Raw genomic sequence first — 136,504 nt, 5'->3', positions numbered from 1 at the left:
GAGAAAGAAAGAGCGCAGAGAGAGAGAGAATGAGCGCAGAGAGAGAGAAAGAGCGCAGCGAGAGAGAGAGAAAGAGCGCAGAGAGAGAGAAAGAAAGAGCGCAGAGAGATAGAAAGAGCGCAGAGAGAGAGAAAGTAAGAGCGCAGAGAGAGAAAGAAAGAGCGCAGAGAGAGAAAGAAAGAGCGCAGAGAGAGAGAGAATGAGCGCAGAGAGAGAGAAAGAGTGCAGCGAGAGAGAGAGAGAAAGAGCGCAGAGAGAGAGAAAGAAAGAGCGCAGAGAGAAAGAAAGAGCGCAGAGAGAGAAAAAGAGCGCAGAGAGAGAGAAAGAAAGTGCGCAGAGAGAAAGAAAGAGCGCAGAGAGAGAGAGAGAAAGAAAGAGCGCAGAGAGAGAGAAAGAAAGAGCGCAGAGAGAGAGAAAGTAAGAGCGCAGAGAGAGAAAGAAAGAGCGCAGAGAGAGAAAGAAAGAGCGCAGAGAGAGAGAGAATGAGCGCAGAGAGAGAGAAAGAGCGCAGCGAGAGAGAGAGAAAGAGCGCAGAGAGAGAGAAAGAAAGAGCGCAGAGAGATAGAAAGAGCGCAGAGAGAGAGAAAGTAAGAGCGCAGAGAGAGAAAGAAAGAGCGCAGAGAGAGAAAGAAAGAGCGCAGAGAGAGAGAGAATGAGCGCAGAGAGAGAGAAAGAGTGCAGCGAGAGAGAGAGAGAAAGAGCGCAGAGAGAGAGAAAGAAAGAGCGCAGAGAGAAAGAAAGAGCGCAGAGAGAGAAAAAGAGCGCAGAGAGAGAGAAAGAAAGTGCGCAGAGAGAAAGAAAGAGCGCAGAGAGAGAGAGAGAAAGAAAGAGCGCAGAGAGAGAGAAAGAAAGAGCGCAGAGAGAGAGAAAGTAAGAGCGCAGAGAGAGAAAGAAAGAGCGCAGAGAGAGAAAGAAAGAGCGCAGAGAGAGAGAGAATGAGCGCAGAGAGAGAGAAAGAGCGCAGCGAGAGAGAGAGAAAGAGCGCAGAGAGAGAGAAAGAAAGAGCGCAGAGAGATAGAAAGAGCGCAGAGAGAGAGAAAGTAAGAGCGCAGAGAGAGAAAGAAAGAGCGCAGAGAGAGAAAGAAAGAGCGCAGAGAGAGAATGAGCGCAGAGAGAGAGAAAGAGTGCAGCGAGAGAGAGAGAGAAAGAGCGCAGAGAGAGAGAAAGAAAGAGCGCAGAGAGAAAGAAAGAGCGCAGAGAGAGAAAAAGAGCGCAGAGAGAGAGAAAGAAAGTGCGCAGAGAGAAAGAAAGAGCGCAGAGAGAGAGAGAGAAAGAAAGAGCGCAGAGAGAGAGAAAGAAAGAGCGCAGAGAGAGAGAAAGTAAGAGCGCAGAGAGAGAAAGAAAGAGCGCAGAGAGAGAAAGAAAGAGCGCAGAGAGAGAGAGAATGAGCGCAGAGAGAGAGAAAGAGCGCAGCGAGAGAGAGAGAAAGAGCGCAGAGAGAGAGAAGGAAAGAGCGCAGAGAGAGAGAAAGAAAGAGCGCAGAGAGAGAGAGAAAGAAAAAGCGCAGAGAGAGAAAGAAAGAGCGCAGAGAGAGAAAGAAAGAGCGCAGAGAGAGAAAGAAAGAGCACAGAGAGAGAGAGAAAGAGCGCAGAGAAAGAGCACAGAGAGAGAGAAAGAAAGAGCGCAGAGAGAGAGAAAGAAAGAGCGCAGAGAGAGAAAGAAAGAGCGCAGAGAGAGAAAGAAAGAGCGCAGAGAGAGAGAGAGTGCAGAGAGAGAGAGCGCAGAGAGAAAGAAAGAGCGCAGAAAGAGAGAAAGAGCGCAGAGAGAGAGAAAGTAAGAGCACAGAGAGAAAGAAAGAGCGCAGAGAGAGAAAGAAAGAGCGCAGAGAGAGAAAGAAAGAGCGCAGAGAGAGAAAGAAAGAGCGCAGAGAGAGAGAGAAAGAGCGCAGAGAAAGAGAAAGAGCGCAGAGAGAGAGAAAGAAAGAGCGCAGAGAGAGAGAAAGAAAGAGCGCAGAGAGAGATAGAAAGAAAGAGCGCAGAGAGAGAAAGAAAGAGCGCAGAGAGAGAGAGCGCAGAGAGAGAGCGCAAGAGAGAAAGAAAGAGCGCAGAGAGAGAGAAAGAGCGCAGAGAGAGAGAAAGAAAGAGCGCAGAGAGAAAGAAAGAGCGCAGAGAGAAAGAAAGAGCGCAGAGAGAGAAAGAAAGAGCACAGAGAGAGAGAAAGAAAGAGCACAGAGAGAGAGAAAGAAAGAGCGCAGAGAGAGAGAAAGAAAGAGCGCAGAGAGAGAAAGAAAGAACGCAGAGAGAGAAAGAAAGAAAGAGCGCAGAGAGAGAAAGAAAGAGCGCAGAGAGAGAAAGAAAGAGCGCAGAGAGAGAGAAAGAGCGCAGAGAGAGAGAAAGAGCGCAGGAGAGAAAGAAAGAGCGCAGAGAGAGAGAAAGAAAGAGCGCAGAGAGAGAGAAAGAAAGAGCGCAGAGAGAGAGAAAGAAAGAGCTCAGAGAGAGAAAGAAAGAGCGCAGAGAGAGAAAGAAAGAGCGCAGAGAGAGAAAGAAAGAGCGCAGAGAGAGAAAGAAATAGCGCAGAGAGAGAAAGAGCGCAGAGAGAGAGAGCGCAGAGAGAAAGAAAGAGCTTAGAGAGAGAGAAAGAGCGCAGAAAGAGAGAAAGAAAGAGCGCAGAGAGAGAAAGAAAGAGCGCAGAGAGAGAGAGAATGAGCGCAGAGAGAGAGAAAGAGCGCAGCGAGAGAGAGAGAAAGAGCGCAGAGAGAGAAAGAAAGAGCGCAGAGAGAGAGAGAGCGCAGAGAGAGAGAGAGCGCAGAGAGAAAGAAAGAGCGCAGAGAGAAAGAAAGAGCGCAGAGAGAGAGAGCGCAGAGAGAGAGAAAGAAAGTGCGCAGAGAGAAAGAAAGAGCGCAGAGAGAGAATGAAAGAGCGCAGAGAGAGAGAAAGAAAGAAAGATCGCAGAGAGAGAAAGAAAGAGCGCAGAGAGAGAGAAAGAGCGCAGGAGAGAAAGAAAGAGCGCAGAGAGAGAGAAAGAAAGAGCGCAGAGAGAGAGAAAGAAAGAGCGCAGAGAGAGAGAAAGAAAGAGCGCAGAGAGAGAAAGAAAGAGCGCAGAGAGAGAAAGAAAGAGCGTAGACAGAGAAAGAAAGAGCGCAGAGAGAGAAAGAAAGAGCGCAGAGAGAGAAAGAGCGCAGAGAGAGAGAGCGCAGAGAGAAATAAAGAGCGCAGAGAGAGAGAAAGAGCGCAGAGAGAGAGAAAGAAAGAGCGCAGAGAGAGAGAAAGTAAGAGCGCAGAGAGAGAAAGAAAGAGCGCAGAGAGAAAGAAAGAGCGCAGAGAGAGAGAAAGAGCGCAGCGAGAGAGAGAGAAAGAGCGCAGAGAGAAAGAAAGAGCGCAGAGAGATAGAAAGAGCGCAGAGAGAGAGAAAGTAAGAGCGCAGAGAGAGAAAGAAAGAGCGCAGAGAGAGAAAGAAAGAGCGCAGAGAGAGAGAAAGTAAGAGCGCAGAGAGAGAATGAAAGAGCGCAGAGAGAGAAAGAAAGAGCGCAGAGAGAGAGAGAATGAGCGCAGAGAGAGAGAAAGAGCGCAGCGAGAGAGAGAGAAAGAGCGCAGAGAGAGAGAAAGAAAGAGCGCAGAGAGATAGATAGAGCGCAGAGAGAGAGAAAGTAAGAGCGCAGAGAGAGAAAGAAAGAGCGCAGAGAGAGAAAGAAAGAGCGCAGAGAGAGAGAGAATGAGCGCAGAGAGAGAGAAAGAGCGCAGCGAGAGAGAGAGAAAGAGCGCAGAGAGAGAGAAAGAAACAGCGCAGAGAGAAAGAAAGAGCGCAGAGAGAGAAAAAGAGCGCAGAGAGAGAGAAAGAAAGTGCGCAGAGAGAAAGAAAGAGCGCAGAGAGAGAGAGAGAGAGAGAAAGAAAGAGCGCAGAGAGAGAGAAAGAAAGAGCGCAGAGAGAGAGAAAGTAAGAGCGCAGAGAGAGAAAAAAAGAGCGCAGAGAGAAAGAAAGAGCGCAGAGAGAGAGAGAGAAAGAAAGAGCGCAGAGAGAGAAAGAAAGAGCGCAGAGAGAGAGAAAGAAAGAGCGCAGAGAGAGAAAGAAAGAAAGAGCGCAGAGAGAGAAAGAAAATGTGCAGAGAGAGAAAGAAAGAGCGCAGAGAGAGAAAGAAAGAGCGCAGAGAGAGAAAGAAAGAAAGAGCGCAGAGAGAGAAAGAAAGAGCAAAGAGAGAGAGAATGAGCGCAGAGAGAGAGAAAGAGCGCAGCGAGAGAGAGAGAAAGAGCGCAGAGAGAGAGAAAGAAAGAGCGCAGAGAGAAAGAAAGAGCGCAGAGAGAGAGAAAGAGCGCAGAGAGAGAGAAAGAAAGTGCGCAGAGAGAAAGAAAGAGCGCAGAGAGAGAGAGAGAAAGAAAGAGCGCAGAGAGAGAGAAAGAAAGAGCGCAGAGAGAGAGAAAGAAAGTGCGCAGAGAGAAAGAAAGAGCGCAGAGAGAGAGAGAGAAAGAAAGAGCGCAGAGAGAGAGAAAGAAAGAGCGCAGAGAGAAAGAAAGAAAGAGCGCAGAGAGAGAAAGAAAGAGCGCAGAGAGAGAAAGAAAGAAAGAGCGCAGAGAGAAAGAAAGAGCGCAGAGAGAGAAAGAAAGAGCGCAGAGAGAGAGAGAATGAGCGCAGAGAGAGAGAAAGAGCATAGAGAGAGAAAGAAAGAGCGCAGAGAGAGAAAGAAAGAGCGCAGAGAGAGAAAGAAAGAGCACAGAGAGAGAGAGAAAGAAAGAGCGCAGAGAGAGAAAGAAAGAGCGCAGAGAGAGAGAGAGAGCGCAGAGAAAGAAAGAGCGCAGAGAGAGAAAGAAAGAGCGCAGAGAGAGAGAAAGAGCGCAGAGAGAGAGAAAGAGCGCAGAGAGAGAGAGAGAAAGAGTGCAGAGAGAGAGAGAGCGCAGAGAGAAATAAAGAGCGCAGAGAGAGAGAAAGAGCGCAGAGAGAGAGAAAGAAAGAGCGCAGAGAGAGAGAAAGTAAGAGCGCAGAGAGAGAAAGAAAGAGCGCAGAGAGAGAAAGAAAGAGCGCAGAGAGAGAGAGAATGAGCGCAGAGAGAGAGAAAGAGCGCAGCGAGAGAGAGAGAAAGAGCGCAGAGAGAGAGAAAGAAAGAGCGCAGAGAGATAGAAAGAGCGCAGAGAGAGAGAAAGTAAGAGCGCAGAGAGAGAAAGAAAGAGCGCAGAGAGAGAAAGAAAGAGCGCAGAGAGAGAGAGAATGAGCGCAGAGAGAGAGAAAGAGTGCAGCGAGAGAGAGAGAGAAAGAGCGCAGAGAGAGAGAAAGAAAGAGCGCAGAGAGAAAGAAAGAGCGCAGAGAGAGAAAAAGAGCGCAGAGAGAGAGAAAGAAAGTGCGCAGAGAGAAAGAAAGAGCGCAGAGAGAGAGAGAGAAAGAAAGAGCGCAGAGAGAGAGAAAGAAAGAGCGCAGAGAGAGAAAGAAAGAGCGCAGAGAGAGAGAGAATGAGCGCAGAGAGAAAAAGAAAGAGCGCAGAGAGAGAAAGATAGAGCGCAGAGAGAGAAAGAAAGAGCGCAGAGAGAAAAAGAAAGAGCGCAGAGAGAGAAAGAAAGAGCGCAGAGAGAGAGAGAAAGAGCGCAGAGAAAAAGAAAGAGCGCAGAGAGAGAGAAAGAAAGAGCGCAGAGAGAGAGAAAGAAAGAGCGCAGAGAGAGAGAGAAAGAAAAAGCGCAGAGAGAGAAAGAAAGAGCGCAGAGAGAGAAAGAAAGAGCGCAGAGAGAGAAAGAAAGAGCACAGAGAGAGAGAGAAAGAGCGCAGAGAAAGAGCATAGAGAGAGAGAAAGAAAGAGCGCAGAGAGAGAGAAAGAAAGAGCGCAGAGAGAGAGAGAAAGAAAGAGCGCAGAGAGAGAAAGAAAGAGCGCAGAGAGAGAGAGAGTGCAGAGAGAGAGAGCGCAGAGAGAAAGAAAGAGCGCAGAGAGAAAGAAAGAGCGCAGAGAGAGAGAGAGAGAATGAAAGAGCGCAGAGAGAGAGAAAGAAAGAGCGCAGAGAGAGAGAAAGAAAGAGCGCAGAGAGAAAAAGAAAGAGCGCAGAGAGAGAAAGATAGAGCGCAGAGAGAGAAAGAAAGAGCGCAGAGAGAAAAAGAAAGAGCGCAGAGAGAGAAAGAAAGAGCGCAGAGAGAGAGAGAAAGAGCGCAGAGAAAGAGAAAGAGCGCAGAGAGAGAGAAAGAAAGAGCGCAGAGAGAGAGAAAGAAAGAGCGCAGAGAGAGAGAGAAAGAAAAAGCGCAGAGAGAGAAAGAAAGAGCGCAGAGAGAGAAAGAAAGAGCGCAGAGAGAGAAAGAAAGAGCACAGAGAGAGAGAGAAAGAGCGCAGAGAAAGAGCATAGAGAGAGAGAAAGAAAGAGCGCAGAGAGAGAGAAAGAAAGAGCGCAGAGAGAGAGAAAGAAAGAGCGCAGAGAGAGAAAGAAAGAACGCAGAGAGAGAAAGAAAGAAAGAGCGCAGAGAGAGAAAGAAAGAGCGCAGAGAGAGAAAGAAAGAGCGCAGAGAGAGAGAAAGAGCGCAGAGAGAGAGAAAGAGCGCAGGAGAGAAAGAAAGAGCGCAGAGAGAGAGAAAGAAAGAGCGCAGAGAGAGAGAAAGAAAGAGCGCAGAGAGAGAGAAAGAAAGAGCTCAGAGAGAGAAAGAAAGAGCGCAGAGAGAGAAAGAAAGAGCGCAGAGAGAGAAAGAAAGAGCGCAGAGAGAGAAAGAAATAGCGCAGAGAGAGAAAGAGCGCAGAGAGAGAGAGCGCAGAGAGAAAGAAAGAGCTTAGAGAGAGAGAAAGAGCGCAGAAAGAGAGAAAGAAAGAGCGCAGAGAGAGAAAGAAAGAGCGCAGAGAGAGAGAGAATGAGCGCAGAGAGAGAGAAAGAGCGCAGCGAGAGAGAGAGAAAGAGCGCAGAGAGAGAAAGAAAGAGCGCAGAGAGAGAGAGCGCAGAGAGAGAGAGAGCGCAGAGAGAAAGAAAGAGCGCAGAGAGAAAGAAAGAGCGCCGAGAGAGAGAGCGCAGAGAGAGAGAAAGAAAGTGCGCAGAGAGAAAGAAAGAGCGCAGAGAGAGAATGAAAGAGCGCAGAGAGAGAGAAAGAAAGAAAGATCGCAGAGAGAGAAAGAAAGAGCGCAGAGAGAGAGAAAGAGCGCAGGAGAGAAAGAAAGAGCGCAGAGAGAGAGAAAGAAAGAGCGCAGAGAGAGAGAAAGAAAGAGCGCAGAGAGAGAGAAAGAAAGAGCGCAGAGAGAGAAAGAAAGAGCGCAGAGAGAGAAAGAAAGAGCGTAGACAGAGAAAGAAAGAGCGCAGAGAGAGAAAGAAAGAGCGCAGAGAGAGAAAGAGCGCAGAGAGAGAGAGCGCAGAGAGAAATAAAGAGCGCAGAGAGAGAGAAAGAAAGAGCGCAGAGAGAGAGAAAGAAAGAGCGCAGAGAGAGAGAAAGTAAGAGCGCAGAGAGAGAAAGAAAGAGCGCAGAGAGAAAGAAAGAGCGCAGAGAGAGAGAGAATGAGCGCAGAGAGAGAGAAAGAGCGCAGCGAGAGAGAGAGAAAGAGCGCAGAGAGAAAGAAAGAGCGCAGAGAGATAGAAAGAGCGCAGAGAGAGAGAAAGTAAGAGCGCAGAGAGAGAAAGAAAGAGCGCAGAGAGAGAAAGAAAGAGCGCAGAGAGAGAGAAAGTAAGAGCGCAGAGAGAGAATGAAAGAGCGCAGAGAGAGAAAGAAAGAGCGCAGAGAGAGAGAGAATGAGCGCAGAGAGAGAGAAAGAGCGCAGCGAGAGAGAGAGAAAGAGCGCAGAGAGAGAGAAAGAAAGAGCGCAGAGAGATAGATAGAGCGCAGAGAGAGAGAAAGTAAGAGCGCAGAGAGAGAAAGAAAGAGCGCAGAGAGAGAAAGAAAGAGCGCAGAGAGAGAGAGAATGAGCGCAGAGAGAGAGAAAGAGCGCAGCGAGAGAGAGAGAAAGAGCGCAGAGAGAGAGAAAGAAACAGCGCAGAGAGAAAGAAAGAGCGCAGAGAGAGAAAAAGAGCGCAGAGAGAGAGAAAGAAAGTGCGCAGAGAGAAAGAAAGAGCGCAGAGAGAGAGAGAGAGAGAGAAAGAAAGAGCGCAGAGAGAGAGAAAGAAAGAGCGCAGAGAGAGAGAAAGTAAGAGCGCAGAGAGAGAAAAAAAGAGCGCAGAGAGAAAGAAAGAGCGCAGAGAGAGAGAGAGAAAGAAAGAGCGCAGAGAGAGAAAGAAAGAGCGCAGAGAGAGAGAAAGAAAGAGCGCAGAGAGAGAAAGAAAGAAAGAGCGCAGAGAGAGAAAGAAAATGCGCAGAGAGAGAAAGAAAGAGCGCAGAGAGAGAAAGAAAGAGCGCAGAGAGAGAAAGAAAGAAAGAGCGCAGAGAGAGAAAGAAAGAGCAAAGAGAGAGAGAATGAGCGCAGAGAGAGAGAAAGAGCGCAGCGAGAGAGAGAGAAAGAGCGCAGAGAGAGAGAAAGAAAGAGCGCAGAGAGAAAGAAAGAGCGCAGAGAGAGAGAAAGAGCGCAGAGAGAGAGAAAGAAAGTGCGCAGAGAGAAAGAAAGAGCGCAGAGATAGAGAGAGAAAGAAAGAGCGCAGAGAGAGAGAAAGAAAGAGCGCAGAGAGAGAGAAAGAAAGTGCGCAGAGAGAAAGAAAGAGCGCAGAGAGAGAGAGAGAAAGAAAGAGCGCAGAGAGAGAGAAAGAAAGAGCGCAGAGAGAAAGAAAGAAAGAGCGCAGAGAGAGAAAGAAAGAGCGCAGAGAGAGAAAGAAAGAAAGAGCGCAGAGAGAAAGAAAGAGCGCAGAGAGAGAAAGAAAGAGCGCAGAGAGAGAAAGAATGAGCGCAGAGAGAGAGAAAGAGCATAGAGAGAGAAAGAAAGAGCGCAGAGAGAGAAAGAAAGAGCGCAGAGAGAGAAAGAAAGAGCACAGAGAGAGAGAGAAAGAAAGAGCGCAGAGAGAGAAAGAAAGAGCGCAGAGAGAGAGAGAGAGCGCAGAGAAAGAAAGAGCGCAGAGAGAGAAAGAAAGAGCGCAGAGAGAGAGAAAGAGCGCAGAGAGAGAGAAAGAGCGCAGAGAGAGAGAGAGAAAGAGCGCAGAGAGAGAGAGAGAGCGCAGAGAGAAATAAAGAGCGCAGAGAGAGAGAAAGAGCGCAGAGAGAGAGAAAGAAAGAGCGCAGAGAGAGAGAAAGTAAGAGCGCAGAGAGAGAAAGAAAGAGCGCAGAGAGAGAAAGAAAGAGCGCAGAGAGAGAGAGAATGAGCGCAGAGAGAGAGAAAGAGCGCAGCGAGAGAGAGAGAAAGAGCGCAGAGAGAGAGAAAGAAAGAGCGCAGAGAGATAGAAAGAGCGCAGAGAGAGAGAAAGTAAGAGCGCAGAGAGAGAAAGAAAGAGCGCAGAGAGAGAAAGAAAGAGCGCAGAGAGAGAGAGAATGAGCGCAGAGAGAGAGAAAGAGTGCAGCGAGAGAGAGAGAGAAAGAGCGCAGAGAGAGAGAAAGAAAGAGCGCAGAGAGAAAGAAAGAGCGCAGAGAGAGAAAAAGAGCGCAGAGAGAGAGAAAGAAAGTGCGCAGAGAGAAAGAAAGAGCGCAGAGAGAGAGAGAGAAAGAAAGAGCGCAGAGAGAGAGAAAGAAAGAGCGCAGAGAGAGAAAGAAAGAGCGCAGAGAGAGAGAGAATGAGCGCAGAGAGAGAGAAAGAGCGCAGCGAGAGAGAGAGAAAGAGCGCAGAGAGAGAGAACGAAAGAGCGCAGAGAGAAAGAAAGAGCGCAGAGAGAAAGAAAGAGCGCAGAGAGAGAGAGAGAGAATGAAAGAGCGCAGAGAGAGAGAAAGAAAGAGCGCAGAGAGAGAGAAAGAAAGAGCGCAGAGAGAGAAAGAAAGAGCGCAGAGAGAAAAAGAAAGAGCGCAGAGAGAGAAAGATAGAGCGCAGAGAGAGAAAGAAAGAGCGCAGAGAGAAAAAGAAAGAGCGCAGAGAGAGAAAGAAAGAGCGCAGAGAGAGAGAGAAAGAGCGCAGAGAAAGAGAAAGAGCGCAGAGAGAGAGAAAGAAAGAGCGCAGAGAGAGAGAAAGAAAGAGCGCAGAGAGAGAGAGAAAGAAAAAGCGCAGAGAGAGAAAGAAAGAGCGCAGAGAGAGAAAGAAAGAGCGCAGAGAGAGAAAGAAAGAGCACAGAGAGAGAGAGAAAGAGCGCAGAGAAAGAGCATAGAGAGAGAGAAAGAAAGAGCGCAGAGAGAGAGAAAGAAAGAGCGCAGAGAGAGAGAGAAAGAAAGAGCGCAGAGAGAGAAAGAAAGAGCGCAGAGAGAGAGAGAGTGCAGAGAGAGAGAGCGCAGAGAGAAAGAAAGAGCGCAGAGAGAAAGAAAGAGCGCAGAGAGAGAGAGAGAGAATGAAAGAGCGCAGAGAGAGAGAAAGAAAGAGCGCAGAGAGAGAGAAAGAAAGAGCGCAGAGAGAGAAAGAAAGAGCGCAGAGAGAAAAAGAAAGAGCGCAGAGAGAGAAAGATAGAGCGCAGAGAGAGAAAGAAAGAGCGCAGAGAGAAAAAGAAAGAGCGCAGAGAGAGAAAGAAAGAGCGCAGAGAGAGAGAAAGAGCGCAGAGAAAGAGAAAGAGCGCAGAGAGAGAGAAAGAAAGAGCGCAGAGAGAGAGAAAGAAAGAGCGCAGAGAGAGAGAGAAAGAAAAAGCGCAGAGAGAGAAAGAAAGAGCGCAGAGAGAGAAAGAAAGAGCGCAGAGAGAGAAAGAAAGAGCACAGAGAGAGAGAGAAAGAGCGCAGAGAAAGAGCATAGAGAGAGAGAAAGAAAGAGCGCAGAGAGAGAGAAAGAAAGAGCGCAGAGAGAGAGAGAAAGAAAGAGCGCAGAGAGAGAAAGAAAGAGCGCAGAGAGAGAGAGAGTGCAGAGAGAGAGAGCGCAGAGAGAAAGAAAGAGCGCAGAAAGAGAGAAAGAGCGCAGAGAGAGAGAAAGTAAGAGCACAGAGAGAAAGAAAGAGCGCAGAGAGAGAAAGAAAGAGCGCAGAGAGAGAAAGAAAAAGCACAGAGAGAGAGAGAATGAGCGCAGAGAGAGAGAAAGAGAGCAGCGAGAGAGAGAGAAAGAGCGCAGAGAGAAAGAAAGAGCGCAGAGAGAGAGAAAGTGCGAAGAGAGAGAGAAAGAAAGTGCGCAGAGAGAAAGAAAGAGCACAGAGAGAGAGAGAAAGAAAGAGCGCAGAGAGAGAGAAAGAAAGAGCGCAGAGAGAGAGAAAGAAAGAGCGCAGAGAGAGAAAGAAAGAGCGCAGAGAGAGAAAGAAACAAAGAGCGCAGAGAGAGAAAGAAAGAGCGCAGAGAGAGAAAGAAAGAGCGCAGAGAGAGAAAGAAAGAGCGCAGAGAAAGAGAAAGAGCGCAGAGAGAGAGAAAGAAAGAGCGCAGAGAGAGAGAAAGAAAGAGCGCAGAGAGAGAGAGAGAAAGAAAGAGCGCAGAGAGAGAGAGAGAAAGAAAGAGCGCAGAGAGAGAAAGAAAGAGCGCAGAGAGAGAAAGAAAGAGCGCAGAGAGAGAAAGAAAGAGCGCAGAGAGAGAAAGAAAGAGCGCAGAGAGAGAAAGAAAGAGCGCAGAGAGAGAAAGAAAGAGCGCAGAGAGAGAGAGAAAGAGCGCAGAGAAAGAGAAAGAGCGCAGAGAGAGAGAAAGAAAGAGCGCAGAGAGAGATAGAAAGAAAGAGCGCAGAGAGAGAAAGAAAGAGCGCAGAGAGAGAGAGCGCAGAGAGAGAGCGCAAGAGAGAAAGAAAGAGCGCAGAGAGAGAGAAAGAGCGCAGAGAGAGAGAAAGAAAGAGCGCAGAGAGAAAGAAAGAGCGCAGAGAGAAAGAAAGAGCGCAGAGAGAGAAAGAAAGAGCACAGAGAGAGAGAAAGAAAGAGCACAGAGAGAGAGAAAGAAAGAGCGCAGAGAGAAAGAAAGAGCGCAGAGAGAGAAAGAAAGAAAGAGCGCAGAGAGAGAAAGAAAGAGCGCAGAGAGAGAAAGAAAGAGCGCAGAGAGAGAGAAAGAAAGAGCACAGAGAGAGAGAAAGAAAGAGCTCAGAGAGAGAAAGAAAGAGCGCAGAGAGAGAAAGAAAGAGCGCAGAGAGAGAAAGAAAGAGCGCAGAGAGAGAAAGAAATAGCGCAGAGAGAGAAAGAGCGCAGAGAGAGAGAGCGCAGAGAGAAAGAAAGAGCTTAGAGAGAGAGAAAGAGCGCAGGAGAGAAAGAAAGAGCGCAGAGAGAGAGAAAGAAAGAGCGCAGAGAGAGAGAAAGAAAGAGCACAGAGAGAGAGAAAGAAAGAGCTCAGAGAGAGAAAGAAAGAGCGCAGAGAGAGAAAGAAAGAGCGCAGAGAGAGAAAGAAAGAGCGCAGAGAGAGAAAGAAATAGCGCAGAGAGAGAAAGAGCGCAGAGAGAGAGAGCGCAGAGAGAAAGAAAGAGCTTAGAGAGAGAGAAAGAGCGCAGAAAGAGAGAAAGAAAGAGCGCAGAGAGAGAAAGAAAGAGCGCAGAGAGAGAGAGAATGAGCGCAGAGAGAGAGAAAGAGCGCAGCGAGAGAGAGAGAAAGAGCGCAGAGAGAGAGAAAGAGAGAGCGCAGAGAGTAAGAAAGAGCGCAGAGAGAGAGAAAGAGCGCAGAGAGAGAGAAAGAAAGTGCGCAGAGAGAAAGAAAGAGCACAGAGAGAGAGAGAAAGAAAGGGCGCAGAGAGAGAGAAAGAAAGAGCGCAGAGAGAGAAAGAAAGAGCGCAGAGAGAGAAAGAAAGAGCGCAGAGAGAGAGAGAATGAGCGCAGAGAGAGAGAAAGAGCGCAGAGAGAGAGAAAGAAAGAGCGCAGAGAGAAAGAAAGAGCGCAGAGAGAAAGAAAGAGCGCAGAGAGAGAGAGAGAAAGAAAGAGCGCAGAGAGAGAGAAAGAAAGAGCGCAGAGAGAGAGAAAGAAAGAGCGCAGAGAGAGAAAGAAAGAGCGCAGAGAGAGAGAGAAAGAAAGAGCGCAGAGAGAGAAAGAAAGAGCGCAGAGAGAGAAAGAAAGAGCGCAGAGAGAGAAAGAAAGAGCGCAGAGAGAGAGAGAAAGAGCGCAGAGAAAGAGAAAGAGCGCAGAGAGAGAGAAAGAAAGAGCGCAGAGAGAGAGAAAGAAAGAGCGCAGAGAGAGAGAAAGAAAGAGCGCAGAGAGAGAAAAAAAGAGCGCAGAGAGAGAAAGAAAGAGCGCAGAGAGAGAAAGAAAGAGCGCAGAGAGAGAAAGAAAGAGCGCAGAGAGAGAGAGAAAGAGCGCAGAGAAAGAGCACAGAGAGAGAGAAAGAAAGAGCGCAGAGAGAGAGAAAGAAAGAGCGCAGAGAGAGAGAGAAAGAAAGAGCGCAGAGAGAGAAAGAAAGAGCGCAGAGAGAGAGAGAGTGCATAGAGAGAGAGCGCAGAGAGAAAGAAAGAGCGCAGAGAGAGAGAAAGTAAGAGCGCAGAGAGAGAAAGAAAGAGCGCAGAGAGAGAAAGAAAAAGCACAGAGAGAGAGAGAATGAGCGCAGAGAGAGAGAAAGAGCGCAGCGAGAGAGAGAGAAAGAGCGCAGAGAAAAAGAAAGAGCGCAGAGAGAGAGAAAGAGCGCAGAGAGAGAGAAAGAAAGTGCGCAGAGAGAAAGAAAGAGCGCAGAGAGAGAGAGAGAAAGAAAGAGCGCAGACAGAGAGAAAGAAAGAGCGCAGACAGAGAGAAAGAAAGAGCGCAGAGAGAGAAAGAAAGAGCGCAGAGAGAGAAAGAAAGAAAGAGCGCAGAGAGAGAAAGAAAGAGCGCAGAGAGAGAAAGAAAGAGCGCAGAGAGAGAAAGAAAGAGCGCAGAGAGAGAAAGAAAGAAAGAGCGCAGAGAGAGAAAGAAAGAGCGCAGAGAGAGAAAGAAAGAGCGCAGAGAGAGAAAGAAAGAGCGCAGAGAGAGAGAGAAAGAGCGCAGAGAAAGAGAAAGAGCGCAGAGAGAGAGAAAGAAAGAGCGCAGAGAGAGAGAAAGAAAGAGCGCAGAGAGAGAGAGAAAGAAAGAGCGCAGAGAGAGAAAGAAAGAGCGCAGAGAGAGAGAGAGCGCAGAGAGAGAGCGCAAGAGAGAAAGAAAGAGCGCAGAGAGAGAGAAAGAGCGCAGAGAGAGAGAAAGAAAGTGCGCAGAGAGAAAGAAAGAGCGCAGAGAGAAAGAAAGAGCACAGAGAGAGAAAGAAAGAGCACAGAGAGAGAGAAAGAAAGAGCACAGAGAGAGAGAAAGAAAGAGCGCAGAGAGAGAGAAAGAAAGAGCGCAGAGAGAGAAAGAAAGAGCGCAGAGAGAGAGAGAGAGCGCAGAGAAAGAAAGAGCGCAGAGAGAGAAAGAAAGAAAGAGCGCAGAGAGAGAAAGAAAGAGCGCAGAGAGAGAAAGAAAGAGCGCAGAGAGAGAAAGAAAGAGCGCAGAGAGAGAAAGAAAGAGCGCAGAGAGAGAAAGAAAGAGCGCAGAGAGAGGGAGAGAGCAGAGAAAGAAAGAGCGCAGAGAGAGAAAGAAAGAGCGCAGAGAGAGAAAGAAAATGCGCAGAGAGAGAAAGAAAGAGCGCAGAGAGAGAAAGAAAGAGCGCAGAGAGAGAGAGAAAGAAAGAGCGCAGAGAGAGAAAGAAAGAGCGCAGAGAGAGAGAAAGAAAGAGCGCAGAGAGAGAAAGAAAGAGCGCAGAGAGAGAGAGAATGAGCGCAGAGAGAGAGAAAGAGAGCAGCGAGAGAGAGAGAAAGAGCGCAGAGAGAGAGAAAGAAAGAGCGCAGAGAGAAAGAAAGAGCGCAGAGAGAGAGAAAGAGCGCAGAGAGAGAGAAAGAAAGTGCGCAGAGAGAAAGAAAGAGCGCAGAGAGAGAGAGAAAGAAAGAGCGCAGAGAGAGAGAAAGAAAGAGCGCAGAGAGAGAAAGAAAGAAAGAGCGCAGAGAGAGAAAGAAAGAGCGCAGAGAGAGAAAGAAAGAGCGCAGAGAGAGAAAGAAAGAGCGCAGAGAGAGAAAGAAAGAGCACAGAGAGAGAGAAAGAAAGAGCGCAGAGAGAGAGAAAGAAAGAGCGCAGAGAGAGAAAGAAAGAGCGCAGAGAGAGAGAGAGAGAGCGCAGAGAAAGAAAGAGCGCAGAGAGAGAAAGAAAGAAAGAGCGCAGAGAGAGAAAGAAAGAGCGCAGAGAGAGAAAGAAAGAGCGCAGAGAGAAAAAAAAGAGTGCAGAGAGAGAGAGCGCAGAGAGAGAGAGCGCAGAGAGAAAGAAAGAGCGCAGAGAGATAGAAAGAAAGTGCGCAGAGAGAGAAAGAAAGTGCGCAGAGAGAGAGAGAAAGAGCATAGAGAGAGAAAGAAAGAGCGCAGAGAGAGAAAGAAAGAGCGCAGAGAGAGAGAGAAAGAAAGTGCGCAGAGAGAGAAAGAAAGAGCGCAGAGAGAGAGAAAGAAAGAGCGCAGAGAGAGAAAGAAAGAGCGCAGAGAGAGAGAGAATGAGCGCAGAGAGAGAGAAAGAGCGCAGCGAGAGAGAGAGAAAGAGCGCAGAGAGAGAGAAAGAAAGAGCGCAGAGAGAAAGAGCGCAGAGAGAGAGAAAGAGCGCAGAGAGAGAGAAAGAAAGTGCGCAGAGAGAATGAAAGAGCGCAGAGAGAGAGAGAGAAAGAAAGAGCGCAGAGAGAGAGAAAGAAAGAGCGCAGAGAGAGAAAGAAAGAAAGAGCGCAGAGAGAGAAAGAAAGAGCGCAGAGAGAGAAAGAAAGAGCGCAGAGAGAGAAAGAAAGAAAGAGCGCAGAGAGAGAAAGAAAGAGCACAGAGAGAGAGAAAAAAAGAGCGCAGAGAGAGAGAAAGAAAGAGTGCAGAGAGAGAGAAAGAAAGAGCGCAGAGAGAGATAGAAAGAGCGCAGAGAGAGAGAGAGAGAGCGCAGAGAAAGAAAGAGCGCAGAGAGAAAGAAAGAAAGAGCGCAGAGAGAGAAAGAAAGAGCGCAGAGAGAGAAAGAAAGAGCGCAGAGAGAAAAAAAGAGTGCAGAGAGAGAGAGCGCAGAGAGAGAGAGAGCGCAGAGAGAGAGAGCGCAGAGAGAAAGAAAGAGCGCAGAGAGATAGAAAGAAAGTGCGCAGAGAGAGAGAGAAAGAGCATAGAGAGAGAAAGAAAGAGCGCAGAGAGAGAGAGAAAGAAAGTGCGCAGAGAGAAAGAAAGAGCGCAGAGAGAAAGAAAGAGCGCAGAGAGAGAAAGAAAGAGCGCAGAGAGAGAAAGAAAGAGCGCAGAGAGAGAGAGAAAGAAAGAGCGCAGAGAGAGAGAAAGAAAGAGCGCAGAGAGAGAAAGAAAGAGCGCAGAGAGAGAAAGAAAGAGCGCAGAGAAAGAAAGAAAGAGCGCAGAGAGAGAAAGAAAGAGCGCAGAGAGAGAAAGAGCGCAGAGAGAGAGAGAGCACAGAGAGAAATAAAGAGCGCAGAGAGAAAGAGCGCAGAGAGAGAGAAAGAAAGAGCGCAGAGAGAGAGAAAGTAAGAGCGCAGAGAGAGAAAGAAAGAGCGCAGAGAGAGAAAGAAAGAGCGCAGAGAGAGAGAGAATGAGCGCAGAGAGAGAGAAAGAGCGCAGAGAGAGAAAGAAAGAGCGCAGAGAGAGAAAGAAAGAGCGCAGAGAGAGAGAGAAAGAAAGAGCGCAGAGAGAGAGAGAAAGAAAGAGCGCAGAGAGAGAAAGAAAGAGCGCAGAGAGAGAGAGAGAGCGCAGAGAAAGAAAGAGCGCAGAGAGAGAAAGAAAGAAAGAGCGCAAAGAGAGAAAGAAAGAGCGCAGAGAGAGAAAGAAAGAGCGCAGAGAGAGAGAAAGAGCGCAGAGAGAGAGAAAGAGCGCAGAGAGAGAGAGAGCGCAGAGAGAGAGAGCGCAGAGAGAAAGAAAGAGCGCAGAGAGAAAGAAAGAGCGCAGAGAGAGAGAGAGCGCAGAGAGAGAGAAAGAAAGTGCACAGAGAGAAAGAAAGAGCGCAGAGAGAGAAAGAAAGAGCGCAGAGAGAGAGAAAGAAAGAAAGATCGCAGAGAGAGAAAGAAAGAGCGCAGGAGAGAAAGAAAGAGCGCAGAGAGAGAGAAAGAAAGAGCGCAGAGAGAGAGAAAGAAAGAGCGCAGAGAGATAAAGAAAGAGCGCAGAGAGAGAAAGAAAGAGCGCAGAGAGAGAAAGAAAGAGCGCAGAGAGAGAAAGAAAGAGCGCAGAGAGAGAAAGAAAGAGCGCAGAGAGAGAAAGAGCGCAGAGAGAGAGAGAGCACAGAGAGAAAGAAAGAGCGCAGAGAGAAAGAGCGCAGAGAGAGAGAAAGAAAGAGCGCAGAGAGAGAGAAAGTAAGAGCGCAGAGAGAGAAAGAAAGAGCGCAGAGAGAAAGAAAGAGCGCAGAGAGAGAGAGAATGAGCGCAGAGAGAGAGAAAGAGCGCAGCGAGAGAGAGAGAAAGAGCGCAGAGAGAGAGAAAGAAAGAGCGCAGAGAGAAAGAAAGAGCGCAGAGAGAGAGAAAGTAAGAGCGCAGAGAGAGAAAGAAAGAGCGCAGAGAGAGAAAGTAAGAGCGCAGAGAGAGAAAGAAAGAGCGCAGAGAGAGAAAGAAAGAGCGCAGAGAGAGAGAGAATGAGCACAGAGAGAAAGAAAGTGCGCAGAGAGAGAAAGAAAGAGCGCAGAGAGAGAAAGAAAGAGCGCAGAGAGAGAGAGAAAGAAAGAGCGCAGAGAGAGAAAGAAAGAGCGCAGAGAGAGAGAGAGAGCGCAGAGAAAGAAAGAGCGCAGAGAGAGAAAGAAAGAAAGAGCGCAGAGAGAGAAAGAAAGAGCGCAGAGAGAGAAAGAAAGAGCGCAGAGAGAGAGAAAGAGCGCAGAGAGAGAGAGAGAGCGCAGAGAGAGAGAGCGCAGAGAGAGAGAGAGAGCGCAGAGAGAGAGAGCGCAGAGAGAAAGAAAGAGCGCAGAGAGAAAGAAAGAGCGCAGAGAGAGAGAGAGCGCAGAGAGAGAGAAAGAAAGTGCACAGAGAGAAAGAAAGAGCGCAGAGAGAGAAAGAAAGAGCGCAGAGAGAGAGAAAGAAAGAAAGATCGCAGAGAGAGAAAGAAAGAGCGCAGAGAGAGAGAAAGAGCGCAGGAGAGAAAGAAAGAGCGCAGAGAGAGAGAAAGAAAGAGCGCAGAGAGATAAAGAAAGAGCGCAGAGAGAGAAAGAAAGAGCGCAGAGAGAGAAAGAAAGAGCGCAGAGAGAGAAAGAAAGAGCGCAGAGAGAGAAAGAAAGAGCGCAGAGAGAGAAAGAAAGAGCGCAGAGAGAGAAAGAGCGCAGAGAGAGAGAGAGCACAGAGAGAAAGAAAGAGCGCAGAGAGAAAGAGCGCAGAGAGAGAAAGAAAGAGCGCAGAGAGAGAAAGAGCGCAGAGAGAGAGAGAGCGCAGAGAGAAAGAGCGCAGAGAGAGAGAAAGAAAGAGCGCAGAGAGAGAGAAAGTAAGAGCGCAGAGAGAGAGAAAGTAAGAGCGCAGAGAGAGAAAGAAAGAGCGCAGAGAGAGAAAGAAAGAGCGCAGAGAGAGAGAATGAGCGCAGAGAGAGAGAAAGAGCGCAGCGAGAGAGAGAGAAAGAGCGCAGAGAGAGAGAAAGAAAGAGCGCAGAGAGAAAGAAAGAGCGCAGAGAGAGAGAAAGTAAGAGCGCAGAGAGAGAAAGAAAGAGCGCAGAGAGAGAAAGAAAGAGCGCAGAGAGAGAGAGAATGAGCGCAGAGAGAGAGAAAGAGCGCAGAGAGAAAGAAAGAGCGCAGAGAGAGAGAAAGAAAGAGCGCAGAGAGAGAGAAAGAAAGAGCGCAGAGAGAGAGAAAGAAAGAGCGCAGAGAGAGAGAAAGAGCGCAGAGAGAGAGAAAGAAAGAGCGCAGAGAGAGAAAGAAAGAAAGAGCGCAGAGAGAGAAAGAAAGAGCGCAGAGAGAGAAAGAAAGAGCGCAGAGAGAGAAAGAAAGAGCGCAGAGAGAGAAAGAAAGAAAGAGCACAGAGAGAGAAAGAAAGAAAGAGCGCAGAGAGAGAAAGAAAGAGCACAGAGAGAAAGAAAGAAAGAGCGCAGAGAGAGAAAGAAAGAGCACAGAGAGAGAAAGAAAGAGCGCAGAGAGAAAAAAAAGAGTGCAGAGAGAGAGAGCGCAGAGAGAGAGAGAGCGCAGAGAGAGAGAGCGCAGAGAGAAAGAAAAGCGCAGAGAGATAGAAAGAAAGTGCGCAGAGAGAGAAAGAAAGTGCGCAGAGAGAGAGAGAAAGAGCATAGAGAGAGAAAGAAAGAGCACAGAGAGAGAAAGAAAGAGCGCAGAGAGAGAGAGAAAGAAAGTGCGCAGAGAGAGAAAGAAAGAGCACAGAGAGAGAGAAAGAAAGAGCGCAGAGAGAGAAAGAAAGAGCGCAGAGAGAGAGAAAGAAAGAGCGCAGAGAGAGAAAGAAAGAGCGCAGAGAGAGAGAAAGAAAGAGCGCAGAGAGAGAAAGAAAGAGCGCAGAGAGAGAGAGAATGAGCGCAGAGAGAGAGAAAGAGCGCAGCGAGAGAGAGAGAAAGAGCGCAGAGAGAGAGAAAGAAAGAGCGCAGAGAGAAAGAGCGCAGAGAGAGAGAAAGAGCGCAGAGAGAGAGAAAGAAAGTGCGCAGAGAGAATGAAAGAGCGCAGAGAGAGAGAGAGAAAGAAAGAGCGCAGAGAGAGAGAAAGAAAGAGCGCAGAGAGAGAAAGAAAGAAAGAGCGCAGAGAGAGAAAGAAAGAGCGCAGAGAGAGAAAGAAAGAGCGCAGAGAGAGAAAGAAAGAAAGAGCGCAGAGAGAGAAAGAAAGAGCGCAGAGAGAGAAAGAAAGAGCGCAGAGAGAGAAAGAAAGAGCGCAGAGAGAGAAAGAAAGAGCACAGAGAGAGAGAAAGAAAGAGCGCAGAGAGAGAGAAAGAAAGAGCGCAGAGAGAGAAAGAAAGAGCGCAGAGAGAGAGAGAGAGAGCGCAGAGAAAGAAAGAGCGCAGAGAGAGAAAGAAAGAAAGAGCGCAGAGAGAGAAAGAAAGAGCGCAGAGAGAGAAAGAAAGAGCGCAGAGAGAAAAAAAAGAGTGCAGAGAGAGAGAGCGCAGAGAGAGAGAGCGCAGAGAGAAAGAAAGAGCGCAGAGAGATAGAAAGAAAGTGCGCAGAGAGAGAAAGAAAGTGCGCAGAGAGAGAGAGAAAGAGCATAGAGAGAGAAAGAAAGAGCGCAGAGAGAGAAAGAAAGAGCGCAGAGAGAGAGAGAAAGAAAGTGCGCAGAGAGAGAAAGAAAGAGCGCAGAGAGAGAGAAAGAAAGAGCGCAGAGAGAGAAAGAAAGAGCGCAGAGAGAGAGAGAATGAGCGCAGAGAGAGAGAAAGAGCGCAGCGAGAGAGAGAGAAAGAGCGCAGAGAGAGAGAAAGAAAGAGCGCAGAGAGAAAGAGCGCAGAGAGAGAGAAAGAGCGCAGAGAGAGAGAAAGAAAGTGCGCAGAGAGAATGAAAGAGCGCAGAGAGAGAGAGAGAAAGAAAGAGCGCAGAGAGAGAGAAAGAAAGAGCGCAGAGAGAGAAAGAAAGAAAGAGCGCAGAGAGAGAAAGAAAGAGCGCAGAGAGAGAAAGAAAGAGCGCAGAGAGAGAAAGAAAGAAAGAGCGCAGAGAGAGAAAAAAAGAGCACAGAGAGAGAGAAAAAAAGAGCGCAGAGAGAGAGAAAGAAAGAGTGCAGAGAGAGAGAAAGAAAGAGCGCAGAGAGAGATAGAAAGAGCGCAGAGAGAGAGAGAGCGCAGAGAAAGAAAGAGCGCAGAGAGAAAGAAAGAAAGAGCGCAGAGAGAGAAAGAAAGAGCGCAGAGAGAGAAAGAAAGAGCGCAGAGAGAAAAAAAGAGTGCAGAGAGAGAGAGCGCAGAGAGAGAGAGAGCGCAGAGAGAGAGAGCGCAGAGAGAAAGAAAGAGCGCAGAGAGATAGAAAGAAAGTGCGCAGAGAGAGAAAGAAAGTGCGCAGAGAGAGAGAGAAAGAGCATAGAGAGAGAAAGAAAGAGCGCAGAGAGAGAGAGAAAGAAAGTGCGCAGAGAGAAAGAAAGAGCGCAGAGAGAAAGAAAGAGCGCAGAGAGAGAAAGAAAGAGCGCAGAGAGAGAAAGAAAGAGCGCAGAGAGAGAGAGAAAGAAAGAGCGCAGAGAGAGAGAAAGAAAGAGCGCAGAGAGAGAAAGAAAGAGCGCAGAGAGAGAAAGAAAGAGCGCAGAGAGAGAAAGAAAGAGCGCAGAGAGAGAAAGAAAGAGCGCAGAGAGAGAAAGAGCGCAGAGAGAGAGAGAGCACAGAGAGAAAGAAAGAGCGCAGAGAGAAAGAGCGCAGAGAGAGAGAAAGAAAGAGCGCAGAGAGAGAGAAAGTAAGAGCGCAGAGAGAGAAAGAAAGAGCGCAGAGAGAGAAAGAAAGAGCGCAGAGAGAGAGAGAATGAGCGCAGAGAGAGAGAAAGAGCGCAGAGAGAGAAAGAAAGAGCGCAGAGAGAGAAAGAAAGAGCGCAGAGAGAGAGAGAAAGAAAGAGCGCAGAGAGAGAGAGAAAGAAAGAGCGCAGAGAGAGAAAGAAAGAGCGCAGAGAGAGAGAGAGAGCGCAGAGAAAGAAAGAGCGCAGAGAGAGAAAGAAAGAGCGCAGAGAGAGAAAGAAAGAGCGCAGAGAGAGAAAGAAAGAGCGCAGAGAGAGAGAAAGAGCGCAGAGAGAGAGAAAGAGCGCAGAGAGAGAGAGAGCGCAGAGAGAGAGAGCGCAGAGAGAAAGAAAGAGCGCAGAGAGAAAGAAAGAGCGCAGAGAGAGAGAGAGCGCAGAGAGAGAGAAAGAAAGTGCACAGAGAGAAAGAAAGAGCGCAGAGAGAGAAAGAAAGAGCGCAGAGAGAGAGAAAGAAAGAAAGATCGCAGAGAGAGAAAGAAAGAGCGCAGGAGAGAAAGAAAGAGCGCAGAGAGAGAGAAAGAAAGAGCGCAGAGAGAGAGAAAGAAAGAGCGCAGAGAGATAAAGAAAGAGCGCAGAGAGAGAAAGAAAGAGCGCAGAGAGAGAAAGAAAGAGCGCAGAGAGAGAAAGAAAGAGCGCAGAGAGAGAAAGAAAGAGCGCAGAGAGAGAAAGAGCGCAGAGAGAGAGAGAGCACAGAGAGAAAGAAAGAGCGCAGAGAGAAAGAGCGCAGAGAGAGAGAAAGAAAGAGCGCAGAGAGAGAGAAAGTAAGAGCGCAGAGAGAGAAAGAAAGAGCGCAGAGAGAAAGAAAGAGCGCAGAGAGAGAGAGAATGAGCGCAGAGAGAGAGAAAGAGCGCAGCGAGAGAGAGAGAAAGAGCGCAGAGAGAGAGAAAGAAAGAGCGCAGAGAGAAAGAAAGAGCGCAGAGAGAGAGAAAGTAAGAGCGCAGAGAGAGAAAGAAAGAGCGCAGAGAGAGAAAGTAAGAGCGCAGAGAGAGAAAGAAAGAGCGCAGAGAGAGAAAGAAAGAGCGCAGAGAGAGAGAGAATGAGCGCAGAGAGAAAGAAAGAGCGCAGAGAGAGAAAGAAAGAGCGCAGAGAGAGAAAGAAAGAGCGCAGAGAGAGAGAGAAAGAAAGAGCGCAGAGAGAGAAAGAAAGAGCGCAGAGAGAGAGAGAGAGCGCAGAGAAAGAAAGAGCGCAGAGAGAGAAAGAAAGAAAGAGCGCAGAGAGAGAAAGAAAGAGCGCAGAGAGAGAAAGAAAGAGCGCAGAGAGAGAGAAAGAGCGCAGAGAGAGAGAGAGAGCGCAGAGAGAGAGAGAGAGCGCAGAGAGAGAGAGAGAGCGCAGAGAGAGAGAGCGCAGAGAGAAAGAAAGAGCGCAGAGAGAAAGAAAGAGCGCAGAGAGAGAGAGAGCGCAGAGAGAGAGAAAGAAAGTGCACAGAGAGAAAGAAAGAGCGCAGAGAGAGAAAGAAAGAGCGCAGAGAGAGAGAAAGAAAGAAAGATCGCAGAGAGAGAAAGAAAGAGCGCAGAGAGAGAGAAAGAGCGCAGGAGAGAAAGAAAGAGCGCAGAGAGAGAGAAAGAAAGAGCGCAGAGAGATAAAGAAAGAGCGCAGAGAGAGAAAGAAAGAGCGCAGAGAGAGAAAGAAAGAGCGCAGAGAGAAAGAAAGAGCGCAGAGAGAGAAAGAAAGAGCGCAGAGAGAGAAAGAAAGAGCGCAGAGAGAGAAAGAGCGCAGAGAGAGAGAGAGCACAGAGAGAAAGAAAGAGCGCAGAGAGAAAGAGCGCAGAGAGAGAAAGAAAGAGCGCAGAGAGAGAAAGAGCGCAGAGAGAGAGAGAGCGCAGAGAGAAAGAGCGCAGAGAGAGAGAAAGAAAGAGCGCAGAGAGAGAGAAAGTAAGAGCGCAGAGAGAGAGAAAGTAAGAGCGCAGAGAGAGAAAGAAAGAGCGCAGAGAGAGAAAGAAAGAGCGCAGAGAGAGAGAATGAGCGCAGAGAGAGAGAAAGAGCGCAGCGAGAGAGAGAGAAAGAGCGCAGAGAGAGAGAAAGAAAGAGCGCAGAGAGAAAGAAAGAGCGCAGAGAGAGAGAAAGTAAGAGCGCAGAGAGAGAAAGAAAGAGCGCAGAGAGAGAAAGAAAGAGCGCAGAGAGAGAGAGAATGAGCGCAGAGAGAGAGAAAGAGCGCAGAGAGAAAGAAAGAGCGCAGAGAGAGAGAAAGAAAGAGCGCAGAGAGAGAGAAAGAAAGAGCGCAGAGAGAGAGAAAGAAAGAGCGCAGAGAGAGAGAAAGAGCGCAGAGAGAGAGAAAGAAAGAGCGCAGAGAGAGAAAGAAAGAAAGAGCGCAGAGAGAAAGAGCGCAGAGAGAGAGAAAGAGCGCAGAGAGAGAGAAAGAAAGTGCACAGAGAGAATGAAAGAGCGCAGAGAGAGAGAGAGAAAGAAAGAGCGCAGAGAGAGAGAAAGAAAGAGCGCAGAGAGAGAAAGAAAGAAAGAGCGCAGAGAGAGAAAGAAAGAGCGCAGAGAGAGAAAGAAAGAGCGCAGAGAGAGAAAGAAAGAAAGAGCGCAGAGAGAGAAAAAAAGAGCACAGAGAGAGAGAAAAAAAGAGCGCAGAGAGAGAGAAAGAAAGAGTGCAGAGAGAGAGAAAGAAAGAGCGCAGAGAGAGATAGAAAGAGCGCAGAGAGAGAGAGAGAGAGCGCAGAGAAAGAAAGAGCGCAGAGAGAAAGAAAGAAAGAGCGCAGAGAGAGAAAGAAAGAGCGCAGAGAGAGAAAGAAAGAGCGCAGAGAGAAAAAAAGAGTGCAGAGAGAGAGAGCGCAGAGAGAGAGAGAGCGCAGAGAGAGAGAGCGCAGAGAGAAAGAAAGAGCGCAGAGAGATAGAAAGAAAGTGCGCAGAGAGAGAAAGAAAGTGCGCAGAGAGAGAGAGAAAGAGCATAGAGAGAGAAAGAAAGAGCGCAGAGAGAGAGAGAAAGAAAGTGCGCAGAGAGAAAGAAAGAGCGCAGAGAGAGAAAGAAAGAGCGCAGAGAGAGAGAGAAAGAAAGAGCGCAGAGAGAGAGAAAGAAAGAGCGCAGAGAGAGAAAGAAAGAGCGCAGAGAGAGAAAGAAAGAGCGCAGAGAGAGAAAGAAAGAGCGCAGAGAGAGAAAGAAAGAGCGCAGAGAGAGAAAGAGCGCAGAGAGAGAGAGAGCACAGAGAGAAAGAAAGAGCGCAGAGAGAAAGAGCGCAGAGAGAGAGAAAGAAAGAGCGCAGAGAGAGAGAAAGTAAGAGCGCAGAGAGAGAAAGAAAGAGCGCAGAGAGAGAAAGAAAGAGCGCAGAGAGAGAGAGAATGAGCGCAGAGAGAGAGAAAGAGCGCAGAGAGAGAAAGAAAGAGCGCAGAGAGAGAAAGAAAGAGCGCAGAGAGAGAGAGAAAGAAAGAGCGCAGAGAGAGAGAGAAAGAAAGAGCGCAGAGAGAGAAAGAAAGAGCGCAGAGAGAGAGAGAGAGCGCAGAGAAAGAAAGAGCGCAGAGAGAGAAAGAAAGAGCGCAGAGAGAGAAAGAAAGAGCGCAGAGAGAGAAAGAAAGAGCGCAGAGAGAGAGAAAGAGCGCAGAGAGAGAGAAAGAGCGCAGAGAGAGAGAGAGCGCAGAGAGAGAGAGCGCAGAGAGAAAGAAAGAGCGCAGAGAGAAAGAAAGAGCGCAGAGAGAGAGAGAGCGCAGAGAGAGAGAAAGAAAGTGCACAGAGAGAAAGAAAGAGCGCAGAGAGAGAAAGAAAGAGCGCAGAGAGAGAGAAAGAAAGAAAGATCGCAGAGAGAGAAAGAAAGAGCGCAGGAGAGAAAGAAAGAGCGCAGAGAGAGAGAAAGAAAGAGCGCAGAGAGAGAGAAAGAAAGAGCGCAGAGAGATAAAGAAAGAGCGCAGAGAGAGAAAGAAAGAGCGCAGAGAGAGAAAGAAAGAGCGCAGAGAGAGAAAGAAAGAGCGCAGAGAGAGAAAGAAAGAGCGCAGAGAGAGAAAGAGCGCAGAGAGAGAGAGAGCACAGAGAGAAAGAAAGAGCGCAGAGAGAAAGAGCGCAGAGAGAGAGAAAGAAAGAGCGCAGAGAGAGAGAAAGTAAGAGCGCAGAGAGAGAAAGAAAGAGCGCAGAGAGAAAGAAAGAGCGCAGAGAGAGAGAGAATGAGCGCAGAGAGAGAGAAAGAGCGCAGCGAGAGAGAGAGAAAGAGCGCAGAGAGAGAGAAAGAAAGAGCGCAGAGAGAAAGAAAGAGCGCAGAGAGAGAGAAAGTAAGAGCGCAGAGAGAGAAAGAAAGAGCGCAGAGAGAGAAAGTAAGAGCGCAGAGAGAGAAAGAAAGAGCGCAGAGAGAGAAAGAAAGAGCGCAGAGAGAGAGAGAATGAGCGCAGAGAGAAAGAAAGAGCGCAGAGAGAGAGAGAGCACAGAGAGAAAGAAAGAGCGCAGAGAGAAAGAGCGCAGAGAGAGAGAAAGAAAGAGCGCAGAGAGAGAGAAAGTAAGAGCGCAGAGAGAGAAAGAAAGAGCGCAGAGAGAAAGAAAGAGCGCAGAGAGAGAGAGAATGAGCGCAGAGAGAGAGAAAGAGCGCAGCGAGAGAGAGAGAAAGAGCGCAGAGAGAGAGAAAGAAAGAGCGCAGAGAGAAAGAAAGAGCGCAGAGAGAGAGAAAGTAAGAGCGCAGAGAGAGAAAGAAAGAGCGCAGAGAGAGAAAGTAAGAGCGCAGAGAGAGAAAGAAAGAGCGCAGAGAGAGAAAGAAAGAGCGCAGAGAGAGAGAGAATGAGCGCAGAGAGAAAGAAAGAGCGCAGAGAGAGAAAGAAAGAGCGCAGAGAGAGAAAGAAAGAGCGCAGAGAGAGAGAGAAAGAAAGAGCGCAGAGAGAGAAAGAAAGAGCGCAGAGAGAGAGAGAGAGCGCAGAGAAAGAAAGAGCGCAGAGAGAGAAAGAAAGAAAGAGCGCAGAGAGAGAAAGAAAGAGCGCAGAGAGAGAAAGAAAGAGCGCAGAGAGAGAGAAAGAGCGCAGAGAGAGAGAGAGAGCGCAGAGAGAGAGAGAGAGCGCAGAGAGAGAGAGAGAGCGCAGAGAGAGAGAGCGCAGAGAGAAAGAAAGAGCGCAGAGAGAAAGAAAGAGCGCAGAGAGAGAGAGAGCGCAGAGAGAGAGAAAGAAAGTGCACAGAGAGAAAGAAAGAGCGCAGAGAGAGAAAGAAAGAGCGCAGAGAGAGAGAAAGAAAGAAAGATCGCAGAGAGAGAAAGAAAGAGCGCAGAGAGAGAGAAAGAGCGCAGGAGAGAAAGAAAGAGCGCAGAGAGAGAGAAAGAAAGAGCGCAGAGAGATAAAGAAAGAGCGCAGAGAGAGAAAGAAAGAGCGCAGAGAGAGAAAGAAAGAGCGCAGAGAGAGAAAGAAAGAGCGCAGAGAGAGAAAGAAAGAGCGCAGAGAGAGAAAGAAAGAGCGCAGAGAGAGAAAGAGCGCAGAGAGAGAGAGAGCACAGAGAGAAAGAAAGAGCGCAGAGAGAAAGAGCGCAGAGAGAGAAAGAAAGAGCGCAGAGAGAGAAAGAGCGCAGAGAGAGAGAGAGCGCAGAGAGAAAGAGCGCAGAGAGAGAGAAAGAAAGAGCGCAGAGAGAGAGAAAGTAAGAGCGCAGAGAGAGAGAAAGTAAGAGCGCAGAGAGAGAAAGAAAGAGCGCAGAGAGAGAAAGAAAGAGCGCAGAGAGAGAGAATGAGCGCAGAGAGAGAGAAAGAGCGCAGCGAGAGAGAGAGAAAGAGCGCAGAGAGAGAGAAAGAAAGAGCGCAGAGAGAAAGAAAGAGCGCAGAGAGAGAGAAAGTAAGAGCGCAGAGAGAGAAAGAAAGAGCGCAGAGAGAGAAAGAAAGAGCGCAGAGAGAGAGAGAATGAGCGCAGAGAGAGAGAAAGAGCGCAGAGAGAAAGAAAGAGCGCAGAGAGAGAGAAAGAAAGAGCGCAGAGAGAGAGAAAGAAAGAGCGCAGAGAGAGAGAAAGAAAGAGCGCAGAGAGAGAGAAAGAGCGCAGAGAGAGAGAAAGAAAGAGCGCAGAGAGAGAAAGAAAGAAAGAGCGCAGAGAGAAAGAGCGCAGAGAGAGAGAAAGAGCGCAGAGAGAGAGAAAGAAAGTGCGCAGAGAGAATGAAAGAGCGCAGAGAGAGAGAGAGAAAGAAAGAGCGCAGAGAGAGAGAAAGAAAGAGCGCAGAGAGAGAAAGAAAGAAAGAGCGCAGAGAGAGAAAGAAAGAGCGCAGAGAGAGAAAGAAAGAGCGCAGAGAGAGAAAGAAAGAAAGAGCGCAGAGAGAGAAAAAAAGAGCACAGAGAGAGAGAAAAAAAGAGCGCAGAGAGAGAGAAAGAAAGAGTGCAGAGAGAGAGAAAGAAAGAGCGCAGAGAGAGATAGAAAGAGCGCAGAGAGAGAGAGAGAGAGCGCAGAGAAAGAAAGAGCGCAGAGAGAAAGAAAGAAAGAGCGCAGAGAGAGAAAGAAAGAGCGCAGAGAGAGAAAGAAAGAGCGCAGAGAGAAAAAAAGAGTGCAGAGAGAGAGAGCGCAGAGAGAGAGAGAGCGCAGAGAGAGAGAGCGCAGAGAGAAAGAAAGAGCGCAGAGAGATAGAAAGAAAGTGCGCAGAGAGAGAAAGAAAGTGCGCAGAGAGAGAGAGAAAGAGCATAGAGAGAGAAAGAAAGAGCGCAGAGAGAGAGAGAAAGAAAGTGCGCAGAGAGAAAGAAAGAGCGCAGAGAGAAAGAAAGAGCGCAGAGAGAGAAAGAAAGAGCGCAGAGAGAGAAAGAAAGAGCGCAGAGAGAGAGAGAAAGAAAGAGCGCAGAGAGAGAGAAAGAAAGAGCGCAGAGAGAGAAAGAAAGAGCGCAGAGAGAGAAAGAAAGAGCGCAGAGAGAGAAAGAAAGAGCGCAGAGAGAGAAAGAAAGAGCGCAGAGAGAGAAAGAGCGCAGAGAGAGAGAGAGCACAGAGAGAAAGAAAGAGCGCAGAGAGAAAGAGCGCAGAGAGAGAGAAAGAAAGAGCGCAGAGAGAGAGAAAGTAAGAGCGCAGAGAGAGAAAGAAAGAGCGCAGAGAGAGAAAGAAAGAGCGCAGAGAGAGAGAGAATGAGCGCAGAGAGAGAGAAAGAGCGCAGAGAGAGAAAGAAAGAGCGCAGAGAGAGAAAGAAAGAGCGCAGAGAGAGAGAGAAAGAAAGAGCGCAGAGAGAGAGAGAAAGAAAGAGCGCAGAGAGAGAAAGAAAGAGCGCAGAGAGAGAGAGAGAGCGCAGAGAAAGAAAGAGCGCAGAGAGAGAAAGAAAGAGCGCAGAGAGAGAAAGAAAGAGCGCAGAGAGAGAAAGAAAGAGCGCAGAGAGAGAGAAAGAGCGCAGAGAGAGAGAAAGAGCGCAGAGAGAGAGAGAGCGCAGAGAGAGAGAGCGCAGAGAGAAAGAAAGAGCGCAGAGAGAAAGAAAGAGCGCAGAGAGAGAGAGAGCGCAGAGAGAGAGAAAGAAAGTGCACAGAGAGAAAGAAAGAGCGCAGAGAGAGAAAGAAAGAGCGCAGAGAGAGAGAAAGAAAGAAAGATCGCAGAGAGAGAAAGAAAGAGCGCAGGAGAGAAAGAAAGAGCGCAGAGAGAGAGAAAGAAAGAGCGCAGAGAGAGAGAAAGAAAGAGCGCAGAGAGATAAAGAAAGAGCGCAGAGAGAGAAAGAAAGAGCGCAGAGAGAGAAAGAAAGAGCGCAGAGAGAGAAAGAAAGAGCGCAGAGAGAGAAAGAAAGAGCGCAGAGAGAGAAAGAGCGCAGAGAGAGAGAGAGCACAGAGAGAAAGAAAGAGCGCAGAGAGAAAGAGCGCAGAGAGAGAGAAAGAAAGAGCGCAGAGAGAGAGAAAGTAAGAGCGCAGAGAGAGAAAGAAAGAGCGCAGAGAGAAAGAAAGAGCGCAGAGAGAGAGAGAATGAGCGCAGAGAGAGAGAAAGAGCGCAGCGAGAGAGAGAGAAAGAGCGCAGAGAGAGAGAAAGAAAGAGCGCAGAGAGAAAGAAAGAGCGCAGAGAGAGAGAAAGTAAGAGCGCAGAGAGAGAAAGAAAGAGCGCAGAGAGAGAAAGTAAGAGCGCAGAGAGAGAAAGAAAGAGCGCAGAGAGAGAAAGAAAGAGCGCAGAGAGAGAGAGAATGAGCGCAGAGAGAAAGAAAGAGCGCAGAGAGAGAAAGAAAGAGCGCAGAGAGAGAAAGAAAGAGCGCAGAGAGAGAGAGAAAGAAAGAGCGCAGAGAGAGAAAGAAAGAGCGCAGAGAGAGAGAGAGAGCGCAGAGAAAGAAAGAGCGCAGAGAGAGAAAGAAAGAAAGAGCGCAGAGAGAGAAAGAAAGAGCGCAGAGAGAGAAAGAAAGAGCGCAGAGAGAGAGAAAGAGCGCAGAGAGAGAGAGAGAGCGCAGAGAGAGAGAGAGAGCGCAGAGAGAGAGAGAGAGCGCAGAGAGAGAGAGCGCAGAGAGAAAGAAAGAGCGCAGAGAGAAAGAAAGAGCGCAGAGAGAGAGAGAGCGCAGAGAGAGAGAAAGAAAGTGCACAGAGAGAAAGAAAGAGCGCAGAGAGAGAAAGAAAGAGCGCAGAGAGAGAGAAAGAAAGAAAGATCGCAGAGAGAGAAAGAAAGAGCGCAGAGAGAGAGAAAGAGCGCAGGAGAGAAAGAAAGAGCGCAGAGAGAGAGAAAGAAAGAGCGCAGAGAGATAAAGAAAGAGCGCAGAGAGAGAAAGAAAGAGCGCAGAGAGAGAAAGAAAGAGCGCAGAGAGAGAAAGAAAGAGCGCAGAGAGAGAAAGAAAGAGCGCAGAGAGAGAAAGAGCGCAGAGAGAGAGAGAGCACAGAGAGAAAGAAAGAGCGCAGAGAGAAAGAGCGCAGAGAGAGAAAGAAAGAGCGCAGAGAGAGAAAGAGCGCAGAGAGAGAGAGAGCGCAGAGAGAAAGAGCGCAGAGAGAGAGAAAGAAAGAGCGCAGAGAGAGAGAAAGTAAGAGCGCAGAGAGAGAGAAAGTAAGAGCGCAGAGAGAGAAAGAAAGAGCGCAGAGAGAGAAAGAAAGAGCGCAGAGAGAGAGAATGAGCGCAGAGAGAGAGAAAGAGCGCAGCGAGAGAGAGAGAAAGAGCGCAGAGAGAGAGAAAGAAAGAGCGCAGAGAGAAAGAAAGAGCGCAGAGAGAGAGAAAGTAAGAGCGCAGAGAGAGAAAGAAAGAGCGCAGAGAGAGAAAGAAAGAGCGCAGAGAGAGAGAGAATGAGCGCAGAGAGAGAGAAAGAGCGCAGAGAGAAAGAAAGAGCGCAGAGAGAGAGAAAGAAAGAGCGCAGAGAGAGAGAAAGAAAGAGCGCAGAGAGAGAGAAAGAAAGAGCGCAGAGAGAGAGAAAGAGCGCAGAGAGAGAGAAAGAAAGAGCGCAGAGAGAGAAAGAAAGAAAGAGCGCAGAGAGAGAAAGAAAGAGCGCAGAGAGAGAAAGAAAGAGCGCAGAGAGAGAAAGAAAGAGCGCAGAGAGAGAAAGAAAGAAAGAGCACAGAGAGAGAAAGAAAGAAAGAGCGCAGAGAGAGAAAGAAAGAGCACAGAGAGAAAGAAAGAAAGAGCGCAGAGAGAGAAAGAAAGAGCACAGAGAGAGAAAGAAAGAGCGCAGAGAGAAAAAAAAGAGTGCAGAGAGAGAGAGCGCAGAGAGAGAGAGAGCGCAGAGAGAGAGAGCGCAGAGAGAAAGAAAAGCGCAGAGAGATAGAAAGAAAGTGCGCAGAGAGAGAAAGAAAGTGCGCAGAGAGAGAGAGAAAGAGCATAGAGAGAGAAAGAAAGAGCACAGAGAGAGAAAGAAAGAGCGCAGAGAGAGAGAAAGAAAGAGCGCAGAGAGAGAAAGAAAGAGCGCAGAGAGAGAATGAGCGCAGAGAGAGAGAAAGAGCGCAGCGAGAGAGAGAGAAAGAGCGCAGAGAGAGAGAAAGAAAGAGCGCAGAGAGAAAGAAAGAGCGCAGAGAGAGAGAAAGAGCGCAGAGAGAGAGAAAGAAAGTGCGCAGAGAGAATGAAAGAGCGCAGAGAGAGAGAGAGAAAGAAAGAGTGCAGAGAGAGATAGAAAGAAAGAGTGCAGAGAGAGATAGAAAGAAAGAGCGCAGAGAGAGAAAGAAAGAGCGCAGAGAGAGAAAGAAAGAGCGCAGAGAGAGAAAGAAAGAGCGCAGAGAGAGAAAGAAAGAGCGCAGAGAGAGAAAGAAAGAGCACAGAGAGAGAGAAAGAAAGAGCGCAGAGAGAGAGAAAGAAAGAGCGCAGAGAGAGAGAAAGAAAGAGCGCAGAGAGAGAAAGAAAGAGCGCAGATAGAGAGAGAGAGAGCGCAGAGAAAGAAAGAGCGCAGAGAGAAAGAAAGAAAGAGCACAGAGAGAGAAAGAAAGAGCGCAGAGAGAGAAAGAAAGAGCGCAGAGAGAAAAAAAGAGTGCAGAGAGAGAGAGCGCAGAGAGAGAGAGAGCGCAGAGAGAGAGAGAGCGCAGAGAGAAAGAAAGAGCGCAGAGAGATACTGCACCGACACACTTTATTCGAGCAAATGCCTGGTTTGTACCTGGCAGAAACCTGGAATCCGCCGCTGCTCACCTCTTGCATGCTTCGTTGCCTTTGCCTTCCCAGCCACGGTTCATGCCTGGCTGACGGGGGCCTGATCTGTTAAATGAGAATGAGAATGATTTACTAGGCTGCGATGTTTCGATTGTCCACCAGATGGCATAAACTCATGACTTAAGTAATGTGTGGCCTTTGCAAGTTGTTTCGTTTCCAAAAAAAGATACTTTATCCCAGTACAGTATGCTACAGTATTGTAACTTGTCCTTGAGACTGAAGGAAGAGTTGCAAAAAATGTATCAATTTAGGCTTTACATACAGTAATGTATTAAATAAAGACAAAGATCATTTTCACTTACACTATTCTACAGAGACATGAGTGTTCAAGTGGAGCCCGTGTTCCAAAAACCTGACAGAAGTTATGCTTATTTGATATGGGCCGCTATTAATGCAACAGAGGATAAGATGGCAACAGTTGTTCAAATTTATCAGTATTTTATCGAAAATTATGACTTTTACAGATTTTCGCCAACTCCTCATTTGTGGAAGCATGCAATAAGGAAAAGGTTATGTAGTGACCCCTGTTTTCACCGTATTGAGCCCCAATTTGTTGGAGGGTATTGGTGTGTGTCACAGGGTTTTTCCCGTATCTATGATAATGGAGGCGGCAAAAGGCGAAGGGTCGTGTTAAAACGAAATAAGAAGCGACAGTCCCTGCCAAGCAATGCGCCAGAACCAGAACCAGAACCAGCAGCAGCACCAGCTTATCATCATGGTCCCGCCGTCGGTGACAACTCTGAGATGGATTTCGCAGCCAGTTTTGATGAAGCTTGCATGTACCTAAGCGATTTCCCGCTGACTACAGGTGGGCTAGTCCCTCTGCAAAATGATGAAAGCTGGACTGGAAGTGGACCGGCGCCAGCGCAAGCTGAATGGGAAATTTAGTAATACTGTACAGTATGGTGAGTACTGTATTTTTGCCGTATTATTTTGGTGGGGCTGGCTGGGAACTTCTTTAGGGGGCTGACCATTACTGTACATTAAAACTTTTCATTTTGTTTTTCCTCAGAAAAGAAAACGGCTAATGGGGGGATTTCGATGGATTATATTGTACTGTATGCTGATGTTTTCCGGCCATACAGTATACTGTGTAATAAACCCGAATAAATAAAACTATGCATTTATTCTACAGTACATGTTCAGTAAATTACTGCACATACTGGGGGCGAGATGTGTTTGCAGCAGAGAGAGATTTAATAATATTGTACAGTGAGCAGGGGGTTCCCTGAGCCAGAAATTAATGCTCAGGGACCCCCCCCCCCCCCCTGCTCCTGATCAGTATTATTAAAAATACGGAAAATGCTGCGTCATTACCATAGCGGATAGCCGCTAAGGCAATGAAGGGGTTAACCCATCGTGCCCGCTTTATTGTGTGTAGTGGGGATGGGTGAGGGGGGTATTTGGCCCTTGGTGTGAGTTTAGGACTTGTGGGAGGGGGGGGGGGTTGCGGGTGCACTTAACCCCTTCACGATCGTAGCAGTTAATACCGCTACGGTCATGAAGGGGTTAAGCCCTCCCGCTACCCCCCCCCCCCCGCAAGCCCTCCCCAACCATCGTTGGGGCGAATACCCCATTCACCCACCCTCCCGCAACCCACAACAATAAAATACTGTACACACAGCAGCCGCCAAAAAATAAATAAATAAATGACAATAAATACATTTGAAATACATTTTTATTGATAGTGTAGATGTGCAGGGGGTCTCCGGAGCTGAACCGCGTTGGTTTTAGGTCTGGGGACCCCGTGCCCCCCGAGATACAGGCCCCTTTAGGGGCTGCCGGTAGCCCTCTGCTTGGTTTAAAGGTCCCGATCACGTGATCGCGGCCTGTAAACCAAGCAGAGCAGAGGGATACCGGCACCCCCTAAAGGGGCCTGTATCTCGGGGGGCACGGGGTCCCCAGACCTGAAACCTGTGCGCTTCTGCTCTGGAGACCCTCTGCACATGTACACTATCAATAAAAATGTATTTCAAATGTATTTATTTTTCATTTATTTATTTATTTATTTATATTTATTTATTAATTGTGCTGCTGCTGCAAGTCGTAAACTCACACCAAGGGCCAAACACCCCCCTCACCCCCAATAAAAAAAATTCACGCACAGCAGCCCCACAATTAATAAATAAATCTAAATAAATAAATAAAATCTATGTAAAACCCCCTCCCCTATTCTCGCTTTTAAAACGCCCTGCCTTCTCTCTAATCTATGTAAAAAACCCTCCCCCTATCCCCCTATTGTGTGTGTGCGTTAAGCTTCCCTGCAAGCTATGTAAAAAAACCTCCCCCTATTGTGTGTGTGTTTAAATCTGGCTGGCCTGTGTTTCTGAGTGCTGAGTGCTCTGCGTTTAAAGGTCCCGATCACGTGATCGCGGCCTGTAAACCAAGCAGAGCAGAGGGATACCGGCACCCCCTAAAGGGGCCTGTATCTCGGGGGGCACGGGGTCCCCAGACCTGAAACCTGTGCGCTTCAGCTCCGGAGACCCCCTGCACATGTACACTATCAATAAAAATGTATTTCAAATGTATTTATTGTCATTTATTTATTTATTTATTTATTTATATTTATTAATTGTGCTGCTGCTGCAAGTCGTAAACTCACACCAAGGGCCAAACACCCCCCTCACCCCCAATAAAAAAAATTCACGCACAGCAGCCCCACAATTAATAAATAAATCTAAATAAATAAATAAAGACATGAAGAGAAATAAATATATACTGTACAGTATATACTTTGTATATATATATACACTGTATATATATATATATATATATATATATATATATATATATATACAGTATACATATATACACTGTGTATATATATATATATATCATACAGCTATATATATATATATATATATATATACATACCAGTACTGTATGTGAGTGAAAAGAGAAAAAAGTAACCCGTATGGGAGCACTCAGGTATGCAATTGATATATTTGTTTATTTATTTGACACAGTGCAAAAAGGGATGAATAAACAGTACATGATTTAAAAACACTTAAAAAAGAGGCATGGACCCTTAAACACTAATGAACAGCACTAGGGAACGACACACACTGTCAACCCTAAACATGAAAAGGATAGTGACTCAAAAAACACTAGGGAGAATCAAAGTGAATCACAATAGGTTACTGGGTTTAAAGGCACCTACAGTATACAACGCTAAGGATAATGCACACTACACACCAAAAGGTAGACTTGTCAAAGTATAAATGACAGTCTCAAAGCATCACACATCTGCATTAGCATACAGTAATATAACCAATGCCTACAGCACAAATCATGTGTAGGAAAAGTGGTAAGGTGGAATGAAATCCCTAGATGTGTAGAGCAATGAAGTTAATGAATAGCATACAGTATACAGTAAAACATAACATTACAATCCACACAGTACATTGCATTTACAGTACATTGTATACTGTAAATGATGCATAGCATTAAATCTATGCACCATATACAGTACTGTACATTCTGCAAATGAATGTTAACAATATAATTGCAAGCTACTCTACCAGTAAATACTGTACAAACACTTCCAAACAAGTCAACTTAACTACAGTATTTTAACCAAGCAAGTAAACCAAAATCAATATATACTGTAAGTAACAACCAGAAAAGACAATTTAAAACCAAACTAACCCTTACAATACCAAGGATTACATCTATCTAATTGTAAAACACCTTATACATTATACACAGCATTGTTTAAAAACCCCTTCCCCCCTAATGTTTGTGTTAAGCAGATTACACTGAAGGGAGAGAGATATAAAGGCCTAAAGCCCCTTCCCCCCTAATGTTTCTGTTAAACAGATTACAGTACATTGAAGGGAGAGAGATTTTACAGAAACACACATTAGGGGGGAGGGGGCTTTAAACAGATTACATTGAAGGGAGAGAGATGTTTCTGTTACCAGTAAATCTCCCTCCCTGCATTGCTAACCACCCTCACCCCCTACCCACATACCGTTAACCCCCCCCCCATCCTGGCCATGGCCCCTCCGCTTCTGCAAAACAGACACAAAAATTAAAACATACAAAGTAATGTCCCCTAACCCCTTAATCACCATAGCGGTTATTAACCGCTACAGTCATGAAGGGGTTAACCCACCCTCACCCACCCACCACTCGGGATGCCTACATACCCTCCCACACTAACCCCCCCCCCCACCCGTGAGGCTTAACCACCCAGTCAGTACCCACAAGGGAGGCCTACCCACATACCGTTGGGGAAACACCCCACCCCCACCCCAGTACCCACAATAAAAACAGTACAATCACCCACAATAAACAGCATTCTATTTATTAAATACATTACCCACCCCCTGTGCCCCCCCCCATAAATACAAGATTTATTCTTTTACATTCAGGGTCCATAACGTAGCCCCACGCTAGTCCCCGGTGGGCTGGCAGGGCACCTGGACAGACCTACAGTACAGTTTACCAGCAGCATTCCACAGGTTCTGGAGGCCTGCTGGTGGATCCTGCCAGCACCATGGCGCCCAGGTGGTCTCCTTGGGTCACCGTGAGCCTCAATTGGGTCCACACGGTAGGCCCAAGGATGTCTGGGAGCCCCGGGTCAAACCCACAGGTGTCTGCGGGGCCTCGGGTGGTTCCCATGGGGGTCTGGGGAACTCACGGGTGCTCACTACGGGTCCGCGGTGCCCCCACAGAAGTGGGACCACACATCATCATCCCCGCACCTACGGCTCGGAGGTGCCCCCACAGAAGTGGGACCACACATCGTCATGCCCGCAGACTACGGGTCCGCGGTGCCCCCACAGAAGTGGGACCACACATCATCATCCCCGCATGTGTCACCCGTGGAACCACCAGCCTGCTACCCTTTAGGATACCCGAGGATTCCCCGCGGGTGGTCTCCAGAGGTCCCACGCAAAACCACGGAAGTAACCCTGAATGTAAAAAAAATAAACCTGGCCAATACATTCAATACATACACCCTCCCCCCCAACACCTACAGTACAATAATGTGCAAAATAACTATTATCCAGATATGGATAATAGATTAATTGCCCATTATTAAAAACATTAACTAGCATATACAAATAAATAAAGTACTACTGACCTCATCAATACGAAGTGTCCGACGCCAGCGCCTTCCTTCTCTTGCCCACACAAAACATAGCCAAAACCAAGCCAATACATTGCAATTACATTCAGATATCATTTAACCCCTTAAACACCTTATCGGATAATAACCGCAAAGGTAATTAAGGGGTTAAGCCACACAGGCACGATACCCACCCTTCACCCATGAATTTGTACTGCGGCTTCATCATGCAACTGTATATATATACTGTATATATATACATACAGAGAGACAGAGAGAAAGAGAGAGAGAGATATATATACAGTATATATATATACACACGTTATATACACACCCATGATAAACCAAATATACAGTACAAATAAATGTAGAAGGGTTATCAAAACCATGCTGTTCTACAACCAAACACTTCTCCATACAGACACTACATTAAAAATCAATTTCCTTTAAAAATCCTAACTGATCTCACAATCTACTGTACTGTATATGATCACAAACCAATGAAAAAAGTCACATTCCAAAATGCATAAAATCTATGCACCATACTATATACATTCTGCAAATTAATCAACGTAAACAAAAATCAATTAGCAATCATTATTTAGATCTCTAAACATTTCACACTCAATCATGAACAATGAAACCATTAACAGATTCACGCCTAGAGCAGAACAATTAAGCCTTTGAAAAAAATATAAGTACCAACAAAAATACAACCTTTACAGTACAACCAAGGCTATCTATCCCTGACCTTCCTCAAACACACAATACAATACCAAGGAATAATACATCTATCTAATTTTAAAATACTTTAAACTCACAAAATAATTAAAAACACATCTAATCCAGCTTTTAAAACATCATCATTTCTTACCCTGAATGTATACTGTACAGTATATCTCTCTAGACATACAGTATATATTGTACATACATACATACAGTGGCAAGAAATGATATACCACAAACAAAAAAAAAATACACATGTTAAAAAACCTTTTGAAATAATGAACAAGTTAAATAAAATACATTTCTTTACTGTAGTTCACTTACCATTACTTGCCCCCACCGACTCCCGTTGCCCAGCTTACTCACGAACCAATCCACGATCAGGAACCCATAAAATAATAAACCATTGAAAATAAAAAACATTAAACTAAAAATCCAAACCAATCCACGGGTCTTCTACTTGTAATACACCTTCATCTGTATTCTTCTTTCTTCTATCTCCTTCCGGGCGGGGCAGGGCGTGGTCTTCTTTCCATCATCGGCCACGCCCTTGTCTTTTTTCTTCTCCGGAGGTCCTTCCTCCGCGGCGTCTGGCTGCAAAATGAGACGACATAGGCTTTTAAAGACCTATGACGTCACATTTTGCGTCATGGTTCCCACGGTCCTGATTGGACCGTGAAAACCATGTGTTTTGGCCGATAATAAAAAAATGATGACGTCACTTAAAGGGAATGAAAGCACAGCCAATCAGAATGGCTTTGCTTCAATTGCCTTTAAGATGACGTCATGAAAAGGCACATGGCCGTGCACACATGGTACTAGAGCCAATCAGAGCGTGGGAACTTTATCCCTACTCTGATTGGCTCTGGTATACCATGTGTCAGGGGCTTGGGGGAGAAAGGATGTGACGTCAATAAGGATAAAGTTCCCACGCTCTGATTGGCTACCGTACCACGTGACAGGTTTTCATTGACGTCACATCCTTTCTCCCCCAAGCCCCTGACACATGGTATACCAGAGCCAATCAGAGTAGGGATAAAGTTCCCACGCTCTGATTGGCTCTAGTACCATGTGTGCACGGCCATGTGCCTTTTCATGACGTCATCTTAAAGGCAATTGAAGCAAAGCCATTCTGATTGGCTGTGCTTTCATTCCCTTTAAGTGACATCATCATTTTTTTATTATCGGCCAAAACACATGGTTTTCACGGTCCAATCAGGACCGTGGGAACCATGACGCAAAATGTGACGTCATAGGTCTTTAAAAGCCTATGTCGTCTCATTTTGCAGCCAGACGCCGCGGAGGAAGGACCTCCGGAGAAGAAAAAAGACAAGGGCGTGGCCGATGATGGAAAGAAGACCACGCCCTGCCCCGCCCGGAAGGAGATAGAAGAAAGAAGAATACAGATGAAGGTGTATTACAAGTAGAAGACCCGTGGATTGGTTTGGATTTTTAGTTTAATGTTTATTATTTTCAATGGTTTATTATTTTATGGGTTCCTGATCGTGGATTGGTTCGTGAGTAAGCTGGGCAACGGGAGTCGGTGGGGGCAAGTAATGGTAAGTGAACTACAGTAAAGAAATGTATTTTATTTAACTTGTTCATTATTTCAAAAGGTTTTTTAACATGTGTATTTTTTTTTTTGTTTGTGGTATATCATTTCTTGCCACTGTATGTATGTATGTACAATATATACTGTATGTCTAGAGAGATATACTGTACAGTATACATTCAGGGTAAGAAATGATGATGTTTTAAAAGCTGGATTAGATGTGTTTTTAATTATTTTGTGAGTTTAAAGTATTTTAAAATTAGATAGATGTATTATTCCTTGGTATTGTATTGTGTGTTTGAGGAAGGTCAGGGATAGATAGCCTTGGTTGTACTGTAAAGGTTGTATTTTTGTTGGTACTTATATTTTTTTCAAAGGCTTAATTGTTCTGCTCTAGGCGTGAATCTGTTAATGGTTTCATTGTTCATGATTGAGTGTGAAATGTTTAGAGATCTAAATAATGATTGCTAATTGATTTTTGTTTACGTTGATTAATTTGCAGAATGTATACAGTATGGTGCATAGATTTTATGCATTTTGGAATGTGACTTTTTTCATTGGTTTGTGATCATATACAGTACAGTAGATTGTGAGATCAGTTAGGATTTTTAAAGGAAATTGATTTTAATGTAGTGTCTGTATGGAGAAGTGTTTGGTTGTAGAACAGTATGGTTTTGATAACCCTTCTACATTTATTTGTACTGTATATTTGGTTTATCATGGGTGTGTATATAACGTGTGTATATATATATACTGTATATATCTCTCTCTCTCTCTTTCTCTCTGTCTCTCTGTATGTATATGTAGCCATGCATAATAATGACTGCATACGTCTTCTCTGTTGGCAGTAAGTCCTGGTATATACAGGCCTGCCCACAGTAGTTATGGAGGTTTTCCCTCACACCCAAGTGGGGTGCCCTGTGTAAGGATGGGAGTGGCTGTATGCTCTGAGTCCCTGGATAGTGACCTCAGAGCTGCGCCTGCCCCTGGAGTATAAAGGGCACAACACTGACAGTTAGTGTTGAGTTCGGAGCAGAGAGTAACCCGAAGATACAGATATTGCAGGAACACTTTTGTGACCCTAGTGCAGTAACTAGCGGGAGCATAGTGATAATTCCAGTGCGGTTACGCCACGCTGTGTCCAGGGACCTGGCACAGTGGTGATCTCCCTAGGAGAAAGGGAATCCCACTTCATTATTGGAGGGCGTACCTGGCAAAGGGACATCACGCAGAGATGTGCGGCTAGAGCTGGCAGCTGCATGGGGCAGTCTGCTACATCCCTGTACTTAATAAAGATGTCCTTGAGAAAAAGAACCCCACTGTGTGAGTGTGAGCTTACTCGACAGTGGATGGCACCAAGAAGGAGTTCCTCACCAGGACCATCTCCCTGCGGAAGCATAGATCCTGATGAGGTGGAGGCGCTGCACATGATGTAAGTTGGACTCGTACCCACTACCTCAGTTACCTGTCCTGATTGACATCCCCTAATAACACCAAGCGGGAGACTCAAGAGTCCTGTTACTTGCAGGTGCACCACCACACACGCCTTGTAATGGGGGACTGGTTAGACTACACGGGCCAATATGAGATTGGGTGGGTCAGGCCAGAGGGAACACCCGTTACAATTGGAGGCGCTGCTGAGAGACCTGTCAACAGGACAGGCTTTTGCTAGGCACACAGTAGGAATTAAGGAAAGTGTCTGCTGCCACTTTGTGCTTGAGGGACGGAGCCAGGGGTAGTCAGGGAGGTGCTGGATATGCATGCCGCAAAGACGCCTTGGGATCCGTTAGGGGTTAGTGAGTCTGGAGCCGGGGGCTATTGCTGTTCTAGTCGCCTTGAGGTAGCGCTAGCGGGGGACGCCTGAAGGGGTAAACTGGTAACTGAGAGCAGGAATTCTGGACGGGTCCGCACTAGGCTAGCCAAAAGTAGGTCGACGCCCAAAGTGCTGCATGGAAGAGCCAGAGTACTCTAGTCCCCATTCCAGATCACTTACCAAGGAGCACAGACTGGAGGAACGTGTTACGGTAGACACAGGAAGGGTGAGCCTAGCCTGAGGTAGTGCAAACACGAGTCAGATCTACGTTAGGTACACAAGGTGGTGCACAAGGCATGTTTATTGTACAGATGTGGTAGCTGCCCCGCAGAGCGGAGCTCCACGTACAGAGAATCGGTGTTCAACGATCACGAGAGACCTGTCGGAATGGAGGATCTGTACAGAACAGAAGGTCCAGGATGGCGGAGAGAGAGAACCACGAGAATGGAGGATCTGCATAGAGCAGAAGGTCCAGGATTGCGGTCAGACGAAGAACAAGCTACAGAAGAGACTTTTGTGAGTTTGTTATGGAATGGCGTGAAAGCCGTGGCTGCGCCGTGTTTGTCGTGTTTTTGTTCTCGGGATGATACCCCTGAGAATAATGAGCAGGACAGTGTGCTTCGATGGGAGGAACAAAATGGACTTTGTTATACACCAATTAACAGACAGCCAGACGTTGCCTTCCAGGAAAGAAAAGACAGTGAACGAAAAGACAATGCTTACCAAGATGGCGGTTCCCGCGTTCCCGGGACACCGCGTGGGCATGCTGCAAAAGGTCTTGCAACTTTGCAGTCTGCTAGATGTTGGCCAGGATTGGCGCCAACGCGGAAGCTCCACCCCGCTGAGGAGTTTGGCGCGAAAGCTGGAGCCGCGCCCTCATGGACTATGACTCACTCCGCACCTGTGCTGGGTCAGCCTACAAATCTACAAGACATCCCCCTAGTTTCAACCAGGGGGAGTGGTTTGCGGTCTCACCGGATGTCGCAAGAGGAAATGGGAGGAAGGGTGACTATATCAGCCCATGCCTTTCAGTTGCGAAGAGCCATTGATCAGTATCGACCTCTGAGCAGAGTACCTCCGCTGATAAAAATGGCTGAAGCTGTTGATAAAGTGGACCAAGGTCCTGTGATTTCCACGCATCCTTATTCGGCTCCAGGAGGCTTCCTGGTGATCCGGGTAAAGGGTGTGGAGACTGTGGCGTGTCTCTGCCTGCAGTGCAGACTGCCGGGCGGAGCTGTGGGCAGCGAAGCCCGATGCCCCCACTGTGGACTGCAGTACATGTGGCCCATGACCACATTCGTACCGGTGCAATCTACGGGAATGACCGGAAATGTACCGGTGGCGACAGAAGAGCAGCCGGGAGCTCTCTGGAACAAGAGGGCCAGTCCCGCAGAATCGGAGCCATCATTGGTGCTTCCGATAGAGAAACTCAGCCATCGGAGAGGTGATCACCGAGGAGCCCATCGCCGGTCTCCTACTGGGATGCCTCGGCCGAACTGCAAGCTGGAATCCTCGGACGAGGAGTGTGCAAGGCTGGCGAGTAAGACAGTAATCAGACGGGACTGTCATACCATTGGTACGCCATGGAGGGATGAAATTCCTCGTGGTGTGGAGACGCGGAATCGAATGTCTCCCGTACCGCGACCATCCGATCGCCGGAGTCCCACTGCCGTGGTGACTAGTGGATCGGACGGAGGCAGATCTACACCTACCCTGCACGGGACTAAGACACGGTGTCTGTCGCAGGCCCAGGAGGTGGAAGATCCAGAGGAGCGAGTCCAGAGCCAGACTGGATCGCGTGGCAGAATGGCGTTGGAGGAGATCCTTGTGGAGGAAGAGATTCCGCTTGGGAATCCACCGCAAGATGGCGTCGCAGCACGTGCGTGTGCGGAAGTGGTGCCGGAGAACCAGGGAGGCCCCGAGTGGGAGATGGTGCCGCCTCTGCGATCGAGCAGCGGGAAGCGATCCCCTATTATCCAGGGGAATGGACGTTTGAACTGCAACCCCAGAAGCTCCGCTGTTGAGAATAAAGATGGACTTTGTGGCGACGTCAAGACAGGTATCGCTGGAGAGCAGGTCGAAACCCTGTCAGTACCTACTGTTCGGTCCCGTCCCCACACCCCGTCCACACCCAAGGTTAGTCCTACGGCCCTCGCTAAAGCCCCTGTACCCGTCCCTATCCTATTTGGATCTAGTTCCAGTTTAGGGTTGTCCGGGGAGTCACGGGGTCCTTTTGATGATCGGACTGGGAGCCTGGACTTGGGTACGTCGGATGATGGGTCGGAGGGAGGAGGGAGCATGTCCCGACAAGTGTCGGTGTCGAGTGATTGTCCTAGCGGGATGAGTATTACTGTTAGGAATACCTCTCACCGTAAGGGAGTTAATACCAGATCTGAGGGTACATCTGGAGTGTCTTCTGGTGGGCCTGATGAGGAGTCCCTAGAAGAAAATGCAGATTCTAGCTCTGAGGAACGGAAGGAGACTAGGTGGTGGGCCCCCTTGTATGAGGGGTATGTCTCGTGGCTTGACCGCACCCGCTTTATTTTAGAGAGAGAGGGGGTGGTTGATCACTGGTGGGCTGCCGGGGATTTTGATGATGAATCCTACCTTAGGGCTCTAAGGGTACGATGGGACCGTATACAGGCAGGCCTAATTATTCCTAAGGGGTCCGCAGGGTTAGATGATCCGGTGGAGACACATGAGCCCCTATCATGGGTGTTGCCCGGGAAGGCTGGTCAAACCAGTTTAACTAGGGCTTGCAGAGCTGAGCGAGCTATCATTGCCAAGTACAGGAAGTCCCATGGGTTTGATTACCCCTATGTCCCTGAACCTCTAATGACAGAGATAGAGGAGAATAGGGAGAGATGGCTCAAGAATGATATTCAGTATTATATCATTGAGCGAGGGGGAGCCATTAAAGGTATACAGGCCGAGCAGAGGGTAGCTCAACTGATGCGGGTCTGGAAGATTGGGCGCAGTGTACATATGCACAAGGTGGTGTACTGTAATGAAAGAGGAGTACCACGGGAATACAGTGTGACTGTGCATGATGCCGCGGGGCGAGAGGTAACGAAGCCAGATCCTCGGCATTACTATTGAGTGTCCAATAGAGTGGTCTGTTGTTTCTTTTGCGCTCCCTGCTGGTCAGTGAGTGTACTGAGCGTTCATTATTATGTTATGTAATGATGTTGCTGTGTTATTGGTGTGTTCTTTTGCAGTGTTTCCTGGCGCAAGGTACACCAAATTTAGGTCCCAGCCGGGACGGTGGGTATTCACCAGGGGGAGTATGTAGCCATGCATAATAATGACTGCATACGTCTTCTCTGTTGGCAGTAAGTCCTGGTATATACAGGCCTGCCCACAGTAGTTATGGAGGTTTTCCCTCACACCCAAGTGGGGTGCCCTGTGTAAGGATGGGAGTGGCTGTATGCTCTGAGTCCCTGGATAGTGACCTCAGAGCTGCGCCTGCCCCTGGAGTATAAAGGGCACAACACTGACAGTTAGTGTTGAGTTCGGAGCAGAGAGTAACCCGAAGATACAGATATTGCAGGAACACTTTTGTGACCCTAGTGCAGTAACTAGCGGGAGCATAGTGATAATTCCAGTGCGGTTACGCCACGCTGTGTCCAGGGACCTGGCACAGTGGTGATCTCCCTAGGAGAAAGGGAATCCCACTTCATTATTGGAGGGCGTACCTGGCAAAGGGACATCACGCAGAGATGTGCGGCTAGAGCTGGCAGCTGCATGGGGCAGTCTGCTACATCCCTGTACTTAATAAAGATGTCCTTGAGAAAAAGAACCCCACTGTGTGAGTGTGAGCTTACTCGACAGTGGATGGCACCAAGAAGGAGTTCCTCACCAGGACCATCTCCCTGCGGAAGCATAGATCCTGATGAGGTGGAGGCGCTGCACATGATGTAAGTTGGACTCGTACCCACTACCTCAGTTACCTGTCCTGATTGACATCCCCTAATAACACCAAGCGGGAGACTCAAGAGTCCTGTTACTTGCAGGTGCACCACCACACACGCCTTGTAATGGGGGACTGGTTAGACTACACGGGCCAATATGAGATTGGGTGGGTCAGGCCAGAGGGAACACCCGTTACATATATATATACAGTATATATATATAGTTGCATGATGAAGCCACAGTATAAATTCATGGGTGAAGGGTGGGTATCGTGCCTGTGTGGCTTAACCCCTTAATTACCTTTGCGGTTATTATCCGATAAGGTGTTTAAGGGGTTAATTGATATCTGAATGTAATTGCAATGTATTGGCTTGGTTTTGGCTATGTTTTGTGTGGGCAAGAGAAGGAAGGCGCTGGCGTCGGACACTTCGTATTGATGAGGTCAGTAGTACTTTATTTATTTGTATATGCTAGTTAATGTTTTTAATAATGGGCAATTAATCTATTATCCATATCTGGATAATAGTTATTTTGCACATTATTGTACTGTAGGTGTTGGGGGGGAGGGTGTATGTATTGAATGTATTGGCCAGGTTTATTTTTTTTACATTCAGGGTTACTTCCGTGGTTTTGCGTGGGACCTCTGGAGACCACCCGCGGGGAATCCTCGGGTATCCTAAAGGGTAGCAGGCTGGTGGTTCCACGGGTGACACATGCGGGGATGATGATGTGTGGTCCCACTTCTGTGGGGGCACCGCGGACCCGTAGTCTGCGGGCATGACGATGTGTGGTCCCACTTCTGTGGGGGCACCTCCGAGCCGTAGGTGCGGGGATGATGATGTGTGGTCCCACTTCTGTGGGGGCACCGCGGACCCGTAGTGAGCACCCGTGAGTTCCCCAGACCCCCATGGGAACCACCCGAGGCCCCGCAGACACCTGTGGGTTTGACCCGGGGCTCCCAGACATCCTTGGGCCTACCGTGTGGACCCAATTGAGGCTCACGGTGACCCAAGGAGACCACCTGGGCGCCATGGTGCTGGCAGGATCCACCAGCAGGCCTCCAGAACCTGTGGAATGCTGCTGGTAAACTGTAGGTCTGTCCAGGTGCCCTGCCAGCCCACCGGGGACTAGCGTGGGGCTACGTTATGGACCCTGAATGTAAAAGAATAAATCTTGTATTTATGGGGGGGGGGCACAGGGGGTGGGTAATGTATTTAATAAATAGAATGCTGTTTATTGTGGGTGATTGTACTGTTTTTATTGTGGGTACTGGGGTGGGGGTGGGGTGTTTCCCCAACGGTATGTGGGTAGGCCTCCCTTGTGGGTAGTTAGTGGGTGAGGGTTGAGGGTGGTTAGGCCTCACGGGGTGGGGGGTTAGAGTGGGAGGGTATGTACAGTAGGCGTCCCGAGTGGTGGGTGAGGGCGGGTTAACCCCTTCATGACTGTAGCGGTTAATAACCGCTATGGTGATTAAGGGGTTAGGGGACATTACTTTGAAAGTGTTATTTTTTTTCTCTGTTTTACTGTACAGCAGCGGAGGTTGCCATGGGTAGTGGGTAGTGTATTGAATGTATTTATTGGTTATTATGCCTTAACCCCTTCATTACCTTAGCGGCTATACGCTATGCTAATGAAGCCTCGTTTCTGAACTTTTAATAATATTGTGCAGGAGCAGGGGGTCCCCTGAGATTAGATTTCTGTCTCAGGGAACCCCCTGCTCACTCTACAATATTATTAAAAATACAGAAATGCTGCTTCTTTACCATAGCGCATAGCCGCTAAGCTAAAGAATGATTCTTTAATGATGTGTGTGTTTTATTCACAGTGTAGATGTTCTCCGGAGCTGAAGCGCACAGGTTTCAGGTCTGGGGACCCCGTGCCCCCCGAGATACAGGCCCCTTTAGGGGGTGCCGGTATCCCTCTGCTCTGCTTGGTTTACAGGCCGCGGTCACGTGATCGGGGCTTTTAACGCAGAGCTGGATACCGGCACCCCCTAAAGGGGCCTGTATCTCGGGGGGCACGGGGTCCCCAGACCTGAAACCTGTGCGGTTCAGCTCCAGAGACCCCCTGCACATCTACACTATCAATAAAAATGTATTTATTTGTATTTATTTATTTATTTATTGTGGGGATGCTGTGTGTGATTATTTTTTATTGTGTTTAGCGGGGGTGGGTGACGGGGTTTATAAATGTGAGTTTATAAATAAAATAAAGAATATTATTTATAGGGGCCTTAGAACAGAAGTTCCCACGCCAATTGCGCGCTCATTGCTCTTTTGTTACAATGTTGCTGGTCTTGCGGGTTTGCAGTCTGGCAGCAAAAAGCAGTTTGTAGTACTGTGTGTGAGATAAAGTAACCAGTTCTTTTATTGCTGAAGTCGCCACTAAAAACTTTTATTTACAAATACAGTACAAAAACCGTGCAACACACAACAACATTCAGTATCCTTTGTTTAAGTACAGCAGGTACTATAGGGTAAAACATGTACTGTACAGTACAGCACAACATTACAGTATGGTCTCACTGAAAGTCCTCCCCATTTTCCAGCCATGGCCGATGCCTTGCATGGCGCAAAACGCCATTAATGCAGTCTCTAACGCCTCTCATTACAGGATCTGTAACAGGGTAATAGCGCTGCATTTCTTCCACAATCTTTTTCCTTAAATTGGCAGGAAGGGCATTTTTTTGGCGATTCCCATCATAGTTCACTTTGAACACCCACTCGCAGTACAATGTGTAGGGAACATGGTGTTTAAATATGATCAAGGCATACTTGTGTGGTATACCAGCACTCCTCACCCTATACTTCTCCCTCAGCGCCGGTGTCAGATCGCACAGGGAGATGTCGGGCACTGTTTGTATGCGAGCGGGTGTAGGAAGTCTTTTGGGAGCGGGTGTACTTGAGGCGATGGGCAATGGTAGGGTGTCTGGGAGGAAGCTTTCCTCCGGTAGTGGTCGCCGGGTTGTCTCCTGGCGTGGTCTAGATGGGGTTGTCATGTCCTCCTCAATAGCATAGTACACTGTATCTTCTGGTGGAGGGGGTGTGCTTGGTGATGGAAGGGGGTCGAAGGTACCATGCATCACATCCATGTCACCCCCCTGCTCCAGCGTCGGGGAAACAGGGGCATTAACACCGAGCAAATAATGTATGCCCGCTATGTCTGCCTCTATCTTGTCCATCCGTTGATCCAGCCGCTGCTCCATTTGTAGCATCCGTTGCTCCATATGTAGCACCGACTCCAGAAGCAGATCTAGCTTTGCCAGCACACTAGAATTCCCGGGGAGATCCACACTTAGCCCATTCAGGATCCGGTCCAACGAGCTGCTTGTGCATGGCATCTGGAGATCTGGGGGGATGGGTGCAACGGAGGATGAGATGGGGGTTCCCTGGAGAGAAGCGGCATCGATGGAGAGTGGAAGAGGTGACCTGGGGATGCCCGGTACAGGAGAAGCTGCAGCGTGGTGGAAGAGGGATGGAGAAGGTGACCGCTGGATTTCCGGGAGAGAAGCAGAGTCGTCCAAGAGCAAAGGAGACAGTGACCCGTTGATTTCAGAGGCAGCAGCATCTTCAGATGGAACCGGAGAAGATGGGGGTGGAGAAGCCGGGCTGAAGATTTCCGGGACAGCTACAGCAGAGTCGTCGAAGCATATGGGAGCAAGTGGTCTGCGGATTCGGTGAGTTGGCTGCCATGCGTCTTGCGTACCGAGCACAGTACCGTATTTCTTCTTCACATAATAAGGCTGACGTGTTTTAAAAGCCTTAGCCTTTGGGGTCAGCAGAAGGTTTTCTTTGTTGGCCTTAGCCTGTCGCTTTGCCTTTGGCTTGGAAACGGTAACTGCCTTTCTCTTTTTCAGTGTGGCAGGCACAGCAGAGGTGAGATGATTCTTTCGTCCATAGAACCGGGGCTGCTCCATGTAAGCGGGAGACACAATGCAGTATCTGGACAATGGCTCAGATAAAGATCAGCAAGTGGTGGGCTATGCAACGTGTACAACCTTTTATGCATGGTGGCCAGGTACAGGTGTTGAAAGTGGGTGGTCTGTTATGTGAGTCATTAACATATAAATACACCATCCATTTTGTGGATTCACTGCACATTGAATACACATCGACTAAACATCGAATACACATTCTTGTGTTTGTATTTCTTTCTACTCGCAGCAATGCCTGTTAAGAAGATTTCAAAGGATCTCAGCATGAGAATGAAGGAGATGTACACGAGCGGAAAACGAATTGCAGATATCCAGCGCTGGTTAACTGCTTCTGGCCTCGTTGTGCCATCAAGCACTGTGTGCTATCATGCACAAGGAAAAAACAGAGACCGCAAAAAGGCACCAAGGGTAACAAATGCGTAAGTATACTGTATTTATAAAACTTAACCAAAAAAAATATAGAAAACTGTAGTGTACATCTACAGTATACCGTATTTATATAGTATATTTATTATATTACAACAGTATATACTGTAGTGTACTGTATGTGTGGTCAATTTATATTTTTTGTGCAGCAGTATACACTTTTGGTATATTGCAATTCATCTTACAACGGAATATACAGTATATGATGTGTATTTATTATGATATAACAACAGTATACCGTATTTATATAGTATATTTATTATATTACAACAGTATATACTGTAGTGTACTGTATGTGTGGTCAATTTATATTTTTTGTGCAGCAGTATACACTTTTGGTATATTGCAATTCATCTTACAACGGAATATACAGTATATGATGTGTATTTATTATGATATAACAACAGTATACCGTATTTATATAGTATATTTATTATATTACAACAGTATATACTGTAGTGTACTGTATGTGTGGTCAATTTATATTTTTTGTGCAGCAGTATACACTTTTGGTATATTGCAATTCATCTTACAACAGAATATACAGTATATGATGTGTATTTATTATGATATAACAACAGTATACCGTATTTATATAGTATATTTATTATATTACAACAGTATATACTGTAGTGTACTGTATGTGTGGTCAATTTATATTTTTTGTGCAGCAGTATACACTTTTGGTATATTGCAATTCATCTTACAACGGAATATACAGTATATGATGTGTATTTATTATGATATAACAACAGTATACCGTATTTATATAGTATATTTATTATATTACAACAGTATATACTGTAGTGTACTGTATGTGTGGTCAATTTATATTTTTTGTGCAGCAGTATACACTTTTGGTATATTGCAATTCATCTGACAACGGAATATACAGTATATGATGTGTATTTATTATGATATACAGTAACAACAGTATACCGTATTTATATAGTATATTTATATTACAACAGTACTGTATACTGTATATTTTGTCTATTTATATTTATAGTACAGCAGTATACATTTTTTGTATATTTATATTTACTGTATATTACAACATTACATGTACAGTATACAATATACATTTTATATTGCTGCATATTAATAACACAATATAATTTCTTTGCATTGTAGGGAGACTACTCTTCTGGTGGACAGAATAAGTGAGGAGAATGATGAGAGGAGCGCATTAAGGGTTAAAAACACTCTTCAGGAAAACCACAATCTGACTGTATCCGAGAGCAGCATAAAGAAGATGAGACGCAGAATTGGATGGAAATATGGACGTGTGAGGTTAGTAGTGGACAGTACAGGAGGTACTGTACTGTAAAGTAAAAATGTTGTTTTGCAAACTGTACTGCGCTGTGACGCTAACATTTTTTATTCATTGTCATTACAGAGCGTACCCCATGATACGGGACGCAAACAAAATCAAAAGAGTGCTCCAGGCCCAGGCATGGATCGACAGCGGTGAGACTTTCCAGGATTGCATCTTCACTGATGAGTCTACTGTGTCGCTGGAGAGATTTGCAAGATTTGCGTTCCACAAAAAAGGCCGCATAACTTTGAAGCCACGGCCAAAACACCCTGTGAAGCTGCATGTGTGGGGTGCCATCTCTAGGCGTGGACCGGGATGCATTGTCGTCTTTGAAGGTACAATTTCTCAAATATAATGCCGCCTAATGCACTGTACTTGACTAGTGTTGCCTTACCGTATGCACTGTACTGTACTATTGAGCACTTTTCTTTTCTTGCTATAGGAATCATGAATAAAGATTTCTTCCAAGACAACATTGTGCCCGTGATAGTGCGATACATCACAGAAGACTTTCCCAATGGTCATCGCTTTTACCAGGACAATGATCCCAAGCACACCGCGTCGACGGCGCATATCCTTGAGCGCGGCATCAACTGGGTGAAGACGCCAGCGGAGTAAGTGTAGTAGACCGTGTCCCATTTATATGTTCCCAACTGTTTTTACTGTGTACTGTATCTCTTAAACTAATTGTCCTTTCTTTCCAATCACAGATCACCAGACTTCAATCCGATCGAAATGGTCTGGCATCAGCTGAAGGACCACATCCGTAAAGTGGCGAAACCCTCCAAGAAGGACGAGTTGTATACAGCCATAATGAGTTTTTGGAACGATGTACTCACCGTTGAACGATGCAATAAATATATAGACCATATTGCCACTGTGTTGCCCATTGTCATCGCGCGCAATGGACAAGCATCAGGAAAGTAGTACAGTGCTGTAGTATTGTACAGTAGGTACACTATGATACAGGTAAGTATGGCACAGATTTTAGCTTTCCCAATAGTCAGAGTTTACAGTAGTTCCAGTATACAGTACAGTAGACTAGTTTGACATACTACAGTAACTGCCTACTAACTGCTCCATTTTTTCTTTCCAGAGAAAGCTGCACCAGCCACCTACTGTACAGTAGTTCTACCATAATACAGTACGCACATACAGTACAGTACAGTAACTGAACAAAGTTTTTGTTTTCTTGTCGTTCCAGGAAAAAGGGTGCACCAGAGGGGAGGGGGGGCCTTGTGTTCGTCAAATCTGCTTGTGCAGTCAAATGTACAGTATATAAACAGCAGTAATGATGTACACAAAACCTCTCCTCTCTCAATGAACTACTGTACCGCAGACACAATGAGGATACTGTTACAGTATGAAGGGAAAAAGAACAGGATGGGTTATTTAACATTACAGTATACTGTGCAATATTTATACTGTATATTTATATATACTGTATTTTTATTCTAAAGGTATTCGAGAATGTACTCTACTAGATGAGGACCTGGTGACTTTCAACACTCTCAGACACACAGAAAGGATTATTTCACATCACTGTATATTTATCCTGTATATTTTCAGTAATTTAGAAGCAGTGGCTGTTCTGAACAGCCCAGGGCCAGATTAACAAAACAATGGCTTGGATTGGATTAGCCAGACGATTGATGCTTGGCCAGGGAGGGATCAAAATTCTAAGGGAGGGGGTGGGTGGTGTAGCTGTAGGATTGTACTGTGTCAGTATTTCCAACGCCAGGTCACCCTAATAATTGCATGAATAAACCCCCAAAGACAAGGCCCAAATATACTAGTACAGTATACTGTACAGTACTGTAAAGTATGTATTATTGTGTGTTGATGTTTTGAATTGCTGTTAACTTGAAAAGTTTCACCATTGTATTGTACTATATTTGTAAATAAAAGTATTTTGTGGCGACTTCAGCAATAAAAGAACTGGTTAATTTATCTCACATAAAGTACGTGAATACGACCGCAATCACCATTGTACAGTAAATGGGTGCATAGGATGGAACGACAGGTGCTAAAGGGGTATAAATATGATACTGTATTTATCAGTATTGATCAAAGAGAGTTGATCAGAAGGATTCCCCTTATAAAGTATACAGCACTCTATTGTCATTCATACAGTACAGTATACTGTAGTAAAAGGTAGACAACACAAGGTCTTGCAGTACAGTATACTGTATTACTAAAAATCTGTCAGGTTGACCAGAATCACTGCGGATATCGGAAAATAATACAATTTTATTAATTCTACGTACTGTATATAAGGGGAATCCTTCTGATCAACTCTCTTTGATCAACACTGATAAATACAGTAATTTATCTCACACTCAGTACTACAAACTGCTTTTTGCTTGCAATAAACAAACAAACAGGGAAGCGCTACTGTATACTGTATGAGTTAGGATCAGGCCCAGCAGCCACTTTATGTTGAAAACCACATATGAAATGAGCATAAATTTGCATGAATAATTACACAAAAATATATAAAATAAATAGCACAAGTCTCTGACAGAGAGAAATTGTCCAGGTGGTGTGGATACAGGTTAATGCCCCTGTCTGATAGGACAGACTCGGGCAAGAATGGCCTGTGAGAGGTGAATATCCAGAATGGTAGCTGGGATGGAAAGCGCTACCAACTGTGCAGGTATTGAAGTGTGTAGAAATGGGAAGGTGCCGTAGGCATCAAATGTGGAAAGCGCTCACCCAGACTTCATACACTGCGCTTTTTGCTTGCATACTGCAAAGCCGCAAGACCAGCAACATTGTAAAAAAAGAGCAAAAAAAGAGCAATGAGCGCGAAATTGGCGTGGGAACTTCTGTTCTAGGGCCCCTAGAAATAATATTCTTTATTTTATTTATAAACTCACATTTATATATAAAGTATATATTTATTTCTCTTCATGTATTTATTTATATTTATTTATTAATTGTGGAGCTGCTGTGCGTGAGGGGCCATGGCCAGGATGGGGGGGGGGGGGGGTAACGGTACAGTATGTGGGTAGGGGGTGAGGGTGGTTAGACCTCACAGTACATTATGCACATTGGGCCCCCCTCCTCCCCACATTTACATACTGTACACTACACGACATCAATGCAGGGAGGGTTTACCAATGCAGGGAGGGTTTACCAATGCAGGTAAGGCTTTAGGCCTTTATATCTCTCTCCCTTCAGTGTAATCTGCTTAACAGAAACATTAGGGGGGAAGGGGCTTTAGGCCTTTATATCTCTCTCCCTTCAGTGTAATCTGCTTAACACAAACATTAGGGGGGAAGGGGTTTTTAAACAATGCTGTGTATAATGTATAAGGTTTTTTACAATTAGATACAGTAGATGTAATCCTTGGTATTGTAAGGGTTAGTTTGGTTTTAAATTGTCTTTTCTGGTTGTTACTTACAGTATATATTGATTTTGGTTTACTTGCTTGGTTAAAATACTGTCGTTAAGTTGACTTGTTTGGAAGTGTTTGTACAGTATTTACTGGTAGAGTAGCTTGCAATTATATTGTTAACATTCATTTGCAGAATGTACAGTACTGTATATGGTGCATAGATTTAATGCTATGCATCATTTACAGTATACAATGTACTGTAAATGCAATGTACTGTGTGGATTGTAATGTTATGTTTTACTGTATACTGTATGCTATTCATTAACTTCATTGCTCTACACATCTAGGGATTTCATTCCACCTTACCACCTTTCCTACACATGATTTGTGCTGTAGGCATTGGTTATATTACTGTATGCTAATGCAGATGTGTGATGCTTTGAGACTGTCATTTATACTTTGACAAGTCTACCTTTTGGTGTGTAGTGTGCATTATCCTTAGCGTTGTATACTGTAGGTGCCTTTAAACCCAGTAACCTATTGTGATTCACTTTGATTCTCCCTAGTGTTTTTTGAGTCACTATCCTTTTCATGTTTAGGGTTGACAGTGTGTGTCGTTCCCTAGTGCTGTTCATTAGTGTTTAAGGGTCCATGCCTCTTTTTTAAGTGTTTTTAAATCATGTACTGTTTATTCATCCCTTTTTGCACTGTGTCAAATAAATAAACAAATATATCAATTGCATACCTGAGTGCTCCCATACGGGTTACTTTTTTCTCTTTTCACTCACATACAGTACTGGTATGTATATATATATATATATATATATATATATATATATATATATATATATATATATAGCTGTATGATATATATATATATATACACAGTGTATATATGTATACTGTACAGTGTATATATATATATACAAAGTATATACTGTACAGTATATATTTATTTCTCTTCATGTCTTTATTTATTTATTTAGATTTATTTATTAATTGTGGGGCTGCTGTGCGTGAATTTTTTTTATTGGGGGTGAGGGGGGTGTTTGGCCCTTGGTGTGAGTTTACGACTTGCAGCAGCAGCACAATTAATAAATATAAATAAATAAATAAATAAATAAATGACAATAAATACATTTGAAATACATTTTTATTGATAGTGTACATGTGCAGGGGGTCTCCGGAGCTGAAGCGCACAGGTTTCAGGTCTGGGGACCCCGTGCCCCCCGAGATACAGGCCCCTTTAGGGGGTGCCGGTATCCCTCTGCTCTGCTTGGTTTACAGGCCGCGATCACGTGATCGGGACCTTTAAACGCAGAGCACTCAGCACTCAGAAACACAGGCCAGCCAGATTTAAACACACACACAATAGGGGGAGGTTTTTTTACATAGCTTGCAGGGAAGCTTAACGCACACACACAATAGGGGGATAGGGGGAGGGTTTTTTACATAGATTAGAGAGAAGGCAGGGCGTTTTAAAAGCGAGAATAGGGGGAGGGGGTTTTACATAGATTTTATTTATTTATTTATTTAGATTTATTTATTAATTGTGGGGCTGCTGTGCGTGAATTTTTTTTATTGGGGGTGAGGGGGGTGTTTGGCCCTTGGTGTGAGTTTACGACTTGCAGCAGCAGCACAATTAATAAATAAATATAAATAAATAAATAAATAAATGAAAAATAAATACATTTGAAATACATTTTTATTGATAGTGTACATGTGCAGAGGGTCTCCAGAGCAGAAGCGCACAGGTTTCAGGTCTGGGGACCCCGTGCCCCCCGAGATACAGGCCCCTTTAGGGGGTGCCGGTATCCCTCTGCTCTGCTTGGTTTACAGGCCGCGATCACGTGATCGGGACCTTTAAACGCAGAGCACTCAGCACTCAGAAACACAGGCCAGCCAGATTTAAACACACACAATAGGGGGAGGTTTTTTTACATAGCTTGCAGGGAAGCTTAACGCACACACACAATAGGGGGATAGGGGGAGGGTTTTTTACATAGATTAGAGAGAAGGCAGGGCGTTTTAAAAGCAAGAATAGGGGAGGGGGTTTTACATAGATTTTATTTATTTATTTAGATTTATTTATTAATTGTGGGGCTGCTGTGCGTGAATTTTTTTTATTGGGGGTGAGGGGGGTGTTTGGCCCTTGGTGTGAGTTTACGACTTGCAGCAGCAGCACAATTAATAAATATAAATAAATAAATAAATAAATGACAATAAATACATTTGAAATACATTTTTATTGATAGTGTACATGTGCAGGGGGTCTCCGGAGCTGAAGCGCACAGGTTTCAGGTCTGGGGACCCCGTGCCCCCCGAGATACAGGCCCCTTTAGGGGGTGCCGGTATCCCTCTGCTCTGCTTGGTTTACAGGCCGCGATCACGTGATCGGGGCTTTTAACGCAGAGCTGGATACCGGCACCCCCTAAAGGGGCCTGTATCTCGGGGGGCACGGGGTCCCCAGACCTAAAACCAACGCGGTTCAGCTCCGGAGACCCCCTGCACATCTACACTATCAATAAAAATGTATTTCAAATGTATTTATTGTCATTTATTTATTTATTTTTTGGCGGCTGCTGTGTGTATTTTATTGTTGTGGGTTGCGGGAGGGTGGGTGAATGGGGTATTCGCCCCAACGATGGTTGGGGAGGGCTTGCGGGGGGGGGGGGTGGGGTAGCGGGAGGGCTTAACCCCTTCATGACCGTAGCGGTATTAACTGCTACAATCGTGAAGGGGTTAAGTGCTCCCGCAACCCCCCCCCCTCCCGCAAGTCCTAAACTCACACCAAGGGCCAAATACCCCCCTCACCCATCCCCACTACACACAATAAAGCGGGCACGGTGGGTTAACCCCTTCATTGCCTTAGCGGCTATCCGCTATGGTAATGACGCAGCATTTCTGTATTTTTAATAATATTGAGCAGGAGCAGGGGGGGTCCCTGAGCATTAATTTCTGGCTCAGGGAACCCCCTGCTCACTTTACAATATTATTAAAATAATGCTTCTTTACCATAGCGCATAGACGCTAAGGTAAAGAACGAGTGTTTATTTATACTGTATATTGTATGTGTTTTATTGATACTGTACATGTGCAGAGGGTCTCCAGAGCAGAAGCGCACAGGTTTCAGGTCTGGGGACCCCGTGCCCCCCGAGATACAGGCCCCTTTAGGGGGTGCCGGTATCCCTCTGCTCTGCTTGGTTTACAGGCCGCGGTCACGTGATCGGGGCTTTTAACGCAGAGCTGGATACCGGCACCCCCTAAAGGGGCCTGTATCTCGGGGGGCACGGGGTCCCCAGACCTAAAACCAACGCGGTTCAGCTCCGGAGACCCCCTGCACATCTACACTATCAATAAAAATGTATTTCAAATAATTTTTAATGTGCGGATGTTTGCGCAGAGAGAGAGCAGCGGATCTCTCTCTGCTGCAAACACATCTCGCCCCCGCCGCCCATACAGTAGTATCATTTATGTATGTGCATATACAGTACAGTACAGTACTGTACAGTACTGTATGTTAGGGCTTACAGGGGTTGTTGTTATACAGTATATATATATATATATATATATATATATACTGCATTACAATTCATTATAGGGGACGGCTTCACAGAGAATAGCTCGCAAGCGCCACCATGTGTATTTTGACGGCATTGCAGTATTGTAACCAGCCGGAATAAAAAGCTTAAATTCCTGCCGGAAAATAACGCAATGCACTCTGGCTGAAAAATATCAGAAACCTGAATACACCCGAGTATACCCGAATTCGCGGGACTAGCCGTGCTCGAATAAAGTGTGTCGCCAGTGTAGAAAGAAAGTGCGCAGAGAGAGAAAGAAAGTGCGCAGAGAGAGAGAGAAAGAGCATAGAGAGAGAAAGAAAGAGCGCAGAGAGAGAAAGAAAGAGCGCAGAGAGAGAAAGAAAGAGCGCAGAGAGAGAGAAAGAGCGCAGAGAAAGAGAAAGAGCGCAGAGAGAGAGAAAGAAAGAGCGCAGAGAGAGAGAAAGAAAGAGCGCAGAGAGAGAGAGAAAGAAAGAGCGCAGAGAGAGAAAGAAAGAGCGCAGAGAGAGAGAGAGCGCAGAGAGAGAGCGCAAGAGAGAAAGAAAGAGCGCAGAGAGAGAAAAAGAGCGCAGAGAGAGAGAAAGAAAGTGCGCAGAGAGAAAGAAAGAGCGCAGAGAGAAAGAAAGAGCACAGAGAGAGAAAGAAAGAGCACAGAGAGAGAGAAAGAAAGAGCACAGAGAGAGAGAAAGAAAGAGCGTAGAGAGAGAGAAAGAAAGAGAGCAGAGAGAGAAAGAAAGAGCGCAGAGAGAGAGAGAGAGAGCGCAGAGAAAGAAAGAGCGCAGAGAGAGAAAGAAAGAAAGAGCGCAGAGAGAGGAAGAAAGAGCGCAGAGAGATAAAGAAAGAGCTCAGAGAGAGAAAGAAAGAGCGCAGAGAGAGAAAGAAAGAGCGCAGAGAGAGAAAGAAAGAGCGCAGAGAGAGGGAGAGCGCAGAGAAAGAAAGAGCGCAGAGAGAGAAAGAAAGAAAGAGCGCAGAGAGAGAAAGAAAATGTGCAGAGAGAGAAAGAAAGAGCGCAGAGAGAAAGAAAGAGCGCAGAGAGAGAAAGAAAGAAAGAGCGCAGAGAGAGAAAGAAAGAGCACAGAGAGAGAGAAAGAAAGAGCGCAGAGAGAGAGAAAGAAAGAGCGCAGAGAGAGAGAAAGAAAGAGCGCAGAGAGAGAAAGAAAGAGCGCAGAGAGAGAGAAAGAAAGAGCGCAGAGAGAGAAAGAAAGAGCGCAGAGAGAGAGAGAATGAGCGCAGAGAGAGAGAAAGAGCGCAGCGAGAGAGAGAGAAAGAGCGCAGAGAGAGAGAAAGAGCGCAGAGAGAGAGAAAGAAAGTGCGCAGAGAGAAAGAAAGAGCGCAGAGAGAGAGAGAGAAAGAAAGAGCGCAGAGACAGAGAAAGAAAGAGCGCAGAGAGAGAAAGAAAGAAAGAGCGCAGAGAGAGAAAGAAAGAGCGCAGAGAGAGAAAGAAAGAGCGCAGAGAGAGAAAGAAAGAGCGCAGAGAGAGAAAGAAAGAAAGAGCGCAGAGAGAGAAAGAAAGAGCACAGAGAGAGAGAAAGAAAGAGCGCAGAGAGAAAGAAAGAAAGAGCGCAGAGAGAGAGAAAGAAAGAGCGCAGAGAGAGAAAGAAAGAGCGCAGAGAGAGAAAAAGAGCGCAGAGAGAGAGAAAGAAAGTGCGCAGAGAGAAAGAAAGAGCGCAGAGAGAAAGAAAGAGCACAGAGAGAGAAAGAAAGAGCACAGAGAGAGAGAAAGAAAGAGCACAGAGAGAGACAAAGAAAGAGCGTAGAGAGAGAGAAAGAAAGAGAGCAGAGAGAGAAAGAAAGAGCGCAGAGAGAGAGAGAGAGCGCAGAGAAAGAAAGAGCGCAGAGAGAGAAAGAAAGAAAGAGCGCAGAGAGAGGAAGAAAGAGCGCAGAGAGATAAAGAAAGAGCTCAGAGAGAGAAAGAAAGAGCGCAGAGAGAGAAAGAAAGAGCGCAGAGAGAGAAAGAAAGAGCGCAGAGAGAGGGAGAGCGCAGAGAAAGAAAGAGCGCAGAGAGAGAAAGAAAGAAAGAGCGCAGAGAGAGAAAGAAAATGTGCAGAGAGAGAAAGAAAGAGCGCAGAGAGAAAGAAAGAGCGCAGAGAGAGAAAGAAAGAAAGAGCGCAGAGAGAGAAAGAAAGAGCACAGAGAGAGAGAAAGAAAGAGCGCAGAGAGAGAGAAAGAAAGAGCGCAGAGAGAGAGAAAGAAAGAGCGCAGAGAGAGAAAGAAAGAGCGCAGAGAGAGAGAAAGAAAGAGCGCAGAGAGAGAAAGAAAGAGCGCAGAGAGAGAGAGAATGAGCGCAGAGAGAGAGAAAGAGCGCAGCGAGAGAGAGAGAAAGAGCGCAGAGAGAGAAAGAAAGAGCGCAGAGAGAAAGAAAGAGCGCAGAGAGAGAGAAAGAGCGCAGAGAGAGAGAAAGAAAGTGCGCAGAGAGAAAGAAAGAGCGCAGAGAGAGAGAGAAAGAAAGAGCGCAGAGAGAGAGAAAGAAAGAGCGCAGAGAGAGAAAGAAAGAAAGAGCGCAGAGAGAGAAAGAAAGAGCGCAGAGAGAGAAAGAAAGAGCGCAGAGAGAGAAAGAAAGAGCGCAGAGAGAGAAAGAAAGAAAGAGCGCAGAGAGAGAAAGAAAGAGCACAGAGAGAGAGAAAGAAAGAGCGCAGAGAGAAAGAAAGAAAGAGCGCAGAGAGAGAAAGAAAGAGCGCAGAGAGAGAAAGAAAGAGCGCAGAGAGAGAGAGAGCGCAGAGAAAGAAAGAGAGCAGAGAGAGAAAGAAAGAAAGAGCGCAGAGAGAGAAAGAAAGAGCGCAGAGAGAGAAAGAAAGAGCCCAGAGAGAAAAAAAAGAGTGCAGAGAGAGAGAGCGCAGAGAGAGAGAGAGCGCAGAGAGAGAGAGAGAATGAGCGCAGAGAGAGAGAAAGAGCGCAGCGAGAGAGAGAGAAAGAGCGCAGAGAGAGAGAAAGAAAGAGCGCAGAGAGAAAGAAAGAGCGCAGATAGAGAGAAAGTAAGAGCGCAGATAGAGAGAAAGTAAGAGCGCAGAGAGAGAAAGAAAGAGCGCAGAGAGAGAGAGAATGAGCGCAGAGAGAGAGAAAGAGCGCAGAGAGAGAGAAAGAGCGCAGGAGAGAAAGAAAGAGCGCAGAGAGAGAGAAAGAAAGAGCGCAGAGAGAGAGAAAGAAAGAGCGCAGAGAGAGAGAAAGAGCGCAGAGAGAGAGAAAGATAGTGCGCAGAGAGAAAGAAAGAGCTCAGAGAGAGAGAAAGAAAGTGCACAGAGAGAGAGAAAGTAAGAGCGCAGAGAGAGAAAGAAAGAGCGCAGAGAGAGAAAGAAAGAGCGCAGAGAGAGAGAAAGAAAGTGCACAGAGAGAGAGAAAGTAAGAGCGCAGAGAGAGAAAGAAAGAGCGCAGAGAGAGAAAGAAAGAAAGAGCGCAGAGAGAGAAAGAAAATGTGCAGAGAGAGAAAGAAAGAGCGCAGAGAGAAAGAAAGAGCGCAGAGAGAGAAAGAAAGAGCACAGAGAGAGAGAAAGAAAGAGCGCAGAGAGAGAGAAAGAAAGAGCGCAGAGAGAGAGAAAGAAAGAGCGCAGAGAGAGAAAGAAAGAGCGCAGAGAGAGAGAAAGAAAGAGCGCAGAGAGAGAAAGAAAGAGCGCAGAGAGAGAGAGAATGAGCGCAGAGAGAGAGAAAGAGCGCAGCGAGAGAGAGAGAAAGAGCGCAGAGAGAGAAAGAAAGAGCGCAGAGAGAAAGAAAGAGCGCAGAGAGAGAGAAAGAGCGCAGAGAGAGAGAAAGAAAGTGCGCAGAGAGAAAGAAAGAGCGCAGAGAGAGAGAGAAAGAAAGAGCGCAGAGAGAGAGAAAGAAAGAGCGCAGAGAGAGAAAGAAAGAAAGAGCGCAGAGAGAGAAAGAAAGAGCGCAGAGAGAGAAAGAAAGAGCGCAGAGAGAGAAAGAAAGAGCGCAGAGAGAGAAAGAAAGAGCGCAGAGAGAGAAAGAAAGAAAGAGCGCAGAGAGAGAAAGAAAGAGCACAGAGAGAGAGAAAGAAAGAGCGCAGAGAGAAAGAAAGAAAGAGCGCAGAGAGAGAAAGAAAGAGCGCAGAGAGAGAAAGAAAGAGCGCAGAGAGAGAGAGAGCGCAGAGAAAGAAAGAGAGCAGAGAGAGAAAGAAAGAAAGAGCGCAGAGAGAGAAAGAAAGAGCGCAGAGAGAGAAAGAAAGAGCCCAGAGAGAAAAAAAAGAGTGCAGAGAGAGAGAGCGCAGAGAGAGAGAGAGCGCAGAGAGAGAGAGAGAATGAGCGCAGAGAGAGAGAAAGAGCGCAGCGAGAGAGAGAGAAAGAGCGCAGAGAGAGAGAAAGAAAGAGCGCAGAGAGAAAGAAAGAGCGCAGATAGAGAGAAAGTAAGAGCGCAGATAGAGAGAAAGTAAGAGCGCAGAGAGAGAAAGAAAGAGCGCAGAGAGAGAGAGAATGAGCGCAGAGAGAGAGAAAGAGCGCAGAGAGAGAGAAAGAGCGCAGGAGAGAAAGAAAGAGCGCAGAGAGAGAGAAAGAAAGAGCGCAGAGAGAGAGAAAGAAAGAGCGCAGAGAGAGAGAAAGAGCGCAGAGAGAGAGAAAGATAGTGCGCAGAGAGAAAGAAAGAGCTCAGAGAGAGAGAAAGAAAGTGCACAGAGAGAGAGAAAGTAAGAGCGCAGAGAGAGAAAGAAAGAGCGCAGAGAGAGAAAGAAAGAGCGCAGAGAGAGAGAAAGAAAGTGCACAGAGAGAGAGAAAGTAAGAGCGCAGAGAGAGAGAGAAAGAGCGCAGAGAGAGAAAGAAAGAGCGCAGAGAGAGAAAGAAAGAGCGCAGAGAGAGAGAAAGAGCGCAGGAGAGAAAGAAAGAGCGCAGAGAGAGAGAAAGAAAGAGCGCAGAGAGAGAGAAAGAAAGAGCGCAGAGAGAGAGAGAAAGAAAGTGCGCAGAGAGAAAGAAAGAGCGCAGAGAGAGAGAGAAAGAGCGCAGAGAAAGAGAGAGAAAGAAAGAGCGCAGAGAGAGAGAAAGAAAGAGCGCAGAGAGAGAAAGAAAGAGCGCAGAGAGAGAGAGAGAAAGAAAGAGCGCAGAGAGAGAAAGAAAGCGCAGAGAGAGAAAGAAAGAGCGCAGAGAGAGAAAGAAAGAGCGCAGAGAGAGAGAAAGAGCGCAGAGAAAGAGAAAGAGCGCAGAGAGAGAGAAAGAAAGAGCGCAGAGAGAGAGAAAGAAAGAGCGCAGAGAGAGAGAGAAAGAAAGAGCGCAGAGAGAGAAAGAAAGAGCGCAGAGAGAGAGAGCGCAAGAGAGAAAGAAAGAGCGCAGAGAGAGAGAAAGAACGCAGAGAGAGAGAGAAAGAGCGCAGAGAAAGAGAAAGAGCGCAGAGAGAGAAAGAAAGAGCGCAGAGAGAGAGAAAGAAAGAGCGCAGAGAGAGAGAAAGAAAGAGCGCAGAGAGAGAGAAAGAAAGAGCGCAGAGAGAGAAAGAAAGAGCGCAGAGAGAGAAAGAAAGAGCGCAGAGAGAGAAAGAAAGCGCAGAGAGAGAAAGAAAGAGCGCAGAGAGAGAGAGAAAGAGCGCAGAGAAAGAGAAAGAGCGCAGAGAGAGAGAAAGAAAGAGCGCAGAGAGAGAGAAAGAAAGAGCGCAGAGAGAGAGAGAAAGAAAGAGCGCAGAGAGAGAAAGAAAGAGCGCAGAGAGAGAGCGCAGAGAGAGAGCGCAAGAGAGAAAGAAAGAGCGCAGAGAGAGAGAAAGAGCGCAGAGAGAGAGAAAGAAAGTGCGCAGAGAGAAAGAAAGAGCGCAGAGAGAAAGAAAGAGCACAGAGAGAGAAAGAAAGAGCACAGAGAGAGAGAAAGAAAGAGCACAGAGAGAGAGAAAGAAAGAGCGTAGAGAGAGAGAAAGAAAGAGCGCAGAGAGAGAAAGAAAGAGCGCAGAGAGAGAGAGAGAGCGCAGAGAAAGAAAGAGCGCAGAGAGAGAAAGAAAGAAAGAGCGCAGAGAGAGAAAGAAAGAGCGCAGAGAGAGAAAGAAAGAGCTCAGAGAGAGAAAGAAAGAGCGCAGAGAGAGAAAGAAAGAGCGCAGAGAGAGAAAGAAAGAGCGCAGAGAGAGGGAGAGCGCAGAGAAAGAAAGAGCGCAGAGAGAGAAAGAAAGAAAGAGCGCAGAGAGAGAAAGAAAATGTGCAGAGAGAGAAAGAAAGAAAGAGCGCAGAGAGAGAAAGAAAATGTGCAGAGAGAGAAAGAAAGAGCGCAGAGAGAGAAAGAAAGAGCGCAGAGAGAGAAAGAAAGAAAGAGCGCAGAGAGAGAAAGAAAGAGCGCAGAGAGAGAGAAAGAAAGAGCGCAGAGAGAGAGAAAGAAAGAGCGCAGAGAGAGAGAAAGAAAGAGCGCAGAGAGAGAGAAAGAAAGAGCGCAGAGAGAGAGAAAGAAAGAGCGCAGAGAGAGAAAGAAAGAGCGCAGAGAGAGAGAGAATGAGCGCAGAGAGAGAGAAAGAGCGCAGCGAGAGAGAGAGAAAGAGCGCAGAGAGAGAGAAAGAAAGAGCGCAGAGAGAGAGAAAGAGCGCAGAGAGAGAGAAAGAAAGTGCGCAGAGAGAAAGAAAGAGCGCAGAGAGAGAGAGAGAAAGAAAGAGCGCAGAGAGAGAGTAAGAAAGAGCGCAGAGAGAGAAAGAAAGAAAGAGCGCAGAGAGAAAAAGAAAGAGCGCAGAGAGAGAAAGAAAGAGCGCAGAGAGAGAAAGAAAGAGCGCAGAGAGAGAAAGAAAGAAAGAGCGCAGAGAGAGAAAGAAAGAGCACAGAGAGAGAGAAAGAAAGAGCGCAGAGAGAGAGAAAGAAAGAGCGCAGAGAGAGAGAAAGAAAGAGCGCAGAGAGAGAAAGAAAGAGCGCAGAGAGAGAGAGAGCAGAGAGAGAAAGAAAGAGCGCAGAGAGAGAGAGAGCGCAGAGAAAGAAAGAGAGCAGAGAGAGAAAGAAAGAAAGAGCGCAGAGAGAGAAAGAAAGAGCGCAGAGAGAGAAAGAAAGAGCGCAGAGAGAGAAAGAAAGAGCGCAGAGAGAAAAAAAAAGAGTGCAGAGAGAGAGAGCGCAGAGAGAGAGAGAGCGCAGAGAGAGAGAGAATGAGCGCAGAGAGAGAGAAAGAGCGCAGCGAGAGAGAGAGAAAGAGCGCAGAGAGAGAGAAAGAAAGAGCGCAGAGAGAAAGAAAGAGCGCAGATAGAGAGAAAGTAAGAGCGCAGAGAGAGAAAGAAAGAGCGCAGAGAGAGAAAGAAAGAGCGCAGAGAGAGAGAGAATGAGCGCAGAGAGAGAGAAAGAGCGCAGAGAGAGAGAAAGAGCGCAGGAGAGAAAGAAAGAGCGCAGAGAGAGAGAAAGAAAGAGCGCAGAGAGAGAGAAAGAAAGAGCGCAGAGAGAGAGAAAGAGCGCAGAGAGAGAGAAAGATAGTGCGCAGAGAGAAAGAAAGAGCTCAGAGAGAGAGAAAGAAAGTGCACAGAGAGAGAGAAAGTAAGAGCGCAGAGAGAGAAAGAAAGAGCGCAGAGAGAAAAAGAAAGAGCGCAGAGAGAGAGAAAGAAAGTGCACAGAGAGAGAGAAAGTAAGAGCGCAGAGAGAGAAAGAAAGAGCGCAGAGAGAGAAAGAAAGAGCGCAGAGAGAGAGAGAAAGAAAGTGCGCAGAGAGAAAGAAAGAGCGCAGAGAGAGAGAGAAAGAGCGCAGAGAGAGAGAAAGAAAGAGCGCAGAGAAAGAGAGAGAAAGAAAGAGCGCAGAGAGAGAGAAAGAAAGAGCGCAGAGAGAGAGAAAGAAAGAGCGCAGAGAGAGAGAAAGAAAGAGCGCAGAGAGAGAAAGAAAGAGCGCAGAGAGAGAAAGAAAGAGCGCAGAGAGAGAAAGAAAGAGCGCAGAGAGAGAGAGAAAGAGCGCAGAGAAAGAGAAAGAGCGCAGAGAGAGAGAAAGAGCGCAGAGAGAGAGAAAGAAAGAGCGCAGAGAGAGAGAAAGAAAGAGCGCAGAGAGAGAGAAAGAAAGAGCGCAGAGAGAGAGAGAGCGCAGAGAGAGAGCGCAAGAGAGAAAGAAAGAGCGCAGAGAGAGAGAAAGAGCGCAGAGAGAGAGAAAGAGCGCAGAGAAAGAGAAAGAGCGCAGAGAGAGAGAAAGAAAGAGCGCAGAGAGAGAGAAAGAAAGAGCGCAGAGAGAGAGAGAGAAAGAAAGAGCGCAGAGAGAGAGAAAGAAAGAGCGCAGAGAGAGAGAAAGAAAGAGCGCAGAGAGAGAAAGAAAGCGCAGAGAGAGAAAGACAGAGCGCAGAGAGAGAGAGAAAGAGCGCAGAGAAAGAGAAAGAGCGCAGAGAGAGAGAAAGAAAGAGCGCAGAGAGAGAGAAAGAAAGAGCGCAGAGAGAGAGAGAAAGAAAGAGCGCAGAGAGAGAAAGAAAGAGCGCAGAGAGAGGGAGAGCGCAGAGAAAGAAAGAGCGCAGAGAGAGAAAGAAAGAAAGAGCGCAGAGAGAGAAAGAAAATGTGCAGAGAGAGAAAGAAAGAAAGAGCGCAGAGAGAGAAAGAAAATGTGCAGAGAGAGAAAGAAAGAGCGCAGAGAGAGAAAGAAAGAGCGCAGAGAGAGAAAGAAAGAAAGAGCGCAGAGAGAGAAAGAAAGAGCACAGAGAGAGAGAAAGAAAGAGCGCAGAGAGAGAGAAAGAAAGAGCGCAGAGAGAGAGAAAGAAAGAGCGCAGAGAGAGAAAGAAAGAGCGCAGAGAGAGAGAAAGAAAGAGCGCAGAGAGAGAAAGAAAGAGCGCAGAGAGAGAGAAAGAAAGAGCGCAGAGAGAGAGAAAGAAAGAGCGCAGAGAGAGAAAGAAAGAGCGCAGAGAGAGAGAAAGAACGCAGAGAGAGAGAGAAAGAGCGCAGAGAAAGAGAAAGAGCGCAGAGAGAGAAAGAAAGAGCGCAGAGAGAGAGAAAGAAAGAGCGCAGAGAGAGAGAAAGAAAGAGCGCAGAGAGAGAGAAAGAAAGAGCGCAGAGAGAGAAAGAAAGAGCGCAGAGAGAGAAAGAAAGAGCGCAGAGAGAGAAAGAAAGCGCAGAGAGAGAAAGAAAGAGCGCAGAGAGAGAGAGAAAGAGCGCAGAGAAAGAGAAAGAGCGCAGAGAGAGAGAAAGAAAGAGCGCAGAGAGAGAGAAAGAAAGAGCGCAGAGAGAGAGAGAAAGAAAGAGCGCAGAGAGAGAAAGAAAGAGCGCAGAGAGAGAGCGCAGAGAGAGAGCGCAAGAGAGAAAGAAAGAGCGCAGAGAGAGAGAAAGAGCGCAGAGAGAGAGAAAGAAAGTGCGCAGAGAGAAAGAAAGAGCGCAGAGAGAAAGAAAGAGCACAGAGAGAGAAAGAAAGAGCACAGAGAGAGAGAAAGAAAGAGCACAGAGAGAGAGAAAGAAAGAGCGTAGAGAGAGAGAAAGAAAGAGCGCAGAGAGAGAAAGAAAGAGCGCAGAGAGAGAGAGAGAGCGCAGAGAAAGAAAGAGCGCAGAGAGAGAAAGAAAGAAAGAGCGCAGAGAGAGAAAGAAAGAGCGCAGAGAGAGAAAGAAAGAGCTCAGAGAGAGAAAGAAAGAGCGCAGAGAGAGAAAGAAAGAGCGCAGAGAGAGAAAGAAAGAGCGCAGAGAGAGGGAGAGCGCAGAGAAAGAAAGAGCGCAGAGAGAGAAAGAAAGAAAGAGCGCAGAGAGAGAAAGAAAATGTGCAGAGAGAGAAAGAAAGAAAGAGCGCAGAGAGAGAAAGAAAATGTGCAGAGAGAGAAAGAAAGAGCGCAGAGAGAGAAAGAAAGAGCGCAGAGAGAGAAAGAAAGAAAGAGCGCAGAGAGAGAAAGAAAGAGCGCAGAGAGAGAGAAAGAAAGAGCGCAGAGAGAGAGAAAGAAAGAGCGCAGAGAGAGAGAAAGAAAGAGCGCAGAGAGAGAGAAAGAAAGAGCGCAGAGAGAGAGAAAGAAAGAGCGCAGAGAGAGAAAGAAAGAGCGCAGAGAGAGAGAGAATGAGCGCAGAGAGAGAGAAAGAGCGCAGCGAGAGAGAGAGAAAGAGCGCAGAGAGAGAGAAAGAAAGAGCGCAGAGAGAGAGAAAGAGCGCAGAGAGAGAGAAAGAAAGTGCGCAGAGAGAAAGAAAGAGCGCAGAGAGAGAGAGAGAAAGAAAGAGCGCAGAGAGAGAGTAAGAAAGAGCGCAGAGAGAGAAAGAAAGAAAGAGCGCAGAGAGAAAAAGAAAGAGCGCAGAGAGAGAAAGAAAGAGCGCAGAGAGAGAAAGAAAGAGCGCAGAGAGAGAAAGAAAGAAAGAGCGCAGAGAGAGAAAGAAAGAGCACAGAGAGAGAGAAAGAAAGAGCGCAGAGAGAGAGAAAGAAAGAGCGCAGAGAGAGAAAGAAAGAGCGCAGAGAGAGAGAGAGCAGAGAGAGAAAGAAAGAGCGCAGAGAGAGAGAGAGCGCAGAGAAAGAAAGAGAGCAGAGAGAGAAAGAAAGAAAGAGCGCAGAGAGAGAAAGAAAGAGCGCAGAGAGAGAAAGAAAGAGCGCAGAGAGAGAAAGAAAGAGCGCAGAGAGAAAAAAAAAGAGTGCAGAGAGAGAGAGCGCAGAGAGAGAGAGAGCGCAGAGAGAGAGAGAATGAGCGCAGAGAGAGAGAAAGAGCGCAGCGAGAGAGAGAGAAAGAGCGCAGAGAGAGAGAAAGAAAGAGCGCAGAGAGAAAGAAAGAGCGCAGATAGAGAGAAAGTAAGAGCGCAGAGAGAGAAAGAAAGAGCGCAGAGAGAGAAAGAAAGAGCGCAGAGAGAGAGAGAATGAGCGCAGAGAGAGAGAAAGAGCGCAGAGAGAGAGAAAGAGCGCAGGAGAGAAAGAAAGAGCGCAGAGAGAGAGAAAGAAAGAGCGCAGAGAGAGAGAAAGAAAGAGCGCAGAGAGAGAGAAAGAGCGCAGAGAGAGAGAAAGATAGTGCGCAGAGAGAAAGAAAGAGCTCAGAGAGAGAGAAAGAAAGTGCACAGAGAGAGAGAAAGTAAGAGCGCAGAGAGAGAAAGAAAGAGCGCAGAGAGAAAAAGAAAGAGCGCAGAGAGAGAGAAAGAAAGTGCACAGAGAGAGAGAAAGTAAGAGCGCAGAGAGAGAAAGAAAGAGCGCAGAGAGAGAAAGAAAGAGCGCAGAGAGAGAGAGAAAGAAAGTGCGCAGAGAGAAAGAAAGAGCGCAGAGAGAGAGAGAAAGAGCGCAGAGAGAGAGAAAGAAAGAGCGCAGAGAAAGAGAGAGAAAGAAAGAGCGCAGAGAGAGAGAAAGAAAGAGCGCAGAGAGAGAGAAAGAAAGAGCGCAGAGAGAGAGAAAGAAAGAGCGCAGAGAGAGAAAGAAAGAGCGCAGAGAGAGAAAGAAAGAGCGCAGAGAGAGAAAGAAAGAGCGCAGAGAGAGAGAGAAAGAGCGCAGAGAAAGAGAAAGAGCGCAGAGAGAGAGAAAGAGCGCAGAGAGAGAGAAAGAAAGAGCGCAGAGAGAGAGAAAGAAAGAGCGCAGAGAGAGAGAAAGAAAGAGCGCAGAGAGAGAGAGAGCGCAGAGAGAGAGCGCAAGAGAGAAAGAAAGAGCGCAGAGAGAGAGAAAGAGCGCAGAGAGAGAGAAAGAGCGCAGAGAAAGAGAAAGAGCGCAGAGAGAGAGAAAGAAAGAGCGCAGAGAGAGAGAAAGAAAGAGCGCAGAGAGAGAGAGAGAAAGAAAGAGCGCAGAGAGAGAGAAAGAAAGAGCGCAGAGAGAGAGAAAGAAAGAGCGCAGAGAGAGAAAGAAAGCGCAGAGAGAGAAAGACAGAGCGCAGAGAGAGAGAGAAAGAGCGCAGAGAAAGAGAAAGAGCGCAGAGAGAGAGAAAGAAAGAGCGCAGAGAGAGAGAAAGAAAGAGCGCAGAGAGAGAGAGAAAGAAAGAGCGCAGAGAGAGAAAGAAAGAGCGCAGAGAGAGGGAGAGCGCAGAGAAAGAAAGAGCGCAGAGAGAGAAAGAAAGAAAGAGCGCAGAGAGAGAAAGAAAATGTGCAGAGAGAGAAAGAAAGAAAGAGCGCAGAGAGAGAAAGAAAATGTGCAGAGAGAGAAAGAAAGAGCGCAGAGAGAGAAAGAAAGAGCGCAGAGAGAGAAAGAAAGAAAGAGCGCAGAGAGAGAAAGAAAGAGCACAGAGAGAGAGAAAGAAAGAGCGCAGAGAGAGAGAAAGAAAGAGCGCAGAGAGAGAGAAAGAAAGAGCGCAGAGAGAGAAAGAAAGAGCGCAGAGAGAGAGAAAGAAAGAGCGCAGAGAGAGAAAGAAAGAGCGCAGAGAGAGAGAAAGAAAGAGCGCAGAGAGAGAGAAAGAAAGAGCGCAGAGAGAGAAAGAAAGAGCGCAGAGAGAGAGAAAGAACGCAGAGAGAGAGAGAAAGAGCGCAGAGAAAGAGAAAGAGCGCAGAGAGAGAAAGAAAGAGCGCAGAGAGAGAGAAAGAAAGAGCGCAGAGAGAGAGAAAGAAAGAGCGCAGAGAGAGAGAAAGAAAGAGCGCAGAGAGAGAAAGAAAGAGCGCAGAGAGAGAAAGAAAGAGCGCAGAGAGAGAAAGAAAGCGCAGAGAGAGAAAGAAAGAGCGCAGAGAGAGAGAGAAAGAGCGCAGAGAAAGAGAAAGAGCGCAGAGAGAGAGAAAGAAAGAGCGCAGAGAGAGAGAAAGAAAGAGCGCAGAGAGAGAGAGAAAGAAAGAGCGCAGAGAGAGAAAGAAAGAGCGCAGAGAGAGAGCGCAGAGAGAGAGCGCAAGAGAGAAAGAAAGAGCGCAGAGAGAGAGAAAGAGCGCAGAGAGAGAGAAAGAAAGTGCGCAGAGAGAAAGAAAGAGCGCAGAGAGAAAGAAAGAGCACAGAGAGAGAAAGAAAGAGTACAGAGAGAGAGAAAGAAAGAGCACAGAGAGAGAGAAAGAAAGAGCGTAGAGAGAGAGAAAGAAAGAGCGCAGAGAGAGAAAGAAAGAGCGCAGAGAGAGAGAGAGAGCGCAGAGAAAGAAAGAGCGCAGAGAGAGAAAGAAAGAAAGAGCGCAGAGAGAGAAAGAAAGAGCGCAGAGAGAGAAAGAAAGAGCTCAGAGAGAGAAAGAAAGAGCGCAGAGAGAGAAAGAAAGAGCGCAGAGAGAGAAAGAAAGAGCGCAGAGAGAGGGAGAGCGCAGAGAAAGAAAGAGCGCAGAGAGAGAAAGAAAGAAAGAGCGCAGAGAGAGAAAGAAAATGTGCAGAGAGAGAAAGAAAGAAAGAGCGCAGAGAGAGAAAGAAAATGTGCAGAGAGAGAAAGAAAGAGCGCAGAGAGAGAAAGAAAGAGCGCAGAGAGAGAAAGAAAGAAAGAGCGCAGAGAGAGAAAGAAAGAGCGCAGAGAGAGAGAAAGAAAGAGCGCAGAGAGAGAGAAAGAAAGAGCGCAGAGAGAGAGAAAGAAAGAGCGCAGAGAGAGAGAAAGAAAGAGCGCAGAGAGAGAGAAAGAAAGAGCGCAGAGAGAGAAAGAAAGAGCGCAGAGAGAGAGAGAATGAGCGCAGAGAGAGAGAAAGAGCGCAGCGAGAGAGAGAGAAAGAGCGCAGAGAGAGAGAAAGAAAGAGCGCAGAGAGAGAGAAAGAGCGCAGAGAGAGAGAAAGAAAGTGCGCAGAGAGAAAGAAAGAGCGCAGAGAGAGAGAGAGAAAGAAAGAGCGCAGAGAGAGAGTAAGAAAGAGCGCAGAGAGAGAAAGAAAGAAAGAGCGCAGAGAGAAAAAGAAAGAGCGCAGAGAGAGAAAGAAAGAGCGCAGAGAGAGAAAGAAAGAGCGCAGAGAGAGAAAGAAAGAAAGAGCGCAGAGAGAGAAAGAAAGAGCACAGAGAGAGAGAAAGAAAGAGCGCAGAGAGAGAGAAAGAAAGAGCGCAGAGAGAGAGAAAGAAAGAGCGCAGAGAGAGAAAGAAAGAGCGCAGAGAGAGAGAGAGCAGAGAGAGAAAGAAAGAGCGCAGAGAGAGAGAGAGCGCAGAGAAAGAAAGAGAGCAGAGAGAGAAAGAAAGAAAGAGCGCAGAGAGAGAAAGAAAGAGCGCAGAGAGAGAAAGAAAGAGCGCAGAGAGAGAAAGAAAGAGCGCAGAGAGAAAAAAAAAGAGTGCAGAGAGAGAGAGCGCAGAGAGAGAGAGAGCGCAGAGAGAGAGAGAATGAGCGCAGAGAGAGAGAAAGAGCGCAGCGAGAGAGAGAGAAAGAGCGCAGAGAGAGAGAAAGAAAGAGCGCAGAGAGAAAGAAAGAGCGCAGATAGAGAGAAAGTAAGAGCGCAGAGAGAGAAAGAAAGAGCGCAGAGAGAGAAAGAAAGAGCGCAGAGAGAGAGAGAATGAGCGCAGAGAGAGAGAAAGAGCGCAGAGAGAGAGAAAGAGCGCAGGAGAGAAAGAAAGAGCGCAGAGAGAGAGAAAGAAAGAGCGCAGAGAGAGAGAAAGAAAGAGCGCAGAGAGAGAGAAAGAGCGCAGAGAGAGAGAAAGATAGTGCGCAGAGAGAAAGAAAGAGCTCAGAGAGAGAGAAAGAAAGTGCACAGAGAGAGAGAAAGTAAGAGCGCAGAGAGAGAAAGAAAGAGCGCAGAGAGAAAAAGAAAGAGCGCAGAGAGAGAGAAAGAAAGTGCACAGAGAGAGAGAAAGTAAGAGCGCAGAGAGAGAAAGAAAGAGCGCAGAGAGAGAAAGAAAGAGCGCAGAGAGAGAGAGAAAGAAAGTGCGCAGAGAGAAAGAAAGAGCGCAGAGAGAGAGAGAAAGAGCGCAGAGAAAGAGAGAGAAAGAAAGAGCGCAGAGAAAGAGAGAGAAAGAAAGAGCGCAGAGAGAGAGAAAGAAAGAGCGCAGAGAGAGAGAAAGAAAGAGCGCAGAGAGAGAGAAAGAAAGAGCGCAGAGAGAGAAAGAAAGAGCGCAGAGAGAGAAAGAAAGAGCGCAGAGAGAGAAAGAAAGAGCGCAGAGAGAGAGAGAAAGAGCGCAGAGAAAGAGAAAGAGCGCAGAGAGAGAGAAAGAGCGCAGAGAGAGAGAAAGAAAGAGCGCAGAGAGAGAGAAAGAAAGAGCGCAGAGAGAGAGAAAGAAAGAGCGCAGAGAGAGAGAAAGAAAGAGCGCAGAGAGAGAGAGAGCGCAGAGAGAGAGCGCAAGAGAGAAAGAAAGAGCGCAGAGAGAGAGAAAGAGCGCAGAGAGAGAGAAAGAGCGCAGAGAAAGAGAAAGAGCGCAGAGAGAGAGAAAGAAAGAGCGCAGAGAGAGAGAAAGAAAGAGCGCAGAGAGAGAGAGAGAAAGAAAGAGCGCAGAGAGAGAGAAAGAAAGAGCGCAGAGAGAGAGAAAGAAAGAGCGCAGAGAGAGAAAGAAAGCGCAGAGAGAGAAAGACAGAGCGCAGAGAGAGAGAGAAAGAGCGCAGAGAAAGAGAAAGAGCGCAGAGAGAGAGAAAGAAAGAGCGCAGAGAGAGAGAAAGAAAGAGCGCAGAGAGAGAGAGAAAGAAAGAGCGCAGAGAGAGAAAGAAAGAGCGCAGAGAGAGGGAGAGCGCAGAGAAAGAAAGAGCGCAGAGAGAGAAAGAAAGAAAGAGCGCAGAGAGAGAAAGAAAATGTGCAGAGAGAGAAAGAAAGAAAGAGCGCAGAGAGAGAAAGAAAATGTGCAGAGAGAGAAAGAAAGAGCGCAGAGAGAGAAAGAAAGAGCGCAGAGAGAGAAAGAAAGAAAGAGCGCAGAGAGAGAAAGAAAGAGCACAGAGAGAGAGAAAGAAAGAGCGCAGAGAGAGAGAAAGAAAGAGCGCAGAGAGAGAGAAAGAAAGAGCGCAGAGAGAGAAAGAAAGAGCGCAGAGAGAGAGAAAGAAAGAGCGCAGAGAGAGAAAGAAAGAGCGCAGAGAGAGAGAAAGAAAGAGCGCAGAGAGAGAGAAAGAAAGAGCGCAGAGAGAGAAAGAAAGAGCGCAGAGAGAGAAAGAAAGAGAGCAGAGAGAGAAAGAAAGCGCAGAGAGAGAAAGAAAGAGCGCAGAGAGAGAGAGAGAAAGAGCGCAGAGAAAGAGAAAGAGCGCAGAGAGAGAGAAAGAAAGAGCGCAGAGAGAGAGAAAGAAAGAGCGCAGAGAGAGAGAGAAAGAAAGAGCGCAGAGAGAGAAAGAAAGAGCGCAGAGAGAGAGCGCAGAGAGAGAGCGCAAGAGAGAAAGAAAGAGCGCAGAGAGAGAGAAAGAGCGCAGAGAGAGAGAAAGAAAGTGCGCAGAGAGAAAGAAAGAGCGCAGAGAGAAAGAAAGAGCACAGAGAGAGAAAGAAAGAGCACAGAGAGAGAGAAAGAAAGAGCACAGAGAGAGAGAAAGAAAGAGCGTAGAGAGAGAGAAAGAAAGAGCGCAGAGAGAGAAAGAAAGAGCGCAGAGAGAGAGAAAGAAAGAGCGCAGAGAGAGAAAGAAAGAGCGCAGCGAGAGAGAGAATGAGCGCAGAGAGAGAGAAAGAGCGCAGCGAGAGAGAGAGAAAGAGCGCAGAGAGAGAGAAAGAAAGAGCGCAGAGAGAAAGAAAGAGCGCAGAGAGAGAAAGAAAGAGCGCAGAGAGAGAAAGAAAGAGCGCAGAGAGAGAAAGAAAGAGCGCAGAGAGAGAAAGAAAGAGCGCAGAGAGAGGGAGAGAGCAGAGAAAGAAAGAGCGCAGAGAGAGAAAGAAAGAGCGCAGAGAGAGAAAGAAAATGCGCAGAGAGAGAAAGAAAGAGCGCAGAGAGAGAAAGAAAGAGCGCAGAGAGAGAAAGAAAGAAAGAGCGCAGAGAGAGAAAGAAAGAGCACAGAGAGAGAGAAAGAAAGAGCGCAGAGAGAGAGAAAGAAAGAGCGCAGAGAGAGAGAAAGAAAGAGCGCAGAGAGAGAGAGAAAGAAAGAGCGCAGAGAGAGAAAGAAAGAGCGCAGAGAGAGAGAAAGAAAGAGCGCAGAGAGAGAAAGAAAGAGCGCAGAGAGAGAGAGAATGAGCGCAGAGAGAGAGAAAGAGAGCAGCGAGAGAGAGAGAAAGAGCGCAGAGAGAGAGAAAGAAAGAGCGCAGAGAGAAAGAAAGAGCGCAGAGAGAGAGAAAGAGCGCAGAGAGAGAGAAAGAAAGTGCGCAGAGAGAAAGAAAGAGCGCAGAGAGAGAGAGAAAGAAAGAGCGCAGAGAGAGAGAAAGAAAGAGCGCAGAGAGAGAAAGAAAGAAAGAGCGCAGAGAGAGAAAGAAAGAGCGCAGAGAGAGAAAGAAAGAGCGCAGAGAGAGAAAGAAAGAGCGCAGAGAGAGAAAGAAAGAGCACAGAGAGAGAGAAAGAAAGAGCGCAGAGAGAGAGAAAGAAAGAGCGCAGAGAGAGAAAGAAAGAGCGCAGAGAGAGAGAGAGAGAGCGCAGAGAAAGAAAGAGCGCAGAGAGAGAAAGAAAGAAAGAGCGCAGAGAGAGAAAGAAAGAGCGCAGAGAGAGAAAGAAAGAGCGCAGAGAGAAAAAAAAGAGTGCAGAGAGAGAGAGCGCAGAGAGAGAGAGCGCAGAGAGAAAGAAAGAGCGCAGAGAGATAGAAAGAAAGTGCGCAGAGAGAGAAAGAAAGTGCGCAGAGAGAGAGAGAAAGAGCATAGAGAGAGAAAGAAAGAGCGCAGAGAGAGAAAGAAAGAGCGCAGAGAGAGAGAGAAAGAAAGTGCGCAGAGAGAGAAAGAAAGAGCGCAGAGAGAGAGAAAGAAAGAGCGCAGAGAGAGAAAGAAAGAGCGCAGAGAGAGAGAGAATGAGCGCAGAGAGAGAGAAAGAGCGCAGCGAGAGAGAGAGAAAGAGCGCAGAGAGAGAGAAAGAAAGAGCGCAGAGAGAAAGAGCGCAGAGAGAGAGAAAGAGCGCAGAGAGAGAGAAAGAAAGTGCGCAGAGAGAATGAAAGAGCGCAGAGAGAGAGAAAGAAAGAGCGCAGAGAGAGAAAGAAAGAAAGAGCGCAGAGAGAGAAAGAAAGAGCGCAGAGAGAGAAAGAAAGAGCGCAGAGAGAGAAAGAAAGAAAGAGCGCAGAGAGAGAAAGAAAGAGCACAGAGAGAGAGAAAAAAAGAGCGCAGAGAGAGAGAAAGAAAGAGTGCAGAGAGAGAGAAAGAAAGAGCGCAGAGAGAGATAGAAAGAGCGCAGAGAGAGAGAGAGAGAGCGCAGAGAAAGAAAGAGCGCAGAGAGAAAGAAAGAAAGAGCGCAGAGAGAGAAAGAAAGAAAGAGCGCAGAGAGAGAAAGAAAATGTGCAGAGAGAGAAAGAAAGAAAGAGCGCAGAGAGAGAAAGAAAATGTGCAGAGAGAGAAAGAAAGAGCGCAGAGAGAGAAAGAAAGAGCGCAGAGAGAGAAAGAAAGAGCGCAGAGAGAGAAAGAAAGAGCACAGAGAGAGAGAAAGAAAGAGCGCAGAGAGAGAGAAAGAAAGAGCGCAGAGAGAGAGAAAGAAAGAGCGCAGAGAGAGAAAGAAAGAGCGCAGAGAGAGAGAAAGAAAGAGCGCAGAGAGAGAAAGAAAGAGCGCAGAGAGAGAGAAAGAAAGAGCGCAGAGAGAGAGAAAGAAAGAGCGCAGAGAGAGAAAGAAAGAGCGCAGAGAGAGAAAGAAAGAGAGCAGAGAGAGAAAGAAAGCGCAGAGAGAGAAAGAAAGAGCGCAGAGAGAGAGAGAGAAAGAGCGCAGAGAAAGAGAAAGAGCGCAGAGAGAGAGAAAGAAAGAGCGCAGAGAGAGAGAAAGAAAGAGCGCAGAGAGAGAGAGAAAGAAAGAGCGCAGAGAGAGAAAGAAAGAGCGCAGAGAGAGAGCGCAGAGAGAGAGCGCAAGAGAGAAAGAAAGAGCGCAGAGAGAGAGAAAGAGCGCAGAGAGAGAGAAAGAAAGTGCGCAGAGAGAAAGAAAGAGCGCAGAGAGAAAGAAAGAGCACAGAGAGAGAAAGAAAGAGCACAGAGAGAGAGAAAGAAAGAGCACAGAGAGAGAGAAAGAAAGAGCGTAGAGAGAGAGAAAGAAAGAGCGCAGAGAGAGAAAGAAAGAGCGCAGAGAGAGAGAAAGAAAGAGCGCAGAGAGAGAAAGAAAGAGCGCAGCGAGAGAGAGAATGAGCGCAGAGAGAGAGAAAGAGCGCAGCGAGAGAGAGAGAAAGAGCGCAGAGAGAGAGAAAGAAAGAGCGCAGAGAGAAAGAAAGAGCGCAGAGAGAGAAAGAAAGAGCGCAGAGAGAGAAAGAAAGAGCGCAGAGAGAGAAAGAAAGAGCGCAGAGAGAGAAAGAAAGAGCGCAGAGAGAGGGAGAGAGCAGAGAAAGAAAGAGCGCAGAGAGAGAAAGAAAGAGCGCAGAGAGAGAAAGAAAATGCGCAGAGAGAGAAAGAAAGAGCGCAGAGAGAGAAAGAAAGAGCGCAGAGAGAGAAAGAAAGAAAGAGCGCAGAGAGAGAAAGAAAGAGCACAGAGAGAGAGAAAGAAAGAGCGCAGAGAGAGAAAGAAAGAGCGCAGAGAGAGAGAAAGAAAGAGCGCAGAGAGAGAAAGAAAGAGCGCAGAGAGAGAGAGAATGAGCGCAGAGAGAGAGAAAGAGAGCAGCGAGAGAGAGAGAAAGAGCGCAGAGAGAGAGAAAGAAAGAGCGCAGAGAGAAAGAAAGAGCGCAGAGAGAGAGAAAGAGCGCAGAGAGAGAGAAAGAAAGTGCGCAGAGAGAAAGAAAGAGCGCAGAGAGAGAGAGAAAGAAAGAGCGCAGAGAGAGAGAAAGAAAGAGCGCAGAGAGAGAAAGAAAGAAAGAGCGCAGAGAGAGAAAGAAAGAGCGCAGAGAGAGAAAGAAAGAGCGCAGAGAGAGAAAGAAAGAGCGCAGAGAGAGAAAGAAAGAGCACAGAGAGAGAGAAAGAAAGAGCGCAGAGAGAGAGAAAGAAAGAGCGCAGAGAGAGAAAGAAAGAGCGCAGAGAGAGAGAGAGAGAGCGCAGAGAAAGAAAGAGCGCAGAGAGAGAAAGAAAGAAAGAGCGCAGAGAGAGAAAGAAAGAGCGCAGAGAGAGAAAGAAAGAGCGCAGAGAGAAAAAAAAGAGTGCAGAGAGAGAGAGCGCAGAGAGAGAGAGCGCAGAGAGAAAGAAAGAGCGCAGAGAGATAGAAAGAAAGTGCGCAGAGAGAGAAAGAAAGTGCGCAGAGAGAGAGAGAAAGAGCATAGAGAGAGAAAGAAAGAGCGCAGAGAGAGAAAGAAAGAGCGCAGAGAGAGAGAGAAAGAAAGTGCGCAGAGAGAGAAAGAAAGAGCGCAGAGAGAGAGAAAGAAAGAGCGCAGAGAGAGAAAGAAAGAGCGCAGAGAGAGAGAGAATGAGCGCAGAGAGAGAGAAAGAGCGCAGCGAGAGAGAGAGAAAGAGCGCAGAGAGAGAGAAAGAAAGAGCGCAGAGAGAAAGAGCGCAGAGAGAGAGAAAGAGCGCAGAGAGAGAGAAAGAAAGTGCGCAGAGAGAATGAAAGAGCGCAGAGAGAGAGAAAGAAAGAGCGCAGAGAGAGAAAGAAAGAAAGAGCGCAGAGAGAGAAAGAAAGAGCGCAGAGAGAGAAAGAAAGAGCGCAGAGAGAGAAAGAAAGAAAGAGCGCAGAGAGAGAAAGAAAGAGCACAGAGAGAGAGAAAAAAAGAGCGCAGAGAGAGAGAAAGAAAGAGTGCAGAGAGAGAGAAAGAAAGAGCGCAGAGAGAGATAGAAAGAGCGCAGAGAGAGAGAGAGAGAGCGCAGAGAAAGAAAGAGCGCAGAGAGAAAGAAAGAAAGAGCGCAGAGAGAGAAAGAAAGAGCGCAGAGAGAGAAAGAAAGAGCGCAGAGAGAAAAAAAGAGTGCAGAGAGAGAGAGCGCAGAGAGAGAGAGAGCGCAGAGAGAGAGAGCGCAGAGAGAAAGAAAGAGCGCAGAGAGATAGAAAGAAAGTGCGCAGAGAGAGAAAGAAAGTGCGCAGAGAGAGAGAGAAAGAGCATAGAGAGAGAAAGAAAGAGCGCAGAGAGAGAGAGAAAGAAAGTGCGCAGAGAGAAAGAAAGAGCGCAGAGAGAAAGAAAGAGCGCAGAGAGAGAAAGAAAGAGCGCAGAGAGAGAAAGAAAGAGCGCAGAGAGAGAGAGAAAGAAAGAGCGCAGAGAGAGAGAAAGAAAGAGCGCAGAGAGAGAAAGAAAGAGCGCAGAGAGAGAAAGAAAGAGCGCAGAGAGAGAAAGAAAGAGCGCAGAGAGAGAAAGAAAGAGCGCAGAGAGAGAAAGAGCGCAGAGAGAGAGAGAGCACAGAGAGAAAGAAAGAGCGCAGAGAGAAAGAGCGCAGAGAGAGAGAAAGAAAGAGCGCAGAGAGAGAGAAAGTAAGAGCGCAGAGAGAGAAAGAAAGAGCGCAGAGAGAGAAAGAAAGAGCGCAGAGAGAGAGAAAGAAAGAGCGCAGAGAGAGAGAAAGAGCGCAGAGAGAGAAAGAAAGAGCGCAGAGAGAGAAAGAAAGAGCGCAGAGAGAGAAAGAAAGAGCGCAGAGAGAGAGAGAAAGAAAGAGCGCAGAGAGAGAAAGAAAGAGCGCAGAGAGAGAGAGAGAGCGCAGAGAAAGAAAGAGCGCAGAGAGAGAAAGAAAGAAAGAGCGCAGAGAGAGAAAGAAAGAGCGCAGAGAGAGAAAGAAAGAGCGCAGAGAGAGAGAAAGAGCGCAGAGAGAGAGAAAGAGCGCAGAGAGAGAGAGAGCGCAGAGAGAGAGAGCGCAGAGAGAAAGAAAGAGCGCAGAGAGAAAGAAAGAGCGCAGAGAGAGAGAGAGCGCAGAGAGAGAGAAAGAAAGTGCACAGAGAGAAAGAAAGAGCGCAGAGAGAGAAAGAAAGAGCGCAGAGAGAGAGAAAGAAAGAAAGATCGCAGAGAGAGAAAGAAAGAGCGCAGGAGAGAAAGAAAGAGCGCAGAGAGAGAGAAAGAAAGAGCGCAGAGAGAGAGAAAGAAAGAGCGCAGAGAGATAAAGAAAGAGCGCAGAGAGAGAAAGAAAGAGCGCAGAGAGAGAAAGAAAGAGCGCAGAGAGAGAAAGAAAGAGCGCAGAGAGAGAAAGAAAGAGCGCAGAGAGAGAAAGAGCGCAGAGAGAGAGAGAGCACAGAGAGAAAGAAAGAGCGCAGAGAGAAAGAGCGCAGAGAGAGAGAAAGAAAGAGCGCAGAGAGAGAGAAAGTAAGAGCGCAGAGAGAGAAAGAAAGAGCGCAGAGAGAAAGAAAGAGCGCAGAGAGAGAGAGAATGAGCGCAGAGAGAGAGAAAGAGCGCAGCGAGAGAGAGAGAAAGAGCGCAGAGAGAGAGAAAGAAAGAGCGCAGAGAGAAAGAAAGAGCGCAGAGAGAGAGAAAGTAAGAGCGCAGAGAGAGAAAGAAAGAGCGCAGAGAGAGAAAGTAAGAGCGCAGAGAGAGAAAGAAAGAGCGCAGAGAGAGAAAGAAAGAGCGCAGAGAGAGAGAGAATGAGCGCAGAGAGAAAGAAAGAGCGCAGAGAGAGAAAGAAAGAGCGCAGAGAGAGAAAGAAAGAGCGCAGAGAGAGAGAGAAAGAAAGAGCGCAGAGAGAGAAAGAAAGAGCGCAGAGAGAGAGAGAGAGCGCAGAGAAAGAAAGAGCGCAGAGAGAGAAAGAAAGAAAGAGCGCAGAGAGAGAAAGAAAGAGCGCAGAGAGAGAAAGAAAGAGCGCAGAGAGAGAGAAAGAGCGCAGAGAGAGAGAGAGCGCAGAGAGAGAGAGAGAGCGCAGAGAGAGAGAGAGAGCGCAGAGAGAGAGAGCGCAGAGAGAAAGAAAGAGCGCAGAGAGAAAGAAAGAGCGCAGAGAGAGAGAGAGCGCAGAGAGAGAGAAAGAAAGTGCACAGAGAGAAAGAAAGAGCGCAGAGAGAGAAAGAAAGAGCGCAGAGAGAGAGAAAGAAAGAAAGATCGCAGAGAGAGAAAGAAAGAGCGCAGAGAGAGAGAAAGAGCGCAGGAGAGAAAGAAAGAGCGCAGAGAGAGAGAAAGAAAGAGCGCAGAGAGATAAAGAAAGAGCGCAGAGAGAGAAAGAAAGAGCGCAGAGAGAGAAAGAAAGAGCGCAGAGAGAGAAAGAAAGAGCGCAGAGAGAGAAAGAAAGAGCGCAGAGAGAGAAAGAAAGAGCGCAGAGAGAGAAAGAGCGCAGAGAGAGAGAGAGCACAGAGAGAAAGAAAGAGCGCAGAGAGAAAGAGCGCAGAGAGAGAAAGAAAGAGCGCAGAGAGAGAAAGAGCGCAGAGAGAGAGAGAGCGCAGAGAGAAAGAGCGCAGAGAGAGAGAAAGAAAGAGCGCAGAGAGAGAGAAAGTAAGAGCGCAGAGAGAGAGAAAGTAAGAGCGCAGAGAGAGAAAGAAAGAGCGCAGAGAGAGAAAGAAAGAGCGCAGAGAGAGAGAATGAGCGCAGAGAGAGAGAAAGAGCGCAGCGAGAGAGAGAGAAAGAGCGCAGAGAGAGAGAAAGAAAGAGCGCAGAGAGAAAGAAAGAGCGCAGAGAGAGAGAAAGTAAGAGCGCAGAGAGAGAAAGAAAGAGCGCAGAGAGAGAAAGAAAGAGCGCAGAGAGAGAGAGAATGAGCGCAGAGAGAGAGAAAGAGCGCAGAGAGAAAGAAAGAGCGCAGAGAGAGAGAAAGAAAGAGCGCAGAGAGAGAGAAAGAAAGAGCGCAGAGAGAGAGAAAGAAAGAGCGCAGAGAGAGAGAAAGAAAGAGCGCAGAGAGAGAGAAAGAGCGCAGAGAGAGAGAAAGAAAGAGCGCAGAGAGAGAAAGAAAGAAAGAGCGCAGAGAGAGAAAGAAAGAGCGCAGAGAGAGAAAGAAAGAGCGCAGAGAGAGAAAGAAAGAGCGCAGAGAGAGAAAGAAAGAAAGAGCACAGAGAGAGAAAGAAAGAAAGAGCGCAGAGAGAGAAAGAAAGAGCACAGAGAGAAAGAAAGAAAGAGCGCAGAGAGAGAAAGAAAGAGCACAGAGAGAGAAAGAAAGAGCGCAGAGAGAAAAAAAAGAGTGCAGAGAGAGAGAGCGCAGAGAGAGAGAGAGCGCAGAGAGAGAGAGCGCAGAGAGAAAGAAAAGCGCAGAGAGATAGAAAGAAAGTGCGCAGAGAGAGAAAGAAAGTGCGCAGAGAGAGAGAGAAAGAGCATAGAGAGAGAAAGAAAGAGCACAGAGAGAGAAAGAAAGAGCGCAGAGAGAGAGAGAAAGAAAGTGCGCAGAGAGAGAAAGAAAGAGCACAGAGAGAGAGAAAGAAAGAGCGCAGAGAGAGAAAGAAAGAGCGCAGAGAGAGAGAAAGAAAGAGCGCAGAGAGAGAAAGAAAGAGAGCAGAGAGAGAGAAAGAAAGAGCGCAGAGAGAGAAAGAAAGAGCGCAGAGAGAGAGAGAATGAGCGCAGAGAGAGAGAAAGAGCGCAGCGAGAGAGAGAGAAAGAGCGCAGAGAGAGAGAAAGAAAGAGCGCAGAGAGAAAGAGCGCAGAGAGAGAGAAAGAGCGCAGAGAGAGAGAAAGAAAGTGCGCAGAGAGAATGAAAGAGCGCAGAGAGAGAGAGAGAAAGAAAGAGCGCAGAGAGAGAGAAAGAAAGAGCGCAGAGAGAGAAAGAAAGAAAGAGCGCAGAGAGAGAAAGAAAGAGCGCAGAGAGAGAAAGAAAGAGCGCAGAGAGAGAAAGAAAGAAAGAGCGCAGAGAGAGAAAGAAAGAGCGCAGAGAGAGAGAAAGAGCGCAGAGAGAGAAAGAAAGTGCGCAGAGAGAATGAAAGAGCGCAGAGAGAGAGAGAGAAAGAAAGAGCGCAGAGAGAGAGAAAGAAAGAGCGCAGAGAGAGAAAGAAAGAGCGCAGAGAGAGAAAGAAAGAGCGCAGAGAGAGAAAGAAAGAAAGAGCGCAGAGAGAGAAAGAAAGAGCGCAGAGAGAGAAAGAAAGAGCGCAGAGAGAGAAAGAAAGAGCGCAGAGAGAGAAAGAAAGAGCACAGAGAGAGAAAAAGAAAGAGCGCAGAGAGAGAGAAAGAAAGAGCGCAGAGAGAGAAAGAAAGAGCGCAGAGAGAGAGAGAGAGAGAGCGCAGAGAAAGAAAGAGCGCAGAGAGAGAAAGAAAGAGCGCAGAGAGAGAAAGAAAGAGCGCAGAGAGAGAAAGAAAGAGCGCAGAGAGAAAAAAAAGAGTGCAGAGAGAGCGCAGAGAGAGAGAGCGCAGAGAGAAAGAAAGAGCGCAGAGAGATAGAAAGAAAGTGCGCAGAGAGAGAAAGAAAGTGTGCAGAGAGAGAGAGAAAGAGCATAGAGAGAGAAAGAAAGAGCGCAGAGAGAGAAAGAAAGAGCGCAGAGAGAGAGAGAAAGAGCGCAGAGAGAGAAAGAAAGAGCGCAGAGAGAGGGAGAGAGCAGAGAAAGAAAGAGCGCAGAGAGAGAAAGAAAGAGCGCAGAGAGAGAAAGAAAATGCGCAGAGAGAGAAAGAAAGAGCGCAGAGAGAGAAAGAAAGAGCGCAGAGAGAGAAAGAAAGAAAGAGCGCAGAGAGAGAGAAAGAAAGAGCGCAGAGAGAGAGAAAGAAAGAGCGCAGAGAGAGAGAGAAAGAAAGAGCGCAGAGAGAGAAAGAAAGAGCGCAGAGAGAGAGAAAGAAAGAGCGCAGAGAGAGAAAGAAAGAGCGCAGAGAGAGAGAGAATGAGCGCAGAGAGAGAGAAAGAGAGCAGCGAGAGAGAGAGAAAGAGCGCAGAGAGAGAGAAAGAAAGAGCGCAGAGAGAAAGAAAGAGCGCAGAGAGAGAGAAAGAGCGCAGAGAGAGAGAAAGAAAGTGCGCAGAGAGAAAGAAAGAGCGCAGAGAGAGAGAGAAAGAAAGAGCGCAGAGAGAGAGAAAGAAAGAGCGCAGAGAGAGAAAGAAAGAAAGAGCGCAGAGAGAGAAAGAAAGAGCGCAGAGAGAGAAAGAAAGAGCGCAGAGAGAGAAAGAAAGAGCGCAGAGAGAGAAAGAAAGAGCACAGAGAGAGAGAAAGAAAGAGCGCAGAGAGAGAGAAAGAAAGAGCGCAGAGAGAGAAAGAAAGAGCGCAGAGAGAGAGAGAGAGCGCAGAGAAAGAAAGAGCGCAGAGAGAGAAAGAAAGAAAGAGCGCAGAGAGAGAAAGAAAGAGCGCAGAGAGAGAAAGAAAGAGCGCAGAGAGAAAAAAAAGAGTGCAGAGAGAGAGAGCGCAGAGAGAGAGAGCGCAGAGAGAAAGAAAGAGCGCAGAGAGATAGAAAGAAAGTGCGCAGAGAGAGAAAGAAAGTGCGCAGAGAGAGAGAGAAAGAGCATAGAGAGAGAAAGAAAGAGCGCAGAGAGAGAAAGAAAGAGCGCAGAGAGAGAGAGAAAGAAAGTGCGCAGAGAGAGAAAGAAAGAGCGCAGAGAGAGAGAAAGAAAGAGCGCAGAGAGAGAAAGAAAGAGCGCAGAGAGAGAGAGAATGAGCGCAGAGAGAGAGAAAGAGCGCAGCGAGAGAGAGAGAAAGAGCGCAGAGAGAGAGAAAGAAAGAGCGCAGAGAGAAAGAGCGCAGAGAGAGAGAAAGAGCGCAGAGAGAGAGAAAGAAAGTGCGCAGAGAGAATGAAAGAGCGCAGAGAGAGAGAGAGAAAGAAAGAGCGCAGAGAGAGAGAAAGAAAGAGCGCAGAGAGAGAAAGAAAGAAAGAGCGCAGAGAGAGAAAGAAAGAGCGCAGAGAGAGAAAGAAAGAGCGCAGAGAGAGAAAGAAAGAAAGAGCGCAGAGAGAGAAAGAAAGAGCACAGAGAGAGAGAAAAAAAGAGCGCAGAGAGAGAGAAAGAAAGAGTGCAGAGAGAGAGAAAGAAAGAGCGCAGAGAGAGATAGAAAGAGCGCAGAGAGAGAGAGAGAGAGCGCAGAGAAAGAAAGAGCGCAGAGAGAAAGAAAGAAAGAGCGCAGAGAGAGAAAGAAAGAGCGCAGAGAGAGAAAGAAAGAGCGCAGAGAGAAAAAAAGAGTGCAGAGAGAGAGAGCGCAGAGAGAGAGAGAGCGCAGAGAGAGAGAGCGCAGAGAGAAAGAAAGAGCGCAGAGAGATAGAAAGAAAGTGCGCAGAGAGAGAAAGAAAGTGCGCAGAGAGAGAGAGAAAGAGCATAGAGAGAGAAAGAAAGAGCGCAGAGAGAGAGAGAAAGAAAGTGCGCAGAGAGAAAGAAAGAGCGCAGAGAGAAAGAAAGAGCGCAGAGAGAGAAAGAAAGAGCGCAGAGAGAGAAAGAAAGAGCGCAGAGAGAGAGAGAAAGAAAGAGCGCAGAGAGAGAGAAAGAAAGAGCGCAGAGAGAGAAAGAAAGAGCGCAGAGAGAGAAAGAAAGAGCGCAGAGAGAGAAAGAAAGAGCGCAGAGAGAGAAAGAAAGAGCGCAGAGAGAGAAAGAGCGCAGAGAGAGAGAGAGCACAGAGAGAAAGAAAGAGCGCAGAGAGAAAGAGCGCAGAGAGAGAGAAAGAAAGAGCGCAGAGAGAGAGAAAGTAAGAGCGCAGAGAGAGAAAGAAAGAGCGCAGAGAGAGAAAGAAAGAGCGCAGAGAGAGAGAGAATGAGCGCAGAGAGAGAGAAAGAGCGCAGAGAGAGAAAGAAAGAGCGCAGAGAGAGAAAGAAAGAGCGCAGAGAGAGAAAGAAAGAGCGCAGAGAGAGAGAGAAAGAAAGAGCGCAGAGAGAGAAAGAAAGAGCGCAGAGAGAGAGAGAGCGCAGAGAAAGAAAGAGCGCAGAGAGAGAAAGAAAGAAAGAGCGCAGAGAGAGAAAGAAAGAGCGCAGAGAGAGAAAGAAAGAGCGCAGAGAGAGAGAAAGAGCGCAGAGAGAGAGAAAGAGCGCAGAGAGAGAGAGAGCGCAGAGAGAGAGAGCGCAGAGAGAAAGAAAGAGCGCAGAGAGAAAGAAAGAGCGCAGAGAGAGAGAGAGCGCAGAGAGAGAGAAAGAAAGTGCACAGAGAGAAAGAAAGAGCGCAGAGAGAGAAAGAAAGAGCGCAGAGAGAGAGAAAGAAAGAAAGATCGCAGAGAGAGAAAGAAAGAGCGCAGGAGAGAAAGAAAGAGCGCAGAGAGAGAGAAAGAAAGAGCGCAGAGAGAGAGAAAGAAAGAGCGCAGAGAGATAAAGAAAGAGCGCAGAGAGAGAAAGAAAGAGTGCAGAGAGAGAAAGAAAGAGCGCAGAGAGAGAAAGAAAGAGCGCAGAGAGAGAAAGAAAGAGCGCAGAGAGAGAAAGAGCGCAGAGAGAGAGAGAGCACAGAGAGAAAGAAAGAGCGCAGAGAGAAAGAGCGCAGAGAGAGAGAAAGAAAGAGCGCAGAGAGAGAGAAAGTAAGAGCGCAGAGAGAGAAAGAAAGAGCGCAGAGAGAAAGAAAGAGCGCAGAGAGAGAGAGAATGAGCGCAGAGAGAGAGAAAGAGCGCAGCGAGAGAGAGAGAAAGAGCGCAGAGAGAGAGAAAGAAAGAGCGCAGAGAGAAAGAAAGAGCGCAGAGAGAGAGAAAGTAAGAGCGCAGAGAGAGAAAGAAAGAGCGCAGAGAGAGAAAGTAAGAGCGCAGAGAGAGAAAGAAAGAGCGCAGAGAGAGAAAGAAAGAGCGCAGAGAGAGAGAGAATGAGCGCAGAGAGAAAGAAAGAGCGCAGAGAGAGAAAGAAAGAGCGCAGAGAGAGAAAGAAAGAGCGCAGAGAGAGAGAGAAAGAAAGAGCGCAGAGAGAGAAAGAAAGAGCGCAGAGAGAGAGAGAGAGCGCAGAGAAAGAAAGAGCGCAGAGAGAGAAAGAAAGAAAGAGCGCAGCTAGAGAAAGAAAGAGCGCAGAGAGAGAAAGAAAGAGCGCAGAGAGAGAGAAAGAGCGCAGAGAGAGAGAGAGAGCGCAGAGAGAGAGAGAGAGCGCAGAGAGAGAGAGAGCGCAGAGAGAGAGAGCGCAGAGAGAAAGAAAGAGCGCAGAGAGAAAGAAAGAGCGCAGAGAGAGAGAGAGCGCAGAGAGAGAGAAAGAAAGTGCACAGAGAGAAAGAAAGAGCGCAGAGAGAGAAAGAAAGAGCGCAGAGAGAGAGAAAGAAAGAAAGATCGCAGAGAGAGAAAGAAAGAGCGCAGAGAGAGAGAAAGAGCTCAGGAGAGAAAGAAAGAGCGCAGAGAGAGAGAAAGAAAGAGCGCAGAGAGATAAAGAAAGAGCGCAGAGAGAGAAAGAAAGAGCGCAGAGAGAGAAAGAAAGAGCGCAGAGAGAGAAAGAAAGAGCGCAGAGAGAGAAAGAAAGAGCGCAGAGAGAGAAAGAAAGAGCGCAGAGAGAGAAAGAGCGCAGAGAGAGAGAGAGCACAGAGAGAAAGAAAGAGCGCAGAGAGAAAGAGCGCAGAGAGAGAAAGAAAGAGCGCAGAGAGAGAAAGAGCGCAGAGAGAGAGAGAGCGCAGAGAGAAAGAGCGCAGAGAGAGAGAAAGAAAGAGCGCAGAGAGAGAGAAAGTAAGAGCGCAGAGAGAGAGAAAGTAAGAGCGCAGAGAGAGAAAGAAAGAGCGCAGAGAGAGAAAGAAAGAGCGCAGAGAGAGAGAATGAGCGCAGAGAGAGAGAAAGAGCGCAGCGAGAGAGAGAGAAAGAGCGCAGAGAGAGAGAAAGAAAGAGCGCAGAGAGAAAGAAAGAGCGCAGAGAGAGAGAAAGTAAGAGCGCAGAGAGAGAAAGAAAGAGCGCAGAGAGAGAAAGAAAGAGCGCAGAGAGAGAGAGAATGAGCGCAGAGAGAGAGAAAGAGCGCAGAGAGAAAGAAAGAGCGCAGAGAGAGAGAAAGAAAGAGCGCAGAGAGAGAGAAAGAAAGAGCGCAGAGAGAGAGAAAGAAAGAGCGCAGAGAGAGAGAAAGAGCGCAGAGAGAGAGAAAGAAAGAGCGCAGAGAGAGAAAGAAAGAAAGAGCGCAGAGAGAGAAAGAAAGAGCGCAGAGAGAGAAAGAAAGAGCGCAGAGAGAGAAAGAAAGAGCGCAGAGAGAGAAAGAAAGAAAGAGCACAGAGAGAGAAAGAAAGAAAGAGCGCAGAGAGAGAAAGAAAGAGCACAGAGAGAAAGAAAGAAAGAGCGCAGAGAGAGAAAGAAAGAGCACAGAGAGAGAAAGAAAGAGCGCAGAGAGAAAAAAAAGAGTGCAGAGAGAGAGAGCGCAGAGAGAGAGAGAGCGCAGAGAGAGAGAGCGCAGAGAGAAAGAAAAGCGCAGAGAGATAGAAAGAAAGTGCGCAGAGAGAGAAAGAAAGTGCGCAGAGAGAGAGAGAAAGAGCATAGAGAGAGAAAGAAAGAGCACAGAGAGAGAAAGAAAGAGCGCAGAGAGAGAGAGAAAGAAAGTGCGCAGAGAGAGAAAGAAAGAGCACAGAGAGAGAGAAAGAAAGAGCGCAGAGAGAGAAAGAAAGAGCGCAGAGAGAGAGAAAGAAAGAGCGCAGAGAGAGAAAGAAAGAGCGCAGAGAGAGAGAAAGAAAGAGCGCAGAGAGAGAAAGAAAGAGCGCAGAGAGAGAGAGAAAGAGCGCAGAGAGAGAGAAAGAAAGAGCGCAGAGAGAAAGAGCGCAGAGAGAGAGAAAGAGCGCAGAGAGAGAGAAAGAAAGTGCGCAGAGAGAATGAAAGAGCGCAGAGAGAGAGAGAGAAAGAAAGAGCGCAGAGAGAGAGAAAGAAAGAGCGCAGAGAGAGAAAGAAAGAAAGAGCGCAGAGAGAGAAAGAAAGAGCGCAGAGAGAGAAAGAAAGAGCGCAGAGAGAGAAAGAAAGAAAGAGCGCAGAGAGAGAAAGAAAGAGCGCAGAGAGAGAGAAAGAGCGCAGAGAGAGAGAAAGAAAGTGCGCAGAGAGAATGAAAGAGCGCAGAGAGAGAGAGAGAAAGAAAGAGCGCAGAGAGAGAGAAAGAAAGAGCGCAGAGAGAGAAAGAAAGAAAGAGCGCAGAGAGAGAAAGAAAGAGCGCAGAGAGAGAAAGAAAGAGCGCAGAGAGAGAAAGAAAGAAAGAGCGCAGAGAGAGAAAGAAAGAGCGCAGAGAGAGAAAGAAAGAGCGCAGAGAGAGAAAGAAAGAGCGCAGAGAGAGAAAGAAAGAGCACAGAGAGAGAGAAAGAAAGAGCGCAGAGAGAGAGAAAGAAAGAGCGCAGAGAGAGAAAGAAAGAGCGCAGAGAGAGAGAGAGAGAGAGCGCAGAGAAAGAAAGAGCGCAGAGAGAGAAAGAAAGAGCGCAGAGAGAGAAAGAAAGAGCGCAGAGAGAGAAAGAAAGAGCGCAGAGAGAAAAAAAAGAGTGCAGAGAGAGCGCAGAGAGAGAGAGCGCAGAGAGAAAGAAAGAGCGCAGAGAGATAGAAAGAAAGTGCGCAGAGAGAGAAAGAAAGTGCGCAGAGAGAGAGAGAAAGAGCATAGAGAGAGAAAGAAAGAGCGCAGAGAGAGAAAGAAAGAGCGCAGAGAGAGAGAGAAAGAAAGTGCGCAGAGAGAGAAAGAAAGAGCGCAGAGAGAGAGAAAGAAAGAGCGCAGAGAGAGAAAGAAAGAAAGAGCGCAGAGAGAGAAAGAAAGAGCACAGAGAGAGAGAAAAAAAGAGCGCAGAGAGAGAGAAAGAAAGAGTGCAGAGAGAGAGAAAGAAAGAGCGCAGAGAGAGATAGAAAGAGCGCAGAGAGAGAGAGAGAGAGCGCAGAGAAAGAAAGAGCGCAGAGAGAAAGAAAGAGTGCAGAGAGAGAGAGCGCAGAGAGAGAGAGAGCGCAGAGAGAGAGAGCGCAGAGAGAAAGAAAGAGCGCAGAGAGATAGAAAGAAAGTGCGCAGAGAGAGAAAGAAAGTGCGCAGAGAGAGAGAGAAAGAGCATAGAGAGAGAAAGAAAGAGCGCAGAGAGAGAGAGAAAGAAAGTGCGCAGAGAGAAAGAAAGAGCGCAGAGAGAAAGAAAGAGCGCAGAGAGAGAAAGAAAGAGCGCAGAGAGAGAAAGAAAGAGCGCAGAGAGAGAGAGAAAGAAAGAGCGCAGAGAGAGAGAAAGAAAGAGCGCAGAGAGAGAAAGAAAGAGCGCAGAGAGAGAAAGAAAGAGCGCAGAGAGAGAAAGAAAGAGCGCAGAGAGAGAAAGAAAGAGCGCAGAGAGAGAAAGAGCGCAGAGAGAGAGAGCACAGAGAGAAAGAAAGAGCGCAGAGAGAAAGAGCGCAGAGAGAGAGAAAGAAAGAGCGCAGAGAGAGAGAAAGTAAGAGCGCAGAGAGAGAAAGAAAGAGCGCAGAGAGAGAAAGAAAGAGCGCAGAGAGAGAGAGAATGAGCGCAGAGAGAGAGAAAGAGCGCAGAGAGAGAAAGAAAGAGCGCAGAGAGAGAAAGAAAGAGCGCAGAGAGAGAGAGAAAGAAAGAGCGCAGAGAGAGAGAGAAAGAAAGAGCGCAGAGAGAGAAAGAAAGAGCGCAGAGAGAGAGAGAGAGAGCGCAGAGAAAGAAAGAGCGCAGAGAGAGAAAGAAAGAAAGAGCGCAGAGAGAGAAAGAAAGAGCGCAGAGAGAGAAAGAAAGAGCGCAGAGAGAGAGAAAGAGCGCAGAGAGAGAGAAAGAGCGCAGAGAGAGAGAGAGCGCAGAGAGAGAGAGCGCAGAGAGAAAGAAAGAGCGCAGAGAGAAAGAAAGAGCGCAGAGAGAGAGAGAGCGCAGAGAGAGAGAAAGAAAGTGCACAGAGAGAAAGAAAGAGCGCAGAGAGAGAAAGAAAGAGCGCAGAGAGAGAGAAAGAAAGAAAGATCGCAGAGAGAGAAAGAAAGAGCGCAGGAGAGAAAGAAAGAGCGCAGAGAGAGAGAAAGAAAGAGCGCAGAGAGAGAGAAAGAAAGAGCGCAGAGAGATAAAGAAAGAGCGCAGAGAGAGAAAGAAAGAGCGCAGAGAGAGAAAGAAAGAGCGCAGAGAGAGAAAGAAAGAGCGCAGAGAGAGAAAGAAAGAGCGCAGAGAGAGAAAGAGCGCAGAGAGAGAGAGAGCACAGAGAGAAAGAAAGAGCGCAGAGAGAAAGAGCGCAGAGAGAGAGAAAGAAAGAGCGCAGAGAGAGAGAAAGTAAGAGCGCAGAGAGAGAAAGAAAGAGCGCAGAGAGAAAGAAAGAGCGCAGAGAGAGAGAGAATGAGCGCAGAGAGAGAGAAAGAGCGCAGCGAGAGAGAGAGAAAGAGCGCAGAGAGAGAGAAAGAAAGAGCGCAGAGAGAAAGAAAGAGCGCAGAGAGAGAGAAAGTAAGAGCGCAGAGAGAGAAAGAAAGAGCGCAGAGAGAGAAAGTAAGAGCGCAGAGAGAGAAAGAAAGAGCGCAGAGAGAGAAAGAAAGAGCGCAGAGAGAGAGAGAATGAGCGCAGAGAGAAAGAAAGAGCGCAGAGAGAGAAAGAAAGAGCGCAGAGAGAGAAAGAAAGAGCGCAGAGAGAGAGAGAAAGAAAGAGCGCAGAGAGAGAAAGAAAGAGCGCAGAGAGAGAGAGAGAGCGCAGAGAAAGAAAGAGCGCAGAGAGAGAAAGAAAGAAAGAGCGCAGAGAGAGAAAGAAAGAGCGCAGAGAGAGAAAGAAAGAGCGCAGAGAGAGAGAAAGAGCGCAGAGAGAGAGAGAGAGCGCAGAGAGAGAGAGAGAGCGCAGAGAGAGAGAGAGAGCGCAGAGAGAGAGAGCGCAGAGAGAAAGAAAGAGCGCAGAGAGAAAGAAAGAGCGCAGAGAGAGAGAGAGCGCAGAGAGAGAGAAAGAAAGTGCACAGAGAGAAAGAAAGAGCGCAGAGAGAGAAAGAAAGAGCGCAGAGAGAGAAAGAAAGAAAGATCGCAGAGAGAGAAAGAAAGAGCGCAGAGAGAGAGAAAGAGCTCAGGAGAGAAAGAAAGAGCGCAGAGAGAGAGAAAGAAAGAGCGCAGAGAGATAAAGAAAGAGCGCAGAGAGAGAAAGAAAGAGCGCAGAGAGAGAAAGAAAGAGCGCAGAGAGAGAAAGAAAGAGCGCAGAGAGAGAAAGAAAGAGCGCAGAGAGAGAAAGAAAGAGCGCAGAGAGAGAAAGAGCGCAGAGAGAGAGAGAGCACAGAGAGAAAGAAAGAGCGAAGAGAGAAAGAGCGCAGAGAGAGAAAGAAAGAGCGCAGAGAGAGAAAGAGCGCAGAGAGAGAGAGAGCGCAGAGAGAAAGAGCGCAGAGAGAGAGAAAGAAAGAGCGCAGAGAGAGAGAAAGTAAGAGCGCAGAGAGAGAGAAAGTAAGAGCGCAGAGAGAGAAAGAAAGAGCGCAGAGAGAGAAAGAAAGAGCGCAGAGAGAGAGAATGAGCGCAGAGAGAGAGAAAGAGCGCAGCGAGAGAGAGAGAAAGAGCGCAGAGAGAGAGAAAGAAAGAGCGCAGAGAGAAAGAAAGAGCGCAGAGAGAGAGAAAGTAAGAGCGCAGAGAGAGAAAGAAAGAGCGCAGAGAGAGAAAGAAAGAGCGCAGAGAGAGAGAGAATGAGCGCAGAGAGAGAGAAAGAGCGCAGAGAGAAAGAAAGAGCGCAGAGAGAGAGAAAGAAAGAGCGCAGAGAGAGAGAAAGAAAGAGCGCAGAGAGAGAGAAAGAAAGAGCGCAGAGAGAGAGAAAGAGCGCAGAGAGAGAGAAAGAAAGAGCGCAGAGAGAGAAAGAAAGAAAGAGCGCAGAGAGAGAAAGAAAGAGCGCAGAGAGAGAAAGAAAGAGCGCAGAGAGAGAAAGAAAGAGCGCAGAGAGAGAAAGAAAGAAAGAGCACAGAGAGAGAAAGAAAGAAAGAGCGCAGAGAGAGAAAGAAAGAGCACAGAGAGAAAGAAAGAAAGAGCGCAGAGAGAGAAAGAAAGAGCACAGAGAGAGAAAGAAAGAGCGCAGAGAGAAAAAAAAGAGTGCAGAGAGAGAGAGCGCAGAGAGAGAGAGAGCGCAGAGAGAGAGAGCGCAGAGAGAAAGAAAAGCGCAGAGAGATAGAAAGAAAGTGCGCAGAGAGAGAAAGAAAGTGCGCAGAGAGAGAGAGAAAGAGCATAGAGAGAGAAAGAAAGAGCACAGAGAGAGAAAGAAAGAGCGCAGAGAGAGAGAGAAAGAAAGTGCGCAGAGAGAGAAAGAAAGAGCACAGAGAGAGAGAAAGAAAGAGCGCAGAGAGAGAAAGAAAGAGCGCAGAGAGAGAGAAAGAAAGAGCGCAGAGAGAGAAAGAAAGAGCGCAGAGAGAGAGAAAGAAAGAGCGCAGAGAGAGAAAGAAAGAGCGCAGAGAGAGAGAGAATGAGCGCAGAGAGAGAGAAAGAGCGCAGCGAGAGAGAGAGAAAGAGCGCAGAGAGAGAGAAAGAAAGAGCGCAGAGAGAAAGAGCGCAGAGAGAGAGAAAGAGCGCAGAGAGAGAGAAAGAAAGTGCGCAGAGAGAATGAAAGAGCGCAGAGAGAGAGAGAGAAAGAAAGAGCGCAGAGAGAGAGAAAGAAAGAGCGCAGAGAGAGAAAGAAAGAAAGAGCGCAGAGAGAGAAAGAAAGAGCGCAGAGAGAGAAAGAAAGAGCGCAGAGAGAGAAAGAAAGAAAGAGCGCAGAGAGAGAAAGAAAGAGCGCAGAGAGAGAGAAAGAGCGCAGAGAGAGAGAAAGAAAGTGCGCAGAGAGAATGAAAGAGCGCAGAGAGAGAGAGAGAAAGAAAGAGCGCAGAGAGAGAGAAAGAAAGAGCGCAGAGAGAGAAAGAAAGAAAGAGCGCAGAGAGAGAAAGAAAGAGCGCAGAGAGAGAAAGAAAGAGCGCAGAGAGAGAAAGAAAGAAAGAGCGCAGAGAGAGAAAGAAAGAGCGCAGAGAGAGAAAGAAAGAGCGCAGAGAGAGAAAGAAAGAGCGCAGAGAGAGAAAGAAAGAGCACAGAGAGAGAGAAAGAAAGAGCGCAGAGAGAGAGAAAGAAAGAGCGCAGAGAGAGAAAGAAAGAGCGCAGAGAGAGAGAGAGAGAGAGCGCAGAGAAAGAAAGAGCGCAGAGAGAGAAAGAAAGAGCGCAGAGAGAGAAAGAAAGAGCGCAGAGAGAGAAAGAAAGAGCGCAGAGAGAAAAAAAAGAGTGCAGAGAGAGCGCAGAGAGAGAGAGCGCAGAGAGAAAGAAAGAGCGCAGAGAGATAGAAAGAAAGTGCGCAGAGAGAGAAAGAAAGTGCGCAGAGAGAGAGAGAAAGAGCATAGAGAGAGAAAGAAAGAGCGCAGAGAGAGAAAGAAAGAGCGCAGAGAGAGAGAGAAAGAAAGTGCGCAGAGAGAGAAAGAAAGAGCGCAGAGAGAGAGAAAGAAAGAGCGCAGAGAGAGAAAGAAAGAAAGAGCGCAGAGAGAGAAAGAAAGAGCGCAGAGAGAGAAAGAAAGAGCGCAGAGAGAGAAAGAAAGAAAGAGCGCAGAGAGAGAAAGAAAGAGCACAGAGAGAGAGAAAAAAAGAGCGCAGAGAGAGAGAAAGAAAGAGTGCAGAGAGAGAGAAAGAAAGAGCGCAGAGAGAGATAGAAAGAGCGCAGAGAGAGAGAGAGAGAGCGCAGAGAAAGAAAGAGCGCAGAGAGAAAGAAAGAGTGCAGAGAGAGAGAGCGCAGAGAGAGAGAGAGCGCAGAGAGAGAGAGCGCAGAGAGAAAGAAAGAGCGCAGAGAGATAGAAAGAAAGTGCGCAGAGAGAGAAAGAAAGTGCGCAGAGAGAGAGAGAAAGAGCATAGAGAGAGAAAGAAAGAGCGCAGAGAGAGAGAGAAAGAAAGTGCGCAGAGAGAAAGAAAGAGCGCAGAGAGAAAGAAAGAGCGCAGAGAGAGAAAGAAAGAGCGCAGAGAGAGAAAGAAAGAGCGCAGAGAGAGAGAGAAAGAAAGAGCGCAGAGAGAGAGAAAGAAAGAGCGCAGAGAGAGAAAGAAAGAGCGCAGAGAGAGAAAGAAAGAGCGCAGAGAGAGAAAGAAAGAGCGCAGAGAGAGAAAGAAAGAGCGCAGAGAGAGAAAGAGCGCAGAGAGAGAGAGCACAGAGAGAAAGAAAGAGCGCAGAGAGAAAGAGCGCAGAGAGAGAGAAAGAAAGAGCGCAGAGAGAGAGAAAGTAAGAGCGCAGAGAGAGAAAGAAAGAGCGCAGAGAGAGAAAGAAAGAGCGCAGAGAGAGAGAGAATGAGCGCAGAGAGAGAGAAAGAGCGCAGAGAGAGAAAGAAAGAGCGCAGAGAGAGAAAGAAAGAGCGCAGAGAGAGAGAGAAAGAAAGAGCGCAGAGAGAGAGAGAAAGAAAGAGCGCAGAGAGAGAAAGAAAGAGCGCAGAGAGAGAGAGAGAGCGCAGAGAAAGAAAGAGCGCAGAGAGAGAAAGAAAGAAAGAGCGCAGAGAGAGAAAGAAAGAGCGCAGAGAGAGAAAGAAAGAGCGCAGAGAGAGAGAAAGAGCGCAGAGAGAGAGAAAGAGCGCAGAGAGAGAGAGAGCGCAGAGAGAGAGAGCGCAGAGAGAAAGAAAGAGCGCAGAGAGAAAGAAAGAGCGCAGAGAGAGAGAGAGCGCAGAGAGAGAGAAAGAAAGTGCACAGAGAGAAAGAAAGAGCGCAGAGAGAGAAAGAAAGAGCGCAGAGAGAGAGAAAGAAAGAAAGATCGCAGAGAGAGAAAGAAAGAGCGCAGGAGAGAAAGAAAGAGCGCAGAGAGAGAGAAAGAAAGAGCGCAGAGAGAGAGAAAGAAAGAGCGCAGAGAGATAAAGAAAGAGCGCAGAGAGAGAAAGAAAGAGCGCAGAGAGAGAAAGAAAGAGCGCAAAGAGAGAAAGAAAGAGCGCAGAGAGAGAAAGAAAGAGCGCAGAGAGAGAAAGAGCGCAGAGAGAGAGAGCACAGAGAGAAAGAAAGAGCGCAGAGAGAAAGAGCGCAGAGAGAGAGAAAGAAAGAGCGCAGAGAGAGAGAAAGTAAGAGCGCAGAGAGAGAAAGAAAGAGCGCAGAGAGAAAGAAAGAGCGCAGAGAGAGAGAGAATGAGCGCAGAGAGAGAGAAAGAGCGCAGCGAGAGAGAGAGAAAGAGCGCAGAGAGAGAGAAAGAAAGAGCGCAGAGAGAAAGAAAGAGCGCAGAGAGAGAGAAAGTAAGAGCGCAGAGAGAGAAAGAAAGAGCGCAGAGAGAGAAAGTAAGAGCGCAGAGAGAGAAAGAAAGAGCGCAGAGAGAGAAAGAAAGAGCGCAGAGAGAGAGAGAATGAGCGCAGAGAGAAAGAAAGAGCGCAGAGAGAGAAAGAAAGAGCGCAGAGAGAGAAAGAAAGAGCGCAGAGAGAGAGAGAAAGAAAGAGCGCAGAGAGAGAAAGAAAGAGCGCAGAGAGAGAGAGAGAGCGCAGAGAAAGAAAGAGCGCAGAGAGAGAAAGAAAGAAAGAGCGCAGAGAGAGAAAGAAAGAGCGCAGAGAGAGAAAGAAAGAGCGCAGAGAGAGAGAAATAGCGCAGAGAGAGAGAGAGAGCGCAGAGAGAGAGAGAGAGCGCAGAGAGAGAGAGAGAGCGCAGAGAGAGAGAGCGCAGAGAGAAAGAAAGAGCGCAGAGAGAAAGAAAGAGCGCAGAGAGAGAGAGAGCGCAGAGAGAGAGAAAGAAAGTGCACAGAGAGAAAGAAAGAGCGCAGAGAGAGAAAGAAAGAGCGCAGAGAGAGAGAAAGAAAGAAAGATCGCAGAGAGAGAAAGAAACAGCGCAGAGAGAGAGAAAGAGCGCAGGAGAGAAAGAAAGAGCGCAGAGAGAGAGAAAGAAAGAGCGCAGAGAGATAAAGAAAGAGCGCAGAGAGAGAAAGAAAGAGCGCAGAGAGAGAAAGAAAGAGCGCAGAGAGAGAAAGAAAGAGCGCAGAGAGAGAAAGAAAGAGCGCAGAGAGAGAAAGAGCGCAGAGAGAGAGAGAGCACAGAGAGAAAGAAAGAGCGCAGAGAGAAAGAGCGCAGAGAGAGAAAGAAAGAGCGCAGAGAGAGAAAGAGCGCAGAGAGAGAGAGAGCGCAGAGAGAAAGAGCGCAGAGAGAGAGAAAGAAAGAGCGCAGAGAGAGAGAAAGTAAGAGCGCAGAGAGAGAGAAAGTAAGAGCGCAGAGAGAGAAAGAAAGAGCGCAGAGAGAGAAAGAAAGAGCGCAGAGAGAGAGAATGAGCGCAGAGAGAGAGAAAGAGCGCAGCGAGAGAGAGAGAAAGAGCGCAGAGAGAGAGAAAGAAAGAGCGCAGAGAGAAAGAAAGAGCGCAGAGAGAGAGAAAGTAAGAGCGCAGAGAGAGAAAGAAAGAGCGCAGAGAGAGAAAGAAAGAGCGCAGAGAGAGAGAGAATGAGCGCAGAGAGAGAGAAAGAGCGCAGAGAGAAAGAAAGAGCGCAGAGAGAGAGAAAGAAAGAGCGCAGAGAGAGAGAAAGAAAGAGCGCAGAGAGAGAGAAAGAAAGAGCGCAGAGAGAGAGAAAGAGCGCAGAGAGAGAGAAAGAAAGAGCGCAGAGAGAGAAAGAAAGAAAGAGCGCAGAGAGAGAAAGAAAGAGCGCAGAGAGAGAAAGAAAGAGCGCAGAGAGAGAAAGAAAGAGCGCAGAGAGAGAAAGAAAGAAAGAGCACAGAGAGAGAAAGAAAGAAAGAGCGCAGAGAGAGAAAGAAAGAGCACAGAGAGAAAGAAAGAAAGAGCGCAGAGAGAGAAAGAAAGAGCACAGAGAGAGAAAGAAAGAGCGCAGAGAGAAAAAAAAGAGTGCAGAGAGAGAGAGCGCAGAGAGAGAGAGAGCGCAGAGAGAGAGAGCGCAGAGAGAAAGAAAAGCGCAGAGAGATAGAAAGAAAGTGCGCAGAGAGAGAAAGAAAGTGCGCAGAGAGAGAGAGAAAGAGCATAGAGAGAGAAAGAAAGAGCACAGAGAGAGAAAGAAAGAGCGCAGAGAGAGAGAGAAAGAAAGTGCGCAGAGAGAGAAAGAAAGAGCACAGAGAGAGAGAAAGAAAGAGCGCAGAGAGAGAAAGAAAGAGCGCAGAGAGAGAGAAAGAAAGAGCGCAGAGAGAGAAAGAAAGAGCGCAGAGAGAGAGAATGAGCGCAGAGAGAGAGAAAGAGCGCAGCGAGAGAGAGAGAAAGAGCGCAGAGAGAGAGAAAGAAAGAGCGCAGAGAGAAAGAAAGAGCGCAGAGAGAGAGAAAGAGCGCAGAGAGAGAGAAAGAAAGTGCGCAGAGAGAATGAAAGAGCGCAGAGAGAGAGAGAGAAAGAAAGAGTGCAGAGAGAGATAGAAAGAAAGAGTGCAGAGAGAGATAGAAAGAAAGAGCGCAGAGAGAGAAAGAAAGAGCGCAGAGAGAGAAAGAAAGAGCGCAGAGAGAGAAAGAAAGAGCGCAGAGAGAGAAAGAAAGAGCACAGAGAGAGAGAAAGAAAGAGCGCAGAGAGAGAGAAAGAAAGAGCGCAGAGAGAGAGAAAGAAAGAGCGCAGAGAGAGAAAGAAAGAGCGCAGATAGAGAGAGAGAGAGCGCAGAGAAAGAAAGAGCGCAGAGAGAAAGAAAGAAAGAGCACAGAGAGAGAAAGAAAGAGCGCAGAGAGAGAAAGAAAGAGCGCAGAGAGAAAAAAAGAGTGCAGAGAGAGAGAGCGCAGAGAGAGAGAGAGCGCAGAGAGAGAGAGAGCGCAGAGAGAAAGAAAGAGCGCAGAGAGATACTGCACCGACACACTTTATTCGAGCAAATGCCTGGTTTGTACCTGGCAGAAACCTGGAATCCGCCGCTGCTCACCTCTTGCATGCTTCGTTGCCTTTGCCTTCCCAGCCACGGTTCATGCCTGGCTGACGGGGGCCTGATCTGTTAAATGAGAATGAGAATGATTTACTAGGCTGCGATGTTTCGATTGTCCACCAGATGGCATAAACTCATGACTTAAGTAATGTGTGGCCTTTGCAAGTTGTTTCGTTTCCAAAAAAAGATACTTTATCCCAGTACAGTATGCTACAGTATTGTAACTTGTCCTTGAGACTGAAGGAAGAGTTGCAAAAAATGTATCAATTTAGGCTTTACATACAGTAATGTATTAAATAAAGACAAAGATCATTTTCACTTACACTATTCTACAGAGACATGAGTGTTCAAGTGGAGCCCGTGTTCCAAAAACCTGACAGAAGTTATGCTTATTTGATATGGGCCGCTATTAATGCAACAGAGGATAAGATGGCAACAGTTGTTCAAATTTATCAGTATTTTATCGAAAATTATGACTTTTACAGATTTTCGCCAACTCCTCATTTGTGGAAGCATGCAATAAGGAAAAGGTTATGTAGTGACCCCTGTTTTCACCGTATTGAGCCCCAATTTGTTGGAGGGTATTGGTGTGTGTCACAGGGTTTTTCCCGTATCTATGATAATGGAGGCGGCAAAAGGCGAAGGGTCGTGTTAAAACGAAATAAGAAGCGACAGTCCCTGCCAAGCAATGCGCCAGAACCAGAACCAGAACCAGCAGCAGCACCAGCTTATCATCATGGTCCCGCCGTCGGTGACAACTCTGAGATGGATTTCGCAGCCAGTTTTGATGAAGCTTGCATGTACCTAAGCGATTTCCCGCTGACTACAGGTGGGCTAGTCCCTCTGCAAAATGATGAAAGCTGGACTGGAAGTGGACCGGCGCCAGCGCAAGCTGAATGGGAAATTTAGTAATACTGTACAGTATGGTGAGTACTGTATTTTTGCCGTATTATTTTGGTGGGGCTGGCTGGGAACTTCTTTAGGGGGCTGACCATTACTGTACATTAAAACTTTTCATTTTGTTTTTCCTCAGAAAAGAAAACGGCTAATGGGGGGATTTCGATGGATTATATTGTACTGTATGCTGATGTTTTCCGGCCATACAGTATACTGTGTAATAAACCCGAATAAATAAAACTATGCATTTATTCTACAGTACATGTTCAGTAAATTACTGCACATACTGGGGGCGAGATGTGTTTGCAGCAGAGAGAGATTTAATAATATTGTACAGTGAGCAGGGGGTTCCCTGAGCCAGAAATTAATGCTCAGGGACCCCCCCCCCCCCTGCTCCTGATCAGTATTATTAAAAATACGGAAAATGCTGCGTCATTACCATAGCGGATAGCCGCTAAGGCAATGAAGGGGTTAACCCATCGTGCCCGCTTTATTGTGTGTAGTGGGGATGGGTGAGGGGGGTATTTGGCCCTTGGTGTGAGTTTAGGACTTGTGGGAGGGGGGGGGGGGGTTGCGGGTGCACTTAACCCCTTCACGATCGTAGCAGTTAATACCGCTACGGTCATGAAGGGGTTAAGCCCTCCCGCTACCCCACCCCCCCCCCGCAAGCCCTCCCCAACCATCGTTGGGGCGAATACCCCATTCACCCACCCTCCCGCAACCCACAACAATAAAATACTGTACACACAGCAGCCGCCAAAAAATAAATAAATAAATGACAATAAATACATTTGAAATACATTTTTATTGATAGTGTAGATGTGCAGGGGGTCTCCGGAGCTGAACCGCGTTGGTTTTAGGTCTGGGGACCCCGTGCCCCCCGAGATACAGGCCCCTTTAGGGGCTGCCGGTAGCCCTCTGCTTGGTTTAAAGGTCCCGATCACGTGATCGCGGCCTGTAAACCAAGCAGAGCAGAGGGATACCGGCACCCCCTAAAGGGGCCTGTATCTCGGGGGGCACGGGGTCCCCAGACCTGAAACCTGTGCGCTTCTGCTCTGGAGACCCTCTGCACATGTACACTATCAATAAAAATGTATTTCAAATGTATTTATTTTTCATTTATTTATTTATTTATTTATATTTATTTATTAATTGTGCTGCTGCTGCAAGTCGTAAACTCACACCAAGGGCCAAACACCCCCCTCACCCCCAATAAAAAAAATTCACGCACAGCAGCCCCACAATTAATAAATAAATCTAAATAAATAAATAAAATCTATGTAAAACCCCCTCCCCTATTCTCGCTTTTAAAACGCCCTGCCTTCTCTCTAATCTATGTAAAAAACCCTCCCCCTATCCCCCTATTGTGTGTGTGCGTTAAGCTTCCCTGCAAGCTATGTAAAAAAACCTCCCCCTATTGTGTGTGTGTTTAAATCTGGCTGGCCTGTGTTTCTGAGTGCTGAGTGCTCTGCGTTTAAAGGTCCCGATCACGTGATCGCGGCCTGTAAACCAAGCAGAGCAGAGGGATACCGGCACCCCCTAAAGGGGCCTGTATCTCGGGGGGCACGGGGTCCCCAGACCTGAAACCTGTGCGCTTCAGCTCCGGAGACCCCCTGCACATGTACACTATCAATAAAAATGTATTTCAAATGTATTTATTGTCATTTATTTATTTATTTATTTATTTATATTTATTAATTGTGCTGCTGCTGCAAGTCGTAAACTCACACCAAGGGCCAAACACCCCCCTCACCCCCAATAAAAAAAATTCACGCACAGCAGCCCCACAATTAATAAATAAATCTAAATAAATAAATAAAGACATGAAGAGAAATAAATATATACTGTACAGTATATACTTTGTATATATATATACACTGTATATATATATATATATATATATATATATATATACAGTATACATATATACACTGTGTATATATATATATATATCATACAGCTATATATATATATATATATATATACATACCAGTACTGTATGTGAGTGAAAAGAGAAAAAAGTAACCCGTATGGGAGCACTCAGGTATGCAATTGATATATTTGTTTATTTATTTGACACAGTGCAAAAAGGGATGAATAAACAGTACATGATTTAAAAACACTTAAAAAAGAGGCATGGACCCTTAAACACTAATGAACAGCACTAGGGAACGACACACACTGTCAACCCTAAACATGAAAAGGATAGTGACTCAAAAAACACTAGGGAGAATCAAAGTGAATCACAATAGGTTACTGGGTTTAAAGGCACCTACAGTATACAACGCTAAGGATAATGCACACTACACACCAAAAGGTAGACTTGTCAAAGTATAAATGACAGTCTCAAAGCATCACACATCTGCATTAGCATACAGTAATATAACCAATGCCTACAGCACAAATCATGTGTAGGAAAGGTGGTAAGGTGGAATGAAATCCCTAGATGTGTAGAGCAATGAAGTTAATGAATAGCATACAGTATACAGTAAAACATAACATTACAATCCACACAGTACATTGCATTTACAGTACATTGTATACTGTAAATGATGCATAGCATTAAATCTATGCACCATATACAGTACTGTACATTCTGCAAATGAATGTTAACAATATAATTGCAAGCTACTCTACCAGTAAATACTGTACAAACACTTCCAAACAAGTCAACTTACAGTAACTACAGTATTTTAACCAAGCAAGTAAACCAAAATCAATATATACTGTAAGTAACAACCAGAAAAGACAATTTAAAACCAAACTAACCCTTACAATACCAAGGATTACATCTATCTAATTGTAAAACACCTTATACATTATACACAGCATTGTTTAAAAACCCCTTCCCCCCTAATGTTTGTGTTAAGCAGATTACACTGAAGGGAGAGAGATATAAAGGCCTAAAGCCCCTTCCCCCCTAATGTTTCTGTTAAACAGATTACAGTACATTGAAGGGAGAGAGATTTTACAGAAACACACATTAGGGGGGAGGGGGCTTTAAACAGATTACATTGAAGGGAGAGAGATGTTTCTGTTACCAGTAAATCTCCCTCCCTGCATTGCTAACCACCCTCACCCCCTACCCACATACCGTTAACCCCCCCCCCATCCTGGCCATGGCCCCTCCGCTTCTGCAAAACAGACACAAAAATTAAAACATACAAAGTAATGTCCCCTAACCCCTTAATCACCATAGCGGTTATTAACCGCTACAGTCATGAAGGGGTTAACCCACCCTCACCCACCCACCACTCGGGATGCCTACATACCCTCCCACACTAACCCCCCCCCCCCACCCGTGAGGCCTAACCACCCAGTCAGTACCCACAAGGGAGGCCTACCCACATACCGTTGGGGAAACACCCCACCCCCACCCCAGTACCCACAATAAAAACAGTACAATCACCCACAATAAACAGCATTCTATTTATTAAATACATTACCCACCCCCTGTGCCCCCCCCCATAAATACAAGATTTATTCTTTTACATTCAGGGTCCATAACGTAGCCCCACGCTAGTCCCCGGTGGGCTGGCAGGGCACCTGGACAGACCTACAGTTTACCAGCAGCATTCCACAGGTTCTGGAGGCCTGCTGGTGGATCCTGCCAGCACCATGGCGCCCAGGTGGTCTCCTTGGGTCACCGTGAGCCTCAATTGGGTCCACACGGTAGGCCCAAGGATGTCTGGGAGCCCCGGGTCAAACCCACAGGTGTCTGCGGGGCCTCGGGTGGTTCCCATGGGGGTCTGGGGAACTCACGGGTGCTCACTACGGGTCCGCGGTGCCCCCACAGAAGTGGGACCACACATCATCATCCCCGCACCTACGGCTCGGAGGTGCCCCCACAGAAGTGGGACCACACATCGTCATGCCCGCAGACTACGGGTCCGCGGTGCCCCCACAGAAGTGGGACCACACATCATCATCCCCGCATGTGTCACCCGTGGAACCACCAGCCTGCTACCCTTTAGGATACCCGAGGATTCCCCGCGGGTGGTCTCCAGAGGTCCCACGCAAAACCACGGAAGTAACCCTGAATGTAAAAAAAATAAACCTGGCCAATACATTCAATACATACACCCTCCCCCCCAACACCTACAGTACAATAATGTGCAAAATAACTATTATCCAGATATGGATAATAGATTAATTGCCCATTATTAAAAACATTAACTAGCATATACAAATAAATAAAGTACTACTGACCTCATCAATACGAAGTGTCCGACGCCAGCGCCTTCCTTCTCTTGCCCACACAAAACATAGCCAAAACCAAGCCAATACATTGCAATTACATTCAGATATCATTTAACCCCTTAAACACCTTATCGGATAATAACCGCAAAGGTAATTAAGGGGTTAAGCCACACAGGCACGATACCCACCCTTCACCCATGAATTTGTACTGCGGCTTCATCATGCAACTGTATATATATACTGTATATATATACATACAGAGAGACAGAGAGAAAGAGAGAGAGAGATATATATACAGTATATATATATACACACGTTATATACACACCCATGATAAACCAAATATACAGTACAAATAAATGTAGAAGGGTTATCAAAACCATGCTGTTCTACAACCAAACACTTCTCCATACAGACACTACATTAAAAATCAATTTCCTTTAAAAATCCTAACTGATCTCACAATCTACTGTACTGTATATGATCACAAACCAATGAAAAAAGTCACATTCCAAAATGCATAAAATCTATGCACCATACTGTATACATTCTGCAAATTAATCAACGTAAACAAAAATCAATTAGCAATCATTATTTAGATCTCTAAACATTTCACACTCAATCATGAACAATGAAACCATTAACAGATTCACGCCTAGAGCAGAACAATTAAGCCTTTGAAAAAAATATAAGTACCAACAAAAATACAACCTTTACAGTACAACCAAGGCTATCTATCCCTGACCTTCCTCAAACACACAATACAATACCAAGGAATAATACATCTATCTAATTTTAAAATACTTTAAACTCACAAAATAATTAAAAACACATCTAATCCAGCTTTTAAAACATCATCATTTCTTACCCTGAATGTATACTGTACAGTATATCTCTCTAGACATACAGTATATATTGTACATACATACATACAGTGGCAAGAAATGATATACCACAAACAAAAAAAAAATACACATGTTAAAAAACCTTTTGAAATAATGAACAAGTTAAATAAAATACATTTCTTTACTGTAGTTCACTTACCATTACTTGCCCCCACCGACTCCCGTTGCCCAGCTTACTCACGAACCAATCCACGATCAGGAACCCATAAAATAATAAACCATTGAAAATAAAAAACATTAAACTAAAAATCCAAACCAATCCACGGGTCTTCTACTTGTAATACACCTTCATCTGTATTCTTCTTTCTTCTATCTCCTTCCGGGCGGGGCAGGGCGTGGTCTTCTTTCCATCATCGGCCACGCCCTTGTCTTTTTTCTTCTCCGGAGGTCCTTCCTCCGCGGCGTCTGGCTGCAAAATGAGACGACATAGGCTTTTAAAGACCTATGACGTCACATTTTGCGTCATGGTTCCCACGGTCCTGATTGGACCGTGAAAACCATGTGTTTTGGCCGATAATAAAAAAATGATGACGTCACTTAAAGGGAATGAAAGCACAGCCAATCAGAATGGCTTTGCTTCAATTGCCTTTAAGATGACGTCATGAAAAGGCACATGGCCGTGCACACATGGTACTAGAGCCAATCAGAGCGTGGGAACTTTATCCCTACTCTGATTGGCTCTGGTATACCATGTGTCAGGGGCTTGGGGGAGAAAGGATGTGACGTCAATAAGGATAAAGTTCCCACGCTCTGATTGGCTACCGTACCACGTGACAGGTTTTCATTGACGTCACATCCTTTCTCCCCCAAGCCCCTGACACATGGTATACCAGAGCCAATCAGAGTAGGGATAAAGTTCCCACGCTCTGATTGGCTCTAGTACCATGTGTGCACGGCCATGTGCCTTTTCATGACGTCATCTTAAAGGCAATTGAAGCAAAGCCATTCTGATTGGCTGTGCTTTCATTCCCTTTAAGTGACGTCATCATTTTTTTATTATCGGCCAAAACACATGGTTTTCACGGTCCAATCAGGACCGTGGGAACCATGACGCAAAATGTGACGTCATAGGTCTTTAAAAGCCTATGTCGTCTCATTTTGCAGCCAGACGCCGCGGAGGAAGGACCTCCGGAGAAGAAAAAAGACAAGGGCGTGGCCGATGATGGAAAGAAGACCACGCCCTGCCCCGCCCGGAAGGAGATAGAAGAAAGAAGAATACAGATGAAGGTGTATTACAAGTAGAAGACCCGTGGATTGGTTTGGATTTTTAGTTTAATGTTTATTATTTTCAATGGTTTATTATTTTATGGGTTCCTGATCGTGGATTGGTTCGTGAGTAAGCTGGGCAACGGGAGTCGGTGGGGGCAAGTAATGGTAAGTGAACTACAGTAAAGAAATGTATTTTATTTAACTTGTTCATTATTTCAAAAGGTTTTTTAACATGTGTATTTTTTTTTTGTTTGTGGTATATCATTTCTTGCCACTGTATGTATGTATGTACAATATATACTGTATGTCTAGAGAGATATACTGTACAGTATACATTCAGGGTAAGAAATGATGATGTTTTAAAAGCTGGATTAGATGTGTTTTTAATTATTTTGTGAGTTTAAAGTATTTTAAAATTAGATAGATGTATTATTCCTTGGTATTGTATTGTGTGTTTGAGGAAGGTCAGGGATAGATAGCCTTGGTTGTACTGTAAAGGTTGTATTTTTGTTGGTACTTATATTTTTTTCAAAGGCTTAATTGTTCTGCTCTAGGCGTGAATCTGTTAATGGTTTCATTGTTCATGATTGAGTGTGAAATGTTTAGAGATCTAAATAATGATTGCTAATTGATTTTTGTTTACGTTGATTAATTTGCAGAATGTATACAGTATGGTGCATAGATTTTATGCATTTTGGAATGTGACTTTTTTCATTGGTTTGTGATCATATACAGTACAGTAGATTGTGAGATCAGTTAGGATTTTTAAAGGAAATTGATTTTAATGTAGTGTCTGTATGGAGAAGTGTTTGGTTGTAGAACAGTATGGTTTTGATAACCCTTCTACATTTATTTGTACTGTATATTTGGTTTATCATGGGTGTGTATATAACGTGTGTATATATATATACTGTATATATCTCTCTCTCTCTCTTTCTCTCTGTCTCTCTGTATGTATATGTAGCCATGCATAATAATGACTGCATACGTCTTCTCTGTTGGCAGTAAGTCCTGGTATATACAGGCCTGCCCACAGTAGTTATGGAGGTTTTCCCTCACACCCAAGTGGGGTGCCCTGTGTAAGGATGGGAGTGGCTGTATGCTCTGAGTCCCTGGATAGTGACCTCAGAGCTGCGCCTGCCCCTGGAGTATAAAGGGCACAACACTGACAGTTAGTGTTGAGTTCGGAGCAGAGAGTAACCCGAAGATACAGATATTGCAGGAACACTTTTGTGACCCTAGTGCAGTAACTAGCGGGAGCATAGTGATAATTCCAGTGCGGTTACGCCACGCTGTGTCCAGGGACCTGGCACAGTGGTGATCTCCCTAGGAGAAAGGGAATCCCACTTCATTATTGGAGGGCGTACCTGGCAAAGGGACATCACGCAGAGATGTGCGGCTAGAGCTGGCAGCTGCATGGGGCAGTCTGCTACATCCCTGTACTTAATAAAGATGTCCTTGAGAAAAAGAACCCCACTGTGTGAGTGTGAGCTTACTCGACAGTGGATGGCACCAAGAAGGAGTTCCTCACCAGGACCATCTCCCTGCGGAAGCATAGATCCTGATGAGGTGGAGGCGCTGCACATGATGTAAGTTGGACTCGTACCCACTACCTCAGTTACCTGTCCTGATTGACATCCCCTAATAACACCAAGCGGGAGACTCAAGAGTCCTGTTACTTGCAGGTGCACCACCACACACGCCTTGTAATGGGGGACTGGTTAGACTACACGGGCCAATATGAGATTGGGTGGGTCAGGCCAGAGGGAACACCCGTTACAATTGGAGGCGCTGCTGAGAGACCTGTCAACAGGACAGGCTTTTGCTAGGCACACAGTAGGAATTAAGGAAAGTGTCTGCTGCCACTTTGTGCTTGAGGGACGGAGCCAGGGGTAGTCAGGGAGGTGCTGGATATGCATGCCGCAAAGACGCCTTGGGATCCGTTAGGGGTTAGTGAGTCTGGAGCCGGGGGCTATTGCTGTTCTAGTCGCCTTGAGGTAGCGCTAGCGGGGGACGCCTGAAGGGGTAAACTGGTAACTGAGAGCAGGAATTCTGGACGGGTCCGCACTAGGCTAGCCAAAAGTAGGTCGACGCCCAAAGTGCTGCATGGAAGAGCCAGAGTACTCTAGTCCCCATTCCAGATCACTTACCAAGGAGCACAGACTGGAGGAACGTGTTACGGTAGACACAGGAAGGGTGAGCCTAGCCTGAGGTAGTGCAAACACGAGTCAGATCTACGTTAGGTACACAAGGTGGTGCACAAGGCATGTTTATTGTACAGATGTGGTAGCTGCCCCGCAGAGCGGAGCTCCACGTACAGAGAATCGGTGTTCAACGATCACGAGAGACCTGTCGGAATGGAGGATCTGTACAGAACAGAAGGTCCAGGATGGCGGAGAGAGAGAACCACGAGAATGGAGGATCTGCATAGAGCAGAAGGTCCAGGATTGCGGTCAGACGAAGAACAAGCTACAGAAGAGACTTTTGTGAGTTTGTTATGGAATGGCGTGAAAGCCGTGGCTGCGCCGTGTTTGTCGTGTTTTTGTTCTCGGGATGATACCCCTGAGAATAATGAGCAGGACAGTGTGCTTCGATGGGAGGAACAAAATGGACTTTGTTATACACCAATTAACAGACAGCCAGACGTTGCCTTCCAGGAAAGAAAAGACAGTGAACGAAAAGACAATGCTTACCAAGATGGCGGTTCCCGCGTTCCCGGGACACCGCGTGGGCATGCTGCAAAAGGTCTTGCAACTTTGCAGTCTGCTAGATGTTGGCCAGGATTGGCGCCAACGCGGAAGCTCCACCCCGCTGAGGAGTTTGGCGCGAAAGCTGGAGCCGCGCCCTCATGGACTATGACTCACTCCGCACCTGTGCTGGGTCAGCCTACAAATCTACAAGACATCCCCCTAGTTTCAACCAGGGGGAGTGGTTTGCGTTCTCACCGGATGTCGCAAGAGGAAATGGGAGGAAGGGTGACTATATCAGCCCATGCCTTTCAGTTGCGAAGAGCCATTGATCAGTATCGACCTCTGAGCAGAGTACCTCCGCTGATAAAAATGGCTGAAGCTGTTGATAAAGTGGACCAAGGTCCTGTGATTTCCACGCATCCTTATTCGGCTCCAGGAGGCTTCCTGGTGATCCGGGTAAAGGGTGTGGAGACTGTGGCGTGTCTCTGCCTGCAGTGCAGACTGCCGGGCGGAGCTGTGGGCAGCGAAGCCCGATGCCCCCACTGTGGACTGCAGTACATGTGGCCCATGACCACATTCGTACCGGTGCAATCTACGGGAATGACCGGAAATGTACCGGTGGCGACAGAAGAGCAGCCGGGAGCTCTCTGGAACAAGAGGGCCAGTCCCGCAGAATCGGAGCCATCATTGGTGCTTCCGATAGAGAAACTCAGCCATCGGAGAGGTGATCACCGAGGAGCCCATCGCCGGTCTCCTACTGGGATGCCTCGGCCGAACTGCAAGCTGGAATCCTCGGACGAGGAGTGTGCAAGGCTGGCGAGTAAGACAGTCATCAGACGGGACTGTCATACCATTGGTACGCCATGGAGGGATGAAATTCCTCGTGGTGTGGAGACGCGGAATCGAATGTCTCCCGTACCGCGACCATCCGATCGCCGGAGTCCCACTGCCGTGGTGACTAGTGGATCGGACGGAGGCAGATCTACACCTACCCTGCACGGGACTAAGACACGGTGTCTGTCGCAGGCCCAGGAGGTGGAAGATCCAGAGGAGCGAGTCCAGAGCCAGACTGGATCGCGTGGCAGAATGGCGTTGGAGGAGATCCTTGTGGAGGAAGAGATTCCGCTTGGGAATCCACCGCAAGATGGCGTCGCAGCACGTGCGTGTGCGGAAGTGGTGCCGGAGAACCAGGGAGGCCCCGAGTGGGAGATGGTGCCGCCTCTGCGATCGAGCAGCGGGAAGCGATCCCCTATTATCCAGGGGAATGGACGTTTGAACTGCAACCCCAGAAGCTCCGCTGTTGAGAATAAAGATGGACTTTGTGGCGACGTCAAGACAGGTATCGCTGGAGAGCAGGTCGAAACCCTGTCAGTACCTACTGTTCGGTCCCGTCCCCACACCCCGTCCACACCCAAGGTTAGTCCTACGGCCCTCGCTAAAGCCCCTGTACCCGTCCCTATCCTATTTGGATCTAGTTCCAGTTTAGGGTTGTCCGGGGAGTCACGGGGTCCTTTTGATGATCGGACTGGGAGCCTGGACTTGGGTACGTCGGATGATGGGTCGGAGGGAGGAGGGAGCATGTCCCGACAAGTGTCGGTGTCGAGTGATTGTCCTAGCGGGATGAGTATTACTGTTAGGAATACCTCTCACCGTAAGGGAGTTAATACCAGATCTGAGGGTACATCTGGAGTGTCTTCTGGTGGGCCTGATGAGGAGTCCCTAGAAGAAAATGCAGATTCTAGCTCTGAGGAACGGAAGGAGACTAGGTGGTGGGCCCCCTTGTATGAGGGGTATGTCTCGTGGCTTGACCGCACCCGCTTTATTTTAGAGAGAGAGGGGGTGGTTGATCACTGGTGGGCTGCCGGGGATTTTGATGATGAATCCTACCTTAGGGCTCTAAGGGTACGATGGGACCGTATACAGGCAGGCCTAATTATTCCTAAGGGGTCCGCAGGGTTAGATGATCCGGTGGAGACACATGAGCCCCTATCATGGGTGTTGCCCGGGAAGGCTGGTCAAACCAGTTTAACTAGGGCTTGCAGAGCTGAGCGAGCTATCATTGCCAAGTACAGGAAGTCCCATGGGTTTGATTACCCCTATGTCCCTGAACCTCTAATGACAGAGATAGAGGAGAATAGGGAGAGATGGCTCAAGAATGATATTCAGTATTATATCATTGAGCGAGGGGGAGCCATTAAAGGTATACAGGCCGAGCAGAGGGTAGCTCAACTGATGCGGGTCTGGAAGATTGGGCGCAGTGTACATATGCACAAGGTGGTGTACTGTAATGAAAGAGGAGTACCACGGGAATACAGTGTGACTGTGCATGATGCCGCGGGGCGAGAGGTAACGAAGCCAGATCCTCGGCATTACTATTGAGTGTCCAATAGAGTGGTCTGTTGTTTCTTTTGCGCTCCCTGCTGGTCAGTGAGTGTACTGAGCGTTCATTATTATGTTATGTAATGATGTTGCTGTGTTATTGGTGTGTTCTTTTGCAGTGTTTCCTGGCGCAAGGTACACCAAATTTAGGTCCCAGCCGGGACGGTGGGTATTCACCAGGGGGAGTATGTAGCCATGCATAATAATGACTGCATACGTCTTCTCTGTTGGCAGTAAGTCCTGGTATATACAGGCCTGCCCACAGTAGTTATGGAGGTTTTCCCTCACACCCAAGTGGGGTGCCCTGTGTAAGGATGGGAGTGGCTGTATGCTCTGAGTCCCTGGATAGTGACCTCAGAGCTGCGCCTGCCCCTGGAGTATAAAGGGCACAACACTGACAGTTAGTGTTGAGTTCGGAGCAGAGAGTAACCCGAAGATACAGATATTGCAGGAACACTTTTGTGACCCTAGTGCAGTAACTAGCGGGAGCATAGTGATAATTCCAGTGCGGTTACGCCACGCTGTGTCCAGGGACCTGGCACAGTGGTGATCTCCCTAGGAGAAAGGGAATCCCACTTCATTATTGGAGGGCGTACCTGGCAAAGGGACATCACGCAGAGATGTGCGGCTAGAGCTGGCAGCTGCATGGGGCAGTCTGCTACATCCCTGTACTTAATAAAGATGTCCTTGAGAAAAAGAACCCCACTGTGTGAGTGTGAGCTTACTCGACAGTGGATGGCACCAAGAAGGAGTTCCTCACCAGGACCATCTCCCTGCGGAAGCATAGATCCTGATGAGGTGGAGGCGCTGCACATGATGTAAGTTGGACTCGTACCCACTACCTCAGTTACCTGTCCTGATTGACATCCCCTAATAACACCAAGCGGGAGACTCAAGAGTCCTGTTACTTGCAGGTGCACCACCACACACGCCTTGTAATGGGGGACTGGTTAGACTACACGGGCCAATATGAGATTGGGTGGGTCAGGCCAGAGGGAACACCCGTTACATATATATATACAGTATATATATATAGTTGCATGATGAAGCCACAGTACAAATTCATGGGTGAAGGGTGGGTATCGTGCCTGTGTGGCTTAACCCCTTAATTACCTTTGCGGTTATTATCCGATAAGGTGTTTAAGGGGTTAATTGATATCTGAATGTAATTGCAATGTATTGGCTTGGTTTTGGCTATGTTTTGTGTGGGCAAGAGAAGGAAGGCGCTGGCGTCGGACACTTCGTATTGATGAGGTCAGTAGTACTTTATTTATTTGTATATGCTAGTTAATGTTTTTAATAATGGGCAATTAATCTATTATCCATATCTGGATAATAGTTATTTTGCACATTATTGTACTGTAGGTGTTGGGGGGGAGGGTGTATGTATTGAATGTATTGGCCAGGTTTATTTTTTTTACATTCAGGGTTACTTCCGTGGTTTTGCGTGGGACCTCTGGAGACCACCCGCGGGGAATCCTCGGGTATCCTAAAGGGTAGCAGGCTGGTGGTTCCACGGGTGACACATGCGGGGATGATGATGTGTGGTCCCACTTCTGTGGGGGCACCGCGGACCCGTAGTCTGCGGGCATGACGATGTGTGGTCCCACTTCTGTGGGGGCACCTCCGAGCCGTAGGTGCGGGGATGATGATGTGTGGTCCCACTTCTGTGGGGGCACCGCGGACCCGTAGTGAGCACCCGTGAGTTCCCCAGACCCCCATGGGAACCACCCGAGGCCCCGCAGACACCTGTGGGTTTGACCCGGGGCTCCCAGACATCCTTGGGCCTACCGTGTGGACCCAATTGAGGCTCACGGTGACCCAAGGAGACCACCTGGGCGCCATGGTGCTGGCAGGATCCACCAGCAGGCCTCCAGAACCTGTGGAATGCTGCTGGTAAACTGTAGGTCTGTCCAGGTGCCCTGCCAGCCCACCGGGGACTAGCGTGGGGCTACGTTATGGACCCTGAATGTAAAAGAATAAATCTTGTATTTATGGGGGGGGGGCACAGGGGGTGGGTAATGTATTTAATAAATAGAATGCTGTTTATTGTGGGTGATTGTACTGTTTTTATTGTGGGTACTGGGGTGGGGGTGGGGTGTTTCCCCAACGGTATGTGGGTAGGCCTCCCTTGTGGGTAGTTAGTGGGTGAGGGTTGAGGGTGGTTAGGCCTCACGGGGTGGGGGGTTAGAGTGGGAGGGTATGTACAGTAGGCGTCCCGAGTGGTGGGTGAGGGCGGGTTAACCCCTTCATGACTGTAGCGGTTAATAACCGCTATGGTGATTAAGGGGTTAGGGGACATTACTTTGAAAGTGTTATTTTTTTTCTCTGTTTTACTGTACAGCAGCGGAGGTTGCCATGGGTAGTGGGTAGTGTATTGAATGTATTTATTGGTTATTATGCCTTAACCCCTTCATTACCTTAGCGGCTATACGCTATGCTAATGAAGCCTCGTTTCTGAACTTTTAATAATATTGTGCAGGAGCAGGGGGTCCCCTGAGATTAGATTTCTGTCTCAGGGAACCCCCTGCTCACTCTACAATATTATTAAAAATACAGAAATGCTGCTTCTTTACCATAGCGCATAGCCGCTAAGCTAAAGAATGATTCTTTAATGATGTGTGTGTTTTATTCACAGTGTAGATGTTCTCCGGAGCTGAAGCGCACAGGTTTCAGGTCTGGGGACCCCGTGCCCCCCGAGATACAGGCCCCTTTAGGGGGTGCCGGTATCCCTCTGCTCTGCTTGGTTTACAGGCCGCGGTCACGTGATCGGGGCTTTTAACGCAGAGCTGGATACCGGCACCCCCTAAAGGGGCCTGTATCTCGGGGGGCACGGGGTCCCCAGACCTGAAACCTGTGCGGTTCAGCTCCAGAGACCCCCTGCACATCTACACTATCAATAAAAATGTATTTATTTGTATTTATTTATTTATTTATTGTGGGGATGCTGTGTGTGATTATTTTTTATTGTGTTTAGCGGGGGTGGGTGACGGGGTTTATAAATGTGAGTTTATAAATAAAATAAAGAATATTATTTATAGGGGCCTTAGAACAGAAGTTCCCACGCCAATTGCGCGCTCATTGCTCTTTTGTTACAATGTTGCTGGTCTTGCGGGTTTGCAGTCTGGCAGCAAAAAGCAGTTTGTAGTACTGTGTGTGAGATAAAGTAACCAGTTCTTTTATTGCTGAAGTCGCCACTAAAAACTTTTATTTACAAATACAGTACAAAAACCGTGCAACACACAACAACATTCAGTATCCTTTGTTTAAGTACAGCAGGTACTATAGGGTAAAACATGTACTGTACAGTACAGCACAACATTACAGTATGGTCTCACTGAAAGTCCTCCCCATTTTCCAGCCATGGCCGATGCCTTGCATGGCGCAAAACGCCATTAATGCAGTCTCTAACGCCTCTCATTACAGGATCTGTAACAGGGTAATAGCGCTGCATTTCTTCCACAATCTTTTTCCTTAAATTGGCAGGAAGGGCATTTTTTTGGCGATTCCCATCATAGTTCACTTTGAACACCCACTCGCAGTACAATGTGTAGGGAACATGGTGTTTAAATATGATCAAGGCATACTTGTGTGGTATACCAGCACTCCTCACCCTATACTTCTCCCTCAGCGCCGGTGTCAGATCGCACAGGGAGATGTCGGGCACTGTTTGTATGCGAGCGGGTGTAGGAAGTCTTTTGGGAGCGGGTGTACTTGAGGCGATGGGCAATGGTAGGGTGTCTGGGAGGAAGCTTTCCTCCGGTAGTGGTCGCCGGGTTGTCTCCTGGCGTGGTCTAGATGGGGTTGTCATGTCCTCCTCAATAGCATAGTACACTGTATCTTCTGGTGGAGGGGGTGTGCTTGGTGATGGAAGGGGGTCGAAGGTACCATGCATCACATCCATGTCACCCCCCTGCTCCAGCGTCGGGGAAACAGGGGCATTAACACCGAGCAAATAATGTATGCCCGCTATGTCTGCCTCTATCTTGTCCATCCGTTGATCCAGCCGCTGCTCCATTTGCAGCATCCGTTGCTCCATATGTAGCACCGACTCCAGAAGCAGATCTAGCTTTGCCAGCACACTAGAATTCCCGGGGAGATCCACACTTAGCCCATTCAGGATCCGGTCCAACGAGCTGCTTGTGCATGGCATCTGGAGATCTGGGGGGATGGGTGCAACGGAGGATGAGATGGGGGTTCCCTGGAGAGAAGCGGCATCGATGGAGAGTGGAAGAGGTGACCTGGGGATGCCCGGTACAGGAGAAGCTGCAGCGTGGTGGAAGAGGGATGGAGAAGGTGACCGCTGGATTTCCGGGAGAGAAGCAGAGTCGTCCAAGAGCAAAGGAGACAGTGACCCGTTGATTTCAGAGGCAGCAGCATCTTCAGATGGAACCGGAGAAGATGGGGGTGGAGAAGCCGGGCTGAAGATTTCCGGGACAGCTACAGCAGAGTCGTCGAAGCATATGGGAGCAAGTGGTCTGCGGATTCGGTGAGTTGGCTGCCATGCGTCTTGCGTACCGAGCACAGTACCGTATTTCTTCTTCACATAATAAGGCTGACGTGTTTTAAAAGCCTTAGCCTTTGGGGTCAGCAGAAGGTTTTCTTTGTTGGCCTTAGCCTGTCGCTTTGCCTTTGGCTTGGAAACGGTAACTGCCTTTCTCTTTTTCAGTGTGGCAGGCACAGCAGAGGTGAGATGATTCTTTCGTCCATAGAACCGGGGCTGCTCCATGTAAGCGGGAGACACAATGCAGTATCTGGACAATGGCTCAGATAAAGATCAGCAAGTGGTGGGCTATGCAACGTGTACAACCTTTTATGCATGGTGGCCAGGTACAGGTGTTGAAAGTGGGTGGTCTGTTATGTGAGTCATTAACATATAAATACACCATCCATTTTGTGGATTCACTGCACATTGAATACACATCGACTAAACATCGAATACACATTCTTGTGTTTGTATTTCTTTCTACTCGCAGCAATGCCTGTTAAGAAGATTTCAAAGGATCTCAGCATGAGAATGAAGGAGATGTACACGAGCGGAAAACGAATTGCAGATATCCAGCGCTGGTTAACTGCTTCTGGCCTCGTTGTGCCATCAAGCACTGTGTGCTATCATGCACAAGGAAAAAACAGAGACCGCAAAAAGGCACCAAGGGTAACAAATGCGTAAGTATACTGTATTTATAAAACTTAACCAAAAAAAATATAGAAAACTGTAGTGTACATCTACAGTATACCGTATTTATATAGTATATTTATTATATTACAACAGTATATACTGTAGTGTACTGTATGTGTGGTCAATTTATATTTTTTGTGCAGCAGTATACACTTTTGGTATATTGCAATTCATCTTACAACGGAATATACAGTATATGATGTGTATTTATTATGATATAACAACAGTATACCGTATTTATATAGTATATTTATTATATTACAACAGTATATACTGTAGTGTACTGTATGTGTGGTCAATTTATATTTTTTGTGCAGCAGTATACACTTTTGGTATATTGCAATTCATCTTACAACGGAATATACAGTATATGATGTGTATTTATTATGATATAACAACAGTATACCGTATTTATATAGTATATTTATTATATTACAACAGTATATACTGTAGTGTACTGTATGTGTGGTCAATTTATATTTTTTGTGCAGCAGTATACACTTTTGGTATATTGCAATTCATCTTACAACAGAATATACAGTATATGATGTGTATTTATTATGATATAACAACAGTATACCGTATTTATATAGTATATTTATTATATTACAACAGTATATACTGTAGTGTACTGTATGTGTGGTCAATTTATATTTTTTGTGCAGCAGTATACACTTTTGGTATATTGCAATTCATCTTACAACGGAATATACAGTATATGATGTGTATTTATTATGATATAACAACAGTATACCGTATTTATATAGTATATTTATTATATTACAACAGTATATACTGTAGTGTACTGTATGTGTGGTCAATTTATATTTTTTGTGCAGCAGTATACACTTTTGGTATATTGCAATTCATCTGACAACGGAATATACAGTATATGATGTGTATTTATTATGATATACAGTAACAACAGTATACCGTATTTATATAGTATATTTATATTACAACAGTACTGTATACTGTATATTTTGTCTATTTATATTTATAGTACAGCAGTATACATTTTTTGTATATTTATATTTACTGTATATTACAACATTACATGTACAGTATACAATATACATTTTATATTGCTGCATATTAATAACACAATATAATTTCTTTGCATTGTAGGGAGACTACTCTTCTGGTGGACAGAATAAGTGAGGAGAATGATGAGAGGAGCGCATTAAGGGTTAAAAACACTCTTCAGGAAAACCACAATCTGACTGTATCCGAGAGCAGCATAAAGAAGATGAGACGCAGAATTGGATGGAAATATGGACGTGTGAGGTTAGTAGTGGACAGTACAGGAGGTACTGTACTGTAAAGTAAAAATGTTGTTTTGCAAACTGTACTGCGCTGTGACGCTAACATTTTTTATTCATTGTCATTACAGAGCGTACCCCATGATACGGGACGCAAACAAAATCAAAAGAGTGCTCCAGGCCCAGGCATGGATCGACAGCGGTGAGACTTTCCAGGATTGCATCTTCACTGATGAGTCTACTGTGTCGCTGGAGAGATTTGCAAGATTTGCGTTCCACAAAAAAGGCCGCATAACTTTGAAGCCACGGCCAAAACACCCTGTGAAGCTGCATGTGTGGGGTGCCATCTCTAGGCGTGGACCGGGATGCATTGTCGTCTTTGAAGGTACAATTTCTCAAATATAATGCCGCCTAATGCACTGTACTTGACTAGTGTTGCCTTACCGTATGCACTGTACTGTACTATTGAGCACTTTTCTTTTCTTGCTATAGGAATCATGAATAAAGATTTCTTCCAAGACAACATTGTGCCCGTGATAGTGCGATACATCACAGAAGACTTTCCCAATGGTCATCGCTTTTACCAGGACAATGATCCCAAGCACACCGCGTCGACGGCGCATATCCTTGAGCGCGGCATCAACTGGGTGAAGACGCCAGCGGAGTAAGTGTAGTAGACCGTGTCCCATTTATATGTTCCCAACTGTTTTTACTGTGTACTGTATCTCTTAAACTAATTGTCCTTTCTTTCCAATCACAGATCACCAGACTTCAATCCGATCGAAATGGTCTGGCATCAGCTGAAGGACCACATCCGTAAAGTGGCGAAACCCTCCAAGAAGGACGAGTTGTATACAGCCATAATGAGTTTTTGGAACGATGTACTCACCGTTGAACGATGCAATAAATATATAGACCATATTGCCACTGTGTTGCCCATTGTCATCGCGCGCAATGGACAAGCATCAGGAAAGTAGTACAGTGCTGTAGTATTGTACAGTAGGTACACTATGATACAGGTAAGTATGGCACAGATTTTAGCTTTCCCAATAGTCAGAGTTTACAGTAGTTCCAGTATACAGTACAGTAGACTAGTTTGACATACTACAGTAACTGCCTACTAACTGCTCCATTTTTTCTTTCCAGAGAAAGCTGCACCAGCCACCTACTGTACAGTAGTTCTACCATAATACAGTACGCACATACAGTACAGTACAGTAACTGAACAAAGTTTTTGTTTTCTTGTCGTTCCAGGAAAAAGGGTGCACCAGAGGGGAGGGGGGGCCTTGTGTTCGTCAAATCTGCTTGTGCAGTCAAATGTACAGTATATAAACAGCAGTAATGATGTACACAAAACCTCTCCTCTCTCAATGAACTACTGTACCGCAGACACAATGAGGATACTGTTACAGTATGAAGGGAAAAAGAACAGGATGGGTTATTTAACATTACAGTATACTGTGCAATATTTATACTGTATATTTATATATACTGTATTTTTATTCTAAAGGTATTCGAGAATGTACTCTACTAGATGAGGACCTGGTGACTTTCAACACTCTCAGACACACAGAAAGGATTATTTCACATCACTGTATATTTATCCTGTATATTTTCAGTAATTTAGAAGCAGTGGCTGTTCTGAACAGCCCAGGGCCAGATTAACAAAACAATGGCTTGGATTGGATTAGCCAGACGATTGATGCTTGGCCAGGGAGGGATCAAAATTCTAAGGGAGGGGGTGGGTGGTGTAGCTGTAGGATTGTACTGTGTCAGTATTTCCAACGCCAGGTCACCCTAATAATTGCATGAATAAACCCCCAAAGACAAGGCACAAATATACTAGTACAGTATACTGTACAGTACTGTAAAGTATGTATTATTGTGTGTTGATGTTTTGAATTGCTGTTAACTTGAAAAGTTTCACCATTGTATTGTACTATATTTGTAAATAAAAGTATTTTGTGGCGACTTCAGCAATAAAAGAACTGGTTAATTTATCTCACATAAAGTACGTGAATACGACCGCAATCACCATTGTACAGTAAATGGGTGCATAGGATGGAACGACAGGTGCTAAAGGGGTATAAATATGATACTGTATTTATCAGTATTGATCAAAGAGAGTTGATCAGAAGGATTCCCCTTATAAAGTATACAGCACTCTATTGTCATTCATACAGTACAGTATACTGTAGTAAAAGGTAGACAACACATGGTCTTGCAGTACAGTATACTGTATTACTAAAAATCTGTCAGGTTGACCAGAATCACTGCGGATATCGGAAAATAATACAATTTTATTAATTCTACGTACTGTATATAAGGGGAATCCTTCTGATCAACTCTCTTTGATCAACACTGATAAATACAGTAATTTATCTCACACTCAGTACTACAAACTGCTTTTTGCTTGCAATAAACAAACAAACAGGGAAGCGCTACTGTATACTGTATGAGTTAGGATCAGGCCCAGCAGCCACTTTATGTTGAAAACCACATATGAAATGAGCATAAATTTGCATGAATAATTACACAAAAATATATAAAATAAATAGCACAAGTCTCTGACAGAGAGAAATTGTCCAGGTGGTGTGGATACAGGTTAATGCCCCTGTCTGATAGGACAGACTCGGGCAAGAATGGCCTGTGAGAGGTGAATATCCAGAATGGTAGCTGGGATGGAAAGCGCTACCAACTGTGCAGGTATTGAAGTGTGTAGAAATGGGAAGGTGCCGTAGGCATCAAATGTGGAAAGCGCTCACCCAGACTTCATACACTGCGCTTTTTGCTTGCATACTGCAAAGCCGCAAGACCAGCAACATTGTAAAAAAAGAGCAAAAAAAGAGCAATGAGCGCGAAATTGGCGTGGGAACTTCTGTTCTAGGGCCCCTAGAAATAATATTCTTTATTTTATTTATAAACTCACATTTATATATAAAGTATATATTTATTTCTCTTCATGTATTTATTTATATTTATTTATTAATTGTGGAGCTGCTGTGCGTGAGGGGCCATGGCCAGGATGGGGGGGGGGGGGGGGGGTAACGGTACAGTATGTGGGTAGGGGGTGAGGGTGGTTAGACCTCACAGTACATTATGCACATTGGGCCCCCCTCCTCCCCACATTTACATACTGTACACTACACGACATCAATGCAGGGAGGGTTTACCAATGCAGGGAGGGTTTACCAATGCAGGTAAGGCTTTAGGCCTTTATATCTCTCTCCCTTCAGTGTAATCTGCTTAACAGAAACATTAGGGGGGAAGGGGCTTTAGGCCTTTATATCTCTCTCCCTTCAGTGTAATCTGCTTAACACAAACATTAGGGGGGAAGGGGTTTTTAAACAATGCTGTGTATAATGTATAAGGTTTTTTACAATTAGATACAGTAGATGTAATCCTTGGTATTGTAAGGGTTAGTTTGGTTTTAAATTGTCTTTTCTGGTTGTTACTTACAGTATATATTGATTTTGGTTTACTTGCTTGGTTAAAATACTGTCGTTACACTGGCGACACATTTAATTGCACTGCGGCCAGATCCGCAAGCCGGGAGATTTCCCGGCTTGCTAGTGGCCGCCCCTCGGCGTGCCGCGCGTCATAGACGCGCGGTCACGCGTCTTCGGGAGCGTGCGCCCCCTGCACGCGCGTCCAGGGGCTCCCCGAGGGAGCCCTGGTGTCCCGCGATCGCGGGACAGCGGCAGGGGGTTCCGGGGGACCCGGCGGACCCGGCAGCGGGAGGGAGAGCGCCCCGATCGGAGGGCGCTCTTCCGCTGCTTCGGCGCGCGCCCGTCACACTCGGGCGCGCGCCAGGCTACTGCTGCGGCACAGAACGGGCAAATGCTCGAATAAACTGTGCCGCAGCAGTAAGTTGACTTGTTTGGAAGTGTTTGTACAGTATTTACTGGTAGAGTAGCTTGCAATTATATTGTTAACATTCATTTGCAGAATGTACAGTACTGTATATGGTGCATAGATTTAATGCTATGCATCATTTACAGTATACAATGTACTGTAAATGCAATGTACTGTGTGGATTGTAATGTTATGTTTTACTGTATACTGTATGCTATTCATTAACTTCATTGCTCTACACATCTAGGGATTTCATTCCACCTTACCACCTTTCCTACACATGATTTGTGCTGTAGGCATTGGTTATATTACTGTATGCTAATGCAGATGTGTGATGCTTTGAGACTGTCATTTATACTTTGACAAGTCTACCTTTTGGTGTGTAGTGTGCATTATCCTTAGCGTTGTATACTGTAGGTGCCTTTAAACCCAGTAACCTATTGTGATTCACTTTGATTCTCCCTAGTGTTTTTTGAGTCACTATCCTTTTCATGTTTAGGGTTGACAGTGTGTGTCGTTCCCTAGTGCTGTTCATTAGTGTTTAAGGGTCCATGCCTCTTTTTTAAGTGTTTTTAAATCATGTACTGTTTATTCATCCCTTTTTGCACTGTGTCAAATAAATAAACAAATATATCAATTGCATACCTGAGTGCTCCCATACGGGTTACTTTTTTCTCTTTTCACTCACATACAGTACTGGTATGTATATATATATATATATATATATATATATATAGCTGTATGATATATATATATATATACACAGTGTATATATGTATACTGTATATATATATATATATATATATATATATATATATATATATATATATACAGTGTATATATATATATACAAAGTATATACTGTACAGTATATATTTATTTCTCTTCATGTCTTTATTTATTTATTTATTAATTGTGGGGCTGCTGTGCGTGAATTTTTTTTATTGGGGGTGAGGGGGGTGTTTGGCCCTTGGTGTGAGTTTACGACTTGCAGCAGCAGCACAATTAATAAATATAAATAAATAAATAAATAAATAAATGACAATAAATACATTTGAAATACATTTTTATTGATAGTGTACATGTGCAGGGGGTCTCCGGAGCTGAAGCGCACAGGTTTCAGGTCTGGGGACCCCGTGCCCCCCGAGATACAGGCCCCTTTAGGGGGTGCCGGTATCCCTCTGCTCTGCTTGGTTTACAGGCCGCGATCACGTGATCGGGACCTTTAAACGCAGAGCACTCAGCACTCAGAAACACAGGCCAGCCAGATTTAAACACACACACAATAGGGGGAGGTTTTTTTACATAGCTTGCAGGGAAGCTTAACGCACACACACAATAGGGGGATAGGGGGAGGGTTTTTTACATAGATTAGAGAGAAGGCAGGGCGTTTTAAAAGCGAGAATAGGGGGAGGGGGTTTTACATAGATTTTATTTATTTATTTATTTAGATTTATTTATTAATTGTGGGGCTGCTGTGCGTGAATTTTTTTTATTGGGGGTGAGGGGGGTGTTTGGCCCTTGGTGTGAGTTTACGACTTGCAGCAGCAGCACAATTAATAAATAAATATAAATAAATAAATAAATAAATGAAAAATAAATACATTTGAAATACATTTTTATTGATAGTGTACATGTGCAGAGGGTCTCCAGAGCAGAAGCGCACAGGTTTCAGGTCTGGGGACCCCGTGCCCCCCGAGATACAGGCCCCTTTAGGGGGTGCCGGTATCCCTCTGCTCTGCTTGGTTTACAGGCCGCGATCACGTGATCGGGACCTTTAAACGCAGAGCACTCAGCACTCAGAAACACAGGCCAGCCAGATTTAAACACACACAATAGGGGGAGGTTTTTTTACATAGCTTGCAGGGAAGCTTAACGCACACACACAATAGGGGGATAGGGGGAGGGTTTTTTACATAGATTAGAGAGAAGGCAGGGCGTTTTAAAAGCGAGAATAGGGGAGGGGGTTTTACATAGATTTTATTTATTTATTTAGATTTATTTATTAATTGTGGGGCTGCTGTGCGTGAATTTTTTTTATTGGGGGTGAGGGGGGTGTTTGGCCCTTGGTGTGAGTTTACGACTTGCAGCAGCAGCACAATTAATAAATATAAATAAATAAATAAATAAATGACAATAAATACATTTGAAATACATTTTTATTGATAGTGTACATGTGCAGGGGGTCTCCGGAGCTGAAGCGCACAGGTTTCAGGTCTGGGGACCCCGTGCCCCCCGAGATACAGGCCCCTTTAGGGGGTGCCGGTATCCCTCTGCTCTGCTTGGTTTACAGGCCGCGATCACGTGATCGGGGCTTTTAACGCAGAGCTGGATACCGGCACCCCCTAAAGGGGCCTGTATCTCGGGGGGCACGGGGTCCCCAGACCTAAAACCAACGCGGTTCAGCTCCGGAGACCCCCTGCACATCTACACTATCAATAAAAATGTATTTCAAATGTATTTATTGTCATTTATTTATTTATTTTTTGGCGGCTGCTGTGTGTATTTTATTGTTGTGGGTTGCGGGAGGGTGGGTGAATGGGGTATTCGCCCCAACGATGGTTGGGGAGGGCTTGCGGGGGGGGGGTGGGGTAGCGGGAGGGCTTAACCCCTTCATGACCGTAGCGGTATTAACTGCTACAATCGTGAAGGGGTTAAGTGCTCCCGCAACCCCCCCCCCCTCCCGCAAGTCCTAAACTCACACCAAGGGCCAAATACCCCCCTCACCCATCCCCACTACACACAATAAAGCGGGCACGGTGGGTTAACCCCTTCATTGCCTTAGCGGCTATCCGCTATGGTAATGACGCAGCATTTCTGTATTTTTAATAATATTGAGCAGGAGCAGGGGGGGTCCCTGAGCATTAATTTCTGGCTCAGGGAACCCCCTGCTCACTTTACAATATTATTAAAATAATGCTTCTTTACCATAGCGCATAGACGCTAAGGTAAAGAACGAGTGTTTATTTATACTGTATATTGTATGTGTTTTATTGATACTGTACATGTGCAGAGGGTCTCCAGAGCAGAAGCGCACAGGTTTCAGGTCTGGGGACCCCGTGCCCCCCGAGATACAGGCCCCTTTAGGGGGTGCCGGTATCCCTCTGCTCTGCTTGGTTTACAGGCCGCGGTCACGTGATCGGGGCTTTTAACGCAGAGCTGGATACCGGCACCCCCTAAAGGGGCCTGTATCTCGGGGGGCACGGGGTCCCCAGACCTAAAACCAACGCGGTTCAGCTCCGGAGACCCCCTGCACATCTACACTATCAATAAAAATGTATTTCAAATAATTTTTAATGTGCGGATGTTTGCGCAGAGAGAGAGCAGCGGATCTCTCTCTGCTGCAAACACATCTCGCCCCCGCCGCCCATACAGTAGTATCATTTATGTATGTGCATATACAGTACAGTACAGTACTGTACAGTACTGTATGTTAGGGCTTACAGGGGTTGTTGTTATACAGTATATATATATATATATATATATATACACTGCATTACAATTCATTATAGGGGACGGCTTCACAGAGAATAGCTCGCAAGCGCCACCATGTGTATTTTGACGGCATTGCAGTATTGTAACCAGCCGGAATAAAAAGCTTAAATTCCTGCCGGAAAATAACGCAATGCACTCTGGCTGAAAAATATCAGAAACCTGAATACACCCGAGTATACCCGAATTCGCGGGACTAGCCGTGCTCGAATAAAGTGTGTCGCCAGTGTAGAAAGAAAGTGCGCAGAGAGAGAAAGAAAGTGCGCAGAGAGAGAGAGAAAGAGCATAGAGAGAGAAAGAAAGAGCGCAGAGAGAGAAAGAAAGAGCGCAGAGAGAGAGAGAAAGAAAGAGCGCAGAGAGAGAAAGAAAGAGCGCAGAGAGAGAGAGAAAGAAAGAGCGCAGAGAGAGAGAGAAAGAAAGAGCGCAGAGAGAGAAAAAAGAGCGCAGAGAGAGAGAGCGCAGAGAAAGAAAGAGCGCAGAGAGAGAAAGAAAGAGCGCAGAGAGAGAAAGAAAGAGCGCAGAGAGAGAAAGAAAGAGCGCAGAGAGAGAGAAAGAGCGCAGAGAGAGAGAAAGAGCGCAGAGAGAGAGAGAGAGCGCAGAGAGAGAGAGCGCAGAGAGAAAGAAAGAGCGCAGAGAGAAAGAAAGAGCGCAGAGAGAGAGAGAGCGCAGAGAGAGAGAAAGAAAGTGCACAGAGAGAAAGAAAGAGCGCAGAGAGAGAAAGAAAGAGCGCAGAGAGAGAGAAAGAAAGAAAGATCGCAGAGAGAGAAAGAAAGAGCGCTGAGAGAGAAAGAAAGAGCGCAGAGAGAGAGAAAGAGCGCAGGAGAGAAAGAAAGAGCGCAGAGAGAGAGAAAGAAAGAGCGCAGAGAGAGAGAAAGAAAGAGCGCAGAGAGAGAAAGAAAGAGCGCAGAGAGAGAAAGAAAGAGCGCAGAGAGAGAAAGAAAGAGCGCAGAGAGAGAAAGAGCGCAGAGAGAGAAAGAGCGCAGAGAGAGAGAGAGCACAGAGAGAAAGAAAGAGCGCAGAGAGAAAGAGCGCAGAGAGAGAGAAAGAAAGAGCGCAGAGAGAGAGAAAGTAAGAGCGCAGTGAGAGAAAGAAAGAGCGCAGAGAGAGAAAGAAAGAGCGCAGAGAGAGAGAGAATGAGCGCAGAGAGAGAGAAAGAGCGCAGCGAGAGAGAGAGAAAGAGCGCAGAGAGAGAGAAAGAAAGAGCGCAGAGAGAAAGAAAGAGCGCAGAGAGAAAGTAAGAGCGCAGAGAGAGAAAGAAAGAGCGCAGAGAGAGAAAGAAAGAGCGCAGAGAGAGAGAGAATGAGCGCAGAGAGAGAGAAAGAGCGCAGAGAGAGAGAAAGAGCGCAGGAGAGAGAGAAAGAGCGCAGAGAGAGAGAAAGAAAGAGCGCAGAGAGAGAGAAAGAAAGAGCGCAGAGAGAGAGAAAGAAAGAGCGCAGAGAGAGAGAAAGAAAGAGCGCAGAGAGAGAGAAAGAGCGCAGAGAGAGAGAAAGAGCGCAGAGAGAGAGAAAGAGCGCAGAGAGAGAGAAAGATAGTGCGCAGAGAGAAAGAAAGAGCGCAGAGAGAGAGAGAGAAAGTGCGCAGAGAGAGAGAAAGAAAGAGCGCAGAGAGAGAAAGAAAGAGCGCAGAGAGAGAGAGAAAGAAAGTGCGCAGAGAGAAAGAAAGAGTGCAGAGAGAGAGAGAAAGAGCGCAGAGAAAGAGAGAGAAAGAAAGAGCACAGAGAGAGAAAGAAAGAGCGCAGAGAGAGAAAGAAAGCGCAGAGAGAGAAAGAAAGAGCGCAGAGAGAGAGAGAAAGAGCGCAGAGAGAGAGAGAAAGAGCGCAGAGAAAGAGAAAGAGCGCAGAGAGAGAGAAAGAAAGAGCGCAGAGAGAGAGAAAGAAAGAGCGCAGAGAGAGAGAAAGAAAGAGCGCAGAGAGAGAAAGAAAGAAAGAGCGCAGAGAGAGAGAGAGCGCAAGAGAGAAAGAAAGAGCACAGAGAGAGAGAAAGAGCGCAGAGAGAGAGAGAAAGAGCGCAGAGAAAGAGAAAGAGCGCAGAGAGAGAGAAAGAAAGAGCGCAGAGAGAGAGAAAGAAAGAGCGCAGAGAGAGAGAGAGAAAGAAAGAGCGCAGAGAGAGAATGAAAGAGCGCAGAGAGAGAAAGAAAGAGCGCAGAGAGAGAAAGAAAGAGCGCAGAGAGAGAGAAAGAGCGCAGAGAAAGAGAAAGAGCGCAGAGAGAGAGAAAGAAAGAGCGCAGAGAGAGAGAAAGAAAGAGCGCAGAGAGAGAGAGAAAGAAAGAGCGCAGAGAGAGAAAGAAAGAGCGCAGAGAGAGAGAGAGCGCAGAGAGAGAGCGCAAGAGAGAAAGAAAGAGCGCAGAGAGAGAAAAAGAGCGCAGAGAGAGAGAAAGAAAGTGCGCAGAGAGAAAGAAAGAGCGCAGAGAGAAAGAAAGAGCACAGAGAGAGAAAGAAAGAGCACAGAGAGAGAGAAAGAAAGAGCACAGAGAGAGAGAAAGAAAGAGCGTAGAGAGAGAGAAAGAAAGAGAGCAGAGAGAGAAAGAAAGAGCGCAGAGAGAGAGAGAGAGAGCGCAGAGAAAGAAAGAGCGCAGAGAGAGAAAGAAAGAAAGAGCGCAGAGAGAGGAAGAAAGAGCGCAGAGAGATAAAGAAAGAGCTCAGAGAGAGAAAGAAAGAGCGCAGAGAGAAAGAAAGAGCGCAGAGAGAGAAAGAAAGAGCGCAGAGAGAGGGAGAGCGCAGAGAAAGAAAGAGCGCAGAGAGAGAAAGAAAGAAAGAGCGCAGAGAGAGAAAGAAAATGTGCAGAGAGAGAAAGAAAGAGCGCAGAGAGAAAGAAAGAGCGCAGAGAGAGAAAGAAAGAAAGAGCGCAGAGAGAGAAAGAAAGAGCGCAGAGAGAGAGAAAGAGCGCAGAGAGAGAGAAAGAGCGCAGAGAGAGAGAAAGAGCGCAGAGAGAGAGAAAGAGCGCAGAGAGAGAGAAAGAGCGCAGAGAGAGAAAGAGCGCAGAGAGAGAAAGAGCACAGAGAGAGAGAAAGAGCGCAGAGAGAGAAAGAAAGAGCGCAGAGAGAGAAAGAAAGAGCGCAGAGAGAGAAAGAAAGAGCGCAGAGAGAGAGAGAGCGCAGAGAGAGAGCGCAAGAGAGAAAGAAAGAGCGCAGAGAGAGAAAAAGAGCGCAGAGAGAGAGAAAGAAAGTGCGCAGAGAGAAAGAAAGAAAGAGCGTAGAGAGAGAGAAAGAAAGAGAGCAGAGAGAGAAAGAAAGAGCGCAGAGAGAGAGAGAGAGAGCGCAGAGAAAGAAAGAGCGCAGAGAGAGAAAGAAAGAAAGAGCGCAGAGAGAGGAAGAAAGAGCGCAGAGAGATAAAGAAAGAGCTCAGAGAGAGAAAGAAAGAGCGCAGAGAGAGAAAGAAAGAGCGCAGAGAGAGAAAGAAAGAGCGCAGAGAGAGGGAGAGCGCAGAGAAAGAAAGAGCGCAGAGAGAGAAAGAAAGAAAGAGCGCAGAGAGAGAAAGAAAATGTGCAGAGAGAGAAAGAAAGAGTGCAGAGAGAAAGAAAGAGCGCAGAGAGAGAAAGAAAGAGCACAGAGAGAGAGAAAGAAAGAGCGCAGAGAGAGAGAAAGAAAGAGCGCAGAGAGAGAGAAAGAAAGAGTGCAGAGAGAGAAAGAAAGAGCGCAGAGAGAGAGAAAGAAAGAGCGCAGAGAGAGAAAAAAAGAGCGCAGAGAGAGAGAGAATGAGCGCAGAGAGAGAGAAAGAGCGCAGCGAGAGAGAGAGAAAGAGCGCAGAGAGAGAGAAAGAGCGCAGAGAGAGAGAAAGAAAGTGCGCAGAGAGAAAGAAAGAGCGCAGAGAGAGAGAGAGAAAGAAAGAGCGCAGAGAGAGAGAAAGAAAGAGCGCAGAGAGAGAAAGAAAGAAAGAGCGCAGAGAGAGAAAGAAAGAGCGCAGAGAGAGAAAGAAAGAGCGCAGAGAGAGAAAGAAAGAGCGCAGAGAGAGAAAGAAAGAAAGAGCGCAGAGAGAGAAAGAAAGAGCACAGAGAGAGAGAAAGAAAGAGCGCAGAGAGAAAGAAAGAAAGAGCGCAGAGAGAGAGAAAGAAAGAGCGCAGAGAGAGAAAGAAAGAGCGCAGAGAGAGAAAAAGAGCGCAGAGAGAGAGAAAGAAAGTGCGCAGAGAGAAAGAAAGAGCGCAGAGAGAAAGAAAGAGCACAGAGAGAGAAAGAAAGAGCACAGAGAGAGAGAAAGAAAGAGCACAGAGAGAGAGAAAGAAAGAGCGTAGAGAGAGAGAAAGAAAGAGAGCAGAGAGAGAAAGAAAGAGCGCAGAGAGAGAGAGAGAGAGCGCAGAGAAAGAAAGAGCGCAGAGAGAGAAAGAAAGAAAGAGCGCAGAGAGAGGAAGAAAGAGCGCAGAGAGATAAAGAAAGAGCTCAGAGAGAGAAAGAAAGAGCGCAGAGAGAGAAAGAAAGAGCGCAGAGAGAGAAAGAAAGAGCGCAGAGAGAGGGAGAGCGCAGAGAAAGAAAGAGCGCAGAGAGAGAAAGAAAGAAAGAGCGCAGAGAGAGAAAGAAAATGTGCAGAGAGAGAAAGAAAGAGCGCAGAGAGAAAGAAAGAGCGCAGAGAGAGAAAGAAAGAAAGAGCGCAGAGAGAGAAAGAAAGAGCACAGAGAGAGAGAAAGAAAGAGCGCAGAGAGAGAGAAAGAAAGAGCGCAGAGAGAGAGAAAGAAAGAGCGCAGAGAGAGAAAGAAAGAGCGCAGAGAGAGAGAAAGAAAGAGCGCAGAGAGAGAAAGAAAGAGCGCAGAGAGAGAGAGAATGAGCGCAGAGAGAGAGAAAGAGCGCAGAGAAAGAGAAAGAGCGCAGAGAGAGAGAAAGAAAGAGCGCAGAGAGAGAGAAAGAAAGAGCGCAGAGAGAGAGAGAAAGAAAGAGCGCAGAGAGAGAAAGAAAGAGCGCAGAGAGAGAGCGCAGAGAGAGAGCGCAAGAGAGAAAGAAAGAGCGCAGAGAGAGAGAAAGAGCGCAGAGAGAGAGAAAGAAAGAGCACAGAGAGAGAAAGAAAGAGCACAGAGAGAGAGAAAGAAAGAGCACAGAGAGAGAGAAAGAAAGAGCGTAGAGAGAGAGAAAGAAAGAGCGCAGAGAGAGAAAGAAAGAGCGCAGAGAGAGAGAAAGAAAGAGCGCAGAGAGAGAAAGAAAGAGCGCAGAGAGAGAGAGAATGAGCGCAGAGAGAGAGAAAGAGCGCAGCGAGAGAGAGAGAAAGAGCGCAGAGAGAGAGAAAGAAAGAGCGCAGAGAGAAAGAAAGAGCGCAGAGAGAGAGAAAGAGCGCAGAGAGAGAGAAAGAAAGTGCGCAGAGAGAAAGAAAGAGCGCAGAGAGAGAGAGAGAAAGAAAGAGCGCAGAGAGAGAGAAAGAAAGAGCGCAGAGAGAGAAAGAAAGAAAGAGCGCAGAGAGAGAAAGAAAGAGCGCAGAGAGAGAAAGAAAGAGCGCAGAGAGAGAAAGAAAGAGCGCAGAGAGAGAAAGAAAGAAAGAGCGCAGAGAGAGAAAGAAAGAGCACAGAGAGAGAGAAAGAAAGAGCGCAGAGAGAAAGAAAGAAAGAGCGCAGAGAGAGAGAAAGAAAGAGCGCAGAGAGAGAAAGAAAGAGCGCAGAGAGAGAGAGAGCGCAGAGAAAGAAAGAGAGCAGAGAGAGAAAGAAAGAAAGAGCGCAGAGAGAGAAAGAAAGAGCGCAGAGAGAGAAAGAAAGAGCGCAGAGAGAAAGAAAGAGCGCAGATAGAGAGAAAGTAAGAGCGCAGATAGAGAGAAAGTAAGAGCGCAGAGAGAGAAAGAAAGAGCGCAGAGAGAGAGAGAATGAGCGCAGAGAGAGAGAAAGAGCGCAGAGAGAGAGAAAGAGCGCAGGAGAGAAAGAAAGAGCGCAGAGAGAGAGAAAGAAAGAGCGCAGAGAGAGAGAAAGAAAGAGCGCAGAGAGAGAGAAAGAGCGCAGAGAGAGAGAAAGATAGTGCGCAGAGAGAAAGAAAGAGCTCAGAGAGAGAGAAAGAAAGTGCACAGAGAGAGAGAAAGTAAGAGCGCAGAGAGAGAAAGAAAGAGCGCAGAGAGAGAAAGAAAGAGCGCAGAGAGAGAGAAAGAAAGTGCACAGAGAGAAAGTAAGAGCGCAGAGAGAGAAAGAAAGAGCGCAGAGAGAGAAAGAAAGAGCGCAGAGAGAGAGAGAAAGAAAGTGCGCAGAGAGAAAGAAAGAGCGCAGAGAGAGAGAGAAAGAGCGCAGAGAAAGAGAGAGAAAGAAAGAGCGCAGAGAGAGAGAAAGAAAGAGCGCAGAGAGAGAGAAAGAAAGAGCGCAGAGAGAGAGAAAGAAAGAGCGCAGAGAGAGAGAGAGAAAGAAAGAGCGCAGAGAGAGAAAGAAAGAGCGCAGAGAGAGAAAGAAAGCGCAGAGAGAGAAAGAAAGAGCGCAGAGAGAGAAAGAAAGAGCGCAGAGAGAGAGAGAAAGAGCGCAGAGAAAGAGAAAGAGCGCAGAGAGAGAAAGAAAGAGCGCAGAGAGAGAGAAAGAAAGAGCGCAGAGAGAGAGAGAAAGAAAGAGCGCAGAGAGAGAAAGAAAGAGCGCAGAGAGAGAGAGAGCGCAAGAGAGAAAGAAAGAGCGCAGAGAGAGAGAAAGAACGCAGAGAGAGAGAGAAAGAGCGCAGAGAAAGAGCGCAGAGAGAGAGAAAGAAAGAGCGCAGAGAGAGAGAAAGAAAGAGCGCAGAGAGAGAGAAAGAAAGAGCGCAGAGAGAGAGAAAGAAAGAGCGCAGAGAGAGAAAGAAAGAGCGCAGAGAGAGAAAGAAAGAGAGCAGAGAGAGAAAGAAAGCGCAGAGAGAGAAAGAAAGAGCGCAGAGAGAGAGAGAAAGAGCGCAGAGAAAGAGCGCAGAGAGAGAGAAAGAAAGAGCGCAGAGAGAGAGAAAGAAAGAGCGCAGAGAGAGAGAGAAAGAAAGAGCGCAGAGAGAGAAAGAAAGAGCGCAGAGAGAGAGCGCAGAGAGAGAGCGCAAGAGAGAAAGAAAGAGCGCAGAGAGAGAGAAAGAGCGCAGAGAGAGAGAAAGAAAGTGCGCAGAGAGAAAGAAAGAGCGCAGAGAGAAAGAAAGAGCACAGAGAGAGAAAGAAAGAGCACAGAGAGAGAGAAAGAAAGAGCACAGAGAGAGAGAAAGAAAGAGCGTAGAGAGAGAGAAAGAAAGAGCGCAGAGAGAGAAAGAAAGAGCGCAGAGAGAGAGAGAGAGCGCAGAGAAAGAAAGAGCGCAGAGAGAGAAAGAAAGAAAGAGCGCAGAGAGAGAAAGAAAGAGCGCAGAGAGAGAAAGAAAGAGCTCAGAGAGAGAAAGAAAGAGCGCAGAGAGAGAAAGAAAGAGCGCAGAGAGAGAAAGAAAGAGCGCAGAGAGAGGGAGAGCGCAGAGAAAGAAAGAGCGCAGAGAGAGAAAGAAAGAAAGAGCGCAGAGAGAGAAAGAAAATGTGCAGAGAGAGAAAGAAAGAAAGAGCGCAGAGAGAGAAAGAAAATGTGCAGAGAGAGAAAGAAAGAGCGCAGAGAGAGAAAGAAAGAGCGCAGAGAGAGAAAGAAAGAAAGAGCGCAGAGAGAGAAAGAAAGAGCACAGAGAGAGAGAAAGAAAGAGCGCAGAGATAGAGAAAGAAAGAGCGCAGAGAGAGAAAGAAAGAGCGCAGAGAGAGAGAAAGAAAGAGCGCAGAGAGAGAAAGAAAGAGCGCAGAGAGAGAAAGAAAGAGCGCAGAGAGAGAGAGAATGAGCGCAGAGAGAGAGAAAGAGCGCAGAGAAAGAGAAAGAGCGCAGAGAGAGAGAAAGAAAGAGCGCAGAGAGAGAGAAAGAAAGAGCGCAGAGAGAGAGAAAGAAAGAGCGCAGAGAGAGAGAGAAAGAAAGAGCGCAGAGAGAGAAAGAAAGAGCGCAGAGAGAGAGCGCAGAGAAAGAGCGCAGAGAGAGAGAAAGAGCGCAGAGAGAGAGAAAGAAAGTGCGCAGAGAGAAAGAAAGAGCGCAGAGAGAAAGAAAGAGTACAGAGAGAGAAAGAAAGAGCACAGAGAGAGAGAAAGAAAGAGCACAGAGAGAGAGAAAGAAAGAGCGTAGAGAGAGAGAAAGAAAGAGCGCAGAGAGAGAAAGAAAGAGCGCAGAGAGAGAGAAAGAAAGAGCGCAGAGAGAGAAAGAAAGAGCGCAGAGAGAGAGAGAATGAGCGCAGAGAGAGAGAAAGAGCGCAGCGAGAGAGAGAGAAAGAGCGCAGAGAGAGAAAGAAAGAAAGAGCGCAGAGAGAGAAAGAAAGAGCACAGAGAGAGAGAAAGAAAGAGCGCAGAGAGAGAGAAAGAAAGAGCGCAGAGAGAGAGAAAGAAAGAGCGCAGAGAGAGAAAGAAAGAGCGCAGAGAGAGAGAAAGAAAGAGCGCAGAGAGAGAAAGAAAGAGCGCAGAGAGAGAGAAAGAAAGAGCGCAGAGAGAGAGAAAGAAAGAGCGCAGAGAGAGAAAGAAAGAGTGCAGAGAGAGAAAGAAAGAGAGCAGAGAGAGAAAGAAAGCGCAGAGAGAGAAAGAAAGAGCGCAGAGAGAGAGAGAGAAAGAGCGCAGAGAAAGAGCGCAGAGAGAGAGAAAGAAAGAGCGCAGAGAGAGAGAAAGAAAGAGCGCAGAGAGAGAGAGAAAGAAAGAGCGCAGAGAGAGAAAGAAAGAGCGCAGAGAGAGAGCGCAGAGAGAGAGCGCAAGAGAGAAAGAAAGAGCGCAGAGAGAGAGAAAGAGCGCAGAGAGAGAGAAAGAAAGTGCGCAGAGAGAAAGAAAGAGCGCAGAGAGAAAGAAAGAGCACAGAGAGAGAAAGAAAGAGCACAGAGAGAGAGAAAGAAAGAGCACAGAGAGAGAGAAAGAAAGAGCGTAGAGAGAGAGAAAGAAAGAGCGCAGAGAGAGAAAGAAAGAGCGCAGAGAGAGAGAAAGAAAGAGCGCAGAGAGAGAAAGAAAGAGCGCAGAGAGAGAGAGAATGAGCGCAGAGAGAGAGAGAATGAGCGCAGAGAGAGAGAAAGAGCGCAGCGAGAGAGAGAGAAAGAGCGCAGAGAGAGAGAAAGAAAGAGCGCAGAGAGAAAGAAAGAGCGCAGAGAGAGAGAAAGAGCGCAGAGAGAGAGAAAGAAAGTGCGCAGAGAGAAAGAAAGAGCGCAGAGAGAGAGAGAGAAAGAAAGAGCGCAGAGAGAGAGAAAGAAAGAGCGCAGAGAGAGAAAGAAAGAAAGAGCGCAGAGAGAGAAAGAAAGAGCGCAGAGAGAGAAAGAAAGAGCGCAGAGAGAGAAAGAAAGAGCGCAGAGAGAGAAAGAAAGAAAGAGCGCAGAGAGAGAAAGAAAGAGCACAGAGAGAGAGAAAGAAAGAGCGCAGAGAGAAAGAAAGAAAGAGCGCAGAGAGAGAGAAAGAAAGAGCGCAGAGAGAGAAAGAAAGAGCGCAGAGAGAGAGAGAGCGCAGAGAAAGAAAGAGAGCAGAGAGAGAAAGAAAGAAAGAGCGCAGAGAGAGAAAGAAAGAGCGCAGAGAGAGAAAGAAAGAGCGCAGAGAGAAAAAAAAGAGTGCAGAGAGAGAGAGCGCAGAGAGAGAGAGAGCGCAGAGAGAGAGAGAGAATGAGCGCAGAGAGAGAGAAAGAGCGCAGCGAGAGAGAGAGAAAGAGCGCAGAGAGAGAGAAAGAAAGAGCGCAGAGAGAAAGAAAGAGCGCAGATAGAGAGAAAGTAAGAGCGCAGATAGAGAGAAAGTAAGAGCGCAGAGAGAGAAAGAAAGAGCGCAGAGAGAGAGAGAATGAGCGCAGAGAGAGAGAAAGAGCGCAGAGAGAGAGAAAGAGCGCAGGAGAGAAAGAAAGAGCGCAGAGAGAGAGAAAGAAAGAGCGCAGAGAGAGAGAAAGAAAGAGCGCAGAGAGAGAGAAAGAGCGCAGAGAGAGAGAAAGATAGTGCGCAGAGAGAAAGAAAGAGCTCAGAGAGAGAGAAAGAAAGTGCACAGAGAGAGAGAAAGTAAGAGCGCAGAGAGAGAAAGAAAGAGCGCAGAGAGAGAAAGAAAGAGCGCAGAGAGAGAGAAAGAAAGTGCACAGAGAGAGAGAAAGTAAGAGCGCAGAGAGAGAAAGAAAGAGCGCAGAGAGAGAAAGAAAGAGCGCAGAGAGAGAGAGAAAGAAAGTGCGCAGAGAGAAAGAAAGAGCGCAGAGAGAGAGAGAAAGAGCGCAGAGAGAGAGAAAGAAAGAGCGCAGAGAGAGAGAAAGAAAGAGCGCAGAGAGAGAGAGAGAAAGAAAGAGCGCAGAGAGAGAAAGAAAGAGCGCAGAGAGAGAAAGAAAGCGCAGAGAGAGAAAGAAAGAGCGCAGAGAGAGAAAGAAAGAGCGCAGAGAGAGAAAGAAAGAGCGCAGAGAGAGAGAGAAAGAAAGTGCGCAGAGAGAAAGAAAGAGCGCAGAGAGAGAAAGAAAGAGCGCAGAGAGAGAGAAAGAAAGAGCGTAGAGAGAGAGAAAGAAAGAGCGCAGAGAGAGAGAGAGAAAGAAAGAGCGCAGAGAGAGAAAGAAAGAGCGCAGAGAGAGAAAGAAAGCGCAGAGAGAGAAAGAAAGAGCGCAGAGAGAGAAAGAAAGAGCGCAGAGAGAGAGAGAAAGAGCGCAGAGAAAGAGAAAGAGCGCAGAGAGAGAAAGAAAGAGCGCAGAGAGAGAGAAAGAAAGAGCGCAGAGAGAGAGAGAAAGAAAGAGCGCAGAGAGAGAAAGAAAGAGCGCAGAGAGAGAGAGAGCGCAAGAGAGAAAGAAAGAGCGCAGAGAGAGAGAAAGAACGCAGAGAGAGAGAGAAAGAGCGCAGAGAAAGAGCGCAGAGAGAGAGAAAGAAAGAGCGCAGAGAGAGAGAAAGAAAGAGCGCAGAGAGAAAGAAAGAGCGCAGAGAGAGAGAAAGAAAGAGCGCAGAGAGAGAAAGAAAGAGCGCAGAGAGAGAAAGAAAGAGAGCAGAGAGAGAAAGAAAGCGCAGAGAGAGAAAGAAAGAGCGCAGAGAGAGAGAGAAAGAGCGCAGAGAAAGAGAAAGAGCGCAGAGAGAGAGAAAGAAAGAGCGCAGAGAGAGAGAAAGAAAGAGCGCAGAGAGAGAGAGAAAGAAAGAGCGCAGAGAGAGAAAGAAAGAGCGCAGAGAGAGAGCGCAGAGAGAGAGCGCAAGAGAGAAAGAAAGAGCGCAGAGAGAGAGAAAGAGCGCAGAGAGAGAGAAAGAAAGTGCGCAGAGAGAAAGAAAGAGCGCAGAGAGAAAGAAAGAGCACAGAGAGAGAAAGAAAGAGCACAGAGAGAGAGAAAGAAAGAGCACAGAGAGAGAGAAAGAAAGAGCGTAGAGAGAGAGAAAGAAAGAGCGCAGAGAGAGAAAGAAAGAGCGCAGAGAGAGAGAGAGAGCGCAGAGAAAGAAAGAGCGCAGAGAGAGAAAGAAAGAAAGAGCGCAGAGAGAGAAAGAAAGAGCGCAGAGAGAGAAAGAAAGAGCTCAGAGAGAGAAAGAAAGAGCGCAGAGAGAGAAAGAAAGAGCGCAGAGAGAGAAAGAAAGAGCGCAGAGAGAGGGAGAGCGCAGAGAAAGAAAGAGCGCAGAGAGAGAAAGAAAGAAAGAGCGCAGAGAGAGAAAGAAAATGTGCAGAGAGAGAAAGAAAGAAAGAGCGCAGAGAGAGAAAGAAAATGTGCAGAGAGAGAAAGAAAGAGCGCAGAGAGAGAAAGAAAGAGCGCAGAGAGAGAAAGAAAGAAAGAGCGCAGAGAGAGAAAGAAAGAGCACAGAGAGAGAGAAAGAAAGAGCGCAGAGATAGAGAAAGAAAGAGCGCAGAGAGAGAAAGAAAGAGCGCAGAGAGAGAGAAAGAAAGAGCGCAGAGAGAGAAAGAAAGAGCGCAGAGAGAGAGAAAGAAAGAGCGCAGAGAGAGAAAGAAAGAGCGCAGAGAGAGAGAAAGAAAGAGCGCAGAGAGAGAAAGAAAGAGCGCAGAGAGAGAGAATGAGCGCAGAGAGAGAGAAAGAGCGCAGCGAGAGAGAGAGAAAGAGCGCAGAGAGAGAGAAAGAAAGAGCGCAGAGAGAGAGAAAGAGCGCAGAGAGAGAGAAAGAAAGTGCGCAGAGAGAAAGAAAGAGCGCAGAGAGAGAGAGAGAAAGAAAGAGCGCAGAGAGAGAGAGTAAGAAAGAGCGCAGAGAAAGAAAGAAAGAGCGCAGAGAGAAAAAGAAAGAGCGCAGAGAGAGAAAGAAAGAAAGAGCGCAGAGAGAGAAAGAAAGAGCACAGAGAGAGAGAAAGAAAGAGCGCAGAGAGAGAGAAAGAAAGAGCGCAGAGAGAGAGAAAGAAAGAGCGCAGAGAGAGAAAGAAAGAGCACAGAGAGAGAGAGAGAGAGAGCGCAGAGAAAGAAAGAGAGCAGAGAGAGAAAGAAAGAAAGAGCGCAGAGAAAGAAAGAAAGAGCGCAGAGAGAGAAAGAAAGAGCGCAGAGAGAGAAAGAAAGAGCGCAGAGAGAAAAAAAAGAGTGCAGAGAGAGAGAGCGCAGAGAGAGAGAGAGCGCAGAGAGAGAATGAGCGCAGAGAGAGAGAAAGAGCGCAGCGAGAGAGAGAGAAAGAGCGCAGAGAGAGAAAGAAAGAGCGCAGAGAGAAAGAAAGAGCGCAGATAGAGAGAAAGTAAGAGCGCAGAGAGAGAAAGAAAGAGCGCAGAGAGAAAGAAAGAGCGCAGAGAGAGAGAGAATGAGCGCAGAGAGAGAGAAAGAGCGCAGAGAGAGAGAAAGAGCGCAGGAGAGAAAGAAAGAGCGCAGAGAGAGAGAAAGAAAGAGCGCAGAGAGAGAGAAAGAAAGAGCGCAGAGAGAGAGAAAGAGCGCAGAGAGAGAGAAAGATAGTGCGCAGAGAGAAAGAAAGAGCTCAGAGAGAGAGAAAGAAAGTGCACAGAGAGAGAGAAAGTAAGAGCGCAGAGAGAGAAAGAAAGAGCGCAGAGAGAGAAAGAAAGAGCGCAGAGAGAGAGAAAGAAAGTGCACAGAGAGAGAGAAAGTAAGAGCGCAGAGAGAGAAAGAAAGAGCGCAGAGAGAGAAAGAAAGAGCGCAGAGAGAGAGAGAAAGAAAGTGCGCAGAGAGAAAGAAAGAGCGCAGAGAGAGAGAGAAAGAGCGCAGAGAAAGAGAGAGAAAGAAAGAGCGCAGAGAAAGAGAGAGAAAGAAAGAGCGCAGAGAGAGAGAAAGAAAGAGCGCAGAGAGAGAGAAAGAAAGAGCGCAGAGAGAGAGAAAGAAAGAGCGCAGAGAGAGAGAGAGAAAGAAAGAGCGCAGAGAGAGAAAGAAAGAGCGCAGAGAGAGAAAGAAAGAGCGCAGAGAGAGAAAGAAAGAGCGCAGAGAGAGAGAGAAAGAGCGCAGAGAAAGAGAAAGAGCGCAGAGAGAGAGAAAGAGAAAGAGCGCAGAGAGAGAGAAAGAAAGAGCGCAGAGAGAGAGAAAGAGCGCAGAGAGAGAGAGAAAGAGCGCAGAGAAAGAGAAAGAGCGCAGAGAGAGAGAAAGAAAGAGCGCAGAGAGAGAGAAAGAAAGAGCGCAGAGAGAGAGAAAGAAAGAGCGCAGAGAGAGAGAGAGAAAGAAAGAGCGCAGAGAGAGAAAGAAAGAGCGCAGAGAGAGAGAAAGAAAGAGCGCAGAGAGAGAGAAAGAAAGAGCGCAGAGAGAGAAAGAAAGCGCAGAGAGAGAAAGACAGAGCGCAGAGAGAGAGAGAAAGAGCGCAGAGAAAGAGAAAGAGCGC

Source organism: Ascaphus truei, unplaced genomic scaffold, assembly GCF_040206685.1.
Source record: "Ascaphus truei isolate aAscTru1 unplaced genomic scaffold, aAscTru1.hap1 HAP1_SCAFFOLD_167, whole genome shotgun sequence".
NCBI lineage: Eukaryota > Metazoa > Chordata > Amphibia > Anura > Ascaphidae > Ascaphus > Ascaphus truei.
This window is presented reverse-complemented; position numbering follows the sequence as displayed.